The sequence below is a fragment of the Anser cygnoides genome, chromosome 1 (assembly GCF_040182565.1).
Source record: "Anser cygnoides isolate HZ-2024a breed goose chromosome 1, Taihu_goose_T2T_genome, whole genome shotgun sequence".
NCBI lineage: Eukaryota > Metazoa > Chordata > Aves > Anseriformes > Anatidae > Anser > Anser cygnoides.
This window is the reverse complement of record NC_089873.1, coordinates 19,044,686-19,182,209: the sequence shown is the minus strand read 5'-3', so window position 1 is coordinate 19,182,209 and position 137,524 is coordinate 19,044,686. Positions and strand designations below refer to the sequence as shown.

At 35.9% G+C, this 137,524-nt stretch overlaps 1 long non-coding RNA gene across 1 annotated transcript; it reads right to left on the bottom strand.

Annotated features, from left to right (window-relative positions):
- Window positions 1-59,700: 59,700 nt before the first annotated feature.
- Window positions 59,701-131,114, bottom strand: LOC106048028 (uncharacterized). The gene is made up of 7 exons (XR_010828489.1): window positions 130,915-131,114; window positions 102,761-102,918; window positions 102,271-102,331; window positions 96,455-96,549; window positions 91,627-91,783; window positions 70,181-70,236; window positions 59,701-59,837 (listed from the first exon to the last, which is right to left on the bottom strand). It is a non-coding gene; the product is annotated as an uncharacterized lncRNA (long non-coding RNA).
- Window positions 131,115-137,524: the final 6,410 nt, after the last annotated feature.

Here is a 137,524-nt window from a genome sequence, read left to right as displayed (position 1 = left end):
TTCATTAGGTACAATGCTTACTAAGACAGAGATCCTATGTACAGTTACATTCTTTCATACTTAAACATATATTAAATATCCAAAATAATTCCTTGGTTGTCACTTTTGCCTGAATGAATAAAATGAGAATGTTGCCTTTTAGCTCTATTCCAAGGACACTTCACACACTGTATATAAATTTACTTGCAGCTCTTAGTAACAATGATCTACATAGATTCAAGATCTGCTACACCCCTGTTGGAAAGCCTGCACTCAACCTAAATCAGAAATCATAATCATTTTTTTGGGTATTTTGATACCTAAAAAGTAAATGGTATTTCAGGAACAAACTGATTAAAAAATCTACAAAACAGTTAACAAAGCTGTAAATGAATCTCCCCTTTATTAAATTCTAGGGAGTTTTAAAGCAACATCCATAACATTATATAATGATTCCATCACATTTTGTCATCACATCTTCATTAAGCTCTGTTTGTGCAATAATAAAAATACACAAGTACCTGAAATTAACAGAATTATAGAATGGTTTGGGTTGGAAGAGACCTTTAAGGATCATCTAGTTCCAACTCCCTTGTCATGTGCAGGGATATCTTCCATTAGATCAGGTTGCTCAAAGCCCCATCCAACCTGGCCTTGAGCACTTCCAGAGATGGGACATCCACAACTTCTATGGGCAACCTACTCCAGTGCCTCACCACCCACATAGTAAAGAATCTCTTCTGAATAGCTGATCTAAATCTCCCCTCTTTTAGTTTAAAGTCATTACCCCTTGTCCTGTCACTATATGCCCTGATAAAGAGTCTCTCTCCAACTTTCCTGTAAGATCCCTTCAGGTACTGGAAGGCTGACATAAGGTATCTTCAGAGCCTTCTCTTCTCCAGGGTGAACAATCCCAGCTCTCTCAGCTATTCTTTATAGGAGAAGGCCTCCAGCCCTTTGATCATCCTTTTGGCCCTCCTCTGGACTCACTCCAAGAGGTCCATGTTCTTCTTACAATGGGATACCCAGAGCTGAATGCAGTACTGCAACTGGGTTGTCACGAGAGCAGAGTAGAGGTGAAGAATCATGTGCCTCGACCTGCTGGCCACGCTGCTTTTGATGCAGCCCAGTATACAGTTGGCTTTCTGGGCTGCAAGTGCACATTGCCTGTTCATGTTGAGCTTCTCATCAAACACCATCACCAGCTCCTTCTCCTCAGGGCTTCTCTAAGCCTTTCTACACCCAGCCCGTATTTGGGTTTAGTTTTGCAGGACCTTTCATTTGGACTTGTTAAACTTCATGGGGTTTGCACATGCCCACCTCTCAAAACTGTCAAGGTCCCACTGCATGACATACCTTCTCTCCAGCATGTTGACCATACCAGACAGCTTGGTGTCATCAGCAAACTTACTGAGTATGTACTCTATTTCACTGTCACTTTTGTCTTCAACAAAGATGCTAAATGGTGCTGGTCCCAGTACTGACTGCTGTGGAACAGCACTCATTACTGATTTCCACTTGGACACGGAGCCATTGACAAGTCTTTGAATGTGACCAGCCAGCCAATTCCTTACCCACCAAGTGGTCCATCCATCAAATACATGTCTCTCCAATTTAGAGACAAGGATATCATGGAGGACAGTGTCAAATGTTTTGCACAACTCCAGGTAGATGATGTCAGTTACTCTTCCTCTATCCACCAATGCCATAACCCTGTCATAGAAGGCCACCAGATTTCTCAGGCACGATCTACCCTGAGTGAAGCCATGTTGGCTGCCACCAATTACCTCCTTATATCAAGGTGATCTCTGATCACCCCTACAGGTACATAAAAAGGACTGAAATTATTTTTAAAAATAAACATATATGGCACAGATTTGATATATTGCACTGGTCTAGGAAACAGAACATCTGGCTTTATGTCTGTACATCTGAGTCTGTTTTAATAGCACCCAGATCCACACAGTTTTAAGCAGTGTATAACAGCTTTAGGCTGTAGTGTTTAAAAGGCAAAAGGAGCTTAGTTACACATTTTTCAGTTAGTTACAGTGGCAACTGTCAACGTCCATTAAAAATATTGCCTTCAAAGGTACTAATTCTGTGCTACACAGGCATTTGTTTTCATTTGAAGTTTGGGAGGGGGCTAGTTTGTAAAAGATAGTTTTCCTTTGTTCTTCAACTGATATTTTTTCTTAATTTCATTTCAAAACAAAAGCAAGTGAACAAACAGACCTGCATACTCTTTACAGACAAATGAAATAATTCATTTTGGTTTCAGAAGTTCTCTGAGCTGTTAAAAATAGAGGGTCTCTCATCAGGTGTTGGTATTCTGCAGGAACATAAGTCATGCTACCAAAACTGTACACTTGCGTGATTGGATGTGCGCCCATCCACTGGTCAAACACATTCCTTTTTATTTGACAGGCACATGCTCCTTCACCTGATGAAATATAAAAGTTGTCTCAATTCACCTAATCCAACAGTTAAACTTTTGTTACATGGGCAAGCGTGTATCCAGTGTACAATAGAAACCCCTAATACGGTGCTGGCATGGAAGATGTACACTTGGTAACATCTTTCACTAAAAATCTGTGTCCTCTTTCCTAAGAATGCAGTAAAGAATAACTTCTAGACAGGATTAATAGAAGTTTTGCAGAATAATCTGGTTGTGGATTAGTGGGGAAAATAAGGCAAAATTCTTTTTGTTAACTTCCCACAAGTAAGAGAGCATCATGAGTATACATTAGGATGAAACTTAGTTTCTGTTCAATTTCTGTAACAAATCCGTAACCACAAAGATGTTTATTTTAAAATATAATAAAGAAGTAAGCAAATAGCACATTTTAAAACTGTGACAGAAGCTATGCAATGCAGCCCTGAAGCCTTCTTAAAAAAAAAAAAAGAAAAAAAAAAAGAGAGAACTTTTAAACAAGTTTTACAATGTCCTGACAAAATGATAGCACACTACCAGTAGCACAGTACTGAAGAAGAAAACTTCTGGTCATTAGGGAATGCCAAAACCACCGTAATTCTGAGCTTTGTGTATTTATCTTGAAATGTATGTGATCAACATCTGTTCCACTACAATAAATAAACAAACAAAACAAACATAAAGAAGGAATGAGCTATTCCTTGCTTCCTATATAGTCCTGCTTTTGGTTATATAAATTGGTACAGAACTCTTTTATATCGATGTGGAAAGCATACAGAAATATGAAGATATTCATATGATACATGAATAGTGGTAAAATATGATTCGCAAATTGGAATGGTAAATTAGAAGTAGGTTTACATTTACTGAGAGAATTATATCTTTTGGGGATATTTCTTTATACAGAAGAATGACTTCATGGCTTTAGCCAGGACTGAAAATAGAAAAGAGCCTTTGATATTCTCTTCTGGGTCACCTTGTTTTCTTCTTCTTTTTTTTTTTTTTTTTTCATCTCCACTGGCTTTACTAACTAACATCTGAGTCTTGTTTTAAGCTTGCTGATTGCATTGAGTTTGTATTTGCTATGCAATAAGCTAGCACTAAGAAGGATTTTGATCTTTAATCTGGTTCAAGGGATTCTAAGCAGCTCTTACTACAGCCATAGGCAATACATGCTCTAAATGAGATTGAAGGACAAATTAAAATAAATAATGTTTGAGTAAATCACATTGTCCTGGTTAAATGCATTTAACAATTTCATTTTCCCTTGCAAAGCAGGTTTTTAAGAAATTAACAAGTGCTTTACTTTTTTGATGTAAGCACCATGAATCTTTTTTCCACCCTGAAAAACTAATGTCATTAAAGTTGTCTCTCCTCCATGTATTACAATAGCTTCAAAGCTTCTGGATAGAGAGCTAGAGAGAAGTCAGAGATCTGTAAAACATATTGCTATATTTATTGCCAAAGGCAAAACATGGTAAATTGGCCAAGACTTTCTTAACAATCATAGTTCACTTGAGTAATGATATTTTAGGCCTTTTGACTAACAGTAGGTCCTGCAGACAGACATTAGCGAATTTATATAGTTTGCATTTTTCTAAGAAATAAAGATGTTGTGGTTTAACCCGGCTGGCAGCTAAACACAGCCGTTCGCTCACCCTCCCCCCTCCCTCTCTGGGATGGGGGAGAGAAACGGGAAAGTGAAGCCTGTGAGTTGAGATAAAGACAGATTATTAAGACAGGAATATAATAATAACAATAATAATAATAGTGATAATGATAATAGTATTAATAATAATAATGTGTAAGAAACAAGTGATGCACAATGCAATTGCTCACCACCCGCTGACCGATGCCCAGCCTATCCCCGAGCAGCCGGCGCCCCACCCCGGCCAGCCACCCCTATATATTGTTTAGCATGACATCAGATGGTATGGAATACCCCTTTGGCCAGTTTGGGTCAGCTGTCCTGGGTCTGTCCCCTCCCAGCTCCTGCTGCACCCCTAGCCTGCTCGCTGGCAGGACAGAGCGAGAAGCTGAAAAGTCCTTGGCCTGGTGTAAACACTGCTCTGCAACAATTAAAACATCAGCATGTTATCAGCGCTCTTCTCATCCTAATCCAAAACATAGCACCCTACCAGCTACTATGAGGAAAATTAACTCTGTCCTAACTGGAACCAGGACAAAAGACTAGTAATGAACTAGCTAAAGAAAGAACACCAAAAACAGGTTAATTTGATCCAGTTATTTTAGTAATCTTCCACCTGCCAATATCTACGTTTCTTCAGTAACATTTTTATGATGTATTTTTATGCATATGTATATTTTATGTATATATACATAATATGTATATATACATAATACATATAAACAATATATATATTATATACATATACATATTTATACATATACATAATATGTATATTTTATGTATATGTATATTTTATGATGTATATTTGCGGAAAAATGAATAAGTTACTGAAAAGGTTGTCCAACATTATAATAAGAGGAAAAACTACAAAAGATAACACATATGATTTTGGAAATATTACTCTAAGAAGCAAATTAGTAGAATAACTAGGATTTGTCAGAAGGTTATCTAGGCTAGCCAGGTAAAGTGTCTTATCATTTATCTTGTGGCAATGTAGCCCTGTTAGACTGGATGTCCAGAGAGAGAAGAAAGAAACAAAAAACAAAAAAAAAATAAAAAACAACCCTCTGAAAAAGATATCACAGCACCTTGGAACGTACCCTATTAAGTTCATCATTTACTTCAGTTATACTTTAAAATAATACAAATCAAAATAACTTATTTCTGTATGTGTATATGAATGTATGTGGAAATCTCTTGCTTCTGTATGTGAATATGTTTATATACGAATATATATGAACATATGAATATGTTCAATGTCTGTAAATACAATATGTCAAAGCAGCATATGCACAGGTTTAGAAAGGAAGAATAATTTCAGAGTAATACCTAAATGATCTTTTCTGACTTCTACCTTTTTTACTGTTTAAATTCATAGTTCTGGGGAAAAATCCATACCATTTTTGAAACAACTTTTTGCCCTTACAGAATTCAGGATAAAGTCCTGAGGACTTTTGCATTATTCCTAAAACATGTGGTGATTCCAACAAGGTTAATATTCTATCCATTTTGGATTAGGAGTAATTCAATCCCTATTTATTTCATCCAGCATTATTTTTCCATGCTTCGGTATTTCCTTTCCACTATGAATCATTTTTCATGTAACCTCCTCACATTTAATATGGAAAGACCTTGACCTAATTTGACCCTATAGTACCAGTGCTCAGAGAAATCTAGTAGTTGGGATGTTCACTATCTGCTAATAGTCAAAGTCCTTGTTCAAATACAGGCTTACATTGCTGTTTATGTACCATTCCCCCTTGCTCCTCCCCATCCCTCAGCTCTCAAAGAGGAATGTAAAAAAACCACCACCAACAACAAAAAAACTTCTGGAGATCTTGTTGCAGGAATGATTGTGTCTTGTCACACAACTGCAAACCTATACATTTTTTTTACCTATAACTGAAAAGAAGTCTTTAGTCTTATTGAAGCTGTACTCTTCTTCAGTCGTGCCCCATGTGGGATGCAGTGTATTCTCACACTGCTGTTTTGAAAAGAAATAGGATTAAAATAGGATTAAAACTGTTTAAGTTCTTCCATTATGGAACCCAGTACTGATTTTTTTTTTCCACATTCTGTTACCATATATTCAGCTGATAACTATAATATTAATCATGAAGACACTGATTTTTTTTTTTTTGTCTCTTTTACAATACCAAAATCACAGAATTGTAGGGGTTGGGAGGGATCTCAAGAGATCATCAGGTCCAACCCCCCTGCCAAAGCAGGTTCCTTAGAGCAGGTTGCCCAGATAGGCATCCAAATGGGCCTTGAATATCTCCAGAGAAGGAGACTCCGCAACCTCCCTGGGCAGCCTGTACCAGTGCTCTGTCACCCTCACCATGAAGAAGTTCCTTCGCATGTTGGTGCGGAACTTCCTGTGCTTCATTTTTTTTGGCCATTTTCCCTTGTCCTGTCCCCACAAACCACTGGAAAGAGGTTGGCCAAATCCCTCTGTCTCCCACACTTAAGGTATTTGTAAATATTGGTAAGATCCCCTCTCAGTCTTCCCTTCTCAAGGCTGAACAGACCCAGGTCTCTCAGTCTTCCGTCATAGGGAAGATGTTCCAAGCCCCCTATAATATATGTGGCCCTCTGCCAGACTCTTTCCAGGAGATCCCTGTCTTTTATTTTATTTTTATTTTTTGTACCAGGGAGCCCAGAACTGGACATAGTACTCCAGGTGAGGCCTGACCAGGGCAAAAAAAATGAAGAATAAAATTCTAAAAATGGCCTTTCTTTAGCTGCTGTTGGGAGCTTTTCTGACCCTTCTCTACATTGTCATTTCACTCAATATTTTTGGTCTAGGTCATTTTATATTCTATTCTCTGGTAGTATGCCATGAATTTGAAAGACCACCATGCACTGGTTTCGAGAAAAAAAAGAAACTAGATCTAGCTTCAAAAATTATTTTTATTTTATTGAATATAAATCAAGTAAAAATGCTGTTTAATTCACATTGGAGACAAGTTCTGATGCTGTATTCAAAAATTGCTGGAGAAAGAGTTCATATCCCTGAAAGAGTTCCCAGTTGCATGAAAATAGACAATTTAAAACTATGATTCCCAGTAGAATATTTTAATCACCACACTGTAACGTACTCCAATGCAGAAGGTGTTAAAAAGGTATTTAGAGAGCTTTAAATCTGGAGTGCATCTACAGACAGAACAACAGATTTGGGGGATGGAGATGCCTGGAGGACATGGACTTTTAGTAAGGTTTTTTTTGATAAGAGAAAGAGATGTAAAACATTTCTATTTCCTCCGAGGAATCAGCAATGTTGGCAAAATGCCTCCAACTCACTTAAAGGAAAACAGTCATTCTTTTCCAAGATAAGGTTAAACGTTACAAAATATTTCAAGTGGATACAGAGGGGAAAAAAACAAAAACAAAAAAAACCGCATGACATTCGCTTTCCCACACTACAAAAAGCAAGCAAACAAACAAAAACACCATGGGAAAGAATGGGAGGTCAGTGCATCCCTTGCAGTATATCAACCAGATGAATAACACGGAGTTGGTCATCTATGTGACCAAACTAGCAGGGCATAACAAAATACAGACTCCTTGAAATAGCTGTTAAGAATGCAGATGGCTATAGATGATGGCCAGGGCTTGATATGACTTTGACATGCTAACAAAGATTATTGTAACTCTCAAGTAGTACAGGGATAATCCCTGATTAATATTAACAGTCCCATTCACATGATTTCAAGAAAGGCAATAAATGATCTTCTTTGGATTGTTATACAAAGCATAGAATATTGTAAAAAATAAATTATTGACGGATCAGAGTTGCAGTTCTGTGTGTTTTTAATCAAATACTGTGCCACCAACAGTATTTAATGACTATCTTTTGGAAATATTCAGTCAGAGTTAGCAATAAAGTGCAAGAGGTCCCCTGGAACCTCTTAAACCAGAAAATATTTAGTGTTCTATTCAGGATTTTGTTTGACATTTGGAGAGCATATTAGAAGATCACTTGCTCATAGATGCAACTAGTATTTCACCTCAGCAATGTGTATAAATACATGAGGGGAGGGTGTCAAGAGGATGGAGCCAGTCTCTTTTTCAGTTTGTTCCCAGCAAGAGGACAAGAGGCAATGGGTGCAAACTGAAGCACAGGAAGTTCTGGCTGAATATGAGAGGGCACTTCTTTACTGTGAGGGTGACAGAGCACTGGAACAGGTTGCCCAGAGAGGCTGTGGAGTCTCCTTCTCTGGAGATATTCAAAACCCACCTGGACGCCATCCTGCGCAACATGCTCTAGGTGATCCTGCTCATCAGGGGTTAAGACTAGATGATCTTCAGAGGTCCTTTCCAACCTTGGCCATTCTGTGATCTTGTTTAATAGTTTGTGTGTGCATTATTTGATAGCTTATGACATCTTTGCATTATGAAGCAGCATTATAAGACTCTGCATTTAATTAAAAACAATACAAAACAATAACAAAACCAATGAAACAAATAAATCAACAACAGTAACAACAAACAACACACAGATGTTTGTGACTGGCCTTTTCATACTGCACCAAAACTGCACAGCGCTCAAACCTATATAACACTATCAATTTACCTGTAACATACACAATGTTTCTCCTATGAAAGGTTAGACTCATTCCTTTCACCAAACATGAAGATTTTTTCAGCAATCTCTATCAGAAGTCAGGGAAAAGAACCAATCATCACAAGAGCTCCCTTTATACTAAAAGCTGTTTCCTCCTGTCAAAAAAGCATCACTGGTCCGAAAAGCTTCTTGTTGCCATTAAATACTAAATCATGTAATTTCTTCCTTTCTCTGTGATCTTCTCACTAGCTGGTTGATTTGCTTATTGATGTCTGAAACAGGGATCTGTTGATTATGTGCATCTACAACCACAGTTACAGAATCTTCTCTCCAGATAAATTAATTCCCTTCCTTCAGATTCATCTCTTGATAGATTTTGATCTTGACATTGACTTTTCTAAGAACGCTAAAGTGAAGAACAAAGTAAGAACGCCATTAAAAAATAATAAACTTTTAATATATATATGTAATCTCAAGAAGCAGTTTTTACTAAAAAAAAAAAAGCTGCATATGAATATTTGCTTGAAAACAGACAGTAATCTGTGCATGGAATAGCTGTTAACCTTTTAAACCCATGCAAGATTTTTCTAGAAGCTAAATTACAGAAGTCAGTGGGTTAAAACTGGTGTAAATGCCATGAGTGTAGAGACTCGAAACACTGTTCAATCAAAAAGATCATATTTGATAGCATAGGCTATTTATGCTTCTCAAGACTTTTCTGGCTTTTATGTATAAAATGTATCATTAGAGAAGGGCAGAGAAAACTAAAGGCCTAACATTAAGATAATCAGAGTATTTTCAATAATTTAAAAAAAATATATGACTGGTAACCTTTGAATTAGCAACTTCATAGTAAAATACAATCTTTATGTACTAATAACACAGTTAAAACACTTTCTTGGTCACATAAGGCAGCATGGATAGCATGAAGCATTTACATATAGAACACTATGCATAACTCCCGAGTGAAGTAAATTCTTTAGTAAGGTCTTTCTGCTATATCCTTTTTGGTTCATTTTATTGCCTTTCACAATAACCCATGCATACTGATAGTCCTAAAACACATTTAATTCAAACAGTACATCAAACTGCTTATTTTACATTATTATTTAACTTTGATTAGGTGAAATTTGCAAATTGTTAGAAGACAAAAATATTACAATGGGTACATTAGATTATGCAGTTATGACATGCTTAAAGCATTAAATATAGACAAGTTACAATGCTCAGTAGTCTAGGGACCCTAAAAATTTAATAAGCTTTAGCTGCAGGCAAGAACCTAGCAGCTGCAGGGAAAGAGGAGGAGGAAGGTCTAAACTATTTGTAGTTATGTATTTTGTTGGCAAAAGTAATGTACCATCATAACCATTCTTTCTGTTTTATCCCTGCAAGTTCTCACAAATTGTCATCTCATGCACATATCTATGCAATTACCTATTGGTGTTTTTTTTATAGATTTTTTCAAAATAATAGGTAAAAACTCATAATCTAAAGAATCTTATGTCAATGTTCTAGAAATATTAAGACTCTACATATTTATTATTTTATATTCTGAACATGCTCAGTTCCCAATAAACTGTCTATGACCACAAGATTAAACTTCATATATAGAATATCTTTTTGATAAATGCCCTTGAGTTTATCATTGATATATCACAATATATATATTGAAACAATATTCCATTAAAAGAAAAATAGTTCTCTCTTAATCATATTAAGAGTCAGCATAGGAGTTAAAGTCATAACAAAACATTGTTTTTCTGCTATTTACTCAGATCTATTCTCTAACATTATTTTCCAATTTTGATGTAGAAGGAATGACATTGCAGATGATGCATATATACAGAAGATTAATATACTTACAGAACATGAATTGTTGTTCCTACTACAACAGAGATTTCTGGAATTGCAGGCCGCAGAAATGGTGTTTGGTCATGGTTCCAACCAACCTTCTGCCTTGCAAGTTTCACAGATCTTGGCAAAACTCGAATAATCCCATCACCTAATTTACTTTAACTGAATCTGATAGAGTCTGCTTCTTTATTACTAAATAGTGTTCTGAAAAAGAACTGTTGCATATCTCACCATTATTAGATTATGATGTTAAAATGTCAGGATTTAGATCATGCACTATTGGTGAAACATTCAACTCCAAAAGATACTAGAAAAATCATTTTAAGTCATTTATTCCAGAGATACTTCACTCACTCTAGGCTAGTCTTTGTGAGGTTAACAGACTTTTTTGTTGTTGCTGTTGTTTTGCTCTAATTTAAATGCTATTAGATGAATAGACTTTTTTTAAAATTTACCTAAAACCCTATCTTGGCTAGAGAACACACAAGGCTAGAGTCAAAGAAACATTAAAAAATAATAATACTTGTTCTTGCTTGCTGGAAAGTAAGTCCTCAAACGTAATGGCTACTTGGAAAGTCAAACACCATAAGCAGGAACATCACACCTATCTCCTTCTTTCCCTGAGAATTTATTGATGAGCACAACATGCATATAATATGGAATATCCCTTTGGTCAATTTGGCTCAGCTGTCCAGGCTATGACCCTCCCAGCCTCTTGCCTGCCCCAGTCTAATTGCTGGGGATGTTAGGCAGGGCTAAGGGAGAAAAAGGGCTGGGGAGAAAAAGCCTTGACCCTGTGAAAGCACTATTCAGCAATAGCAAAAACATTGGTGTGTAATTAACAGTGTTTTAACCACAAATCCAAAGCACAGCACTACGTGTGCTTCAACGAAGAAAGTTAACTCTATTCCAGCCAGACTCAGTACAAAAATTTTATCTTCCTTAACTCATCAAGGCGGTTTGGCACTTAAAGATAAATTCTGCTTGGGAATTTCATTAGTTACAATTAGTGTTAGTACTACAATTTTAAGAACAAATTTATTTAGAATCATTTAAGAAGTATCTTAAGGGGAAAAGTCCTTCTTAAAATCAAACCTTTAAAAATGTTTCCAGTTAAACAAAGAAATATATAAATATATTTTAAAATGCTAGCATTGGTGAATATATTGTATCTAGGGGTTTATTCATAGCAAGCACAAAACTTTTCTCTTATTCAGTACTTTATGCAGTTAGGTTAGCGATCATTAGATAGCTCATAAATAGATCATAAAATAGCTTAATAATTGTATTTACAAACAGAGAATAGTCTTTTGATCTTCCAACCATTGCAAATATTATCTAAAAAAGAAGCTGAAACACCAGACCTACAACCAGGAAATTCAAAACATGCAAAGGGTTTATCAGAAAAAAAATAGACTGTATCTTTTCTGAAGCTGTCAAAGCAGTACGGTAAAATTACAGCAATTTTCAAAATAAATGAAGATTCTCATTCTCACTTTAAGCTGAGTCTTACGGTATGAGGTCAATAGAGAGGCAATAGGGTATAACAGCTTTAATACAGCTGGCATAAGGAAAAAACAGTCAGTGCAAGGCTCACCCAGTTGAAGTATAAACTGAAATACTACTTCTAAGTATCAGTCTAACTGATAATCCGTATAGAGAGAAATATCCTTCCAGACTACAAGTTTATAATGTTTATATTTTAATACATTTTTCATGAGAACCATCACCAACTATACAGCACTTTATGAGTACTGTAAATCTGTGAATAATTTCTGTTGGGAGACTTCACTTAAATGGAAGAAACACTTGTTAACTTATAGAAATCAGTCAAAAGACTAACCAGAGTTTAAATTGCACTGCCACAGGAGGTAAAGTTCTGAATCCTCCATAGAGGGGGAGTGCTATGTCACTCCTGCGGGACAGTGGAATTACCTCTTAGTCATCAGATGGAAAGATGTAAAACCACCAGAGACTGAGGGGTTTGCCCTTTTCCAATAGGGTTTCTTCCAAAACTTTCTTCTGCTTCACTAGTAGTGTTTAGAAAGTCACCAAGTATGGAGTAAGGTAGATTTCCAGTACAGAAGTCCTAGAGGCTTGATTCCCCTGCTGCATCTGCCTTTTTTGTTGATTTTGTATACTTTAGAACCCACAAAAAATAGATGTAAGGATCCATCAGATCCACGGTGCTACAAAAAAAAATTACAAAAAATGACATTTCTAAGAGCAGAATCCTAACTTTTTTTCATGCTTAATGTCTCATAACAAATGACAGAACACCAAAGGTAAATTATATTAAATATGAAAAATATAATAACATTACCTTTTTATATTAATATTTCAACAACAACAACAAAAAAAGCGCTAAATTTGAATACATCTAGGATAAACTAGTAAGTGTCTTGTAAGTTATTTCTAGATCAGTCAAAGAAATAATCCAGGAAAAATGTCAGGATAAGGAATACATCAGTACAGACTGTATACATAGAGGAACCTCAATGTAGCTTTTAATTTGTACATGGCATTAAAAATTAATTTAAGCTCAAACAATATAGTTACACCCATTTTATCACTGGGAAGAGAGAGCTCCAAAAATCAAGTAACGCACCAGCATAATAATATCTATTTTCTTTTTATTACAGTAGGTTTTGAACCGAGTAAATATTAAGGAGAAGACTAATGAAAAAAGTTTGCAACACCATCTAGTTTATCTGTGATCATAGAAGAAAGGCTGATTATCACGGTATGATTTAATAGAAGATGGTATTAATCAAATGCACTAATGACATCACTGAGTATGTTGAGCTGTAAATTATAAGTTTTTCCATACTCTTATCACCAGACAGTGAGTGAAGAGCTTCTCACAGTATTAAGGAAATTATATATTTACCAGTTTCCTATTGTCAAAAATATTTCTTAAGCCTTCTCTCTCCTGTTTTTATTTCATTATTTATTTATTTATTTATTTATTTATTTAATTTATTTTTTACAGCTTCCCTTTCTTATCATCAGAAAGAGGTGTTTTCAAGGAAGAATCATAGGACAGAGTGTAGAAATCATTTTGATCCAGCTTCTACCTAGGACTAGATTTGCTGTTTTGGAAGTAGTTTCAGCTTCATTCTCCTCACAACTTGTATGTTGCATTTTTGTGGCTGTCAGTGCTGCTCCATTTCACTCTTTGTTGTTCTGTACTGATCCTCTACTAGAAAATCAATATTGTAGGGAACATTCCTGCATTTTTTTCTTACAATGAGACAACAGCAAAACCTAAGAATGACACTGTTGAAGAGTTATGTAACTGTCTATCTGATAAATAGGAAGAATAATACACACTCCACTGACAGTGAATTTGTCATAGATGCAGACATGAATGAAGTATACCTTTCCAAAATGTGTAAGAAGTATTTTTCACACATGGCCTGTATTAAATTAATTATTTGTAACCATATAATGTCTGGAATAATAAACTTCTTTAAAAAGAAAAAAAAAACAACAAAGAAACAAAAAACAACACTTGTACTTCTGGATTTCTATTGAGATGCTAACATACTGAAATGTGGCTGAAAAATGTGGCATGTAATATTAAGATCAAGACAAATCCTTCATAAAGACAAGTCCATACAAAACAAAATATCCTCTGTTGGATATAACAAACATTCTTAAAATGAATAGGTGGAATTTATGTGCATGGCTAAGCTTCTAAAATAAACAAATGTTCATGGGGCAGTTGTCACAATAAAAATTACGCTGTCTGACTTTTGCTAGGAAGCATGTACACAAAGAAGTGGCAGGAAACATTGCTTTGTTTTGTGAGGATTCATAATGCTTCTAGTTTCTTTATTTCAAAATATTTCCATGCTCCAGTTATAATCTGTAATAAAGATTCTGGAAAATGGACTTTTATGAATATAAGCACAAGAAAGTATTTGAAGTGATTTTACAATGGAATTATTTTCATGGATGACTTGAAAAAAGATGATAATTTGGTTTTCTTTTTTCTTTTTTCTCTTGTGCAATATGGTGATATAACAAAGTACTTGTGAAGAGCATATTTTCAGATTTTAAGAGAATTAAATAAGCATCAAATGATCTAAGTAATGAATTGGGCAACAGCAGGAGTAGAAGATGAATAAAGAAAACTTTAGGCAGCCATTGAATTAATCCATGAATTAGTCATAACTCAAAATTAGTTTGCATGAGTATTTTTTTAAATGGTTATCTGTAAGTTATGTTTATTACATTAAAAAAAAAAAGAAAAAAGGCAGAGATACACATTTATTAAATAAGTTGTCAAAGTAACTTATCCTTAGCTCCCACACAAAATGTACAGACAAAATAATAGCATTCCTGAGAACAGTCCTCCAGCTAATCTTGATTCATAGTGCCACTTTATGTATGGGTAGTAGAACTGGGACCGTTTTATCTTTTCCTAAATGTCTTTTGAAGTTTATGGTCATTGAAAAATCCATGCAAATAAATTGGTGAAGTAAATGATATATGCAGGTCTCATACAGAGTACCAAAGCACTATGGTGGCTTAAATCCCTATAGAAGTGACAGGAGACAGGATGAAAGAGTTTGCTAACAAATGTCTGAGGTTTTTTTTTTTTTTTCCCATTCAGATGAATGAGTTCTTAAAAAAAGAAAAGAATATTAGAAGATCAATTTATAGTAGCTCTAATAGTTTATGTTAAAGAATGTTAGAAGCAAGACCACCTTCTCCCACTCCTCTGGCCCAGAACTGCTCCTGCTGGGCTGCTGGGGCCTAGACCAGTGCCTGGAGACCAAGGGTCTCTGCCCAGGCTGGAGGATAAGGCTGCTGCTTTTGTCTCTGCGGGTTCAGCCAGTAGCAAAGCTGAGCAAGTATCCCTGAGCCACAGACAGGACACTGATGGTGTGGGTCAGACAGACAGCCACAGGCAAGGTGCTGCCTTCAACAGCACAGGACTCACATAGAACACAACCACCCACAGCCACATCCCCTCCTTCGCTTGTGCTGGCAGAGACAGCAGGTCTCTGGCGCAGGGGCCACACAACATCTAGACCATCATCCCACGCACATTCACAGATGAACTGAGCACCATCACAGCTCCTCTGCCCCTTTGCGTGGTCCCTGGGCCACCTTAACTAAGACTCCACTGGCTCCAGAAGCTGGCACCACAGGCCAAGGGTGCCCACACCCTGGTCTGACTCCAGCAGCTGGAACTCACTCCGCTCATACCAACCCCCCAGTAACTGGCTTTTAGTTCTTGCAGCACTTGTGCCCAGTAACTGGCCCTTAGTTCTTGAGTCCTTGAAGCACTTGTGCACATGAGACTAAGCGTGAGATCACTCAGAGAGATAGCTAAGAAAGGATTGAATAGAAAGATAGGACAGACTGCACTGATTACGTGCATGGTTCAGCCAGACAAACTGTACTGGGTTTATATGGCAAAGTTGTGGTAGCGGGTAGCTGGCTGCAGGGATGGCCTTGGTGAGAAGAATTCAGAGGCTGTCCCATGTTAAATAAGAGCCATTTCCAGCTGGTTCCAAAGGGACCCACTGCTGCCCAGAGCCAAGCCAATAAGCAATGTTATTTGCACCTCCATGAGAGCAGATTTAGGAAAAATAAAAATGCTGCACAATAACAGGTGAGAGAGAGCAGTGAGAACCAGTCCTGCAGACACAAAGGTCAGTGCAGAAGGAGGGCAGGAGGTACTCCAGGCATGCAGAAATTCCCCTGCGGCCTGTGGAGAGGCCCCTGGTGGAACAGGCTGTTCCCCTGCAGCCCATGGGTCCCACATGGAGCAGATCTCCATGCAGCAGCCCGTGGAGGAGCCCCCGGTGGAGCAGGTGGATGTGGCCTGGAGGAGGATGTGGCCCATGGTAGCCCCCGCAGGAGCAGGCCCCAGGTCGGAGCTGCAGCCCGTGGAGAGGAGCCCACACAGGAGCAGGGAGAGCTGCTGCCTGTGGGGACCCATGTTGGAGCAGTTGGCTCCTGACGGATGAACCCTGTGGACCCAGACTGGCCTATTTTATACCCCTTTCTGTGTATTTTCCCCTTTGTTCCTCCCATGTCTCTTCCCTTGCATGTTCCTTCATCATACCCCCATGACCCCTTCCAATATCCTGGTCCCTCAGGTTTGCATCCTTGCTAATTTTAAAGACATGGTTTGTCAGCGGTTTGGTGACAGCCAATCAAGTAATGCCACTGATCAGGTTTTGCTTCTTGTCTTTGCCTCCATATTTTTTGTTTGTCAGGCTGGTGTCTCAGTATATGTTGCTGATAGTGCCCCTTCTTCCTTAGTCTGGCAAGGTCCTCAATCAGATAATCTTCCTGACATAAATATTTCTGTGTTCTACCTACTGTTATCAGTTCCCATTATTGCCTCCCTTACTATTTTGTTCAGGTTTATGTCTCTGTATGGCCTAATTTATGCCCCTCCCCCCCTTTTTTTTTTTTCATTATCTCCTTGGGCACAGAAAATTCCTTTAAGCAGATATCCTTAAAGGAGCAGATGATTTCACCTTTCATGTACCCTTACACTTTAATGAAGCTTCAGTACTTGACATATCTCCTCTTAGACAGCATATTTTGGCTTAATGCTCTTTCAGAATTTATATTTCAGATTTAACAAATTAATATATTTTTTACAATTTTTCCTTACCTTTGGGTAATTTTCTAAGTATTAATAATGGTACCATAACTAAAATTTGATTCCGTTTTGAAATAACTATTTCTTTCTTACTTTTTTTTTGTAAATGCATTCCTGCTGTCCCTCTTTCTGCATTTGGAGTTAAATTTTATTCATTAGAAATTTGGTCCAGTTTCAGACTTGAATAGAAATGAGACAAAAGCTCACCATGCCACTTAACCAAAAAATCCTCCAGTTTAGCTCTGCGCACTACAGCACTCAATTACATTTACTTCTCTCAGAGAAATGAATTTTAAAAATACTTCCATGCCAAGTTGATGATAGTTATCACAATTAGTGGCTACACTTTATATTCTTTGCTATCCTAAATTAGATCAAGTAGATAAAAATATTAACAATAAAGTTAAATACAAGATTCTTTCATCTAATTGCATTTCTAACTGAATATGAGTTGCCTTTGCTGGCTTGTCATTATATTTGGTGATAAGTTTGTTGCTTCACTGTCCAGCCACTTAATTTTATCTGTGAACATCTGAACAGGATGTGTCATTAGATTCCCAAGCTGAATAACTTCGAGCTTTAAGAAATGAAGAGAGTACTCTCATAAACTAAGCTGTCATATTTTTATTATGAGTTAAGTTACAGTGACATCGCATGTTTTCTGGAGGGGGAAAAAAAAAAAAAAACACAACAAACTAACATTTTCCTCTTGCTGTGTGATTAAACTTTCTGTGTGAATTTCATTTTATTATTTTCTCATGTTATAACTAAGGGAATGAACTGAAATGTTCTCAATTAAGTATTAAGAGTGTAAACAACTTACAATGACATTTGGGTGGGTGGGAAGAGGGAATCTTTGTCTCTTGCTGGAACTAGACAATTCTTGAAGTAATACAAATATTAGACCAAAACCTGGTTTTCCAGGTAAATAAAAATATGTCTAGTTTGAAGACTATTATTCTTAGGGTCTTGGGAGAGGTAAGTCAGAAAAACAAGCCTCTTTTCAACACTCTTAAATGCACAGGACAGGATTCCTTCTGCTACCGTAAAACCATATTAGTTCAAAACCTTGAAATGTTTAAAATGACCATACCATATTAAGTTCTGCTCCCCTTCCTATATGACCACAAAGGATATGTGTATATATCTACAGAAATAATTTACTGAGAACCCAAAAAGTATGTGTCCCAGTGGAAAACACTCTGCTTGCATCTCCTGACACAGACTGAGTTTCATTTGCATAAACTTTCTATTCATAATTCCTTCAGCGACACATGGGAGTGATCATCACTATACACAAACCCATAATTAGTTGAGAATTGGAATTGCATGGAGAGAGGTGACAAGGGATTTCTTTCATGTAGCTAAAAGAACATCTGTGAGGTAAGGACTCACAGATGTTCAAGCATCCTACAAGTTATTAGTTGTCAGACTATGTGCTGTTGAGAGGTGAAATAGAGGTGCCTCCTTAAATGAACCTACAGAGGGCAGAAGAAGAGCTAAGTGAAATCCTGTGATTTATTTATTTTTTTTCCCATCAGGAAAGCTGCACTTCAGTGCTTTGGTTCTTTCCTATCCATTAACCACAAAGGAGCATGGAGCATCGGCTTCTTTTCTTCCTTTCTCTTCCTTCCTTCCTTCCTTTCTTTCTTTCTTTCTTTCTTTCTTTCTTTCTTTCTTTCTTTCTTTCTTTCTTTCTTTCTTTCTTTCTTTCTTTCTTTCTTTCTTTCTTTCTTTCTTTCTTTCTTTCTTTCTTTCTTTCTTTCTCTTTCTCTTTCTTTTCTCTCTTTCTTCTTTCTCTCTCTCTTTTCTCTCTTTCCTTTCCTTTCCTTTCCTTGCCTTGCCTTGCCTTGCCTTGCCTTGCCTTGCCTTGCCTTGCCTTGCCTTGCCTTGCCTTGCCTTGCCTTGCCTTGCCTTGCCTTGCCTTGCCTTGCCTTGCCTTGCCTTGCCTTGCCTTGCCTTGCCTTGCCTTGCCTTGCCTTTGCCTTGCCTTTGCCTTCCCTTGCCTTCCCTTGCCTTCCCTTGCCTTTCCTTTTTCCCTTGCCTTTCCTTTTTCCCTTGCCTTTCCTTTTTCCCTTGCCTTTCCTTTTTCCCTTGCCTTTCCTTTCCTTGCCTTTCCTTTCCTTGCCTTCCCTTTCCTTCCCTTCCCTTCCCTTCCCTTCCCTTCCCTTGCCTTCCCTTCCCTTCCCTTCCCTTCCCTTCCCTTCCCTTCCCTTCCCTTCCCTTCCCTTCCCTTCCCTTCCCTTCCCTTCCCTTCCCTTCCCTTCCCTTCCCTTCCCTTCCCTTCCCTTCCCTTCCCTTCCCTTCCCTTCCCTTCCCTTCCCTTCCCTTCCCTTCCCTTCCCTTCCCTTCCCTTCCCTTCCCTTCCCTTCCCTTCCCTTCCCTTCCCTTCCCTTCCCTTCCCCCTTCCCTTCCCTTCCCTTCCCTTCCCTTCCCTTCCCTTCCCTTCCCTTCCCTTCCCTTCCCTTCCCTTCCCTTCCTTCCTTTGCTTTTGAAGGAGCTTAATAAAAATTCCATTCTGGATTAAAAAAAGAAAGAAAAAAAAAAAAGGAGAAAAAGATAAGAAGAGCCCTTGATTTCTTTAAATCAAGTCATTTGGATAAAAGCTCTTCTCACCATGTGATTTAGCATTAGATTGAACATGAGTAACAGACAGCATTTTATGCAATACTCCAGAATGTGCATCTGTAGTATGAATTTATTTCACCATTTTGTTTCAGTGCTCTATTCTTCTGGGCATACCTGCAAGGATGTGAATATGCTCCTGGGCTCTGTTCTCATAGAAATTAAGCTGTTCTCTTGGTAGGAAAGTAGACTGTATGTACATGCCGAGATCTACATCCAACAGGTCATATGGATAACTTTGTTTCTCCTGTTTGAAATACTTTTTTAATGACAAGCCCACATTTCCCCACTTACAGCAGTCCTTCATAACAGCAAATTGGATACTTTCATGCTATTTCCTATAATATACATTTCCTGATTTCAGCACAATGTTGTAAGAAATCTGGAAAGCTGCAAACACCATCTTGTTTTTCATTTTTCTGTCTCAGGTATCTTCCAGCACACAGAAGCTGCAAGAGATTAGGGCTCTGGCTTCCTCCTGTAGGGACCTTGAGCTGTCTCAAAGACAAGTTGTCAGGAGGATTGCCAGAGGTATTACAAGGAGGTCATTTGCCATATTTGCCATATGGTCAACATGCCACAGATGGTTGCTGTTACTCTCAAAAACTTGTTATGAGCAAAGGGGAACACACCTTGTATGTAAAGCCAAGAATTTATTAGTAGTATAATTAATATTTTAACAGTCTAATCAGAATACAGCAAACAGTTATCAGTTCAGTTACAATAATAGTAACATTCATAGACTAAATTATCTAATTAGTTCAGAAAATTCTCTTTCATAGTACAGTTAAAACTGTTATTGTCTAAAAATAATTAGCTATTGTCTACCATTTTCTAGAGTATTGTGCTCACCCTTCTAGTGGTCTTCTAGTCCTAGGTGCTAGCTAGTCTTCTTCAAAAAGTCTTCAAAAATCATGGAGAAAGTGTACAACAAATCATCCCTACTTCTTCGCCTAAGAAAGTGTAAGATGTGATGTTCATGATAGGGAGCTTATTTATTAAAATCATATTTACCTGGTGACATTATGAGTTGGTGACATATGAGCCTGGGTAACAATGAAAATATTAAAAGCACCAGATGCTGATGTCACACTTCTCAGCTGACAGGCTCAGCAAGGAGATCTGATATTCTGTAGGGAAAAAAAAAAAAAGATGACCATCTCTCTTTGGTTTAGACAACATGTTCCAGATGCAAGACTGACTGCAGACTAAAATGAGATATAGTCCCACAAGGGAGAGAAATGACAGTTAATTTTCCTAACTTCACGTTACTCATCATGGGTTTGTGTTATAAGGGTCCTGAGAACATCCTCCCACTGATATTGAGGGTTGGAAAGACCACCATGAGTGAACCTAAGGAGAGTTGTGAAAGAAAGCTAGAGGCCTCAGAGGAAACTAGTCCTGCATTTGCGAGCTGTATTTAACCTGTTGATATCCTGTTGCGCCTTGCCTGAACTATAGTTTCATGTGCATCACAGACATGTCCTTGCCTAGCCATGCATTCCTGTGATACAGAATATGGCTCTTATAGCTGGCAATTTCATACCTTTCCAGGCAATTAGAGTTCAGTTGAATTGTCACTGTGGGAGTCCACTGCCACCCTAGAGCTTTACCAATGAGCCTTAAAAGTTTGAATGTATCAAACAAAATGTGATATTTGTAGGAGACTTCTGTGGCAGCTGCCAGTGTGTATCATCGAAAGGAAACTATGAAAGAAACAATTTCTGTGTATGTTTCACAAAATTCTGAGAGCAAGATGGTAAAAAGGAGAAACACAATCTTTAAAAAGGTATATTGTGATATAGTATCTGTTTAGATTTTAATGATATTTTCTGTTAGACAGATCCCTACCAGGAATACAGCTCATAGAAATTGTGAAGATGCAGAGGACAGTCTAGAAGATGACATCACAGAATGTGACCATAACCCTTCCTCAAGCTGACTAGTACTCCCAGTACTAGGAATCAGGGGTTGCTAAACTCCACATGATGGCATAAAATCTCCTATCCATAAGACAGGAAACAATATATTATAGGAATCCTGTGTTTCCCTGTATACAACTATAATAACTAATGTAGCTAATACAACTTTTTCTATAAGACAGTTACCAAGAATGAAACATCTAATGTGTCCATCTATATCTTAAAATTCTGGATTCTCTTCCTGTTGTTCTAGTACCACAAAAGAGTGTAATTTCATAAGTCATCTCTTTATTGTAGAGGACCAAGGCTGACACACTTGCTAATGACTTACTTCATTTAGATGGCATGCAAATTTAACATCTCTGCATTCATAGATACTAAATAGCTATTGCTAGCAAAAATTAAGGGAAATATTACCTATTGAATTTGCCCATTTTTGTCATTAAGTTGTACAAGGAGCAAACATGGTGTAAACTAAATAAGAAAAATGCAAAAATATTTGAAAATAATTCTTATTCAAGAGCGTACTGATATGCAGTATTGATCTGATAATATGCAGAAGCTATACATCAGCCCTTATCTGTGGTATAGAAATCTGAGTTCAGTTCCTGGGACATATGACAACAGCAGTACAAGCATTGTCCATGAGCCAATACTCAAAACCAGAGCTGCACTGAACCTCATGAGTGCCTGGACAGCATGCCAGTTGGATATCCTTTCTCTAGTTATTCACTGAACCTGTAACATCATATAAGTTATTCTATAAGGCCTCAAAAACATCTAAGGTGAATCACAATGTTAAAATGACATAGCTATTAATCTAATATGACTCGACACTTCTAGGCAGAAGGGAAGATCTAAATTTGAAAGAGAATAGATTTAAGTTAATCTTCAAAATCTTCCCAGTCAACAGCAAAGTAAACTAATGACAAGAAAGAGGCATTCTACTTGCCAGTTCAGCATCAGGCTTTTCTTTGTACAATCACAGAATCATGTAGGTTGGAAAAGTCTGATATAGTTGAGAGGACAGATTGTCCCATTCTACTCTGCACAGGTGAGGCCTTAGCTCAAGCACAATGTGCAGTTTTGGGCACCACAGTGTAAGAATGACATAAAACTATTAGAGAGTGTCCAAAGGAGGGCTACAAACATGATGAAGGGTCTAGAGAGGAAGACATACGAGGAGTGGCTGAGGGTCCCTGGGTTTGTTCAGCCCAGAGCAGAGCAGGCTGAGGGGAGGCCTCATGGCGGCCTGCAGCTCCCTCACGAGGGGAGCGGAGGGGCAGGCGCTGAGCTCTGCTCTCTGGGAACAGCAACAGGACCTGACGGAAAGGCATGGAGCTGGGACAGGGGAGGGTCAGGCTGGGGGTTAGGGAAGGGTTTGGTACCCAGAGGGTGGTTGCGCACTGGGACAGGCTCCCCAGGGAAGAGGTCATGACACTGAGCCTGTCAAGAGTTCAAGAAGCATTTGGACAACGCTGTCATGCTTATGGTTTGATTTTTGGGAAGTCTTATGCAGATCCAGGAGCTGGACTCGATGAGCCTTGTGGCTATCTTTCAACTCAGAATATTCTATGATTCACTGAAAATTCAAGAAGGTATCAATGCAGTGCATGTAAGTGGTTGATGTTTCCAAGTCAATCTTCAGTTTTTAGGAAAGCAGGACATTTTAAAGCTTATGTATTAATTTTTATTTTTTTTCATTTTTATTTTATTTTTATTCATTTTTTTTATTTCATTTTTTTTTTGTAAAACAAAAAGAAAACTTGGATATCATTATGTTTATTCCATGAGTTACAGATAGAAAAGCTGTTCTTTAACATCCATTGTAAGTGAGCTATTTTAAATTGCAAAAGAGAGCTCAACCCTTTATGTTTTTTAGGAAAAAAGTCATTGATTCTTCTTAATCATATTTTCTTCAGATCTATTTGGATAATGATTGTATGACAATAAAAGACTAAAATATCATGCTTTAGTTCAGTCCCTTATTGTTTGTTTTAATACGCTTAAAGAAGGTTTAGAATATAGCCTGTAATGACAGCTAGCTATATAAAGATCTTCAGAAAAGGATAATACAGTATTTTCAATACACTTTACAAGTGCCCCCCACTCTGCACACCAGATTTAGCATTTAGTCTGTTACTCACAATAGGATTACAGTTATAATCACTGAAACATTTCATCCTTTCTTAATTTTCTGTTTACGTGCATTGTTAACCCAATTTTAAAACTCACAGCATGGATCTGCTTCATGTGAATGAAAAATATTAAAAAAAAAAAATTATTGCCTTCTCTCAATGGTTTCACTTGCTTTTGTTATCAAAAACTGTTTTTACAACAACTGTGTATTAAGCTACCATGACATAGGAATTAAAAATAAATCACTACAAAGTGTTGCAACAGTTCATTTTAAATAGAATTAAATGAACTTCTTTGATTAAGCCTTCCTTCTCTGCCATGGAATGTGAACTTAAAATAAGTATATAATAACCTATTATAGTTCTAAACTTTAAGGTTGTTCCAGAATAACTGATACAAAGCCAAAAATATATCAGTTGTTTCTGGTAATGTAAAATTAAATATATATATATACATATATATGTATATATGTATATATATATATGTAAAAATAGTACAACACTTCAAGCAAAAAGAGCTTGGTGTCACAATAAGATAGGCAGGAGGACTTCTCTCTGCAGATATTGGACCTGTCTTCCTCTACTGACTATATGAAACACTTAGTCACTTTAGGGGAATAAGCTTATACTTCAGGGACAGACACCTAACATTTACTGGAAAAAATTCAGAGATTTAAGTTTAATAGACTGGGTTCGTTCTATCCCTTGTTATCTTCCAGAATATTGTCAAACTCAACATTTTCCTATATGATATTTCAGTTTCTACAGATCAGCATTTTCTTACTGCAGCTTATTCTAGGGGAAAGTTGCTAGCCGTGTTTAAAACACAAAGTGTAAATTCATATTAATAAAATGATAATGATAATAATATAACTAAGCAAGAATGTACACTGAAAAAGCAAGTTCTGTATAAATAAAAGCAGAGATGAAATTCAGCTTACTTACTGGTGTATATATATATATAATATGTATATTATATATTATACATTAATATTGTTATATTAATATTAATATTATAAATATTATATTATATGATATACATACTATATATATAATATGTATATTATATGTATGTAAAACAGAAAAAAAATATATAAAAAAAGACAGTAGAGGAGCCAAAGAGCAAACATATCGTTAGTTGTATACATCTTATACAACACAAATGCAATTTTTTAAGGGTTCATTATGAGTCACCTGAGCAATTTTGTTTTAAAAACAACTACTTTTTCAACATACATGGATTAAGATTTACTTCTTTTTCACTTATTGTAACTCCTCTTGGAGCCTTGCCAATGTCAAAAGACCCTTGTGGATTAATCTGTGGATAAAACACATCATATTACAATGCTTAAAGTGTATTTTCATTCTGAGATGCAATTCACTGCAAATGATATTATGTTGATACCATGTTTATATTACCCTTGATGCCAGCCAAGACAACATTTGCTCAGTTTCAGTTAAAAGACAATTCTTCCAGTTAATAACCCTGGAAAGTCACCCTGGAACTCAGAAGTTAATGTATGTGTGCTCATGTCTACTAAATTGAAAATGAGGGCAGAATTTGTTGTTGCAATTAAAACTTAATGAACAGTTCCGTTGATGATGTTCAAGATACAATAGAATTTAACCTAGTCTTTCAGATTTTCATCATCTTGAAAGACAATAAGTTGCAGGGTTTTTTTTTATTATTATTTTTATTTTAAATGAGCAGACATGACTACAAAATGTATGTATGAAGTAGATCCATTCAGTGGGAAGCCAAACTGTACAAATAATTGCTCCCTTAAAAACACTCCGCATATATGCAGTGTCTGGCTTCCTCTGCCTAGAGGGATATTATAATATTCCCAAATAATATTATAATATTCCCAAATACTTCAGTTCCTAGATATTATAAAATGAAATACAGTCTTAAATTGCATTTCTGCATTAAAGAAGTACATTAAATAATGTGACTGGCTCCTAGAATAATAGAAACATTTAAGTCTAGTATTTGGACATGATTAATTGACATGATTTTGTTTTTTACCTTGCCATTTCAATTAGGTGGGTGACACTGTATCATAAGTTAATAAAAATTGTTCAAAAGCTAGGAAGGAAACAAATGTATCAATTTTATTTGCATAATGTTATCAGTGGGATAACTTAATGGATACTACAAAAATCTGACTCTGACAGAAGAAAATGGGTTCATCACAACTGTGTAAATTATTCCATCACACAAATGGCCTTTACTGGTGTGACAGTTTGGGAAAGGAAGTGAATAAATTAAAATGAAAATCAATTTCTAGCTCCTTGATCACAATTTGATGGTCATTTATACTTAAATGTGTTGTAAGCAATTTATTTTAAAGAGTACAAAGGACTTGAATCATTACCATTTTCTGGAAGTGAGGGTTTTACACTAATTTCATTTATTCCAATGACGTTATAATTATGTCTTGAAAGATAGATTTAAATTATAACAACTGCTTAAGAATCAGGGGTCTATAAACAATTCAATCTTTTGCATAACTTATGAGAACCAAACCTTATCTGTGACTGTTGAGTTTACTTTACAAATGAATTCATTACTGACCATAGGTACTTGAGAGGAAGAAATCTACTAGTCAGTGTTTAAAAAAGTGAAAAGCTAAAGCCTTCAAAGTCTACATTTTAGTTACCAGCTAAACATGCAAAATGCCAAATACCTTTTATTTCAATGGCAGCTGTTAGAAGCAATTCAGAAAGGTACATTCTCAGATCAACTCAGTGAACTGTGGAAAAGAAGTTACTCCTGTCTTTAGCTGGCACTGGGTTCAGGTTCTCAGAGAGCCAGAGATTCACAGATTTATTTTGAATGTGCATAATAAAATAAGGAGTAGAGCAGACAGTGCAGTAATTATCCTTTACTGATTTAGTTCACTTGCTTTTCATGATAGCATTCTCTTTTCTTTCCTTTTAAAACAGAATGTAAATTATTATTATGTTTTCTATCTAATTGTTAAAATGCTCGTAGTCATACATGTGCAAATATTTTTTTATCATGCCTGTCACCAATTCACTTAGAGTAATATCCATAATCATTTTGTGTCACAACTAATGGATTTTCCACTTGTTGTTAGGAGTATAAAACATCAAAATCCTTTTTAGTTCTGTTTTCCAAGGATGTGTCTAACATCTAGAAGTGAAATGCTTACCTTATTGTGAATTCAACTTACATGATGTCAGGTGGCTGCATTTGGCCTAAAGTTTCTCTGTTATTTCTGCCAGCATTGGGCAAACATAGTGATGTTGAAGTTGTGTAAACAGTGCCTATTTAGTGGTAATGTAGTATGGGGGAAAGCAGCTGGACTATTTCTCTGTTTTACTACTTTACAAACCCAGCAGTTTGTTATTGGTCCCCAATAATACAAGGGTCAATATCAATGCTACTATTATTAAAGAATTTCTTATATGTGGAAAACCATTAATCTGCAGTGATTTTCACTTTAAATACATCAAGGATGAGAGTAGAAGAGAAGCATGTACATGCTGCAGCTTTGGGAAGTACCAGTGTGTTTGAAGGAACACATCTGATACCTGTAGCCTATTTGCTTGTTTAAGATTTTGTCCTAGAACAGCAATCTATGGCTAAGGCATATGTCACTAAATCTGAAGTAGTTAATTAATTGTCTTAATATTATATCATCTAGTTATAATGGGATTGTATGATTCTTCAGAGACCCTAGGCAGGCCTGTGTATTGATAAGACTTTCATTTTCGTCTCATGTTTATAACACAGCAGAACCATTGCTGGGTAACATTAAGTATACAGCTTAAACTATCTTTACATTCACTATATATTAATTTTTGTGCCTCGTTGCTCACATGTTTTCTTCCTATTTCCAAAATGTATTTTTTAAGTTAACTAATTTTTAGATACAAGGTCAAATCCTCTAATTTCCTCACAAAGATTTTGTGAAAACGGTATCACGAAATAGTTATAGATAATTCATCCAACATGATTTTAAATCATAATTAAATTTCATATTTTTCCTACTACGTTTTCACATTTTGATATAGGCTTATAATAAATGTAACATTTAGCTGCAAGACTGTACAATATTTCTAAATGTTTACAAAAGTAAAACTTACGGTTATTAAAAATTTTAAAGTCTTCTTTGCCCATATGTTGAAATTTTGTAAAAACATCCCAAAATGGAGAGCAGAGTGTTACCAACATTAGGAACCACTAATTTTAGTAATAATTAGAATTGAAAGGAGAAATTGAAATGACTAGTGTAACAACTCTGTAAGAAGAAGATGAATGTTGTGTGTTTTTATATTTGGACTTGATGATCCTTGTGGGTTCCTTTCAAATCACAGTATTCTTTGACTCTGTGATTCTTGAAAACATTTGTAAGTTGTCATGATACAGCTGTTACTCAACATCTTGCAGTAATTGATCTATGCTTCTGATCAACTTCTGGACAAAGTAAAGTGGGCTAACATACATTTAGCAATAGAATTACAAAGTAATTTGAACATTTCAGTATACTTATTTGTGTTATAAAGCTTTGGAACTGTCTAGCACTTTTAAATAGGTCATTTTCTTTATTCCAGAAATGTAATGGAAGGCCAAGAGGCATGCTTATGAAAACATTGCTACACTCTTAATCTTACTTGTTAGAGCTGGATTGCCAGAGCATTTTTCTATTTCTTAATGAATGTCTCAAAATACACAAATAAATCTGATATCAGTACTTGACAACAGCAATTAAGATATGCCCATTATATTTGCATATTCTCTTCAGGAAAAAAAAAAAAAAAAAGATTCAAGTATTGCTCTAAGACACCAAATCTGATTGTGTACCATTCACACCAGCAGTAATTGGATATATTGCTATAAATAGTATGTTAAACCCCCTTGTACATTCCTTGTAAACTTGATTGATTATCTCTGTTTAACTCATGCCCTTGTGTATCTCTTTTGAGAATTATAGTAGACCTACATAGAATTAAATACTCTTGGCTCACAGTGGACTCCTAATATATTACAATATACTTAGAAGACAGACCTGATTTTTCATGAGTATGTATTATTCTTGAAGTATTACTTTTTTGAAATCAGAGCTTGGATGATTAGAAAATCTGATTAGCAATCAGAAAGGAATAGGTCACAATAGACAGTCTTAAAACTAAATTTTTCTTTCAGGTTTCTTAGTGTCTATATATTTATAAGAAATTCTCATACTAAAATAATTTAAAATGTTGTTATTCCAAAGGTACAGTTTTGATAACTGCAACATTTAAGAGATATTTTAAATACATTTTATATATAAATATGAATATAAAAATGTTATAAAAACATTTCTACTTGAATTTTCAACTTCAAAATTCGTATCTGTGCTTATATGTTAAAATACATGCAGAAAACACTGGTTTATATAGTTTTTTTTTTTGTTTTTTTTTTTTTTAAAAAAAACAACTATTTCTGAACTTGCATACAATTGGTCGTCTTGTGAGGGGGAGCCCTAGCATGCAGACCTGAACTTTTTCCTATATCATCCTTACAACCCGTATCATCTTCCTTCCAAGAAATGTTGCATATCTCTGGTATAAGTAGTTTTGTTCATTGGATTAGCATAAGTGAAAAAACACTGTCTACTATCTCCTGCTTACTTATTCCAGTTACTGATCCTCCTCCATTATAATAAACTGTCTCATCGGATTTCTGTGTATGAACTTCAAACCACAGGTTCTTTTGGGAGCCCAGCATGGGCCTTTATACTAGCAATAGTAGAAGACTTACTGCCAGCAAACCTCAGTTTTACTACATTCTTGAAAGCACAAGATACCTCTTAGTAACAAGAATGTCTCTGGATGTTATAGAAGTTTTGATTAAGGTGTATAAAATATATTTTGTGCTTGGAATTATCAAATGTTGTCATGATGCACTGAAAGACAATAGAAAGTAATCTACTGGCAAGTCAGGGGGTAGAAACTTTCACTGCAACTGTTGGAAGGTACTTCTATTTTATTGCCAGTTTCAAGGTTTCAAGTGAAACATTCATAATTACAGGGGTATTTCATTATCATTAGTCTCAGAGAAAATACACAGGACTTGATGGTATCATAAAATCCTATGTACTCACTGCATGTACACTATGTTCAATCATAATGAAATATTTTATGGTTGTATAGGATATGAAAAATTACTAGAAAACAAGACAGAAAATTTTACTTAATCTTATAGTCTTTGAAAAAAAAAAAAGAAAACTTCAATAAAATGAGACTTGTTCAACTTTCAGTCTGCAGAAAATATGGGAGAATAATCCTTAATCTGGAGGTTTGTCTCATATAGCAAGTGAGATCTGTCATAAAACTTTAATTTATGTATTCTGTCTGACAGCCCCTCTGAAAGAACCTTTCTTTCTCTCTTCATTTACCTTATAAGGAGCATGTGGTCATCACTCCTGTACTCTGAGATGTTTAATTTTAGGCATGGTAAATATGTCTTTAGATATGGATTGGCAAATGATAATGTTGCAGCTCCATTGAGAGCACAGGTGTAATGAACATGAGGAAGAACCTTTATACCTACTGGCACAAAAAATACAGAATCACAGAATCATCTAGGTTGGATAATTATACACCTGGGACCAAATTCAGTTGCCCATCCAACTACCATTTGAGATATCTTGTATATCCAAGGCATGCACACTGGGCTGCAGATAGAGCAAAGGAAATACACATGCTCTGGAATGGCAGCTAAAGGCCAAGTGGGATACACTATTCAAAATGATCTGTGACCTTTGGTCAAATAAATCAGACTTTGGTGTCTGTACAGATGGTCAACAGCAACCTGGTTCTGCAAGAAAATAAACAACGGGAAGATTTGGAAGAAGGAAGTATTAACAAAACAGGACCTTGCCCACTGTTTTTACACAATTATTAAGTAATATTCCTTTTGTTGAACTTTACTTTGCATCAATGTTCCAGCTTTCTGTGTCAGGTGTTATATATACACCCTATTAAGTAAATGGCACTTTAACCCTGAGAATAAAGATTGGATGTCTTTCAGGCAAGCACTTTAAACTTCTCTCGTTTATATATGTCAGACCTAAACAAAAGTGCCAGAACCTTTTATTGGTGAACAGTTCGTCATGATGATTGTATTTTTGCTTTTTCTAACTGTTAATGCACAAAGTATACTTTTCTTTGGTAATGAGATTTTGTGGGTTTTGTTAGGTAACCATTTCACCGAGATGTATCTGTCTACTTGTGGGAGGTAGAAAGTGATTGTCTTTATACATGTTGTTTTGTTTTTCTTTTCCTTCCTTCCTTCTTCCTTCCTTCCTTCCTTTTTCTTTCTTCCTTTCTTCTTCCTCTTTCTTTACCTTATTGAACTCTCTTTGTCTCACTTTTGCTCTTATTCTTCCCCCATTGCAGGTGTGGAAGCGAGTGAGCAGCTGTGTAGTGCTTAACTTCTGATTCGGCTCAACCCAACACAGGGTTTGAGTATTGCAAATTAAAATCACTGAAGAAATATGAACAAAATATATATCCTTCCCCAACTGCAAAAAAAAAAAAAAAAAAAAAAGTTATGTCTTTTGATAATGTAAACAATGGAGCAATATTTGAATATTTGAATCTTAGAAAAAGGTGATTATTTATTTATTGTCAACAGCACATGCAAAATGAAGAAAGTTAGGAAACTCTCAAAGAAGAATTCTGTTTTCAAATGGAAAGACACCCTCACTGATACACAGAGAAAGACAACGCCATTTATGTTGGAAACTATCATGTTTGAAAGTATAAAATATACTATAGTAGTAACAATATTAAAAACTTCATTTGAAACGAGTACATAAAACAAAATATCTTCCATATTCATGCATCACTCATCTCATGAGATGATTTTATAGCTTTTCGCTCTTCCAAAGTCATCAGGAAGTTAAGTCAAATCTCAAAAATTTTTATTGCAAGCTTCTTTGACTTTGTCCCAATAGCTAGATTAAAAAGAAAGAAAGAAAAAAAATGCATAAGGGATGTACTATCTACTTTGTATTTATGTCTATCTACTAGACTTATTAATCTTGACACAAAAGCCTTTGAACAAGAAATTTATTCTTTTCATTTAAGTAGTCCATCCTCGATATTTTTTAAAAGTCTAGCATTCCTGGGAATTATATTAATTATTAACCTATGATCAGGTTCATTTTTATTTTCTATCTGTCTGTGTAAGAGGAAATGTTAGCTGACTCCACTGTAGCTGAAACCACAATGACACTGTGTATTACAAATTAAAGCTTAATATTGGTGGCTGCTGAAAACTGATGAGGGAGGTGTGGGATGAACACTTTAAAATGTTCCTAGTTTCAGGGGAACCATAAAGGGATATGCTAGGAGGAGAGGTGACATACAATATCCTGTTCAAGCTTTCAGATAAAATTGGGCCGTTCAGATGAGAGTTCAATCTCTGGCAGAATTTGGAGCAACCTCTTGTTCATGCCTCAGGCTGCTTTCCATCTTCTTCATTTATCCTAGTCTGATCTTGTGACTTGTTTTCCATCCTACTTTATTTCTCTGATGGTTTCTACACTGTTATTTAGAAGCTCTCTTGGGGTGCTGTACAATTCATTACTTTCACATGTCCTTCTTTTCCTATTCTCCTTATTTTACTGATCATTCCCCTACTGATTCTTCAGAACATCCTGCTGTTAGCATATCCTTGTCAAATGGCCCAATTAAAGCCACCGCCCCCCCAGAAAAGCCCCAAATGATTGTATAGGGAAAAAGTAACTTTTTTTTTTTCCAGTAGGTTGAGTGCCTTAGGCCAAGTACCATTAAGTTAAATATACAGCTAGACGCTTTTTATGACCCCTGTGCAAATATGGGCCAATGCATGTTGATGTCTTCTGTTTTCCTGAGTGTATGTAAATCACTTGATATGGAAGGATTCTTCAGGGCTCACAATTGCACATAACACAGGTCTCTTGAAGACCTACACTGAGTTTCTATGAGTATGAAAAAAAAAATAAAAAAATAGCCTCAGGAATGTCTCAGTGGGTGATTGCTGAAGCTTCTCAGAGAACTGGGTTTGAGTAAGTGTTTGGGCTTTGAAGTCCTGATTGTCACATAAAGAACTTCAGTCCACAGTCACAATTTCAGATAAGTAATTTACCCATGAAATCTTAAGTCTTAATTTTCTTGTATTGGTCATCTATAAATGAGAAGAAATTTGTTAAAAAATAATGTTAATAAAAAGACTAAGTATGGGAAAGAATGGATACCTAAAAGATTTTGTCACCGAGCTGAGATGCAGGAAGCTCATATGTTGTAACATCTGGGAAACAATTCCACTGTCCATGTCTACTCTAAGCAGAATATTTTTCCATTGAAACTAAAATTATTAAACACTAAAATTATTAAAAACTAAAATTATTAAATACTTAAGTTGCCATCAACTAAAAGTGAGCATTCACACCTTCCTTCACAGTCATGTACTGGAAGTTCTTCTTTCTGTAATCACTGGTGCAAGTATTCCTGTAGATTCTCCTTTGTATTCACCTCTCTCCTCATATGAATAAAGTAATGTACTGTACATTCTTTGTTAATATTACTTATAAAATCAGTGTTGTGGCTGTACATAGTGGATTCTACTATTGGTTACTTATGTTTTATTTCAAAAAATTTTCAAAATTAATTTAAACGGAATTCTACAATTTATAAGTCATAACAAAGTAGGTCAAAAATCAATTCAAGCAAATGAAGAAATTATGCTTTTTTGGGGGGTGGGAGGCGGTATTATTGTTATTTTTTAGCATCTCTTTCAGGAAAAGGTTTCTTTAGCCTTCTTCATGCCTTCCCTCTTCTTCCTTTCCCTTCACATTGTGTTTCTTTCTGCTCCTTCCCTTTCTCTTTCTGCACTTTCCCCTTTCTCTTCACACTCCTTTTCCCATTCCCCCATTCTCCCATTCCCTTCCCCTTCTTCTTACTCTTTTTACTTTTTCTCATGAATCACGATAAACACAAATATTTAACTTAAAAAAACTTCCTGATATTTAGTCACAGATACACAGACTATATTAGATAGATAAATAGGTATGTAAATAGGTAGGTAGGTAGATAATAGATATAATAGAGTGCCATGGTAGATAGACTGCCATGGTCATAATTTAATGACCAGATTATCTTCCCATTTCTCATAACTTGCTTTGGATTCAGTTCTCTATCTGTATCAACAAAGCCCTTAATCATGTGACTATATTTAAATATATACTTAAGTCTAATTTATATCTGTAGGGTTTTAAAGCACATCCTATGTTTTTAAACATACAGTCTATATGTTAATTTTCTATATGTCTAATCTAATTCATATATAACATATGTATCAACAACAAATTTGATACCCACGAAATCATGCTTGATGAAACTGTACTTCTATGGTTGACAGTTATGTTTAGGAATTCTTGAGATCATCAGCAACAGTTACTGAAACATCTCACAGTTTCCAAACTGAGTTCATTTATTGGTCATTGACAAAATTGTGTGAGAAATGGGTGAGTGTTTCAGAGTGCAGCTAATACTGTTCTTTGTCAGGCTGTGGTAGTCTTCATCTTTTCTGTAGTTTTAGTTATAAACTCTATACGGTCTCTATAAACAACAGATTAAACAATTTGTTAAGTATATTTTTTATTATTTTATTTTAATTTATATATTTATGTATTTTTTTATTAATTGGTGGAAGAGTGTGACTCTATTAGAAGCGCTTTAAATTCTCTTTGGAATTTATCACAGAATCACAGAATCGCCTAGGTTGGAAGAGACCTCCAAGATCATCTAGTCCAACCTCTGTCCTAACACTAACAAGACCTCCACTAAACCATATCACTAACGGCTACATCTAAACGTCTTTTAAAGACCTCCAGGGATGGCGACTCAACCACCTCCCTGGGCAGTCCATTCCAATGCCTAACAACCCTTTCAGTAAAGAAGTTCTTCCTAACATCCAACCTAAACCTCCCCTGGCACAACTTTAGCCCATTCCCCCTCGTCCTGTCACCAGGCACGTGGGAGAATAGACCAACCCCCACCTCGCTACAGCCTCCTTTAAGGTACCTGTAGAGAGCGATGAGGTCTCCCCTGAGCCTCCTCTTCTCCAGGCTAAACAACCCCAGCTCCCTCAGCCGCTCCTCATAAGACTTGTTCTCCAGACTCCTCACCAGCCTCGTCGCCCTTCTCTGGAATCTCTCGAGCAGCTCCATGTCCTTCTTGTAGCAAGGGGCCCAAAACTGAACGCAATACTCGAGGTGCGGCCTCACCAGAGCCGAGTACAAGGGGACAATCACCTCCCTAGACCTGCTGGCCACGCTGCTTCTTATACAGGCCAGGATACTGTTGGCCTTCTTGGCCACCTGAGCACACTGCTGGCTCATATTCAGCTGCCTATCAACCAGTATTCCCAGGTCCTTCTCTGCCAGGCAGCTTTCCAACCACTCATCTCCCAGCCTGTAGCGCTGCTTGGGGTTGTTACGCCCCAGATGCAGGACCCGGCACTTGGCCTTGTTGAACTTCATACAGTTGACCTCAGCCCATCGGTCCAGCCTATCCAGATCCTCCTGCAGAGCCTTCCTTCCCTCGAGCAGATTGACACACGCACCTAACTTGGTGTCATCTGCAAACTTACTGAGGGTGCACTCGATCCCCTCATCCAGGTCATTGATAAAGATATTAAAGAGGACTCGCCCCAGTACTGAGCCCTGGGGGACTCCACTAGTAACCGGCCTCCAACTGGATTTGGCTCCATTCACCACAACTCTTTGGGCCCGGCCATCCAGCCAGTTTTTAACCCAACAAAGCGTACGCCAGTCCAAGCCATGAGCAGCCAGTTTCTTGAGGAGAATGTTGTGGGGAACGGTGTCAAAAGCCTTACTGAAGTCAAGGTAGACCACATCCACAACCTTCCCCTCATCCACCAAGCGCGTCACTTGGTCATAGAAGGAGATCAGGTTCGTCAAGCAGGACCTGCCTTTCATAAACCCATGCTGACTGGGCCTGATCGCCTGGTTGCCCTGCAAGTGCCGTGTGATGACATTCAAGATAATCTGCTCCATGAGCTTCCCTGGCACTGAGGTCAAACTAACAGGCCTATAGTTCCTCGGGTCTGCCCTCCGACCCTTCTTGTAGATGGGGGTCACATTTGCTAGCCGCCAGTCGACTGGGACCTCCCCTGATAGCCAGGACTGCCGATAAATGATGGAAAGCAGCTTGGTCAGCTCCTCCGCCAGTTTGCTCAGTACCCTCTGGTGGATCCCATCCGGCCCCATCGACTTGCGTACATCCAAGTGCTGTAGCAGGTCGCCAACCATTTCCTCATGGACAGTGAGGGCCACATCCTGTTCCCCATCCCCTTCCACCAGCTCAGGGTACCGGGTATCCAGAGAACAACTGGTCTTGCCCCTAAAGACTGAGACAAAGAAGGCACTGAGCACCTCAGCCTTTTCCTCATCTTTTGTAACTAAGTTTCCCCCCGCATCCAGTAAAGGATGGAGATTCTCCTTAGTCCTCATTTTTGTGTTGATGTATTTGTAAAAACATTTTCTGTTATCTTTAACGGCAGTAGCCAGATTGAGCTCCAGATGAGCTTTGGCCTTTCTAATTTTGTCCCTGCACAGCCTCGCAACATCCTTATAGTCCTCGTGAGTGGCCCGCCCTCTTTTCCAAAGATTATAAACCCTCCTTTTTCTCCTAAGCTTGAGCCACAACTCTCTGCTCAGCCAGGTCGGTCTTCTTCCATGCCGGCTCGTCTTTGCGCACGTGGGGACAGACCGCTCCTGAGCCATTAAGATTTCCTTCTTGAAGAGTGCCCAGCCTTCCTGGACTCCTTTGCCCTTCAGAACCTTTCAGAACCTTATCTTCAAAACCTAACAGGTTTGTTTCATGGTGGGAATAAAACTTCAAGAAAAATGGTTTGACCCAACATATCTGAAAATAAATCAGCTACAATTCTGTTCTTCCATGACCTTAGATGTGAACTGTTAAGGTAAACCTATCCTAACTTAACAGTGTCGGGGAATGGGCTGAAACAATGATAGGAAATTAATGAATAGTTATACCGTTAGCATGTTCCTTGGTATGAGTTTGGCTCACACCTACTGCTGCTATCGAAAGCAACCTTCATGGTTTAGTTGTTAGGAAACCCAAAACAAAACAAAACAAAAACACACCTGCACAGACACACACGTACACAAAACAAACAAACAAATAAACAAACAAACAAACAAAAGAGGCTTTTTCTTCCAGGCCACTTAAGTGAATCAACTATTCATCACAGAAACACAATTAAATCATAGGTGTATTTTTCTAATAAATGTGTTTGGTCTCACATGCTTGAATGCATAGACAGAAAGTAAATAACTGCTATTACTGCCTGCAATATACAAATATGTATGTCTTACATGATTTTCTAAGGCAAGTCTTTTTCTCCATATTACAAAGAATAAGCATAGAAAATCTTTTCCTCCTACCAAAACAAAACGCAGAATTTGAGATGTGTGTATAAGATATATTAGTTTTGTTTCACTACTTTTAATTTCCAGCAATTTTAATAAACTAACAGTTTATATCAGTACTGGGATCCACTAAATCAAGTTTCATCCATGGTAAACCAAAACTATAGCAATTGCCTTGGACACTGAATTGCATTGCTCTGAGTCATCCTGAAGCCAGAGACATTCATTAGTTTTTGTAATAAATCCTCGGGAAGGAAACTGTTTGGCTTCAGAGAAATCTTTCACCAACTCCTCTCATTTTTTGCTGACTTCACTTTCTCCTAGCCCAAAATGATTTTGTGAAAATGAATCTGACCTTGAACTATATTTTTCTGTGGGGTGCATTTTGCACATGATATCACTACTGAACATTTGCACAGCTTTTCTGAGGTGTTTATCCCCAGAAATAAAGTAAAACCCAAGTATGGCAATTCTTTGTTTAAAAAGAAACTTATCCATAATTCTTCTGTGTATTGTTTTTTGTTTCTTTGTTTTTTCTTCTCGGAAGCAACCAGAGGATTAATAGATGATTCATGGTGTATTCCACAGACTATTCATTTTCTGCTTTTCTGCTTTCAGGATATTACTAGATTTCTAAATAAAATAAGATCTTTTTATTTTCAGTCTACTAAAAATAATAAAATAACCAAAATTATGTCTGTGTAAGCAATTTAAGCAATGAATAGTTTTTTCTTTGGCAGCAAATAATAACTTGATCAGATTTTAAGACACAGAGGTGCCTTTTGTGTGTGTGTGTGTGGGTGTGTGTCTCCTTGTGGAAATTTAAAATAACTGAGCAGTTAAAATTCATGATCTACACTTTTGTGTCATTATTATTGCATTAGCATGAAATTATGGTTCTAGTTAGTCATAATTATACTCATAATTATTCAATTTATCACTATAGGTCCTCCTGGAAATTTTATTGGAGGAGTTATTAACATTAATAAATTGTTTTTCTTCATATCCACATTATTAATTCACCTCATGTGTGATACGAACTATCAGCCATAAAATGATTACAAACTCTGTTCCTTGTGTAGTTGACTTAACGATGGAGAATCTGATAACCTTTAGCTATTTTGCTGGTAGAGCTGTTTTTCTTCACCAAAAGTAAATAGAGGGAGACGGGTAAACAGTGAAATTTTCAGTCCCAAATGCATCCAAGGGACTTGACTGAATAGCATAGCATCCTTTCTGTTTGTCTAAACTTTGTGACAAAGCATTTTTAATAAGAAAATCTTGATTAGCATAGATGACTATTTCTGTTAAACCACCCATGCATTTTCCCTGACAGATATTTCTGGTCTAACCCACAGAAATGCTTGTCACAATCTAGAAAACCTCTACGATCCAGATACTTACTGCAGAATCAGACCTTGCAAATACATTTTCCTGTTGCTTTAAACTTGTAAACCTGCTTGGGTCTTTGTGGTGTCTCAGAGCTGTTCATAGCTGACCTGGATCCAGAACCAAAAACACTATAGGTGTATCAGTGTAAATATTAAGGAATCATAGAGTATTATCCTGCACACAGGTAATACTTAGCTGGCTCACAGTACCTAAATTTGCCCTCTACATAGACCTGCACTGTTGGATTTATCTCCACATTTTCTGAGTCACAGTCAATTATGTATTCTTATATAGATACCAGCATGCGTGTGTCTATAGATACTGACTTCCTTCTTTCCCACCTATTACCTCTCCAACAAGCCCACTAATAAGTGTGAAGTTCATCATTACCTATTAAAACCCCAAAATTTATATAAATGAATTAATGTCCTTAAATTTATTCTTTGAACCATGTCGATCCAAAATAAAACTGAATATGACTGAACAGAAATCTCAGGACAGAAAAAAAAATAGCTGAAGCAAAAACATTTATATATATATATATGTCAGAGAGCACAGCAATTTATTACTTAGTCCTGTGGTTCTTTTAGAACAAATATCAATACCTGCATTACTGTAAAAATTGATTTTCTAATTGTCAATTCCTAGTTCTTTCCAACTCAAGAGGTCAGAATATTGTAATTGACATTTAATCTTTCATTTAATAAAAATGCTGATTTACATTAGATCCTGACATTGAAACTGAGAATTTTGTTTTTGAAGTAGTTTTTATTGTTCCCAATTTCCACTTTCTTTCATTAAAAATCTTTATAATTTCTAGAGCTTTTGCACTTAAACAAGGAAGGTAAGTGATCTGAAATTTCACAGTGTAAAAGTAGATAGGAGAAAGAAATCAAAATCTACTCCCAAAGAATTTTAAATCCTTTGAAATGAGGTCTCAAAGATTATTGTGTCAAATACTTTTGATGGATTTTCCTGGGATCTGTAGAATTTATTCATAGATAAGTTACATTTCTATGTAAAAGGCTCATTGTAAAGACTGGCATGGGACCATAAAACAGACGTTTTCCCCAAGTAGTCCCATACCGCATGCTTTCTTTTTTCCTTGCCTTGCCTTGCCTTCCCTTTTTCTCTTCTCTTTCTGCTCTGCTCTGCTCTGCTCTGCACTCTTCTTTTTTCTCTTCTCTTCTTCTTGTTCTTGTTCTTTTTTACAAATACTTTCATGCTGTGTTTGCATTGCAAGATGAATTTTTTCAGATATGTTTGCTATTCGGACTTTTTTTTTTCCTGAAATGAGCCTAGTACTTTCCAAACAAAAATAATCATAGAAATCATAGCACTGAAGGAGTCAAGAATGTCAAGAACATTGCATATATGGGAGTAGGTGCTGGAGGATATTCTGCCAGGGAAACACTAGGTGTAGTATTTATTCACTTCAATTTATAATACCAAGCATTTTTAAGTCATTGTCTGAACTGGCTGAGCCCTGCAACTTTGGATCAGATAAAGAATAGCAAATTAAAGATGCTTCTGTAATTGATATTGCTGACAAGGAAGTGTCACTGGAGTTACAGATGGATTCAAAGCTGACACTGAGAAAAAGGTATTCAAATAGCTCATGACTAAGTGCTCATTGAGAAACAAAGTGCAGATCAGGGAATAGCAGAGGAAGCTGTTGGTGGTCAGTTTCAATCTAAGTGAGACAGGAAGAATGAGAAGAATTTGAATCTGAAAAAAAGGGTTTGCAGGAAGCAGGTCAATAGACAGACAGGTCAATAGACATCCAAGTACAACCAAGGAGAAAGCTGGTCTGTCTTCAAAAAGATATGTAGGACATGTAAAATAGAGATTAATTTAAATGAAGAGATTATTGATAGACGTAATTCACAGGACAGAGAACTGGAGAAGAATGATTTAGGAAAGGAATGCATAAAGAGAAGACACCTGATTTACAATTACAGGTGAAAATATAATTGGAAGGAAAGACTTTTAAGATAAATGCAAATGAAGTATCCACTTTAATATTATGGAAAAACAAACAGGCCTAGCATAATAGATAAACTTAATGCCAATAAATATACAAGATGATACACTCTGAGAGTAAATAATTAATAGAGGAGAGGAGAGGAGAGGAGAGGAGAGGAGAGGAGAGGAGAGGAGAGGAGAGGAGAGGAGAGGAGAGGAGAGGAGAGGAGAGGGGAGGGGAGGGGAGGGGAGGGGAGGGGAGGGGAGGGGAGGGGAGGGGAGGGGTAGCCCTAATTAATCTGGATTATCCATCTGATTATTATAGCTATAATCACACAAAATCAAACACCATTCAGGTACTTAAAAGACATTTTGTTCATGCAGTTGATAAGTATCTAAATATTTTCATGGTATTTTATTTTGTACAATGGAAACATAGGCAAAAGTATATATTAATTTGCAAAAAAAAAAAAAAAAAAACAGTCATGAAGAACCTCACACTGGTAGAGGAGTTGCTTTTGAGTCATGTGAACACAGGGACAGACGTATGGAAAATGTAAGCCATCTCTAGGTCAAATTTTGATCTTCTTTTTTGAAATAACAACTTACAGAAAATTGACAACTTCAAAAGCCAAATCTTAATAGTTATTAGTAAAAATATTCAAATCCTAAAGATGGGGATTCCCAAATTCCCATCCCAAATTTTTACAGCACACCATGAACAACAAGATATGTTATAAATACACGCTTATTATCAAATAGTATTGTATATTCCCCAAACCATTTCAGATAAGCTGGCAAATAAAAGACTGTCCTCACAACAAATGTTACATGCCTTGAAATTGGTATAGCAAAAAGAGGAGATTTTCTGAGGACCACAAGTAGCATGGAAGTGATGGTCTGCAGTAAACATGACACATTGCTCATGAGACAAAAAATAAAATAAAGTTGACTCTTTATAGCACCTAAAAAGCCTATAAAAGCTGGCTGTGAGAAATAGGACAGTGGAGAGAAGAAATCAACAGAAAAGAATCTCCTGACCTAATATCATCAATGAAGAGGACCAGCAGGTGTGGAGAAACAAAACGTGAAACTAGATTTCCCTGCAGCAATGCAAAGGGAAGACAAATAAACCTATCTTAATCATTGTTCTACTTGGCTGTGATTTCCTTGGCTAATTCTGCATTTAGCCAACAGTTAAGTGAGACAAAAGTAGTCTCTAAGTTTAGTCCAGATGGTGAGAGTTGCCCTCAGCTGGTGCACGATGTTGTACGCCTTCATTATTATTATTATTATTATTTTCAATATGTTACTGAAACAAAATACACTGAAAAAAAAGAATATCATTAGGGGAAGATCTCTCCTTAGGTTTATAGACCTACTCAGAAACAGAAATTTAGGAATTACTTCAGTGGTGTTTTTTGTTTGCTTGTTTATGAGTACTTAAAAATAATAATAAAAAAATAATGTTAGACTAGCCTTATAATAAAAACAGAACCCCCAAAAATTTAATTGGGAAAATAATCTATTGGCTAATAAAAACGATAAGGTAAAAAAAAAAAAAAAACGTAGTGTATTAATATAATTTAAATATTAAAGACCTCTCCTTTAGGGGATTAAAAACCAGTCAGTTATAAGGATGAGAAAGTGTGTGCTGTCCTCTGACTTTGATAAAGAATCTAAAGAGTCACTGGCACCAAAGAAGGAATATATTAGAATAAAGAAATAGACTTGTCCCTAAAGCAACTCTCTTTCTCTCAAAGAAAAGTTTCTGCCTAGAATGTTCCACTTGACTGGCTTTATTCCAAAGAAAGAACATTCACCTTCAAGGGATTCAAATGTTGCTATAAAAGGGATAGATGAAATTCCTGGCCCATGTCAGTGAGGTTTTTAATGACAAAATCCATACGAATAGAAGCTATTTACAATTTATGAGAGAAAGAGAACAGCAAGTAAAGAAATACCCTTCTTTTGTCTTCATTTGCAGTCATTATATTATATGTCTGGTATGTTAGACTGGGGCATCAAAACCTCTGGTGTAAAGCTCTCAGGAAGCTTCTGCAACAGAGAAGTTGCAATGTAAACTCTTACGGAAGGATTCCTTTTCTCCTGCCCTGCTCATTGGTGCAATGAAAGGCTTCCTGGCTTCCTTGAAGTGACTTTGCTGCTCTTAAAATGGCTAAGCACTGACTTTTTGCATTAATTCAGGCTTCCTTCCTTCTCCCTGATACAGCTGGTATCTAGGTGAAAGAAATATCCTGTGCCTCACAAGGAGTCTGCTGCACTTCAAATTTGCCTTCTTGAGCCTCAGGGTGTTGTCTCCACAGAGCAAGCAAAGTGCCTGAGGCTCTGCTGCTTTAGTTTTATAGCAGCATTTCTGCTTTCAGCTTCACAGACCATAGCTGGAAGCTATGGTATTTCCTTCTTGCGCACAGAGAGTTTTCTTTTAGTATTATTTTAATAGTATTATTTTAAATGATATTTACATGCACTTTATGAATGCTAGGATATTTCATTTAGGATTTCTTATCTATACAATTTTCTTTTGAATATACCTTATGCTACTTTTCTAATATGCTTTTTGAAGGCTCTTTGTCTCCTTGTTCCCAGTACAGCATCTCTTATGGGGTGTGTTGGGGGGTGAAGGGTGGGGTGCAGGGAGAAAAAAAGATGCTATGCTAAGCAGAAAAGTATTTATTCACTGAGACTGTTGGACACAAAGAGGTCTCTAGAGTCCTCTCTAGTTCTTTTAAATGGGTGAACACTCAGGTTTCTCAAAATGACTGCCTAAACAGTTTCCTGCTGAAATACATTATTATATACACCATTTTACAGGTCTGGGCACCTGTACTCTTGAAAGTATGTATGCTTGCTAAAAGAAAGCAAGGGGTTTGCTTGCTACACATTTGAAACGATATAAGAGGCACAGCAGTTGCAAATTCCAGCAGCAGCTTTTATATATGTGTAGGTTTCATAGGAAGGGGATGAGGGACATTGAGAGAAATCTCCCTTTTCTATACACAAATAATATTATCTGAAGTTACCAGCATTCCTCAGTAAATGTCTTTTTTTTTTTTTTCTTTGTTCTGATGTCCCAGTTATGAGATGGGAGGGGATAGAAGATAAAATTTCCCTTACTCTTCTTTTTCAAACAAATACAGGGCCCTGTGCCCCATATAGAATGATAGTGTTTCTGTGGATTAAATTTCAATTATTGTCTTATATTCTGGCCCTTACAAATTTTCACCCAGTCAGCTCTGCAGAATAGGTATTTGAAATACTAGTTTTGCTGTTAACTGTGTCTTAGGAAAGTGAAGTCTATTGGTTTTCAAATGGGTTGCTGTATTCAGTCTCATTCATGATAACTGTTCTTAAAATGAGGCTGTGGAAATGAGGTGTCCTATGAGATGGATGATCTCTTTTTCCTGCTTATACTAGCAGATGTTGCTTTGTAGTCTGCTTCTTTTTATATCTCATTGGGATAAATGGTCAACCCAGCTATAGGACACTGCAGCACAGACTGTCAATGTCCACCCTAGAGATTTTTGATTCTTTGTACTGGGTCAGGCTGGGATGTTAACTTTCCCTGCAGCAGCCCATACAGTGCTGTGCTTTGCACTTGTAGCTAAAACAGCAATGGTATCACACCAGTGTTGTGTCTGCTGCTGAGCAGTGCTGGCACAGCATCAGGACTCTCTCTAACCCCCCTAGGGGTGGGCAAAGATGTGAGAAAAGAAACATCACCAGGGCAGCTGACCTAAACCAACCAAAGGGATATTCCATACCATATGATGTCACACTCAGCAATAAAAGGTGGAAAAAGGAGGAAGAGGGGAGGGGTGGGCTCTCATTGTGAAAACGTCTGTCCTCCTCCCGAACACCGGCTACATGCATTGAGGCCCTGCTTCAAGGATGTGGTCAAGCATCGCTCATTTGTGGGAAGTAGAGAGTAATTTCTTTCCTCTGCACTTCCACATAGCCTTTACTTGTTTTGTTTAGTTTTCCCTTTCCCCCTCCCTTTTCCCCTTTCCTTTTTTTTTTCCCCTTTAGTTAAATTGTTAATTGTTTAGTTAAATTGTTTAGTTAAATTGTTTAATTAATAATAATCTTTCCTTAATAATTATTTCTTTTTTTCCTTTAATTAAATCATCCTTATCTCAACCCGTGAGTTGTTCTTTCCTTTACTTCTTCCCCTCCTTATCTAAGGAGAGGGAGTGAGAGAGTGGTTGTGGTGTTCAGCTGCCTAGTCCGGTAAAACCACCACATTCTTGTAAAGGAAGGTACAAATGTAAAAAGCATTTAGACACTGGCAGGACATATATATACATATATATGTATTTTATTTTTTTTTAAATGAACAAACAAGCAAAACAAACAAAAAATACAAAGTCGTTAAAATTGCAGCAAAAAAAATGTATTGTCAGAAAATATATATTAAACCATTTGTAACTATCAAAACCGTACTGCCTTTGCCTAAACATGTTAATATATTTTATATCCTCATTATATTTTATATTGATAGGACAGGAAGGAATGGCCTCAAGTTGTGTCAGGGGAGGTTCAGGTTGGAAATGATGAGAAATTTCTTCTCAGAAAGAGTGGTTAGGCATTGGAACAGATTGCACAGGAAGGTGGTGGAGTCAGCGTCCCCAGGGATGTTTAAGAAAAGGTTGGATGTGGTCTGTAGGGTCATGGTTTAGTGGGTGATATTGGTAGTAGGGGGATGGTTGGACTAGAGGATCTTAGAGGTCTTTTCCAACCTTAATGATTCTGTGATTCTACATTCATAATTTTTGTAGCTTGTTGTATATCAGGTTTATCTAACACACAGCAAGAAACATAATCCTGTAAGATTTCCTTTTAGTGTGAATTACAGAATTTCTTTGGACCAAAGGGTAAGGTCAGACTAGCTTACTATTTTTCTATTCTTAACTTTTCCGGTATTTTAATGTGGTTTGGAATGTTTGACTACTTAGAAGTGATATACACATGGTGACAACAAATATTAAGGCTATTCTATTAGATATTAGGAAAAGCAAATGAACATTGACTTATTTGGAAAGTTTTTTTCCTTTAAAGATTGAAAGGTTGTATTATTATTTTTTTTTCATTCTGTATCTAAAACATTTCTTTAATAACTGTAATATCTAACCATCATAAAAATCAGTGGTTTATCTATACTTTTGACAGATCTATGTTGTTCCCTCAAGCACAGATTTTCTGTCAATACCAAAAGCAAACACATTGTATAGGAACTGCTAGAGGCTGCCCTCTGGAGACAGATGCTGCCACTTGTAAATTACTATACTGCTAATATGGCATTAGTAAGACAGTAGTTGGCTTACCTCTGTATGAAAAGCAAGCATGTCACAAAATGTAATATACATACAGCTGACTAGTCCAGTGGCCAGTCAGTCTCACCTCTGTCCCTGGAAAGATGTTGGAACAGTTTGTTCCGGATGCCATCTCCAAGCAATTGGAAGAGAAGAAGGTTATGAGGAGTAGTCAGCATGGATTCACCAAGGGGAAATTGTGCTCGACCAACCTCGTTGCCTTCTGTGATGGCATCACCAGCTGGGTAGATGGGAGAAGAGCAGTGGATGTCATCTACCTTGACTTTAGCAAGGCTTTTGATACTGTCTCCCACAACAACCTGCTAGCAAACTGAGAAAGTGTGGGATAGAGGAGTGGACAGTAAGGTGGGTTGAGAACTGGCTGACTGACTGAGCTCAGAGGGTGGTGACTGGTGGCACAGAGTCCGGGTGGAGACTTGTGACTAGCGGTGTTCCCCAGGGGTCGGTGCTGGGTCCAGTCTTGTTCAACATCTTCATTGATGACCTTGATGAGAGAATAGTGTCCACCCTCAGCAAGTACGCCAATGATACAAAGCTGGGAGGAGTGGCCGACACTCCAGAAGGCTGTGCTGCCATTCATCGAGACCTAGACAGGCTGGAGAGCTGGGCAGGAAGAAACTAAATGAGGTTTAACAAGACCAAGTGTAGAGTCCTGCACCTGGAAAGGAACAACAGCATGTGTCAGTACAGTCTGGGGGATGACCTGCTGGAGAGGAGCTCTGCGGAGAAGGACCTGAGGGTTCTGGTGGACGACAGGTTGACCATGAGCCAGCAGTGTGCCCTGGTGGCCAAGAAGGCCAATGGGATCCTGGTGTGCATTGAAAGGAGTGTGGCCAGAAGGTCAAGGGAGGTGACCCTCCCCCTCTACTCTGCCCTGGTCAGGCCTCACCTGGAGTACTGTGTCCAGTTCTGGGCTTCCTGGTACAAAAAAGACAGGAATTTCCTGGAAAGAGTCCAGCGGAGGGCCACAAAGATGATACGGGGCCTGGAGCATCTTCCCTATGAGGAAAGGCTGTGAGACCTGGGTCTGTTCAGCCTGGAGAAAAGAAGACTGAGAGGGGATCTTATCAATGTTTACAAATACCTGAAGTGTGGGAGACAGAGGGATTTGGCCAACCTCTTTTCAGTGGTTTGTGGGGTCAGGACAAGGGGCAATGGCCACAAGATAGAGCACAGGAAGTTCCGCACCTATATGTGAAAGAACTTCTTCACTGTGAGGGTGACAGAGCACTGGAACAGGCTGCCCAGGGAGGTCGTGGAGTCTCCTTCTCTGGAGATATTCAAGGTCCATCTGGACGCCTACCTGGGCAACCTGCTCTAAGGAACCTGCTTTGGCAGGGGGGGTTGGACCCGATGATCTCTTGAGATCCCTTCCAACCCCTACAGTTCTGTGATTCTGTGATTCTGTGATTCTGTGATTCTGTGATTCTGTGATTCTGTGATTCTGTGATTCTGTGATTCTGTGATTCTGTGACTAGAGCTAGTCCATTAAACCTCAAGGTTTGAAGCCACTGGATTCTTGACAGCTACATGAAACAGATATATGAAGATAGAACTTTTATTAGAAAAGAATGCTGTGATTAGGTTATAGCTTGTATATAATCTTTGGTTTTCTTGTTTTCTGTTGTTATCCATCAGCACAGTTTTTAAGATTATTCACGTGAAAATAATAATAATAATAATAAAGTAATAGCACTTCTAGTGGGTTATATTGTTTTCTTCCTTCCTTCCTTCCTTCCTTCCTTCCTTCCTTCCTTCCTTCCTTCCTTCCTTCCTTCCTTCCTTCCTTCCTTCTTCCTTCCTTCCTTCCTTCCTTCCTTCCTTCCTTCCTTCTTTCCTTTAATTTATGAATTTCATAGAATCATAGAATGGTTTGGGTTGGAAGGGACCTTCAAGATTATCTAGTTCCAACCTTCCTGCTGTGTGAGGCTGAGCAAGTGCTACTAGACCAAGTTGTTCCATCCAATGATGACCAAAACTCCATCCAACCTGGCCTTGAACACTTCCAGGGCTGGGATATCCACATTTTCTCTGTCTTTTCAAATGTTGTTATGCCCTAAAAAAACATATTTTAAATATTTATATATATATATAATTTCTATTTCAAGTTTGTCTTGGAAATAACAAATAGTGATTTATCCTAGTATAATTTAAAAAGGCCTTTTAAAGTACAAAATGTTATAATTATAATATGAAAAGTGTTTCTAATTTTATGCAAATCTTATTCAGATGTATTTGTTTTTTATGATAAGCATTTCTAATTCCTGTAAAAAATGTAGACCTTAGTCAATCTTTAAAAAGTTATGTGTTATTTTTTATTTTCAGTGCAAATGTAGGTTTGATGCTTGATCTACTTTTGAAATTGTAGCAGTGAACTGATAATAATAATATCTTATTAAGCTTATTTGGGTCACAGATGCCTCAAAAGTATTTACAAAATGATATAGCTTGAAAAATAGTTTTTGTAGTATCCACTGGTTTCATACTTTTCCAGAAGAAGAGAGAATTGCATACAAATTCAGGGGAGAAAAAAGGCAAGCATTAAAACTGAAGCACACATCTATTTTAAGACTTCTAAGTAGAGAATTAAATACCAAACTATTCTATTCCACAGAGTTAATCTTTACTTCCATTATAATCTTTGTCACAAGATGAATTAATTTTATACAATTTTCTTTTCTCATTACACTCCTTGACATGAATATAGTCATATGTCCTTTTCTGATTGAGCAGACATTTTAGAATTCAGAATAATCCTGTCTACAATCCTCAGAGTAACTCCAGAACATGCTGAAAGAGTTACAGTTGTATCTGTATCATGATGCAACTGAACAGCTATTTTTATATGGCCACAGAACACATCAGAGGTTTCCTTTCTCTTTTGGTTTTTAGCACAGCTCCATTTCTGATGTTAAGACAGATGAATATTATCTTCTGATGACCACGTTCTTTCAGACATTTTCATTATGTTACAGTACTTGGTCATTGTCTGCTTCCAGAAACACATTTTTCCTCAAGAAGTGATTTTATGACTTGACAATCTCAAGTAAACAGAATGGATTTATACATTTTCAGAGTTCCAACAAAACAGTACTACATGCTCATTTTTTTATTGTTACTGCTTTGTTTCTATTTCATGTTTTCCAACATTGCAATGTTACATTATTGGTATTCTTATTTCTTTTGTTAATAAGGACAAAATTTAAGGTGTATAAATTAGATCCAGTTATGGAAAAGAACAGTGCTCAAGCCCACTGTTTTTTGTTTTGTTGTTACTATTGCAGTAATCCTATTTATTTAAAAGTATTCCACAAAGTCTTGCTACCAAGGACACAGCACAAATCAAAGAGAAGGCAACTGTTATTAACAAAGAAAGAGATATGCCATTTTCTCAGTAATATTTAGGAAAAAAAGAAAAAAAAGAAAAAACACTAAATTTCCAAAAAACTACATTTTCTGTCTAGGTGTTTTTCTGTATCTTCTGTTCCCCATTTTTTTTTTTTTTAATTTTTTTCAGCGTATGGCCAGTGAAATCACAGAAAAATATATATTAGAAACGAATTTAAGGCCATCTTGTCCAACCTCCTCTTCAAAAAGGATATCATTAAGGTTAGAGAAGGCTGCTCAGGGCCTTCTCCAGTGAAGCCCTGAAAATATCCAAAGCCAGTGATTCCCCACCCTCTCTAGGTGACCTTCTACAGGGCTTAACCCCTCTTCATGTTAAGCATCCTTCCCTATCTTGTAACTGGAGTTTCCATTGATGCAGCACTATGACTATTGATTCTTAGATCTTTTGCTCTGCATCCTTAGAGAGGGTCTGCCCCCATTTTCTCCATAACTCCCTTTTAGGCAGTAGATGAATACTGCCTCTTCAGGCTAAGCATAACCAGTTCCCTCAGTTTCTCCTTTTACATGAGGCACTCCATCTTCCTAACTGTTTGTTTTTTCCCCAGTTTGCAATATATTTCTTCTGTTGGGAGATTCTTGTGGTTTAACCCGTCCAGCAGCTAAACACCACACAGCCGTTCGCTCACCCTCCCCCCTCCCTCTCTGGGATGGGGAAGAGAAACGGGAAAGTGAAGCCTGTGAGTTGAGATAAAGACAGTTTATTAAGACAGGAAAATAAAATAATAATAATAATAATAATAATAATAATAATAATAATAATAATAATAGTATTACTAATAATAATGTGTATGAAACAAGTGATGCACAATGCAATTGCTCACCACCCATTGACCGATGCCCAGCCTATCCCCGAGCAGCCGGCCCCCCCACCCCGGCCAGCCACCCCTATATATTGTTTAGCATGACGTCAGATGGTATGGAATACCCCTTTGGCCAGTTTGGGTCAGCTGTCCTGGGTCTGTCCCCTCCCAGCTCCTGCTGCACCCCCAGCCTGCTCGCTGGCAGGACAGAGCGAGAAGCTGAAAAGTCCTTGGCTTGGTGTAAGCAGTGCTCTGCAACAATTAAAACATCAACATGTTATCAATGCTCTTCTCATCCTAATCCAAAACATGGCACCCTACCAGCTACCAGGAGGAAAATTAACTCTGTCCTAACTGAAACCAGGACAGAGACCTGAAACAGGACAACACATTCAAAAGATGGTAAAGTTGATGGAGATAATAACCTCTCTGGACCTGCTATGTTTTTGTTCATGCAGTTTTCTCAAGGGCATACTACTGACTCATTCTCAATTTGTGCCCAGCAGGATCCCCAGGCCCTGTCCTACAGAGGTGCTCTACAGCACGTCATTCCCATTCCTCTATCTTTTTGTGTCTCAGGTTAATCTTGAACAGATGTCTGCATTTTTGGAAGTAGCAACTAGAGCTTACAAACTCTAATTCTACGCACAAGTATAATTTTTGACTACTGGTTTTGTCCTAAAAACAGTTCACTTCAGGTTGATAAAATCCACTTTAAAATAATAAAAGTCTGTTCCCAAACCAGCTGTTAAAATCTGACTTAAATAATCTACATGCCTCAAGGTTATTGCCAGTACCTCAGGAAGTTTTACATTTTTTTCTCCCTATTTGCTCAGATTCAGTTGTGGAAATTCCCATTGTGCAAAATGCGTAGATCTGACTGGTTGCCACAAGCTTCCCTTATGACTCAAATTCCTTCTTCCTGAAACAACCCCCCAAAGTCAGGTATGTTTTCAACCCTTAAAAAAACATTGTTTTCTACACTTAAAAAGTGAAGAATGGATCTTCAGCCGTGTATTTCAATGTGTTCACTAAATTTCATTCTTTTCATAAAGGAATCTAAATTGTCAGCATGTGAACAATATCCAAAATACACTTTAATTATTCACCCAAGACAATAAGGAAATATGTAAGTAAAGAAATTGCAATTGACACAATCTTTACTGTTGACATATTTTCATGATATCAGACCAAAACAGGGTCTTTTTCAAAGTCTTCCTTGTCATACCTAGTATTGAAGGTGAGTTTTTCCCTCTCTAGTTTCTTTTCATCCATCAAGAAGAAAATTCCTTTAATGTGATCCTGAAAAATGTTTAGATTATTTCTGTGGAAAAAACTAAGAAAAATATTACCATGAAGAAAATATCAGTTCCTGTTACAACTTTTTATAAATCTAATTTTCAATACTTATATTCCATGGAGCATGGAGTGTTCAGGGACATGTCAGATTTTACAATAAAAAAAAAAAAAAAAAAAAAAGGAAAAGAGGGGAGAGAATAAGGGAGAGATGCTATTGGTATTTGAATGAGGTACTGAGGAGCCCTCACAGCATTTAAAGCAGAATATTTATTTATTTATTTATATATTCAGTGTGAGCATCACATTTCCTTAATCATATTTTCTTAATGAGAGACTTGCTGCTTCAGTTGGATGCATACAAGTCTATGGGACCCAATGGGATTCATCCCAGAGTACTCAGAGAGCTGGATGATGTCATCATGAGACCTCTCTCAATTACTTTTCAACAGTCTTGGGAATGTGAGGAGGTCCCAGTTGACTGGAAGCCGGTAAACATTGTTCCAATTTTCAAGAAGGGCAAGAAAGAAGACCCTGGTAATTACAGGCCTGTCAGTCTCTCTTCAGTGCCTGGTAAAATTATGGAGAAAATCATTCTGGAAGTTATTGAAAAACATCTGAAGGACAATGAGGTCATTTGTCACAGTCAACATGGGTTCACAAGGGGAAGGTCCTGCTTAACAAAATTAATTTCTTTTTAAGACAAGTTCACCTATCTAGTTGACCAAGGGAAGCCAGTAGATGTAATTTTTTGGATTTCAGTAAAGCTGTAGATATTGTTTTTCGCAGTATCCTTCTGGACAAAATGTCCAGCATACAGCTAGAAAAAATGCATAATATAATGGATGAACAATTGGATGACAGATAATGCTCAAAGGGTAATAGTAAATGGGCTAGCAGCTAGTCACTGGTGGAGATCCCCAGGGCTCAATTCTCTTTAAAGTTTTCATAAATTACTTGGATGTAGGACTTGAAAGTATACTGAGTAAATTTATGGATGACACTAAAATGGGAGTAGCTGTTGACTCCATTGAGGGTAGAGGAGCCTTCCTGAGAGATCTTGACAAATTAGAGAGGTGGGCAATCACCAGCAGTATGAAGTTTAACAAGAGCAAGAGCTGGATGCTACATCTGGGAAAGGGCAACCCTGGCTATACGTACAGACTGAGGGATGAGAGGCTGGAGAGCAGCCACATGGAAAGGGATCTGGGGGTTTTGCTCAATGGCAAGTTGGACATGAATCAGCAGTGTGCCCTGGAAGGGAAAAGGGTGAACCATATCCTGGGGTGTGTCAAGCACAGCATTTCTAGCCGGTCAGGGGAAGAAATTGTCCTGCTCCACTCTGTGCTGGTGTGGCCTCACCTCAAGTACAGTGTGCAGTATTGGGCACCAAAGCATAAGAAGGATTTAAAACTATTAGGTAGTGTCCATAGGAGGGCTACAAAATGGTAAAGGGTTAGAGGGCAAGATGTATGAGGAGCAGCTGAGGTCACTTGGATTTTTCAGCCTAGAGAAGAGGAGACTGAAAAGGAGACATCTTGGTGGCCTACATTTTCCTCACAAGGGGTAGTGGAGGTGCAAGCACTGATCTCTCCTCTCTGTTGACCAGTGACAGAACCCAAAGGAATGGCATGAAACTGTGACAGGGGAGGTTCAGGCTGGATGTTAGGAAAAGGTTCTTCACTGAGAGAGGGGATGGGCACTGAAACAGGTTCCCCAGGGAAGTGGTCATGGCAATGAGCCTGTCAAAATTCAAGAAGCGTTTGGACAACACTGTCAGACATATTATCTGATTTTTGGGAAGTCCTGTGTGGACCCAGGAATTGGACTCAATGATCCTAGTGGGCGCCTTCCAACTCAGGATATTCTATGATTTTATGATTCTTATCAGCCTTCTATGGCTTAGCTGCATTTTACTTCGGTAAAATAAAAAGATTCTAGCATTGTGTAAGTTTTTTTGCCAGGTTCAAATGAAGAATAGTTTACAAACACAAAAGTTCTGTAATCTTTTTCAATGTAGTTGGTTTATCACAGCGATTATTATACTTTGACTTAACCTATTACTTATACAGTATTTCCAATATTGACTCCAAGATTTACTACCGTGACTAAACGAGCATTTATGATAACCAAAGAAGGTTTCACAGTTTCACCAATGTATGCAAATTCAATCATATTTGAGAGAACTTTTCCTTGTGAAAATGTATGCATCTGTTAAGTTCATAATTGTTTGGAAGCTCAAAGCTGATAGATCCACAGGAGTGCAAACTAGGAACTATACCACATAGAAATGTGTTAAGACTAAAAAGTAATTTGAACCTGAAGTTGACAGTGCTCAGAATTTCTACACTACTTACTTCTGTTAGTGTTAAAAGTATAGAAGTCACATAGAAACTTTACACAGAAGGCCAAAAAGTAGTATTGTTTTTATATATCCTTTTGTCAGATTCCTCCTCTGTAATAAAGCCATAATAATTAAAAGAAATATTGTCTTAGAAGCAAATCATGTTTAATGATCCAGATGTGTGTTTCCAATCCTCAGTTCTGCTTTTACTTCCAAAATCTTGGCCTTACTTGTACTTTATTTTTCTACTGTCCATCTGTATGTTTTTTCAGTATCCTTTTATTCTAGTATATATATATGGCTAGATGAACACTGAGATAGTGGAATATGGAATATACTTCCTGGTGTGTTGCACTGTAATCAAAATTTCGAAAGTAAAACTGAACTCTATTACGTTGTTTAAAAATTTGGACTAACGAATGCCATAACCAATCTCTAGCAACCTGTGGGGCTTTTTACATCAGTGGACTATAATATAAGTTTTCAGCTATAAAAGTAGGAAACCCATCATAAGCCCTTAAACAAATTACTTTAATACTTTTGAAAGTATTGGCATGTAAAGTCGTTAAGGATTTGAGGAACGTTTCCTTAGGGGATAATTTTAATGAAAGACCAGAAGCATTTGAACATGGTTCAGAGACTAGTTCTTGCACACATTTAAATTCCTTCCCTCATTCTGATTATTTATGGAAGAAGTATTTGTTTTCTCAAAGTCTTCATGGCTAATAGAAATTAAACACAATTCCCAGTTCCTTGAATGGAAACAATACCTTTTGATCTTTCCCTCCTCGATACAGTCAATGCACAAAATTTAAAATAATAAATTGAGTAAGCATGTCTGTGAAATCACAAAAAATAACATCCATATGAATGCTATATTTTTACTGTATTTAATATTAGAAAGGATGCCAACTGGTATTAGTAGTAGAAACAATTAACAGAATTAAACATAATTTAAAATGAATTAACTGCAACAGAACAAAAATGTAATATGTGGAAGTGAAAATCATCATCAACAACAACAATAATAATAATAATAATAATGAAGGTTGTAGAAATGGGTCAAAAAAATCAAATCCTCCACCTTTTGTGTGTTTTTAAATGGAAGATTGCATACAAATATTATGGTTACGTATTTAAGCAAAAATGCATTAAATAAAATCAAATTTTGATTTGAGAACATAAAATCTGTTGAATCATGAGTAATCTATTGTTTTAAATCAATATTATCATGCAAAAGATAAAAGAAGTATTTAACAGAACACACAATGAAATCCACAAATAAATTAACACCTAAAACATATTATTCTTAGACTGTGCTATTTGCATTGTATTTCTGCTTACAAATGAGGTTTGTAATAATAATGTACTAATACAAGTGTTGTCTCAAAAATAAAGTGTTCTCAAAATATTTTTTTTCTCAATTATCATAATTGATAAAATAATTAATTACTTGGAAGTGACTTTGAAGAAAAGAAAATAAAATCTTTTTGAGAGTGTTTAGTTCTTAGGTAGATGTGGAATTTCATACCACGAAACTTGTGACATTCTTTTAACTAATACTGTTCCGCTTTTCCCTACCTAACATTTTTAATACCAAGAGACATTTTGAGAAAGGACTAAAATCAAAGCCACGGTGATTGAGGGAAAAAAAGCATCAAATCTCATACTCATTTTCACTGATATGACTATATATTTTCTCTGTTTTGTGCAGGAACATTTCTAAGAATGCTCCCAGCTTGTAGCCTACTGCTTTTTCTGAGCAAGCATGTATCGGAGAGTGACAGCAAGATTCCTGTTATTTTAGCACTTTCTGTGATGCAGCAAGAAGACAAGACAGTAATTTGCTGCAACATGATGCAACTCACTGCATCAGCAGGGAACATCCCCGTGGTCTGCAAAGCACATGCAAAGCTCAGTTGATATGTGTCACATACATCTATTACATTACAGCTTTGCTGAGACATGCATAATTGTTTGTAGTTAAATTATCTTTGTTCAGTAATGCATGCCTGTTGCCATATTCGCAATGCTAATAAATAAAGGATGATGAAGTGGAATCCAGGACTGCTGCTGCTTCTGCAAATTTAATTTGGTTCCTTTAGAATCATTGAATGCAAACTAAGCCACTGAGAGAATCAGTTCTGTCCAATGCTTCTGCTAGCATTACCATTTACATTTTCAAAATTTAAACAGTAACTGGAAGAGGTTACCCATGAAACAAAATTTAAACAATTGTTTTAGCGGAAGTCATACATCAACATAACAAAATATGGTTCTTTTATATGGTTCTTTACTTGGTTGGAAATAAGAGGTCAGTCTCTGAAGAGGTGTAAATAAATTAATCTGTATGATGGACTTCAGTGTTGCTCTGCTAATAGAACTAAGTATGGATCTAATTTAGTCAGATGTGAGAAAGGTGTTACCCAACGTTCACCAACAAACAAAGCATGTCCTACACAATTCAAACCAGATAATCACCTCTGCCATCACAACATGATACATGTATCATGGTAGCCATCCTAACAAACAACAACTCTGCATGAGCATAACCATGAATATTTACAGCTGGGTTATTTTCTTAATCTGTGTAACCAACCTAAAATATAGAGTGATTCTTCTATTTATTTGAACATTTAGAGAGATTAATAATTACTGTACTATTAGCTTCAGGCTCATCTATTTTGACCCCCTTCTACCGCTCAGTTATAAATGTTTCAATTTTGTTAATAATATTATGTACAATTATAGTTCTCTCATTGTGACATTCAGTTTAGCTACAAATTAGTGGCTGATTCTTTAAAAACACCCCTGCGTCAGTCTCAAAAGCATGTTTCCTAGTGTTGTTAAAAAGCTACAGCCATACTTCTGTAAGTCTGCCCCAAAGAAGCTGAAGCAATTACAGAATTTTAGTCTGCAAGACTTTTGCAGAATTTTACAAAACTTAGAATAACTAGCACTGGAAAATAAAGTTACTGCTGTCTGTTACAGAAGGACACTTGACAGAACGGAAGGTTTACTCACTGTACCATACCAAGCTTAGGTCTTCAAAGTGAATAATTTTAATGGAACAACACATGGCTCATTCTTCATATACATCCTGTTCATGACTTTCATGCAGAGACCAGCAACAAAAGTGCTAACTAATGTCAAATGCAGTTGGTATTTAACATCTTGAAAACCTGTTTTGCAGCAGTCACCAAACACACAACAATGGTAATAGCTTTTAAACACTAGTTAAGAGAACAATGAAAGTAGGGTGATAAATGTCTAGATAGGACTTTAAATCCATTTAAATGAAACCATAAATTTTAAACATTTGCACCTTAATATATAAATTTATAATCATCTAAATGTCAGTATAATATAAACAAAGAGACAAAGTAGTAAATATATGATCAATTTTAAATGTGAGTAGAATTCTGTATCAATGAAAATTTAAATAGTTTGTTCTAGAAAACAAACAAACAAAGAAACAAACAAACCAGATATTATAGTAAAGGGGTTTATTTGAACCAATGTGTGTAAATCTACTCTATTTCACTGTGTAGGAATATTTATTGATTACATTGAAAATATTACAAATAAAGCATCCACCTTTTTTAAGAGATTCAAAATTCAATAGCCCTGTGTTTATTCCTTCATAAATATTACCAGTTTACTGACATCTTGATTTCACATGTTCTTAATAACTTAGTGGAATAAATTCAGTAAAGAATTTAACTTAATGAAATATATATTTTTTTTCTTTTCATGTTTATTTCTAAAGTTAACACATAAGTCATTGCTACTCATAATGAGGTTTCAAGACACCCCCAAATACAGATGAGAACTGCTAACATGCTATGGCTCCTTTTAAGCAAAATAATTTAACTTATCCTGATGAATTCTCATAAATTCATTCTCCTCCAAATATTTGTCTGGAATCTAGTGAGTACAAGTCATTCACAGCCAGTTACAGATCTTGTACTGTTCACTGTAACTGTTCAAGTTAACAAGCCTCTGTCTTTTCTCTTTGAAAGGAAGATCATAGCACTTTTATCTCTCACAGACATACTGTGAAAATAAAAATATATAGAAAACTCACATGTGTTGCTGTTGAGGACAAGAAAAGTACTCACAGAAAAACATAATTAATAAGAAGATAGCATTAGGACAAAACCACTATTATTTAATAATTTTTATTCTTTGATGCTAACTAAAAAAAAAAGGCATATACAATGCTTTGTCATTGTCAATAAAGTCAATGAAATGCTGTACATGGTTCGTCACATTTTAATATCTTTATGAGAAATAATCATGCGTCTAATGTTAACAATGCACAAAGCATCTGTTTGTCCTTTAATGACAATGAAATTCATTCAGCAGCTATGAGCTTCTTTAAATATGTTAGAGGTTTGAAGTAGCATAGCTAAATTCACATAATCATATATTGATTGATCAAAAGCAAGTTCCTCAAACTTTAGAGAGACCTTAATAAGGAGGGAATTTCCATTGTTCTCTCTCAGAAGAATGCTGTGAGATCACAAACAGTGGATACTTACAGTAATTTTGTTGAACTGATGAAGTTCCTTCTGATGAAGAATAAGGCTGCCCAGCATTGGTAATTTCAAGCAGCATATGCACATTATAGTCCATTAGAATACCTAGAATAAAATAGAATAACCTAGAATACTATATCATAGAATCATAGAATCATTAAGGTTGGAAAAGACCTCCAAGATCATCTGGTCCAACCATCCCCCTATCACCAATATCACCCACTAAACTATGTCCCTAAACACCATGTCCAACCCTTCCTTAAACACCCCAATATTAATAAGTAGATGTGAAAATAAATCTAGAAAATCACCAAAGAATGTGCAGGAATGAAGGAAATTCAAGTCTTGACTTAGAATTTTAACTGAGACCTAGCCCTCAACTAGCATTTAAAAAAAAAAAACAAACAAAAAAAAACCAAACAAACAAAAAACAAACAAACAAAAAAACGAACAATGACAACAACAAAAAACATTAATCTGACATCACTGGAATCACTGGATAACTACTACCTAGAAATACACTGCACATACTCCAAAGTCCAAACATCAGTATTCCAAATGATACACATTCCCCTTCCCCTTCCAAGTGTCACACAAGCAGAATATCACTGTTCCATCTGACTAATCTGCCAAGAGAAGGAACTTAGATGATTCAGTTAAGCTGATTGCCTGATATATACGTTTTATCAGTGCTAGCCTGGCCATTTTTATTTTATTTATTTATTTATTTTTAAGATAGCCATGGTAGACCACAGCAAAAAAGAGGTTTCAGATGCCTTTCAATTTCTTCTTGAGGCAAACATGCCATTTGTTGTATTCAGTGAGGAGTCTGGCTGCTTGTCACGTTCCAATTAATAAAGCAGATGTGAAAGGTTTACAATCATCACCTTAGTCCTCATTTTCTCTTGAAATGAAACACTCTTAACTATGCAGGAATTTAATAATTCTGTACTTTTTCCCCAAATTAATATTAATTTCCATTACAAAGTATGTCATAATTTTAAAAATATTCTTCAATACTATACCTACTTTTACTGTTTCTTGGACACTTTTGTGGTTTTGGCAAGTTTGGTAAGTTTTGTCATAATCATCAGTGGGAACAGAAGTAGTTCCTATAATATGATAAGTATTTTAAGCCCAATCATAATATGTAACAGTCAGTAGTACTCCATTGCTATACTACCACCTTGTTGATAAGATACACTAGTAAAGATGTATTCAAGATTTGACTTTGTTATATGTCAGTTTCAAATCATTTTCTATCGCATTATCAGAGTTTCTACACATAACAAATATAAAGCCTTATGCATACCTACATGATTTTTAACATAATGTAGTTAGGCAGGGGGGTTGGACTAGATGATCTGAAGAGGTCCTTTCCAATATCAACCATTCTGTGATTCTACGATTCTGTGATTCTGTGATTTATACACCTCACTTGGAATAAATCTTATTAAACTAAAAACAAAGAAACAAAAAATCATTTACAGTGAATTCCCAGTTTATTAAAACAAAATTGTTTTACTCAGCACATAGTTACTTCATAGCTACAAACATGGTGGATATTCTCAAAGGTCAAAAAGGAGAAATTACATAAGAGTTAACGAACAATATTTTACATGGAGAATGACTGTGAGATTTTCAGGTGTTTTTATGGCCTCAAATATTTCTATTAAAGTAATGGCAAAGAAAAAAAAAAAAGAATTAGAAGGAAGAAGGAAAAATAAAGGATGATGCTGTCGAGAAATGAGAGTTGTAAAGAGTAGATGCTCAACATCTAGACATTCTTGCAAATGTATTATCTTTAATAAAACTTGTTGATGTAATAATAGTTACAAATAAGATAACGTGAAATAACAATGTGGTTGTGAATGCAGTTTTCATTTCAGATTTACTTTCCCATGTACTCCTTCAAAGGTGTTTTATACTATTTTCATCACTAGACAGTATGTGAGCAGTGTTAGGAGTGATTTAGAAATCATTGTGGCTGTTTTGTTAGTTTGTATGGCATGGTTTTGTGACTCTACTGCTCTGGTCTTATGCTCTGCTTGTGTTTTAGTACTATGGTACATAAATGAATATAATAGTATAAAGATATAAATGACATGAAGTCATAAACACAGGTGTCCTCAATATTCTTCTTCCCAGTAAAAATTTTAATACTACACTGTGCTGTTATTTTCACAAAAACATTGTTTTTCATTAGTTGACCAATCTGAAAGTAATGTATCATTTTTAAGCCAGTATTTAGGAAACTGAGATATAAAGTTGCCAGGTTACACTTAAGATATGTATTGTTGTCACTGAATGCAATAGAAACAATTCTTTGCATTAATTTTCAATTTATCGCATTTCCAAATCAAAACATGAAGTTAACAAATTGTGTTCCTTTTCTCTGGAAAAAATAAATAAATTGCTAAATCATATTATTCCAGTTAAGTACAGTGTCATCAATTTATTAAGTTACCATTGCATATGTCACTAGGGCCTCTACCGAATGTGACAGTTACATTTTGCTTTTCTAGTTGACTGTTTTTTCCACAGCCCATGAAACAGCTATAGCATTTGCTGATTAGCAAGCAAATATTAAATAAATGCTCTAAGATAGTGCCTAATTGGGAATGAGTGAACAAAGTCAGCTGAAACTGAATCTAAGAAAAGCATGTTCATAGTGGCTTGATCAGCCGTGCTTGTTAATTCTAATCCTGACTAGATCATTTATTTCTGGAAGTTTTAGTAATAGCCGATAGTAATTATTCCACAGTGAAGGAGAGTGCAAGGGGTCAGTTTCTCATTAAAAAAGGGAAAATTAAACATATCAGATTTAAAACAGTTTTTCACCTTTTATTTAGCATTATTTTGGAGAATCCACTTCCACTAATCACAAGTAATTTATGTAGAAAAAAAAGATGATTTTTATCCTTTTTAGACAAAGAATGCTTTCATCAGGTTTTCATGCAATGTCTTCATGAAATAATGCATTCTCAATACCTGATGAAATACCATATGAAAATCTCTTTTAGGATACACCATGATCAAAAATACTTTAACGTTAGCACTATTTAGGAAAAAATAGTTCCTTTCACCATAGCTGCTTCTAGACCAGAGAGCAGGTTCCATATCACAAAAATATTATTATTATTATTATTTCTATCGAGGTGAAGTTATGCAATAAAAGTATTGATCATCTTGTCTATTATGGGTCAATAGAGTGAAATATTAACCAGAAAGCTACTTTAATACAGTTTCAGTTTATTTATTAGAATTCAATGAATTAATTTAGTCACAATTCATAACTCTTAAGTAAATTTACTAAGGATTAAACCAAATGATTCATATATACATCACTGAATATTTAATATCTAGTTCCATGTAATTGTATAGTTATGACTTCATTAAGAGACAGACAGTAGATGCAGAGTGGAACGGTTCTTATATATTTTTAGAGATGAGTACCATAGTCCTTTTCCTTTTGTGAACTAAGGTAGGATCTAAGGATTTTCCCTATCATAGGTATAGTTTGATGTGTAAATACACAGCAAATACCTTTAAAATTCATTCTTTTTCATGTAGAAAAACATAAATATTCAGAGATTTGGTTTTAATTTAATATCAGGATTGCCATATTCCTTTCCATAAGATTAAAAGAAATTTTGGGGTGATTATGTCCAGACATAAGACAAATTAAAGCAGATAATATCCAGTGCAATTACTCGATGAAAAACAGACAAAGAAAAAAAAAAAAAAGAGCTAAGCCCACATAGGGTCCAGTTCTGTGTAATGACAGACATATATGCATTCAGAGCAATTTGTTCACATAAAAGCAATCACCAGCTGTCAATTCTGACTAAAATTTGACATTTATAAAAAACTTACAGTGGGAATAACTTTGAATCTGTAAAAATGAAAGTGAATATTATTGTTGTTGTTGTTACAGTTTTTAGAATTATTTGGATAGGAAATAAACAATTCCTATTTAATCAACTTGTAAAAATACAACAAAAACAATTAAATTAAAATTAGCTTAAAATTTTCGATGGGTAGGATTTCATGAAAAGTTGTATTGACAAAGTAAATCAAAATTGCAAAATTTAAGCTCTCAGTGATGTCCACTCACTGAGAGTGATACTCAGTAATATTGTAATTGAAAACTTGCATCTGGAAGGAAAGTAAATACTTGGTTTGTCTTTTTGAAATACAGAAATAGTAATTCCCCCTTCTGGTACTCATAAAAGCATAATAATGCATGTCCAGAAGTCCTCTATATTTTGTATGACTTAGATGTTAAGAGCTCTCTACTAATTAAAATGCTGAAAAACTCTGACTTAGATATAAGACCATGAATAACTGTGGCAGTTACCCAATTGCACCTTGCCAGTTCACCATTTAATTTCAGCTGTGAATACCATTTTATAAATTGATAGTTTTTCTTCTAGCTGAAAATAAATGCATAATGAGTATTTTTATAGCTATTTACTACTTTAATTTTCAGTATTCAGTGTTTTTTCATCTGAAGTTCAGTGACATGTGACCTAACGTATTAAACAAATCACCTATAATATATGGTGAAATATTTATCCTAAGTTTCTTTCTACAATGATGTATAGGTATATTAATTTATGGAAACATTAATGGTGAGTCAGATCTTTGAGCTTATATCCTGATATTGTGTCAATTGTTTTGACTTCACTGAATCTTTTTATTTTTGTTATTATTTTATTATTATTATTTGACCTGAGTAAAGGTTTTGCAGATAAATTGGAAAAAAAATAAATAAAATAAAATAAAAATAAAAAAAGAACAAAATCATGGTTGCTCTACAATTCCAAAATCAAATAGTTGAATATGAGAATGAAATAAATTGCACTCCTATGCAGTGCCAAGTGCAACACATATTTTTATATATTTCCAGCCTTACATTCCTGTCTCATTTCAGTCAAATATTCCAGATCCTTTTCAGTAAAGAATTCTGAGAATGCTTTCACATCACCATAAATTATTTCTAAATTGTACTTCAGTGAAAGTAGAAAGAGGTCCAGCTCACTTATAATTCATATCTTAAAACACTGCTTTTGCTCTTTGCCAACACAGGTTGAATATGGTTAAACACTTAAAACACAAATAGATTATCAAGAAGTGCGCATATGTCCAGGACTTTGAGAAACAACTGAAAGGTTATTGTTAGTTTATATTGACTGCAGTATATCTCATAGCTTAATCTTTCTTTAGCTATCACCTTTCTACAACATTTTGTAGTGCTTCCACAGAGAATGATGCAGTACTGAACGGAGCAATGTAATTTGACCAACAAAACACAATTCTGCAGCACATACTCAGACATTTAGTGCTATTCAAAAACTCACTGTTATTTAAAAATTTACAGGGAACTAGCAGTTATGAATTTACAGCAAAAAAAAAAAAATATTGGAGATCCATGCTCTGCTAAACAACGTCAAGTGTGTAAAATCATGTCCAAGGAGTCACCCTCTTTAGAGATCCTCAAAAGCCATCTGGATGTGATTCTGTGCAATCTGCTCTAGGTGTTCCTGCTTGAGCATTGGGGTTGGACCACATGACCTCCAAAGATCCCTTCCAAACTCAACCATTCTGTGATGATGTAACTACAACTATGATCAGGCAAATGAAACTATAGATGGCTACTTTAAGATGAGCTAAATATCTCACAAAGATTCATCGACTATATTAATGCCCATGTTTTTAACATCTCCATGGCAAGAACGAAGACACTTTGTGCTAAGGCATCTCATGCACACACAGATGCCTTCATGCAGGCCTATATGTACATGCATTTGAAGGTAGTTTAACTTCCAAGTACAATAACTTCAGGTATTTTTGTCCCTTACACAAAAATTATTGGTGGAGGTTTACTCATTTCATCTTTCATTTTTGTCTTTTTTTTTTTTTATTGGATAATTACTGCCCCTAAGGCAGGATTATACAATAGAAAGTAACATTTGAATTAATCTAATGTTTACTGGTTCCAAGTCTGCTTTAAGATTTTTCATATTTTTTTCCTCTTATGGGAGAGAGCTACAGTTTATATGGCATGTACAACTGAAAAAGATCCAGAATGTGGAGAGACAGTGAGTTTCAGAACTACAAGTCCTTCTTAGGATTTGTTCAGTACAGAGAAACAATGGAAAAAGTTATCACAAAATTTGTAGTCAATTGAAGGTACTGTAATAGATTTTTGTTAATTCAAAACAAAACAAAACTAACCAACAAAAGTCTCCCTTTATTCACGCTGCTTGGGTTGACTTTCCCATTAGAAGAAGAATGACAAATAAATGAGTTGTTGAGGTTTCCTCATACTAAACAATGAATTCCAAAAGGGGATATAGTTGGAGGTATTTGAAGGTTATCAGGCCACTATAGATATTATGATGGATTTTTATAGATATTATGATGGATTTTATAATCAGAGTCCTAGAAAAGAATTGCATCTAAACAAAGTGACTAACAAAAATAAAATAATATAAAATGTTCAAAGGCTGATTTAAAATGGGTAATCATGATTGCCCCTAATTTCCACTGGAGTCAGTGGAACCCACCATTCAGATCATATCGATAGAATTTCCATTGTAATGCAAGAGTTAAAGATAAACAGATGAAAAATAATAATAATAATAAATAAATCTGTTCACAACAATGATCCTGTGTACTAAAAATAAATGAATTCAAAGCAATACTCAGGAGACATGCATATTACCATAGCTAACACACCATCTCATTTTCCTCTTCCCTAGTTTTCCAGAAAAAAAATGCATATTAATAAGGAGATTTTTTGCAAGGGGACACACATTTTTTGCTAATGAAGCAAGTCAGCAGAGTAACAGAGATGGAAAAAGGGTAATTGGATCTTACTTGAAAACCTTCAGCTTGAGTTGTGGTCTAGAACGGACAGAATAGAATCTGTCAATATTTACACATATTTATTGTTATGCTATGTATGTTCAGAATGACACACATTTTTCTACCATAATAAAACAAAATGTCCAGTGTTATTACCCTATTTTGAACTTTTTGTGTGTTTAAAATACAAGAAGATTTTTTTTAAAAACAGCATAAAATTTACAATTAACTGCAAATTCTTGCCTGTTTTTGTTAAAAACAAACAGATAATTAAAAAAAAAAAAAGCTCATTATCCTTTACATAAGTAAAACAACATCTAGTAAAGCTAGGAAAGACATGTTCTGCATGCTTAGAGAATGCATTTTGCTTATTTTTCTAGTGTGAAAAACAATCTGCAGCCAATAACACAGGCTCAGGCAAATATCTCAGTGAAGTAGCATTTTTATTTGTGATTGCGATGGTGGGTGTCCTGCAAGCAGAAGTGCACAGCAGAATTGTATCATAGCCCTATATCCCCTATTACCTGATGAGTACTACAGGTTCACAACCTACCCGATGCTTGTTACAATGCTCTGTATGTACAACATTATTTGACCAAACTTGAATTTCTCTCTCTTTTTTTTTTTTTTTTTTTTTTTTCAGGGCGGGGTGGAAGGGTGTGGGGACAGGATCGACGGGGACTGGAGGATCATTTCGTAGCTGGATCATTTCATAGGGACTTGACTCATCATTTCATAGCTTCCTGTTCTTGCTGATTCCACAACTGCTTGTCTTATTTTTCTCAGCCATCTTCCTTATTTTGGGACAGTGGGACTTTCCACTGACCCCTTATCTGCTTAACATATCCCACACTGTTATGCCTGTGCAATCACTTTTGAATATGCAAGGTTAGTGGAATTTTCCTCTGCAAAAAAACAACTTTAATTCTTACACTAGTACCCAGATGTGGTTTAACACTGGTAGGTAGCGTCAGACAGCCACTCTGTCATTCTCTTCCCCTGCTCCAGTGTAGGGTCCTTCCCACAGGATGCAGTCCTTCATGGACTAATCCAGTGTGGGTTCTTCCCATGGGCTGCAGTTCTTCAATAATTGTTCCAATATGGGTCTGTACCAGGCACTTCAGGCACTAAATTCTCAAAAGTACCTACTCGGAGTCGTGGAGATATATCCAGGAGAGAAACTGAGACCTTATCTTTGCTAGATCTTCCTGACTGGCCTGTTTTGCATATGTCAAGATTAAAAAAAAAAAAAAGCAGAAAAAAGAACCTCATCAGAAAGTAGCTAACGTGTTTTTTTATAGTAAATTTTGTTAACAGCACTGTAATTTCATTTTTATTTCTCCCTAGATCTGCTCCAGAAAGAAAGAAAAAACTTTTAAATATTTTTATTTTTGATTTTCAGCTGTTAAAATATTTTATACTATTGCTTTCAAGTCATTAAGAGATATATTACATAGTATGTAAATATAACTAGATTCTGATCTCTGTTACATCTGTAAAATAAATAATATAAGATTGCCTTACAAAACAAGCAAGAGTACAAGCACAAGCACACTTGGCCTGTTCAGCCTGGAAAAGAGGAGGCTGATGGGGGGACCTCATCGCAGTCTACAACTTCCTTGCGAGGGGGAGTGGAGAGGCAGGTGACCTATTCTCTGTTATCACCAGTGACAGGACCCGTGGGAACGGTGTGAAGCTGAGGCAGGGGAAGTTTAGGCTGGACATCAGGAAGAGGTTCTTCACCGAGAGGGTGGTCACACACTGGAACAGGCTCCCCAGTGAAGTAGTCACTGCACCAAACCTGTCTGAATTTAAGAAGAGATTGGACTGTGCACTTAGTCATGTGGTCTAAACTTTTGGGCAGACCTGTGCGGTGCCAGGAGTTGGACTTGATGATCCTTATGGGTCCCTTCCAACTCGGGATATTCTATGATTCTATGATTCTATAAGATGTAAAAATGATTGATAATTGGAGCTTATGAGAACATACAACTAAGGGGAATAGAGATAAACAAAAATTAATCAGATGTTTGTGAGGAAGAGCAAAATAAATCTTTATAGATTATTCTTCTCCATCAGACAGGTATAATTGTATTGTTTCAAAACTTGCTTATCAATTCAGTTCACAAATTTGTTAAGGTCTTTGGAAGCACGTGCTTTGCAGTTATGAGCCATCTCCATGAGCCTATGCAATGCAGTCATTTGAGAATATCACTTAAAAATAATCTCTAATTCCAGCTCTGTGTATGGGGTATTTACTGCTTGTAATACAGAATGTAAGGAGGAATCTAAAGGTCATTTCATTATATTTTCCTCCAAACTTTCCAGAAGAAAATAAAAAAAAATACATCTTTCAAGACTTTTGACTATTAAACTTAAAATGTTGCAATCCTAAGGGTCCTTCTTCTTTCAATATATCTATTAAAAAGGCTAACACCATTTCTCCCTCCTTACAGAGGAGCAAAACTGTTCTTTATTTCCAAAGCATTTTGCAACCTTTCTATAAAATAAGTCAAGAGAGCAGGTTGCCCCATAGGAAGGCATAACAGTTGTCTTGACAGGGTTATTCACTGTAAAACACTTGCTGCCTAATTTACTACTGGCTACAGTTTTGAAGGGAAAATGCTGAGTATGCTAAGGGAGAACACGTTGTAAATTCATATCTTATCTCTATCAGCTGTTTTTGCTGATCATGGCCAGCTGGCTAAACACCTATAAACCCTGTTCAGTAAAAGTGCTTGAAAGAGTGGATCTGAAGGATGAAAAATATGTTTATGATATCTTTCTGCTGTCAAAAATGGTGCTGAGTGTATCTGAAGAAGGCAGATGATGAATCAGTGACTCAGGCTAAGAGAAGGACATGAAGAAGCTTGACAATTCTGTCAACTGGCTCTTGGTGGAAAGCAATTAGGTTATGATGAATAAGAGGAATAAATCATGCAGAAACTGTGGACATTTAATTACAGGAAATAATACAAAGTTGGGACAAACTTTCAAAGGAGAAACACAGATTGTAAAAGAAAAATGAGATGGCAGAGGGGAAGAACACGACTATTCACTGAAAATACTCCGAATTAATTTAATTCCTTCTTCCCTTCTTCCTCCTTCCTCTCTCCCTTCTCTCTTTTCCCTTTCCTCCATCCCCAACTTAATTTAAATTTTATTATAGAGTAGCTATCATGTCCTCCATCTCAGAAAGGAAGTACTGAGAAATACTCCTCTAACGACAGGAGTTCAGGAAGATCAAGGCCTCTGTAGCTTGGGAGACAAGAGAAACAAGAATAATGAAAATGTGGTGGGAGATAAGTATAGGCTCAAATAGACAAGGTAGCACTCAGGAGAGCAGGACATGTCACTTCATCTACCTCTGAGAGGGTATGAAGAAAGTGTAGGACATAGAAATTTCAGCATCAGGCAGCTGTCCTCTTTCCCTAGTTTGTCCTCAAATGCAGCAGGAATAGGCATAGTGTTTAAGGGTCAGAGCTAAAGACAGGCTGATTTTAGTTGTTTGTGTGTGTGCATGTGTTTTCAATAGAAGGGAACCAGGAGCAAGACTGTCATTCTCAATCATATCTAAAGCCTGATTTGCTACTTATGCTTCAAGTAAATTTTGCAGAAATTACTCAATCAAATACATAATGCTTTAGACGTTTGATTTAAGTATTTTGAATAATTTCTCTGGAGTTTCCACATTCTCTTTTTTGTTTGTTTGTTTTCCATTGACTAAACAGAAATATGTTCTTCTACTTAACCTCTGAATTACAGTTACCCTGGTTAGCTGAATTAGCCTAAAAATAAAGCTGTGTGTAGCATTGTATTTTCAGTATTAAAAGGAGAATGTGACAAAACTGAACTCAACACTACTCATATTCTACTGTTGTGGAAAAAGGTGTGGTTTTGGTTTTGTTTGTTTCTTTGATTTTTTTTTTCACTTTCACTTTATTTATTTAACAGAGACAAGTTTTACTTGTCAACTCAATAGTAAAACATAAGGAAACCGTCTTTCTGACTGTCAAGAAAGAAGTGTCACATTAGGGAATTTCCAGTGTATTAGTGGTTTTTCTCTCTTAAATAAGATCTTTCCCCATTAAAAGTTTCAGTTCTCATTATTTTCTTGGAGTATTAACAAGCTACTAAAAAGCTGCTTTATAAGTAGGATTCCTATCCTGTAAAACAAGTATTCCACCTGTAAAACAAGTATTCCCTGTCTTGTGGCAAGGACAAGAACTGGTATTGAGATTTTGTTTGACTCTAAGTTTCTCTTTTACCTTTCTGTTAAACCTTCTTGAAGAAATTCTAGAAAAGATGTTATCTAGAGTACCATCAGAGAAGAGATGACACAAAGCAGCAAGGAATAAATAGATGCTTAGTATACAGATATATAAAATGGAATATAAGATATATATTAATTCATTGAAGATAGAAAAAGTGTTACAAGGATCTCCTTTGAGTTTACATACAGTTGTTTACCTATAAGCATAAAGTCTATACAGTGTAGATTCAGACTGTACATAAAGAAGGGAAAATGGACCCTGTAAATAATGGAAGTGATTGCAAAAAAAGAAACATAAAATATTTAAATAAAATACTTTAGGTTTGAGTGCAGGTTAAGTATTCCTGGAATAATTGCATACTTACCTAAAGCAACTGCCTGTTGCTTTACAGAGGAAGAGACTCCAAAACATTGAATTAACTGATTTTCTCCATTTAAAACTAATTTTTCATATGACTTTCCACTTGGTGACTTTTGTGCATGTGAATTCATATTACTGATTGGATCTTCTACTTATCTCCAGCAAAATCTCTAGAAAAAAGCAATCCATTCTGCCACTTTCCCAAGAGAAATTGTGTTGGGTAATAAGGATTAGGTACCACTAACATCTGTACTAACTGATAAAGACTGAAATAAGGCATGGATATTTACTTACCTGTTCACATCTGTGTTTGGTGCCTGTCTCCTTTTGGAATAAAATTAATCTCCTCTCTAGTAAAAAAAAAAAAAAAAAAAAAATAATAATAATAATAATAAAGGGTTTACCAACCAAAATCATAGTGGCAATGGTTTCTCTTCTCTTACTGTAATCTGCTATGCTAATCTTCCTCTATGGAAACAAAGAGACAGTGTACTATACTAAAAAATATGTTTCACAACTTTACTTCAGAAAAGCTGTAGTGACTAGAAGTAATCCAAGACTAAGAAATTTATTTACCTTATTCAAATCCATTAACCATTATACCATAAGCAACTTGCATAGGACACTGGTGCTAGTCCAGTTTCAAATGTAAATAGGTAAAACTCTTGGAGGGATGGGGGGAGGTGGGAAGGTATGCATATATATGTAGTTATACAGTTAGTTTGAAGGACCTGAGCCTGAGCTTAGAGAGATTAATTCTTAACAGATATTTTTGGCAGGTTTTATTTTTATTTTTAAGTGTTAATTCATTAATTTCTGCACAGATAACTGGTTTTGAATATAACCTGTGAAGCATAATGTATGCGTGTACATTCAATACACAATAAATTAGGTTTCAAGGGCATTAATCACCTGTATTTCTCATCAACACATAAGTAGGTTGTATTCAGTACAGTACCTTTTGTTCAGGGAAGATAGCAGTAACAGAAGCAACTGTCAGAAACTGATAATGATTCAAACTGTGCTATCATGAAATGGAAACAGTCCAGCAAAAACTAACAGAATCAGAGACTGACTGAAGTGATGTTGCAATTCAAGCTGAAAAGATTGAAGAAGATTAATAAATCTATCATATTGATATTTACTGTAAATTAAAGAAATAGTTTGAATTTCTTGTAGGGTATTAGCATTTTTCTGTTGATAAAATGAGCACAGCCAATACATATATCAATGGCTACATCTCTTGGGAATACACATCTGCATTTCCCACTGGATGCCACTGTTTGATAAAATTTAGCAAAATAAAAACATGGAAAAATCTGAAATAAGACATTAATTTATGTTAAAACCTGGATTGCAGAAAACATATGAAGCATATTTTATTAAAATGACTGCAGCACAATTGTTATGGTTTCAGTATGGATTACATAAAATAAAAGATTGTCTGAAGAAATTAAAAAAAAAGAAAACTTTATGAGGTGGATTTACAAAAACAAAGGCAGGATAGGAGAATAAAACAAGTTACTGATGTATATAAACAGAACATACTTGTTGAATACCACAGATAAATATTTCAAGACCATTTTGTGTGTAAGTCTGTAATTTGAAATTTGCTAATGAAGATTTGCCACTAAAATTAGAATATTTCACAGCTGGAACATTAAGTACTTTTTCTTCTTCTTCTTTTTAATAAAACTACCTTAGCTTGAAGAGTTTCATTTACTTCTACAGACTTATAGTCTAGTTTTATTTTCACTGGAATCAATGGTTTTTTCACCACTCACTTTCAGGGAAGGTGCTCAGATCAACATGAGTATTTTTGAACGTCTGACTCCGTGAAGCAGCATGGTTCAAATGACAGCAGTAATTTTTGAACAATGACAGATGTTTTAGTACAAAATAAGAAATGGTCTCTAAAATCTGGGTTCTCAAAATGCAAGACAAGATTATATGATAAGAATAAGAACATACCAAATAAGAACTAGAGATATGAGGGGCAGTGAAAAAGCAAACAGTGCAAGTAAAATGAACTCGGTTTTAAGAGATTATGTCAAAATACCAGGTTTTATAAGAAATTTTAAAAGAAACATAGGAAGAAAGAATGGTGACAATATTGTAAATCTACTGTTTTGTCTAGATTCCCATACACTCATCATTTGTATGGCATTTGAAACTCTGCTCTTTTTCTTTTTTTTTTTTTTTTTCTATAACATGAAGTTTCACATGAATTCTGACAACACAACATTGGTTAATGTAAATGTTTCATATGAATTTTTGAAATCTCTAAGTACATTCCAAAAAAATGTACCACAGCTAAGTATTCAGTTATCTTACAAGGATAGAATATGATATACATATATGAACATATATGTTTATTTTTGTGATCGCATTAAAAAATCTTTCCCATTACTCATCAGCATCCTATAAATTGCATACCATTTTCTGATCTGTTTGTATTATTATATTACTAAAACTCTGAAAATGCATCATAAATAACCCTAAAATACATTCCTAAAGTTGACTCTCCTATGCTTGGTAAATGGTCTGAAGTCAAGAATAACAAATTCTACCTGTGCTAAAGAAGTCTGTATACCATGTATGAGTTTTATGCAACACTGCAATTCACTATTTCAAGACTGAGTTTTCTAGATTGTTTTAAAACTCAGATTGTACACTAAACTTTGAAATGTTTGTAAAAGTTGGCTAGAACAGTGTCATATACTTTTCATGGTTCTTTCTGTCAATATTTTCTAATATTCTAGAACAGAAAATATTTAGTGTATTGCTAGGAGACAGACAAAATGCTGTTTTGAGCTTTTGTTCAGCAGACACAGTGCTGGCATGGGACAGTCCGGGTTTGGCAGAGAGACGGGATCGCAGAAGTCAAAACATGGAAACTTGAAAAAGGAAACTGACAGTGGAGTCAAAAATGTGGAAGACAGACTCAGAAACAAGTAAAAGGGAAAGGCTTGGTAGTAAGTGAAAAATAAAGGATCAGGGAAAAGAAAAGGGAGAAGTAAGATTACAAGTGTTTTATAAAACTTGTTTTTAATGTTTTAATGTTTTTTATGATTTTTAATAATTAATAATAATGTAGTTTTTAATGATAATGTACAATTTTAATGATTGTAATAATGATTCTTACTTGCATTTATTCTGTGGTTTTTTTAACATGATACACAATCTCAGGCAGAATCAATGTGTATGCTTATATTTTTATCCACATATACATATATATATAATTGTCTCTGTGTACATATGAGTTTATGTATGTGTATTTAACTATACCAATCAACATATGAAACACAGTCCCACTTTCTCTATCAAGCTGTCTGCAGCTGCAATTTTGTTTCTTTAATGAAAACAGTGTAACCAAATAAAAAAGACACACACACACACACACAAAAGGAGATTTTGGATGTCTCATCCAAAAGAGAAAAGAGAATAAAGAAAAAGAAAAAAGAGAGACAGTCACACATACACAAATATCTCATATATGTGATTGCAATGTTAAAAGTATTCCAGACACTGATCCAAAGTACAAGTAAGTGAGCAGGAATTCTTCACTGAAATTCAAGGAGTTTGTGAGATAAACACAGAAATTAAGTTTTCTGTAGTTTTAATGACAACTTTTCATCAGTCTAAATTAAAGTATAATCCACTGGATCACAAACACTAAGGAGAAAAAAGTATAACAGTCCTATTTTATAATTTGTAACTACTTTGAATACACTTGTCAACATATATCCCCTATTTCATTTCCATTTAATGAAGTAGACTTTTTCAGAGAAGAAAGCTATTTTTGACTGCATTTCATGATAGCATCAGAGCTAACATGACCTGGTTTTATGTGGATAGAGAAAAAAAAAGAAACTTGACAAAGTCACAGGGTTTGGTACTTGGTAACTTTGGATCATGTTGCTTTAAAGACAAAATTATATAGAAACTGTCAAAAGGGGTTCAGAAAGTATACCATCTTTTTGTCTCCGCTGTTGACTATTGTTCTAACCTCAGTGCTAGAAATATTAGGGCTTATTAGTCCAGTAATTTATTTGACAGTTTTATTTATTTATTTATTTCATAGTGTTCACAATGAGTGATAGTGAATACACATACAGAATGAGCACATTAAAATAATGAAAACTCTCTCTTTTTTAATTTCAGGTACTAGAAGTAGAAACAGAACTGTAGGATATTAAAAATGAAATTATTTGGTATGTTTTTTTGTACTATATTTTGCATTTCTGTTTATCTCTGTAAAACATTGGTTCTCTTATACAAGATGTTATTTAGATATACCCATCCAGACATATGGGTAAACTTTTGGATGAGAGACGGTTCATGTCAGAGGAGCTTGAAACAGGCAGAGAAAGCTCCTCTATTACAGGAACTGAAGTTGAAGACCTTTATACCCTGTGCCACTGTTTTCCAGCCAAAGTACTTGAGCAGTGAGCTGCAGGAGGCATGTATGGAAGAGGACAGTCCAGGTGAATAAGCCATAGCAGGTCTTTACATTCAGGGCATTGCAAGAATCCACAAGCAATGAAAAGGCATTAGTAAGGGTACAGAAAAAGGAAGACAAACAAGGTAAGCCAGAAAATAGTACTGTAGACTAAATACAATGACTGGATAGAATGGAACTCAGTTTTCTGTTGAAGATGATTTCAGATGAATTTTCCTTTTGGTCTTATAATATCAATTAAATTACAAAAAATTACAAAAAGTTAGTGTGCTGATCATCCATGCAATGGCTGAAAAGCACTTCTACATGCCTGAAATGATTAAAAAAATCCTTTTCATATTACTGAATTTTAATAGTTCCTAAAATTACTTACCTAAATTCAAGCCAGTTGTGAAGTAGAGCTATGAGATCAGATTTTGTTCATTCTGTTTATGCACAAATAATAATAAATTCTGTGCTGTCTTAATTGATGTTATTTTTTTCTTATTTTTTTCCTTTTTTTTTTCCCCTGCTACATAAATACTTAATTCCTCCCCACAGACCTATCTTGTCATTTAAACACACTGTAGACCTGCAGTTTCTTATTATATACTATAGTGGTTTTTTTCCTTTTTTTTTTTTCTCTCTTCAGAGATTTACTAAGAAACTTCACCTGTAAGAAGCAAGAAAATAAAAGTTTTTTTTTCTATAGGATAAATGAAGTATAGTCTTTCAGATTTGTCTGCTCTTTAATATTTAAAGTAATTCTTAGAGGCAGCATGGTTACCATGTAGTATATGAGGTCAACGCAAGACCATCTTCAGCAAAGCTATCCTTCTGTGGCTTTTATGACCCAGCTAGAAAAAAATATTTTTATGACATTTCCATATGTTTTTATTGACAAATTTTGATTTGTAATTTGTTATGATGCAAAATATAAAGATATATCATTCTTTTTCTTGGCAACCATATATTCTTTGAAAAGTCTTCCCATTGACTTAAATACTATTAAAATAAAAATATTAAAATTGATTTGTGACCTTACTGCTGTCATATTTATATCTGAGCCATGGTAGTTTAAGGATTTTCAGATAATAAAATTCGTCATAAACACATTGATGTCAATGGAGTTGCTTTGATTTTTGGAAGAAAAGAAAATTATCCACCCCATTTTTTTTTTCTGAGTTCATAGTATTTTTTGGAAAATTTAAACTATTTTTTTTAAGGAAAAATATTATTTTATATATATATATATATACCATATAATCTGTACATAAATTATGTGATTTATATAATTAAAAATTAAGTTATTAAAAACATTTTTTTTTCTGCTATTTTCTTAAGACATAAAAACAAAGTTTTGGTCTATGAAGTTCAGGTTACTATATTAAGGTATTAAAAAGCCATCCTTATTTAAAGTCTCTGGAAAAAAAATAAAGAAAAAGAAATAAAAAATCCATATATTGATTCAATTCATTGTTAAAATTAATATCAAATCCACTGCAGGTCTTCAGTATGGAGAAGGGAATTTTTATAGAAGGGGTTAGGGAAAATATATCTCAAGAACGTTAAACTCTAAAATAAATTCTACTCTGTGACCTTCATATATTAAGGTTAGTAGGAGATCTGTCACTACAGTTTGGTGATAAAACAACTGCAGTTCTTTTTCTGAGCAAATGCTCTACAAATGCAGCTACTTTTTTCCAGAATTTCTTTTCCTATATTAAGCTACCTTGTGTACCTTAGATATTGTTGTTTAATCTATCAGTACTCAAAGATATTATACAAGTAGATAAAATTAGCCATAATCCCTGCCTCCAAAGAGTTTCATTACACATTACTATAATGATATGAGAGAAAGCAAAACAAAAGAAAGGATACAGGGAGATAAGGAAGGAAATCAACTATTAAATCCTCAGTTTTACTGGTGCTTCACATAGCTTTCTATTTAGATAGATTTTTATCTTTCACAGAGGAATAATACAATAAAAAACTGATGGGAGCTGTGGAACGTATGAGAAAGCCATGAATATTAGGAGGAATAAAAGAGTCTGTAGCCAACAAGTACGGACAACTGAGGGAAGGACATGTGAAATGAAATGTGTGCCTTTACAAGGTTTGGAAGAAAACCAGTTGTAGTCAGTGGTTTGGGAAAGGTACATTATATAAAAAGCTGATATGTAAGAATTTGGTTATATGACAAAGCAAGCAGCTACCAGATTCTACAACTTTGAGGATTTCTGATCACTTTTCTGATCACTGGAAAAGGTGAAAAAGTCTGAGGAGAATCATCACATCTTTGAAGATGTAGACACAAAACTGATGTACATATATATAAATATAAGATTATTTGGGGGTTTGGGGGACATTTGTTGCAAGAAAGAGAATATCACTGTCAGAAGGGCTAACTGCTATGAACATGAAGAGATTCAGAAAAACAGGCAGTGGTGGTTAATCTGTTTTCTTCCTATTGCTGTTCTGCTGCCTCTGCTCTATTTTTTCAAACTGGGTTTCTCAATAGAATTGAAGGTCTCCTGCTCTGAAGGACGGATGCTTCAATATTTTGTGGAAGCATCTGTGGAACAAGCTGAGGTGGAGTATTTCAAAATGTATTTACAACACCACAGAATTAGTCAGTAAAGCATCAATGTATTAATATATCTTCTGTTCAGAAGCTTTCTTTGTATTATTTCTGCTACCCCGTTTTTTTTGTTTGTTTGTTTGTTTGTTTTTGCGATTGCCCATAAAGGAAAGCAGTGGAAAAATGTAATGTCTACTTTGCCTTTGTCTTCTCTAAAATCGCCCAGGTTTGTTGAACTGCTTTTTGTCTCATATATATACATATATAAATGTATATATATATACGTATATACTATATACAGTACAAACATACTAGATGTCCCAAGGTATTATACAAATTCCAGTCATGGAAAAGAGCTAACAGTTTCTATCTCATAGAATCACAGAATCACTGAGCTTGGAAGGAACTTCTGGAAATCGTCCTGTCCAACCCCCTACTCAAAGCAGGACCAGTAAAAGCAGGTTGCTTAGGACAGTATCTAGCTAGGTTTTAAACACACCCAAGTACAGAGACACCACAACCCCTCTTGAGAACCTGTTCTGGTGTTCACTCACCTTTAGAGTAAAAATGTTTTCCTCTGTTTCAATGTCTGCCTATTGGTTCTTCTCTTATCACTGAGTAACCCCTGAAAAGAGCCTGGCTCCTTTTTTTTTCCCCTCCCCCATCCATATTAAATATATGTAAGATCCCTCCTAATTCTCATTTGCAGGCTAAACAGTTCCATATCCCTTGGCCTTTCCTCATGTTACAGTCTCAAAGGTAATTATCTTTGAGGCCCTTTGTTGGACTCTCTCCACTATGTCCGTGTTTGTCTTGTACTGAGGAGCCCAGGACTGGGCATACTACTCCAGATGTATTTTACCAGCCCTAAACACAGAGGGAAAATCACCTCCCTCAGCATGCAGGCAACACTCTGCTTCGTGCAGCTCTGGAGGCTGTTGGACTGCTTTGCCACAAAACTGGACAGTCAACTTGGTGTCCAACCGGATCCCCAGGTCATTTTTTGGAAAGCTGTTTTGACTGCCTCCTCCCAGCATGGCTCCAAATATGCCTAGAGTTGCTCCTCCCCAGGTGCAAGAACTGACACTTACTCTTTTCTTCATGAGGTTCCTCTCTTCCTGTTGAGGTCCCTCTGAATGGCAGTAAAGCTATCTGATCTAACATACAAGAAAAAAAATTCAACTAAATCTCCAGTACAGTTAGAGCATCAACTGTCTAAAACACAGTTATCAAGGGAACTGCAAGCATGCTACCAGTTAGACATAATTGTTATAATTAAAAATTATTTATAAGTACATTTTTAAATATATAAATATTTATATATAGATATATAGATATAGATAGATAGATAGATATACACACACACATATATGTATTTAAATACAACAGTATTTATGTCTCCCTAAGGATTTCTTCACTGTTTTTCAATGAAGGCTGACATTTAGAAAGTTCCTTTTGATAAAGTTTATTCTATAACAAACCATATACTGCGATATCAAAAGTTTTTGCATTTGATAAATTTATCATCATGGATATTTATTTTTCTGTAAATCAGACCCATGAAATATAACAAGATCTAAAATGTACATCTTTCTCTTTACATTGATAAATTAGCAATAGTGTGTAAGAAACCCATGCTGTGTCAATGAGAGATAATACTCTTTCAAACTGTGCAGAAAGATGAATCCCCTGAAGTTTGAGCTATTAGGTTTATGTGGGACAGAAAATATGCTCTTGTGGAATATTAACAAGACAAAATGACAGCAGGACATATGATTCCCTGAAACTGGAGCACTAAAACAGTAGCAACAGGGAATGAGCTATGAGAGAAGCAGGGGACATGCCCTTTGCTTCCCATATGGCAAACTGATCTCACACCTGAGTAATACGTGAGATGCAAATTACTCAGTCTTGTTTTTTTCTTTCATTTTGTTGTTGCTAGAACCTGTAGCTATTTGTTGAGGTAAAATCACTGATGATTGAAAAAATATGAAAATGTTGTCAAGAAGTTGGTGAACTGACAAAAACATACTTCAAACGTGTCTTTGATTAATTCATTTTCTGTATTTATCTGAATTATATCATCTAACCATAGTGGAATAAAGAAAATTACACAAATATGAAAAGCTGTGATTATTCTGTTAGTCCACACTGGAAGAAAACAGGAATGGGCTGAAGAAAAAATATTATTTTTTTATTCAAAGTTCAAAATGTTATGGTGGTCATATCTTATACTAGTGACTAGTGGAAAATCAGGAACGTGTAATGTATATTTTAGGTGTATTTTTGTTTTAAAATTATTCTTCAAGTTATGAATGTAATTATTTTAAAAATGCATGTATTTCCAGCATGATAAACAACTATAAAACAAGAAAAAATAAATCTGTTGTCTTATGTCCTTATGTCCTCCATGCTCTCTTCTCCAAATCTCTTTTTAGTTACTTCTGCCTAAAAATAAAAACCTGTGGCATCAGTGAATCCTCATTTCCTGACATCAGGGAAAAAAAGAAATACAATTATCAGGTAGAGCAGACCAGTTTAAAAAGAAGAAAGCCATCATAAAAGTGATAGACATGTTAACATAATAATTGAATAAATAATCTGTAGCCCATAATCTGAGCATTGGTTTCAGTATATTTAGAAACAACTTCTCATAAAAATACACTGCTGGGAAAATCAAAGTACATTAAAGAAAATATGTTTCCAGATATGCTTTTCTTGCCCAGTAGGTAGTGAGATACAGACAAAAATTGATGTGTAGAATATAATTGAATATTTTTCACTTTTCTTGACTTTGCATGCCATACTATTAATGCTGCAATTGTATGTGGGATGAGATAGAGTCACCAAGACAATACTAACAATAGTCACCAAGACTATTGATTCTGTTTGGTTTTGTGGATACACTGGGCACGGGCCTGGAGTAGTGTAGAAGTAGAATGAATGGCTAATAGTCTTCACTCCAGAAAATGAATGAAACTGTTAATTCTATTACTATTGTAGGTCTACTCTCTGAAAGACACATCTGAAAGAGAAGCTATAGAGCTGTGTGGTCACAAATATGTGTCAAGACAATGTCCATATCATGCAAGTTAATGAAAGGGATAAAGTGTCCTTCATCAATCTATGCATCTGTAATGTGACAGGAGTATGTCCATGTTCATTAGCAAATTGTTTCTTTTTGTTCTTCTCTTTTTCTGGTAATTCAAGCACAATCAAGCAAGCCAAATCACAGGAGTGTCTAGAAATATATGACATAGAGACTCTCCCAAAAAACTATCAAATAATTTGAATAACATCAGGTGAAGTCACTTTATTTTTGGGGGTAGGCTAGCTTTATCATTTGATCTTATTTAAACTGTAAATCTACAAACAGTTTAAAGGAAAAATAATAATAAAAAATGTTAAATAAACTTCATGATCTTGGAAAAGTTGCAGTCATGCATTTCATCCACTTATTTAAAACACAGTACTTTACAGGAATGTATCACTTGTTTATTCCCAGAATAATTTACAAACATTTATAACAGAAGAAAATAAATTCTTAACTCAATACTTTTTTTTATATTTTATTACTAGTGGTTCCTTTTCTTCCCTTCTCAAATTCTAAAATTGCACCTCCTCTGCTTTATTAGTGCAAATTTATTATTAGTCCAAATTTCTCTGACAACTCTTGTGAACAGGGATGGATTATTAATCATTGTCTCTCTGACTAATTACTGTTGGGCTGTTTCTCAGATAATTAAATAGTATATGGATAATGGAAAGGTTACTGCCGTGGATCAAACCCATAAAAAACAGGAAAATTTTGGAAAGATAGGGTCTGAAGGGTCTACATAAGGTCTACATTTAAACCTATCACCTTAAGCTCTCTTCTAACACTCTGTAACTTAAAACAAAACTTCATGTCTTCTCAAGACTTGTGTAAAATATTACAAGAGAATCACCCCCAGGAGGTGCTTATTTCTTTGACTGTAAAAGAAGTCACAATCACTTGTATGATTGATACTCAGGCATCTAAAGCATGATCAGTTGAATTCCATGCATGAGAAACTCTTCTGCACTACTTCTGACACCTAAAGACTCCTTAGCAGGTCCTTGCACAACAGGAACAGATAAAATGAGAAAAAGCTTCTGTTTTAAGTCAAATATACACTATTCTTTAGCTTAAATAGAATATGATGATGTGCCTAGATGTAAATGGAAATGAAATTTTATCATAGGCTATGATCTGAAGATTTGAATGAAGGCATCATGGTTGCTTATAGTCACAAGCCAACTATGGTATGGTAAAAAATTATCTACATGAATCTTTCATATTCATATGGAGGATTCATATGTAGATATTAAAAACAAACAAACAAACAAAAAACACCAAACAAAACTGGGATTTAAATCACAGTTTTTTTTCCAAAATTAATGCAAAAGTCTCGTTGTTTAAAAAAAAAAAAAAGGTAATTCAAAGAGTAATAAGATAAAATATAATTTCCAATTTTAGTAATAAATGACTGGTGGTGGCTAACACTTTTGGATAAAATGCATTACAGCGTCACCAAGTTCTGACAAGATTTTGATTATAAAAAATTCTTAAGATTACTGACTAATCACTGCTGAGATTAAATTTGTCTTTATTCTAGATTCTCGGGGTATGTTTGTTGACTTCTGAATAGTTTAGTCTTTTACTGAATAGTTCCTATGTTTTAATCATGCCAGTCACACTGAGACACTCACCTGTGCTGGACACTGACTGCATGTTGAGATAGGATTTTGTTGTACATTCCGCTCTGAAAAGTATGGCCTCAAAAATCCTTTCTTTATCCATTAACTGAAAACTGGGCTTCTGGGTTGCTGCTGCAGTGCAGTTTTGAGAACAAGAAAGGACAAAGAATGTCATAATTGTCTGCTAGCAGCCTAGAATGAGGATATCACTCTGAAAAAAAAATAAATCTCTACTGCCTTTCTTTCTGCTCTATAATCAACACCCTAGCAATTAGTCAGATGCATAGCAACTCAGAAATACAATTCAAATGATACATTTGTGTAGGCCGTGAAAGCTCATTACTTGTTGTAAGAGCTTTATGTACAGAAAGGGAGAGAATATGTTGTTAATTTTTTTTTATTTTTATTTTTTGACAAATCATTCTCAAATGTTTTGCCGCAAGTCGACAGAGAAATTTCTACTCATCCTATGCCTTCTATCCTACAGACCTCACTGTAATAATCATTTACATTTTGGCTGGAGGAGAAATAATATCAAAATATTCATCTATTTTTCTGTCATGAAGATAGAAGGACTACTCTCCTTACCTGCCTATACATACTCCCATTACTGATGTGCTTGATATCCATACACTTGGTAAACTGTATTTCTAAACAGCTACAGGATGTCTTCTACAGCTCTAACCCAATGGGGGAAAATTGCCTTTAAACTGCTGTAGTGAACAATAACTATCAAATTAATCAAAAATCCAAAACAGGAAAACAATTGAAGGAATATAATTTATAAGTATTTGCTATAAAAAATTATTATGGTTCCCAAGATACTTTGCAATAAGAAGATGGTGTCTTTTTTTCAGGTTGATGAAAAAACAACTAAAAATCCCACAAAACCTTAAGCTGATGAGTGATGAGCTTTTATTTTCGTTCTGGTACATGGATGTTACACTAACATGGTTTCTCTCTTGGTAGCAATGTTTTAATGAAAATACCAACAGAATTGTGATTAGGATCACATTATTCTCAAGCCTTATTTTTTAATGTTGTGTAGTGAATTCTCCATTCATGTGGTTGCTGTATGCAAAAGTATGTGGTTGCATAGTAGCCTGAATTTAATAGCTAGTTATAAATCTGGAGCAACTTCATTGACTTTGATGACCACAAGGGACCACAAAGATGATACGAGGCCTGGAGCTTTTCCCTGTGAGAAAAAGCTGAGAGACCTGGTTCTGTTCAGCCTTGAGAAGAGAAGACTGAGAGGGGATCTTATCAAAGTTTATAAATGCCTGAAGTGTAGGAGACAGAGGGATATGGCCAACCTCTTTTCAGTGGTTCATGGGGACAGGACAAGGGACAATGGTCACAAAATGGAGCACAGGAAGTTCCGCACCAATATGTGAAAGAACTTCACAGTGAGGGTGACAGAGCACTGGAACAGGCTGCCCAGGGAGGTTGTGGAGTCTTCTCTAGAGATATTCAAGGTCCGTCTGGACGCCTACCTGGGCAACCTGCTCTAGGGAACCTGCTTTGGCAGGGGGGTTGGACCCGATGATCTCTTGTGACCCGAACAGTTCTGTGATTCTGTGATTCTGTGGTGACCTTATTGAGAAGAAGTGATTAACTGTGGATTTATGAATAAGTAATTTATATTTCCATCTAACCTACAAAATGAATTCTAAAAGGTTTATTTACACACCCAGGAAAGGAAGGGTGAGACAAGGGAATTAACCTCACCTAACTATAAGCATGTAACAGAAGCATATAAACGATAAGCCTAATCTTTCCACAGATACTCTAGAATGGCAGGAGCAGAGAAGAGTATCTTCCTTAAGAAGATATATCTGCCCTAGGAAGCATCCATTTTTCTTCACAGGTTATACACGAAGTCTAGAATGAAAAGTGTCATAATGTAAGTATCTTGTTTGGATGTTAAATTTAGCTGATACAATTTATTCACATCATAGAATCTATGGTATAAAAGAATACATGTTAAACTGATGCTGTCTCTCAGTCTTACATCTGGAGGTTTATTGGATGCTTATGAGCACAGGTACACATTTTCTCTGGGCTTGTCACTTCATTCCTTGTATGTACTAACACCTTAGTTCAGACTCTCAGATGAAACCTGTTCATGCTGTTCATGTTGATCATAGAATTCATTTCCTCAAAGTAATCTCAATTGAGTATTAAGTTGCTCAAATTATTATTTTTTTGATAAAGAGTTCTAACAATGGGAAGAAACACTATAGAAAATGTTTTTAAAAAATACCAAACAAACAACCAAAAAAAAAATACCAAACTGTCCTGGTTCCAGTTAGGACAGAGTTAATGTTCCCTCATAGTAGCTGGTAGGGTGCTATGTTTTGGATTAGGATGAGAAGAGCGCTGATAACATGCTGATGTTTTAATTGTTGCAGAGCAGTGTTTACACCAGGCCAAGGACTTTTCGGCTTCTCGCTCTGTCCTGCCAGCGAGCAGGCTGGGGGTGCAGCAGGAGCTGGGAGGGGACAGACCCAGGACAGCTGACCCAAACTGGCCAAAGGGGTATTCCATACCATCTGACGTCATGCTAAACAATATATAGGGGTGGCTGGCCGGGGTGGGGGGGCCGGCTGCTCGGGAATAGGCTGGGCATCGGTCAGCGGGTGGTGAGCAATTGCATTGTGCATCACTTGTTTTCTTACACATTATTATTGTTAATACTATTACCATTATCACTATTATTATTATTATTGTTATTATTATTTTCCTGTCTTAATAAACTGTCTTTATCTCAACTCACAGGCTTCACTTTCCCGTTTCTCTCCCCCCATCCCAGAGAGGGAAGGGGGAGGGTGAGCGAACGGCTGTGTGGTGTTTAGCTGCCAGCCGGGTTAAACCACAACACAAACAAAAACAACTACAGTATTATAAATGCAAAATACTTGTTATGTCATCACTTTTTCGACTTAAAGAATGGTCTTAGTGGTAGGAACTGTATTTACTTTAAAATATCTTGTGTATATGTTGCAGCAATTAATATTCCAAATACAGGAATGATATTAGTATTTTGGGAAGATTTCTGCTAACGTCATGTACCAGAAACCATTATCTTAAACAGAATTTAAAGAGCTGAGGCCAGAAAATACAAGTCTTCTTTCTTTCCAGGTGTCTTTGTCACAGAGGGCCAGACATATGCTGTATTTCCTCTGAATGTCATTAAATTGCATACACACAGTCCTTGGAATGACCTAGGGAATGCATTTTGTCTACATTCCGTAGTCATGTAAAATTTTAATTATTTTGCTCCTCTTAATATATTTTTATTACATTCATAGGGATCAAAGAGCATCCTCTGTTGCCTAATACAACACCTGATTCTGTTGTGCTACTAGCTTAATGTAGCTTTGTGAATAAAGTAACTGTTGATGTTATGAAAGGATATGGGTTCAATTCCTGTAGAGGATTTTCTTTCATTAAAATTTCTTTTATTAACATCTACCTTCTTCTTACTGGGATATGACTAAATTAATTCTTAGTTTAAAATTATTTTTCTCATTTTTCTAATTGGTGTATCCAGAAGCCTGGGAGTATGAAAACAACAGGGAAGACATTAGAATTACAAAAGAGATCTGTAGACCAATTTTCCATTCTAATAAAAAAAAAAAAAGTTATTGTTTTTTTGAAGAGAGACCTCTAAGTCATGACCTAAACTGCTAACATAAGTTTATAATACGATTTACAGTTTGAACTGAACAAGATTTGGGTCCTATCGTATGATTAAGAATAGCAAATACAGTAGATGTATAGGAATAAGTTTCTTGTTAAAGACAGAGCATCCCATGTACTGGACAAAAGATCAGGACTTTTCCATGAGTTCAAGATGAAATGTAGCAAAAGATTAATTAAAGTCATTGTGAATTTGTTCTGGGTCATCAATGCCACGAATATCTGTTGGGTTTGATTATGATCATTCTTTTCTATATAGGCCGAGCTATTAACTTTTGCTGTCACGCTTATTTCAATACTCTTTCTTCCAGGCCAAGAGTTAAAGACTCATTAGTTGAAAGGCCTCTCAAGTGGGTAAGCAAGAGCATTTACCTACAATCATAAATTTAAATCACCATTATCTCACACACAGTATGTTGTTCAAATAACATCACGTCAGAAAAGATATTGCAGAATCAGAAATATTCGGGGGGGGGGGGGGGGAGGGGGGAAGTAACATCACTTGATGGAATGACTTTAGTTTGTTTACTTTTCATATATATGGTCAAATTCTAGAACCCCTTGCCTTAGATGCCTATAAATGCTTTAAGAGCTAAAAAGCTTATAAATTTAAAGAGAAATTGAATACATTAATAAAAGAAAAAGCCACAGATACATATAGGGACTTTACTGGCTCAAATAATCCCAGACCTGAAACATATCTGAAAGTATTAATGCAAATTATCATTACATATTTTGCAGTTATATCTGTTCCTAGGCAGCTACATCTAATGTTGTTGCAGACAAGTGTTCTATACCAGTACAGCTGTTCTATGTAACTTACACAGGCCTTAGATTCACTGTTTTTCACAGGCAGGAATTCTGGCTCATATTCTGGTAGAAGATAGCCAACTGTCTACTGAACATGAAGCAAACTAGACTTACTGTACGTGAAACATACAGCTTGCCCTATATTTGGCCACACTGCTCTTGCACAAGCATGTCCATGACAACACTGTAGTCAGGGCCTTAAGAACCTTGAAGACTATTTCACTTAAAACTGATTTTGGTTCAGCAAAAAACACTTTTTTTTTTTTCTTCCTTCTTTAGGCTTCTGCCTATACCTGTACCAGCTAAATATACCTGTATCCCTTCTTCAAGGGATTTAGCTATATATATATTCAAGGCCTACTTTTGTAGAATCATAGAACTGTTTGGGTTGGAAGGGACCTTAAAGATCACCTAGTTCCAACCCCCCTGCCATGGGCAGGGACACTTCCCACCAGACCAGGTTGCTCAAAGCCCCATCCAACCTGGCCTTGAACACTTACAGGGATGGGGCATCCACTGCTTCTCTGGGCAACCTCATAGGAAAGAATTTCTACTGACTATCTAATCTAAACCTACCTTATTTCAGTTTAAAAACTTTGATGTGGTCCAGCTGCATAACTTTGACTCAAACTTCTGTGAAAATTGCCAAGTTGTGAAAAAGGGTTGTGAGAAAGTACATAGAATGGAGCTGTACGACAGAAGTAAAAATACAGAAAGAGGTAAGATTGCTGATACAGGCATAGTTAGCAGTTCAAGGATAGAGGAGGAAAAACACTGACATGAAACTATATAAAATCCTAACGGAAAAAAAAATGTAGTGAGTCAGAAGAGGCAGCTCAGCAGCATTGAATATCAGCCCATTGAAAGCAGCAGTGGAGGACAACCTGTTTAACCTGATTGATAACTGACAAGTATACAAAGTCCCTTCAACTACTTTGTTGGAAGTCGTGAACATATTGATGGCTAGCTGAGTAACTCCTTTGTCCTAAGTATATATCGTGTGTATTAGACATAGATATCTATCCTATGCTTTCAAATTATGTTGAAAGAAACACTGTGGAATTTCTTTGCACAAAGTAAATTTTAAATTTCACTATCTATACTTGTTTCTTGGCCATTCTCAGATGTAACAGCAATTTTTGCATGATTTGCAATTCAAATAATTGGACTTATTTCAATTATGATAATGCTATGCGTTTAAAATTTGACTTGTTCCAATGAATATAAATGTTAATTTTTACCCCATTGCCTACAATAGGGTGCAATTATTTTGCAATTGCAGATACAGTTTGGAAAAGCAGTGACTGTTCAATTTAATAACAATATGGACCTTGTCTGTGGTGAGTTTACAAGTTTACAGGCTGTCTTTTTTTTTTTTTTTTTTTGATAACAGAAACTGCTCTTAAAAATAAAATAGTGATCTTTATGTCTTTCTTAATTTAAAGGCACTCACTTTTTGTTTTCAATCTAGAGACTACTTTTGATACATGAAGTATTACAGAATAATTCCAGAATTATATAAATGGCTTATTTCAGAGAAGTCTAATTTCATGTTTTGATGAATATTCATAAGATTAGGTGTTTTTTTTTCTTTTGTTATTGTTGTTGTTTGTTTGTTTTTAATTTAGGCATTGCAACTGGGAGATATTTAAAAAGCAGCTTGTCCTGTTATATGCCAGCAGCAGATGGCAGTTTTAAGTGTCACAGAGTTTTAAGTTTATCAGAATTTTAAGATCCCAGGATTCCCTAGTGATCACAAGAACACTTGAGACTCCCTAGTCAGTTTGGTATGAAGACTCTCAAACATTGTTTTGATTCCCAGGTTCAGATGCACAAGGAAAATTCTGCTTTTCTCAGCTTAATTTTTTCTCTACGGGCAGCATTTCGTTTTCTGTATGTATATGTAGAGTTTCAATTAACTACAGCTGTAGCTTTAGGTTTTATCTCTCCAACAGTCTAAATGATTAAAGATTTAGCAACTCTCCTTGGAGAGTTCAAAAGTGTAATTGCATATTTGACTGTCTTCTGCAAACTGTATCAGCTAAAGAGGAAGCATTTTTCCTTTTGCTGCTGAGAAAAGAAAACCAATGGATTTGAAGCCAGTAGATCACAGCTGGGATTTAGTAAACTCCATCCACAACACACATCTAGACTGCAAGATAACTGCTGTTAGCTAGTAAGTCCACTGTAGAAATGAACTGGTTTAAGAGTGGAAAACTAAGCTACATGTAGAATTTTAATTAGTCACTTCTGTTGATTATAATTGAATATTTTCCCCAGAACTTTTCATATGATCCTCTAACTTAGAGTCATTATGAAAGTACATGCCTCACATTTAAAATTTTCTGAAGTTTGATTTTCTTATCTCATTTTTGATTTCCCATCCTTTCTTTTCCTTTTATTTAATTTTAATATTTTCAACACTTGGGCCCTCAACCATGTTATATGTTGACTAAATGTCTGAAACTTTTTCAGCACAAGATACTTAAATATTTGAGTTTAGTTACAAGATTCATTAAAGTTTCCTTTTTCAGTAGTTCCATGTTCTTACAGTGACACTTTATCATTCATTCATTTATTCACTCACATTTGGCTGCATCAATGTTTTGTGCTTTTTTTTTTCTTTTTTTTTTTTTACTTTAACAATTTATTTACAGTTTATCTGCAAGTATCACTACAATAATTACTCTCTGTGTGTTTAGCTATTGCAATCTTGTAATAGATTCTGAGACTGTAATTCATTCCTTATGATTGTATTTGCATAGTTTCAGATTTCCTTGGTGTTTTCAAAAAAGAAAAAGAAAGTCAAACAAATAAACCAAAGAAAAACAAAACAAGGAAAAAAAAAAAAAAACAACTGATGAGCTATTTTTGAGATACTTCATCTCTTGCCTTATGCCCTGTGCAGAGCTGTAGACCTTGATATGTGTTCTACACTAAACAGAATAATATAGGTTTCTTAGGTTGAAATGTTTTCTTAATTCTCTTTTAGTTAAAAGATTGGTTTTGAAGCATTTCCTCCTCACCTGCTCACTATTTCTAAACACTTCCAAATTATATTATGCTGTGACTGTTAATAGTGTCAAATCTCTATCATCAGTAACAGAAAACTGCACATTTTCACTAATTCACTTCTATGGTTTACTCATTCATTCATAGTTATGCAGCTGGAACAGCAAATGGAAGGCCAACTGTAATCAGAGGGTTCTACTAACACAGGGGCTTCTAGGTTGGTGTTCATAAGGTCCATCAGAGGGCTATTTGATTCCTCAGGGGCTTATATCAACTTCCCATCTTTATGCATCTATCAGCCATCTCTGGAAGTTATCAGAGTTACACAGTCACACAATTGACACAATTGGCGTGCATTTGTGCTAGTGGCCTTGTGCAGATATGGCAGACTCTGGCTGTCCTGAGTTTATCAGTTCTTGGAGAGACGACATGTCTATTTATCACCAGAGCTCATCAGTCCTTAAAAAACTGTCACGTACTAGCTTCTGAGCAGGTGCATTTCCTCTTTTGTCCTGTTGCTTTCTGGTATTTATCTATCCACACCCATAGAATCGCACAAAATTACACAGGAGCCTTTATAACACTTGCAGAGTATATTTCTGAGAAAAAATAATAATAATAATAATAATAATAATAATAATAATAATAATAAAAAGGAGAGCTGAGCTCTTTTCTTCCTACTCCCTCATTTTAAAATTTTACGTACCCTGTAATGAAGCTCCCATCCAATAAGAACCAATATTTTTGCAGTTATATCTCAATGGGAATGGGCTAAAGTTGCGCAAGGGGAGGTTTAGGTTGGATGTTAGGAAGAACTTCTTTACTGAAAGGGTTGTTAGGCATTGGAATGGGCTGCCCAGGGAGGTGGTTGAGTCACCATCCCTGGAGGTCTTTAAAAGACGTTTAGATGTAGCCCTTAGTGATATGGTTTAGTGTAGGACTTGTTAGTGTTAGGGCAGAGGTTGGACTAGATGATCTTGGAGGTCTCTTCCAACCTAGACGATTCTGTGATTCTGTGACTCTGTGAGAAACAGTTTATCAATTGATGCACTCAAGACTGAAGAAAGTATCTTAGTCTTCTTTGTGAGAAAACAGAAACTTTTCAAGGTGCTATTCATTTTTCCTTTCTAATATCACCGAGATCTTGAATAATTCTGTAGCCAGGGCTTTCATGAGAGATATAGGTGATTCAGCTAGGAGTCTGTTCTGCTGTGGTGGTTTTACCCATCTGGGCAGCTGTCCTCCACCGTTCTTCACTGCCCCTCCACAAAGGGAAAGGGGGAAAAAATACGATAAAAAGGGCTCAAGGACTGAGATAAGGACAAGGAGATCACTTCCCAGTTACCATCATGGGCAAAACAGACTCAGCATTGGGAGATTAATATAATTTAATACCTATTACTGACAAGCTAGAGCAGTGAGAAACTAAAAGCAAACTAAAACCACCCACCCCATACACCCATTAACCCTCTACATCCTCCCAAAGAGTGGTGCAGGGGAATGGGGAATGGGGGTTATGGTCAGTCCTTAACACTTCGTCTCCGCCACGGTCACTCTCTTCTCCTGCTCCAGCATGGGGTCCCTCCCACAGAATGTCATCTTTCCCAAACTGATCCTGTGTGGGCTTCCCACAGGCAGCAGCTCTTCAAGGACTGCTCCAACATGGGTCCATACCACAGGGTCCATCCATCAGGAGCAAACTGCTCCAGCACGGGTCCCCCACTGGTGGCAGCTCCCCCCAGACCCCCTGCTCCTGCGTGGGCTCCTCTCCACGGGCTGCAGCTCTGGCCTGGGGCCTGCTCCTGCAGGGGCTCTCCATGGGCCGCAGCCTCCTCCAGGCCACATCCACCTGCTCCAACAGGGGCTCCTCCACAGACTGCAGCGTGGAGATCTGCTCCATGTGGGACCCATGGGCTGCAGGGGAACAGCCTGTTCCACCAGGGGCCTCTCCACAGGCTGCAGGGGGACTTCTGCTCTAGTGCCTGGAGCACCTCCTACCTTCCTTCTGCACTGACCTCAGTGTCTGCAGGGCTGGTTCTCACTCCTCGCTCTCCCAGCTGCTGTTGTGCAGCAGGGTATTATTATTATTATTATTATTTTATTTTTCTTAAATGTGCTCTCACAGAGGCCCAATCAATGTTGCTCACGGGCTCAGCTCTGGCCAGTGGCGGTATTCCTTTTGGAGCCGGCTGGAACTGGCTCTTATCTTACATGGGACAGTTTCTGGATTCTTTTCACAGAGGCCACCCCTGCAACCCCTGCTACCAATGTGCCTTCTACATATGTATCATCTGACAGATCATTAATTAATGTATATAAATGCATTTACCTCGTTAATAAATATAAATATCTGAGGGGAGGGTGTTGGGAGGATGGAGCCGATCTCTTTTCTGTTGTGCACAGTAACAGGACAAGAGGCAATGGGCACAAACTTAAGTACAGGAAGTTCCAGCTGAATATGAGGGCACTTACTTCTTTACTGTGAGTCTCCTTCTCTGGAGATATTCAAAACCCACACGAATGCCATCCTACGCAGTGTGCTCTAGGTGATCCTGCTCAGCAGAAGTTTGGACTAGATCTTCAGAGGTCCCTTCCAACCTCAGCCATTCTGTGATTCTGTGATTTTGTCCTGTTGAAACAGTTTATTCTTCTCTAAATAAATACTTGATGAATTAGAGCAGGCAATCAAATAATTCAAACAACAACCTTAGATACGAGGAGCATGTTAAAATCCTCACCAATGTGAAAATCAGTGGAAAACCATCCTTCTGTCATGGTATGTGTCATACGTTGTATGTTTTCATATTGTGCCCAGTTTATGAGTAATGGGAACATCATTAACATCCCTAACATTGCTATAATTAATAACATCAACATTACTATCAATAGTATTGACATTATTCACAATATTCTGAATACCCTGAAAGAATCCTGAGATGAATTAACTGCAAAACTAGTTGTGCCTATTTTGTAGCTATAGAAATAGAAGTAATAATAAAATAATAATAATAAAAAAGTTCAAGAAGGCCTAGCAGCAAGAAAAGAAGGTTGCAGAGTTGCCGATAATGGACTTTTGATCAAGGCCTGAGTTTCATACATGCATTACAACTCAAAGTTAAAAGACAGTGATCAGAGAAATGAAGAGATATGGGTGTGGTGAGATGGTACTCTGACCTACGTTGGCAATAGTAAGTGACTTACACAGTCCAGAACAAAAGCAGTTAATATAAGTTACCAGGTGCTCCCACTCAAGGCATAATCTACATAATCTGTGGCATAACCTGTGTCATCTAGTCCCTCCTTATGGAACAGGTTTGCATTGCTCCATTCAAATTGGGTGCAACAACCTGAAACAATACATGTTTGAAAAGGCAGCATGTCTAGCTTTATTGGTCAAACTTTGTCTACTGGTCAAATTAGGCTACAAAATTCACAGCCAAGGTATGCAATAAGTATAAAGTTTGAGAGACCACTAATTGTAGACCTTTAGTGGCTGGACTGGAAGGGCTGCCCGTCAAAGAAGATATCTTGATGGAGAAATATGAGACCAGTGTGCAGTAAGGATTTGGCTTTTAGTATCTTTGGGGTAAGAGGTCTAATCAACTTGAGCTTTAGCCATTACTTAATGCTTTATTTATCCTGTTTGTTATTTGTTTAAGCCTTTTGCTTATCACTGGCAAAACTAGTCTTTGATTTCTACAATAAATATGTAAGAAATTTCTACAATAAATCTGTAATAAAGCCTACCATACCTGAAAAGGCAATAAAAGTTGAGATTCTTTTTCTTTACTAGCATATAATTATTTCCACAATGTTATATGTGGCCATAGTGCTGATGGACTTTCCACAGAAAGAATGCTCAATGATAAATTTGTAAGCTGAAAGAAATGAAACCATTACTCAGAATAGAAACAGTAGCTCCAACAGCTGATGGGTCAGTAGCTGCTTGCAAAGCTTCTGCTAAACAAGCAGCTACAGTCACCATTTATTTATTTATTTATTTATTTTAATTTATTTTTGACTTAGATGTTTTCAAGAGGTAGAAAAACACCATACAGTTATACTATGGACCTTCTTACACAAAGAGTTAGTGCAGAGTTACCCAAGATGTGTATTTGCAGTTCACTAAACATATCTCACAGTCACTGGCTGCTACTTACACCATGCAGAAGCATTCTAAACGTCGTAGACAGATATTTACTATTGGGGCACTGCACAGTACCTACTGTGTTATGCATTATCTTACACTACAGTTGTTTACTTTATAGTAACCCCCCAATACTGATAGATTATCTTTACAGATCGACAGAAGATTAAAGATTTTTTTTTTCCTTATCATAAAGCAAGTGTGAATATTAATAGACATAAAATTTTGACATCAATGAACACAACTGTGAGCACAGCATGGTCCTGGTCTTGGGCACTCTTGTGCACAGCCATGTCCATTGATTTTATCAGAAAATGTGATTCCTATGTGAATAAATTTTAGGATTCTTTTAAATAAATGAATAAATAAATAAATAAATTTTAAGATTCTTTTGTAAAATAAGAATTTAAAAATTCCATTAACTCAATGTTGTGAAATGTCATATATTCTTCATTTATGTCAATTTCAATATGGATTGAAATTTCTTAGAATTTTCATTTTCATTATTAGAATTACAATCAGCTGTTAAATCCAGCTATGAAATGCTATACAGATCCTGAGTGTTTAGGAATTGCTGGTAAGTCAGCTCAGTTATATCATGGGAAGAGTAACCTAATAAAAGGAAAAGATGAAAATTAGCACTCAAAATGTCATGCTTCTAAATAGCAAACCCCTTCTTGTTGCAGCTGCAGAATAGTATTTTGGATCCAGTCCACTCATCTCCCCTTTAAAATGACTGAGAGAATGCAGCTGCTGTCCAGTATGCTTTCTACTGGGACCATTTGTATATTAGTCAAGGCAGTATAAAATTGAGCACATAACTGTTAAAGGCATTAAGCCAGGTTTACCTCTGATGTAACACTACAGATTTCAATTTATCTATAGTAAGTTTGAGGTTTTTTTATTTGTTTGCTTGTTTGTTTATTTTAGTGCTTTCTTAAACATATTTTTGGCTTATATTGTTTTCTCTATTGTTCATACTGTTCAATATAGTAAAAAGAAGCTACAGAATAATTCTAGAAAGACATTCAGCTGATGATCAGCCACAGAAAAGTTTTTTAGCCATATTATAAGAAACGTTTGATCTGAAACTTTTCAGTTACTTTTTGCTTCACAGAAAAAGAAAGAATGAACTTGTTCTTTTTCATAGATTCCTTATCTGACAACTATGAAGTAAAAATGGACAAAACATTTTCTTGTGTTGTCCCAGTCAGGAGAAATAGACTAATGTAATAGAAAGCATAGTCTTTCAGCCTGTATGTATGAGAGCTCTTACATTTTAAGAGAGCAGTTATTGCCATGTATTCCTGCTGAATAAGCTCAGTGTTTCTAGAATACCTAAAGTGTTTCTAAAACCTGAAGTTAAACACATATTTAGGGATTTTGCTGTAGAGCACTGACTATGCTACTCATCAGATTAAAGGAAACCGTTCTTTCCAAATGTTCCATATGAGATGGGGTGGTTGATAAATCACTGAGATATGTAGCAAAGTGGTTGATAAAGCACTGAAACAAACAAACAAACAAGCAAACATTTCAGTTTGTTGGTAACTTGCAAGATGAAAATGAAGACTTCAAAATAAATTTTGTGAATATTATTTTTAAACAAAGTGCTCGTTTTTGAATTTTAAAAGATGTATAAATAAATCTCCTTATGAATGTAACATCTAAATATGATTTAGATGTTTCCCAGATTTTGCCCCATCCATAAACTGAAAATTCTCAGTAAAGATTTATTTAGTATGAACATTCTTATCTCTGATATTAAGTTTTACCCATTATATAGATATAACAGACCAATTCTGTTTTACATCTTTAACAGAAGAAATAGTGTAATACAGTGAGCACTGAATATTTTAGGCAAGGAAATAATAAAATTATTGTATCCAGTACTTCAGTGCTACCAACACACTTTTAAAATCTCTCCATATATTGTGGAGCACTGTTCTGTTCATTCAGAAAAAAGTGTTTTGCATTCTTCTCAAAGATGGACTTGTTTATGTACAAACCCACTTTAACCATTGAAACTGACTGTAATAAGTATTTTTTTTTTCTGATAGTAGAGATACAATAACTAGTGCTAAGTAGATTTGATCATTTACTGACACCCTTTATAATCTTCTACTCATGAAACTAAGCAGATGTCTCTGCTGTGTAATCCAAAGGCAACCTTAAATATATTTTTTCTCTGAACCAGGAGAAAATTCTACTTGTGTTCAGATCAACACTGGTGCATTCCAGGAACAAACAGCAAACATACCAGTTTAGCTTTGAAATACCATCCCAAGTGGTAGTAGTTCCAATAAGATTGTTTTTTTTTTTTTTGCCCCAATTTGTTTCACAGTATTTCACTTTTTCAGTCCTGTCACATAAAAGAGTGAACAAGCAGTGGGGATACTGTATTTACATGACAACTCACTTCAATGAGAGTGGTGAATTTTTATCTGAATAGGCAAATAAAAATTGAAACAGCCCTTAGGTATAAAACCTGTCTTCTACTGTGCTTTAATAATAATAATAATAAATATAATGTGGTAAAAAGAAAAAGAAGAAACAAAAAGACTGATAGTAGCAATGAAAATATTATACAAATATAAAATAATAGATTGAAGATGAAATAAAGTATAAGTAGGAAAGCAGACGTTTGTTAGAAAAAGTGAGGAAGGGTGTAAAGGGACACGTTATAAAACAGCTATGGAAGACAGCCCCATATTGTCTCATCCCATATCAAATATTTTGAAAGGTAAGAGGCATTTCTCAAACTGAAAGAATTCAATAAATACAACAAAATAAAATCCATAAAGTCTTGAATTAATAATAAAGGTTTCCCTGCAGCATCTGTAAAACTGCTTTGTATACCATTTTTACGTATATGCTTTGTGTACTTATTTTTCTATCTTAATCACTTTTATGAAAAATCCAGATTTCAAAACAGAGCACTTCTGAACTATTTTTATATCAAGTCTGTGTTCTTCAAGGATGTTTAATGTGCTTATAGAATATTTTACTTACCTTAGAGATCTGAAAATGGTTTATTTATCTTACATGAAAGACTAGAAAAGAAGTAAAAACAAGACCTCCCTTCCCCTTCCTGTACAACCCTTTTTCCACACTGGAAAGAACGCAGCTGGCTGCTGAGGCTGGCAGTCTTACCAGTATACAGACGCAGTTTTGGAAGAAAAGATGGAGTTTCCCATTTCCCTCCTACAGCCTTTTTACTCCAGCCTTTGGGAAGAAGGTCCTAGATTCTTAAAAAAAAAAAAAAAAAAAAAAATCAGTTAAGACCTCAAAACAACTAATCACTTTTTCTTGCAGTTAAGTATTTTTTATGAATAAAATCAATTAGGTAGTTCTGCTGCATTATTACTTAATTATATATACTCAGGTATCCTTTTTTTTTTTTTTCATGGAGGTATGATACTATAATAAGGGTGAATAAAGAAATAAATATAACTTGTATCTAAAAATGTACATGCCAAATAAAATTGTTAAAAAGTTAAAACTATCCTGTATAAAAACTTATCATTCAAATTGCTATGAAACTGCAATATAAGGCAAGGAGCAGGCCACACAGTATTCAAAAACAAACAAACAAAAAAAATGAAATAGCAAGAACTCAGTTTTGAAGACTGTTTTCATGTCACAGTTAATAAGAAAACCTGCAGCAACTCAATATTATGTTAAGAAAAACAAAATAATGTAGACAAATATATGAAATATACATTGCTAAAATCATCAGGAAGAGTATCTTCATTCTTGGTTCCAATGGCAAATAAAATCATCCAGATTAAAAAAAAAAATATATATAAAAAAATAAAAAATCCCAGCTGAAGTGCATTTGCCAAACAAACAACAAAAACAAAAACACTTTTTTTTTAGGAAGGTGACAAATTCTTTCTTTCTATTAAATCTCACTGGAAAAGATACACCTACAAAGTGAAGAAACTGCATACAAAATAACCTCACGTCAAGTCACTCAACAAAGACATCTGTCAGTCTGCTACCACTTGTTGTAACATTAAGTTCAGACTATTAAACACATTCCAGGACGTTAAGACTCTTGAGTCAAGTGATCTACAAAGTGGCTGAACTCTCACAAGGTAATTGTAGAATTTACTGAAATTCTCTTATCTAAAATAAAAGAAGTGCTTTTTATTCCACTCTTATTGATATCACCCATCTTTCCTTTCCTAAGCACAACCTGTTTTCATGATACAGTTCTCCACCTTCATATTTTCTCCTCCTAGCAACAATCCATTACTTTTGCAGTCTTCACTTCCTGTATCAAAAAGTTAATCAGAAACACACTGCATAAACTTGTTGGACTGTTACTTGATCTAGACTTTTCCCAAGGGATATTCAACTAGATGAAATCTGATATTATCAGCATGTCAGAATTCTTCTACTTCATTAAATGAGTAGGAAAAAGGAAAAGGAAAGAGGAAAGGGGAAAAGTAGGAACAAGGAAATTCTTTTTCTGCTGTCCCAGATGAAAACTATTTAGCTCACACAGTTTACACATACACAGGATCTAAGCACTACAGGTGAACTACAGATTCAGGATCAAGATTGCCAAAATTACAGTTGAACAGTGTTTACTAAAGTATTTATTTATTTATTTATTTATTTATTTATTTATTAGTATTTTTAAATATCCTTCTGTAACTAGTCTCTCCCCTCCGTAGGGTCTATCTCCCATAGAAATCTTCATGATTTCTTCATACTGCTTTTCAAGCTGATCCCTTTTTTTGTTGTTGTTGTTTTTCAAAATTCTCTTTGTAATTCCCTGGGAACAGTTTAATCTGATTGGTGGTTGCCTTCATCTTTAATGTGATCCATCTGGGGAATATCTAGACTGTTTTGGGTGTCACACACACTGTTTATGCCCACAATGCTACAAGAGGTACTAGCTATGACTATATTCCTTTTTTACTGCACAGATATTGACAGGCCTACCTCACAGGAACATTAGGCCTTTGATTTGTAGGTACTCCTTTCCTTTCCCCCATGCCTAGGCTTTTTGAATAGCTGTACATTTCGACAGGAATATACCAGTTATATTCCCTAACCTAAGGGAACATAACTCCTAAAATTCTCTGTTATGCCAATTAACTTATAAATTTGTTTATATGCTAAGACTTCTAGTCTATCCTGCTTATTTTAATATTATTTCTTAAACTGGCATGCATAATATAAAACTTTTCAGGAGACTGACTCACTTTTTTTTTCCTGTCTGTCATAAGACTCTTCCATGAAGAGCAAGAGAATGCCTTTTAACATTTGCTTTTCCCCAGACTTTTAGAGTTTACACTTAGTTAAGGCCTTATGTTTCCATCCACCATTGTTTACAGTTTACAGGCTTTTCCAATGAGAGTACTAAGCCTCTATGTTTGTGACATTTAATCATTTCTGCTCAGCTGCCCTTGTTCTTTCCCAGTGACATCAGCCAGCCAGTGCTGTCTTTCCCTACATGGCTCCCTTGTGTGGTGAAAAAAAATACAGGTGAAGAATACCATAAAGTACCCAGTTTTTTAATAACTCATCCACTTACAGTTACTCCCAAAAGCATTCAGATGAGTGACTGGCACAGGGTCATTGTCAGTGGGTGGAGCTGGAGCATGATCTACTATCTCAGCAGCTGTCTCAGCACAACATCCCAGGACAATTAGACAAGTCTGTAAAAAGGTTCATTCCTATCAGTCACTAGTGAGCAGTCCCTAGGCAGCTAGTCTTCATGTCCTCTTGAGGGACAATGAGTTTGGCAGGCTTTGGAGTTCTCTTCTTCTGCTCTGACATCAAGGTGGGATTATGCCACCAGAACCTTATGATGTGTTGATTTCAGCAGTGGCAATGTGGAAAAACCCTATCTCTAATGACACTTTACACTATCTTTTTCCTGTGTTGCAATATGTTTTTCTCTGCTGCTTCTTCTACACAGTGAACTGCAGAATCTGGACACTTTTCTAGAAGAAGCTTTTGCACGTACAAGAGGAGACAGAGTTACAACAAGCCAAGGTGATCAGCTCCAGTGCAGGTGCATTCTGCAGCAGATCAGGAGATCACTGTACAGGGGAATTCCTGAGATGGATCTCCAGCTACTTGAGCAAGAAGCTTGAGAGAGAGCAGCTGACCAGCCATGGGCAGGGCCAGCAGTAGCAGCAGGCACTCCCTATACGTACAAAAGTCTGCCTTATGTAGCCATGGCATGGCAGCATGGCATGGTAGCATGGCACTGAGGGACTGGCACAGCAGCTTGCACAAGAGGGTGCCTCTTTGAAGGAAGGCCATTCCATTGGCTCTATGGGAGACTCACAGTACACAAAACCAAGTAACTGGGAACTATTTCGTAACTATCTGCATTGGTTGGCGGCACTCATCCTATTGGTCTCTCAAGACAGAATAGTGTGCACTTGTCTTAGACAAAGAGCGAAGGGGAGGGGAGGGATTGGGAGGAGTGTGAGTTGACCTCTATATCAATGACCAGCTGGAGAGCATGGAGCTCTGCCTTGGAATGTATGAGGAGATGACTGAAAGCTTAGGGGGTTAGGATTAAAGGGAGGGCACAGACGGTTCAGATTAACCTCATGAAGTTGAACGAGGCCAAGTGCAAGTTCCTCAACCTGGGTCAGAGCAGTCCCGAGCACAAATACAGGCTGGGTAGAGGAATGTTTGGAGCAGCCGTGATGAAAAGGACCTGGGGGTGTTGGTTGATGAGAAATTAAATATGAGCCAGCAATGTACAGTTCTGGCTCAGAAAGCCAGTTCTATCCTGTGCTGCATTAAAAGAAGCATGGCCAGCAGGTCGAGGGAGGTGATTCTCCCCCTTGACTCTGCTCTCATGAGACCCCATTTAGAGTACTGCCTTAACCTCTGGTGCCCCCAGCATAAGAAAGACATGGACCTGTTGGATTTAGTCCACAGGAGGGCCATGAAGATGATCAGAGGGCTGGAGCACCTCTCTGATAAAAACAGGCTGAGATCTGGAGTTGTTCAGCCTGGAGAAAAGGTGGTGACAGGGAGACCTGAGAGCAACCTAAAGGGAGCCCACAAGAAGGCTGGAGAGGGACTCTTTGTCAGGGAGTGTAGTAAGTGTAGTAATAGGACAAGGAGTAGTTTGTTTGTTTGATTGTTGTTTGTTTTTAATTATTTAATTAATTAAATAGTAAATTTAGATCAGATATTTGGAGGAAATTATTTACTCAGAGGGCGGTGAGGCACTGAAACAGGTTGCCCAGAGAAGTTATGGATGCTCCATCTCTAGAGGTGTTCAAGGCCAGGTTGGACACCTGGTCTAGTGGGAGGTGTCCCTGCCCATGGAAGGGGGTTGGAACTAGGTTATCTTTGAGGTCTCTTCCACCCAAAACCATTCTGTTGATCAGACTTATATGTGAAGAAGAAATATTATCAGTAAATGGAAATCTTTTTGGTTTTGTTACACATGCTTTCTTCCCTCAGATTCCCTCTCAGAATTTACCTGTCTGCTGTTTCTGTTAGCTAACCTCGTGATTTACTATTATGTAATGTTAAAAAATATTTAAAGATGTGATCAGAACTATTTCTAATTATAACCAGTGTAGAGATGAAATACTTAGCTTACTGTCACCAATATTTTATCACTCTGATGAAAGTAACATGGTTTTATTGCTTACAAAACTTGGTCTTGCATTTTTTTCTTTGATTTTAATATTTTGGGTATTCATTCTGGGTTGGCTTTCTTGGATAAAGAAGTTTTACTAGATAAATAGTGGTCTTATAGACCACTAGGTCATAGACTTTCCGTGAAAATTTTGTTTTGTGTAGCTATGAACTTTAAATTCACATCCCAGGTAACTATTCAGTAATTTCTACAGAAATATGTGAGCTAAAAGTATTATAAAGTTAAACCATATTAGTATGGGTAGCTGTGTCAAAACTGAAATTAAAAACCACAGTTTCAGTATCTCATGTAAGATCTGTCATTAACTTTCTTGTGCTTACAGTATAGAATAATACTAATATGACAAAAAAAAAAAAAGCTTAATTTACTAAAGCAGTTTCATTTTGCTGTTAGATTATGCTGTTATACCTCAACAGCTAAAAGAATAATTATAAGAAAAAAAGAAATCATTGAAAATACTGTAATTTGTCAAGTTAAAAGCGTGTTTTGTTATTTTAAACACTGAATATAAAATGAAAGCCATTTGTCTTTTTAACTATATGCTATGCTTATACTGAAGTAAGCAACCCACAGGAAGCCTCATGGGCAGAGAGAGAATTTCTACAGTTAAAATGTGTCCTTAGTCTATTAATCTGGAAATACCGAAGGTTCTTTGAAGACTTTGAATTATACATGTGAAATTATATGTAAATTACTTCACATATTTTTAATTCACAATGTACCTATTTTTAATGCACATATGATTTTATTGTATTCCTGTGACAGATTTTTATTATTAACCTCCATTTTTAGTCATGCCTAACTTAGCCACAGAAGTGCCATGTGATAGGACTAGCTATACACTGAAATCCTTTTCTCATTCATTTATTTCTGTTATGTGAATAAAAACATAAAGTGATTAAAATGTTATGTGAAAAAAAAAAAAAAGCATTTGGGTTATGGTACTTTTTCAAGCAAAACACCAAATTTTCCAAAGTGCATCTGTTATATACATGACAAACACTTTATTTTACAACCATCTTTTAGTCTAATCCTTTTCTTATGCCACAGGAGTAATTCTATATAAGTCATGTTCCTGTAAAATGGGATTTGGTTTTTCATGAAGCTTTTACTGGCAGAAGTGACAGGTATTTAGAACCTTCAGAACTGACTGTAAAGGCTCTTGTTCCATGTTGTGTGATTTCCCCCTGCATCATTGTTGGGATGTACTGCTGTCAGAGTTGTCTTCCAATATCACTAATTTTACTCAGATAACACATTCATATTTTCACACAAGAACATGAAGAACACAGTGGACAGCACAGCTGCTCACCTTCTGTGGTTTCCTTCATTCCTTAGTTCCCATTGACTAAGGGCAATGGCATCATGTTTCACTGTCAGAAATAAAAACACAGTAGTTAATTTGTGATGGAGCAAAGTGAAGCCCACACTTAACTTAAAAGAGTATCTAGAAAATACTCTGAGCATTTTTTACTTTGAGCTTTTTGCTCACCCTGCTCTCGTATATCTGTGTTTTAAGGGACATATACTCTCACACACTAAAAGCATGGGAGACCCCAGACATGAATATGGTTCAGAGGCAGCATGGAGCTCCTTTACATAGAGCAGAAAGCCCTGTATATCACAGTATAACAAATTCAGACATGTAACTTCATCCACTTTTCCTCAGCATGTCAAGCACCACTTACATTCAGTGTTTCTGTTGGGGTTAAAAATGGTAAGATACACCGGGTAGAAAGGGGAGGTTGATCCAGAACCCCAGGAAAAACTAAGCACTAATTAATCATTACAGAGCAGCTTACTGTTAAAAAGACTGAAGAGTTGATGGTGGAAGGTCCATGGCCTGTGACAAAATGGTGTTCCTTCAGTGGGATTCACCACATAGGAGACTTGTTATTGTAGCAAAGGGTGAGCCCAGGTAAATGAAAGAGGTACTAGATACTGAGCTGTACGAAGTTTTCTACAGGGGAAAAAAAAAAAAAAAAAAAAAAGCTAGTTGGGATTTACAAAAATGACTGAAGGGATACAGAGTGTTACATAGAATTTCTTTACATGTCAAGGTTAAAAAACTTTATTCAGTATTGTATCAATTCAAATGGCATCACAACCACCAAGGACCTTATTTATTTCCTTTTCATCTTTAAGTATAGATTCTAGCAGAATATTTTAAATGATATTAATAAATTGTTTCAAAATTAGCATCCATGTACAGATAGCATTAGACTTTCCTATGTTGCATCTAATGCCCAAACTAAAACAGCAGCAGTGTCATTGATCTAGACTTTAAATGTGCCATTGCTGCAGATCCATTCACCATTCATGGCTTAGACTTCAATTTTATTTATTGTCAACAAAATACATTTTGTCTATAAAAAGAAACAAGTATCAATAAAATGCTAAAGTTTAATTATTATAACCCACAATATAACATCCTTTTAATACACTTTCAAAGCAATTTTCCCAGTTGAATTAGCAAGAGATAGATTGTTGGTAGCATGGTTTTTGTTTTTTTTTTTTGCTTTTTTTTTCCCTCCTTTTCTGATTTCTGTGTACTTTATCCTCAAGAACAAAAATTAAACAACCTTCTCTTACCCAGATAAATTCCAACTAGTCCCCAAAGACAATCCAAGTAAATTTTATCAGGAATATTTTTATGATCCAAGTGATCTTTCAGCCATTTGGAACAGCAAGTTAATGCAAACAATAATTTATCAGAACAAAATGTAAATAAACCCATGAATAAAAAGCTTCAATAAATATTTTACAGAAAGAAGAAACACAGATCTGGCTGGAAGTGAGAAAGAAACATCAGGGTAAACCTAACCTAAAGCAGTCTTGTACAAAAGGAAAGATAAACTGGAGGAATAGGAATAATATGCTTTACAGAGGTAAAGTTAACAAAGGTAGGACAATGAAAGAAGTTGACAGCTAGGGAAGAAATTTGCAATTTAAGGTCTGAAGACACTTGCCAATGAAGGCAAATGAAGTATGGGAAAGCTTTGCCAAGGGAATAAATGCAGGTGATAAGCAATAAGGCTAAAAGTGAACAGGAGGTTGAGTTGAAGGGGGCATATGACCTGTGGCATGAATGCAGAAGCATGCATTAGACTGTGCAGATTAACAATGCTCAGGAAAAATGGAAGTTAAAATCAATGTAATTTGAGGTGGTCATTAGCATCATCCAAGATGTTCGCAGTGGTGCAACCAGAAAGGAAAAGGCCAAAGCTGAAGATTATATCTGAGGTAGCCTGCAGGTGGGAGTTAATCAACCAAGGTGGATTTCAGATTAAAGCTATTTAATGGGTTGAAACAAGAAGACTGGGCATTAAACGCACTCAGAAACTCACAAACTGGAAATCATTCTGAGTTTTCAGATAAACAGCAAATAAACTTGCAAATACTAATGCAAATTTTAAGTAATTTACTTTGGAGAACCTATTTGAGACTTTTAAAGGAGTTTAAGGTTATTGATGTTGTAATTTTAGGGAAAAGGTGGAAGAAATATCTAATTTGTGTGTCACATGCAATTCTAATGCATTTGTTGAACTGTGGAATTTGTGAGATATAATAATGAAATTTCAGCTTGTCATGTTGTTAAACTGGTGTAGCCGGATATCAGTGCTGTGAATATGTGTGCATGTTCTGCACTTAGGACATTAATTTCCCATGTGGTCCAGGAATTCACTAGCTAGTCATATATATCAATGAGGTAGTTGACTGCTGTGAGACATCTTGGTGATTGGCTGAAGTGCTATCTGCCTTCACAATAAGGAATTGAATTAATTGTTGCAGGGTCTCTCCAGGTTGGGAATTTTGTACTGTTCTGAAGATTCCCTCAGTGCCTGGAGTTAACTGTACATTGCAATGTGCAATTGATTAAGATTCTGGGAGAAAAGCTGGACCTTCTGGAGACTCCCAAAGAGTCTGCAATTACTGCAGTATTGACCAAGTTATACATCAATAAGACACATTTGTACATGGTTTACAATAATAGCAATGGGGCAGATCATTCCCGTGCTGGAGTGGTCATGTAGGAGCATGAACCAGCTGGTTATGAGTACTCAGGTTGAGAACTGAGCATAGCAGCATGGGGGATCTTGTCCAGTCCAGACACTGTTGCAAGGACCTTTGTAACAGAGACTCCTCTCACCTTCTGGATAGTGAACTCTACCAGTCAGAAGTACCAGAATGTGAGCAGAACAATCCATTTGGTTCGGCTGAGGTTCTACTAAGGAAAAAGATGGCAGTTGAAAATGCTAATAAGACCTGATTTGTCATCTTCTATTGGTTGAGCTGAAGCATAAAGCAGTGAGTCAGTAAAGCTAACTCCTTCAGTGACATAGCAGCATTATTAAATGGGAGTTATAATAGAAGTACAGGATGTATCTCAGATTCAAGACCACTAAACCCTCCCTCACTCTCTGAGTAGAAAGCAACACAGAGTTATGCCATTTCCTCCACCTGATGGTTGTTGCAAAAGGGACAAGGTCTGAGGAAAGGTGGATCAATTGGATGATGTTCTACTATAAAGAGGAAGGAGAAACAGGACCCAAACTCAAAACAGTTTAAATGAGTATTAGGATATAATTACAGATATTTTATCCAATGTGATTCAAGAAAATTCTATGTACACGTAGTTACATAGAAATGACTGAATGATTTAGCTCAAGTAACTGAACTAGCTTAAATGACACTAGAAGCATATATTGGTAAAGGATGTCAACTCACCCATTACCATTTTACAGAGATACATAAAAGAAATCAGATGGAATTAAATAAATAACTCCATTGTTTTTGTTAATGTGAAAAGAAATAGACAGATTTTTTTGTCCGAAATGACAGGTTTTGTAACCACAATTTTGCTCTTTCTCATAAATGTGTCTAAAAGTCTTATTATAAATGGAGTCATACAACTTACCCTAAGTCCCTCTGGAATTCAGAAAGATATCCTCTTCTTTAATATCTTCAACATAAATCTTTTAACTTTTTGATATTGTTTACATTCACAATAACTGAAAGGCACAACTATTTGGAGGTGCAGAATTATTTACAAGATAGAAGATTAAACTGAAGCTCTTTTAAGAACAGAGTTGAATTGTATGGGTCTGTTATATATGGGGGCTACCTGAAGTGGAAAAAGCAGAAGGTGTGCGTAGTTAGATCTCCTGAAGACCAAATGTTTCATCAAACATTTTTTTGTGTCACACAGCACATTCAAAGTCTGATTTCTTCAGTTCTTTCAAGATCACACTGAATTGTTTACAGTAACTTCTAATGGCAAAGGCCAGTACCAACTATATATTTTGTTTAGGGCAAATGGATCTAGAGATACATGAACTTGGTTTTAAATCTGAGGTGGCAAATGTAAATAGAAAAGTGTACAACAATGAGCTCTTCATTTTCTTGTTCAATTAAAAAGTAATTTAGGACTTTTCTTGCTGTGAACAAAGGAAAAGAAATTTAATATAAATACTGCACCTTCATATTTAGATATTTTTTGTGTGTGTGTGTGTGATAAATTGTGGAAAACTTTTTTAGATTCTTCTGGTTTATGAATAACAATCTCCAAGCATTCTACCTACAACAGAAAAAACAGCCAAACAACAGTAATACAGTGACCCCTTGAAAAAAACCTTTTTTTTCTTTTTTTTTTTTTACACATTAGCATAAATAGTTAAGGATAAAACAGAAAGGTTTGGTGAATGAAAGATGCATATTACAGGTTCAGAAGCAGATTTGCATTTAAATGAGTAATACTGCCATCACAAGAATGAAGTAGGAGAGTTATTTGCCACAGATTATTTTTTTTTTTTGATGATCAGCAAATTAAAGTTAATAGGCCCAAATTATGGTGATTGCTTGAGCTGTAGACTAGAGTAGCTAGAAGACACGGTGATCATGTTAGGGGTGGTATTAATGTGACTGCTCCTTAGCTAATGGACTAGATTGCCTCTAGTCAACAGACAGATACATTTTACATTGTTCATACCTGAAGTGAGATGAGCTTTTGCAAACAATGCATGCTGCTATTTCGAGGGCTGCATCCACCCTTTGTAAGTATCAAACTGAATCCATATGGATCAGAATACGCCTATACAGAGTCTTCATGACTTCATGATCTGTTTCAGTTGGTAGTACTTTGTAAGTAGTTGGTAGTTGGTAGTAATTATGTTACTTGATGATCCTTGTGGGTCTCTTCCAATGCAGGATATTGTGTGATTTTATGTTTCATGCGCTTAGCTCTGGGTATGTGAGACTCAAAATATTTGGATACCTTGACTGTTAGAAGAACTTTAACATAGCTTCTGCCTTCTTTTGTCTGTGGGAACCAAACCATACTGTAAGTATTCCCTCAGTAGTTTACAGTAAAATTCATAAAAGAAACCCTGCCTGGCATAATTTTAAAAGTTAGTTTGGAAACCTGCTGTTAGAAGGCCCTAAGCAAGCCAAAGCACTGATGGGGACCTGCCTATGACCTTCTTTAGAGCAAGCTCTGTCTAAAGGACAAAATAGAAAAGACAGCAATTGTAAGATCATAGTCTTTTTTTTCCTTTTCTACTAATATATTTTGTTTAAAACATATATTCTGCTCTACATTTAAAAGCCTGGATATTCTTTAAGAATGTGAAGAAAGGCAGTTATACCCACATATAAGCCTTCCCTTTGGCACCAGGCAGTGTTTAGACAAAATAGGAACAAGAAACATACCTTTATCTTAATTAAATAACAATTAAGAGGCTTCCTCCAGATACCCAGGCAATGTTCTGCAAAACTGTGACTCAATGGTATGTTGACAGTCATTGCAGTGGCTGTTAGTCCTCTTTACTAAAATTCCCAGCTGCAAATGTGCTGAAGAAATGTTTGACTAAGACAGGGTCTGATTATAAAAATGTACCTTTCCTTTGGTAGGCCTAGGATTATTAGTGCAAAGACACAGTTAAATGGACTTGACAGTATATTTAGGAATGATGCTGGCAATGTTACAATTTTGAAAGTATTTGGAGCCAAAGGTAAATTCTTGAATACTGTTGCTGATTACATAAAAAAAAAAAAAAAAAAAAAAAAAAAAATTTGGTGAAAACAAAACACATTTATGACTAGAGACTGCTTTTGCATAGACTGTTAGCTTTTAGCATACTTACAGTAGGTCAGAATCTGTCTGACCATCTTCTGGATGCAGAGATTATGTGGTGAAAAAGAACAGAAAAGCAAACATTTCTCTGTATGAAATCCAGACAGAGCTGAAGTGTAGGCAAAGCAATGACTAGAACCTTCCCTCCTTGCTGTGCTACATTTACCTTTATAGACGTTAAAGTGCTTAGTGTTTTCTGTATGTAAGAATTAAACTAAGTTTGTTGCTTCATGAGTCACACCACTTTTGATTTATTACAAGGACACACATTTTTGTAAATGTTATATAGGCACTTACAGACCACTCCATCATATTCTGCCATAGTAGACTTCAAATACGTACAAAACTTGTTATATCTCAGCCTCTTTTTGTATAAACCTGATCTGTGCAGACATTAACAATGTCTGTAGAATTCCTAAGTATGATGAGATTTTTTTGCACTTTTTACGACAGGAATATGAAATGTGAACATTTTACATTATTCTCAGGGCAACAGTCCTGGCAGTGCTGATGAAGCAAGTGGAAAAAAGAAAACAAAACAGATTTGGTCCTTTCAGTCTACAATAGCAAGCAAGGGTGCTCATTCTATTTCATCTCTACTATTAGGTTATATCGTAAGGCAAAAGGAGTATAGCAATTGTGAAATGGATTTTTCAGTTTTGTTCTGTTTAAAGGCTTCCATATCCTTGAGGACAAAGATACCCTCTTTGTTTGGTTGGCTTTTTTTTTTTTTTGTCTTTTCCCTTGTCATTCTAGTTATACTACTACTTTCTGAGACCAAACATTAATTGCACCATTTTTCTTTTCCCAATTATTTACCTGTATATTTAATTTTCTCTTTACTTCTTGTTCATCATCACAGACCAAAGTTTCATTCATTTACTGACTATTATCTCTGGCTACTCTTTCAGTGACACTGTTCTTTGGTTTTGCTCAAGTTTGTGCTGTATACAAATGTCAAATTGAAAAGCTCAATTTCTTGGAGGCAAATAGTCTACACACCAAAGACATCAAGGCCCTGGAGTGTGTCCAAAGGAGGGCTACAAAGTTGGTGAAGGGCCTGGAACACAAGTCTTATGAGGAGCGGCTGAGGGAACTGGGCTTGTTTGATCTGGAGAAGAGAAGGCTCAGGGGAGACCTTATTGCTCTCTACAACTACCTGAAAGGAAGTTGTGAGGAGCTGGGGTTGGCCTCTTCTTGCAGGTAACTAGCGATAGGATTAGAGGGAATGGCCTCAAGTTGCTCCAGGGGAGGTTTAGGTTGGAAATTAGGAGACATTTCTTCTCAGAAACAGTAGCTAGACACTGGAACAGCTTGCCCAGGGAGGTCATGGTGTCACCATTACTGGGGGTGTTTAAGGAAAGGTTGGATGTGGTGCTTATGGACATGGTTTAGTGGGTGATGTTGGTAGTAGGGGGACGGTCGGACCAGATGACCTTGGAGGTCTTTTCCAACCTTAATGATTCTATGATTCTATGATTCATCTTCTGCCAAAAACATTACCATTATTCTCATGAAGAATTCTATTGACCCAGTGACATTAATGTCATCCTCTCCCTTTACAAAGTATGTAACTCCTGCTGCTTCCATCCATTGGAAGACCTTCCCTTCCCTTCCCTTCCCTTCCCTTCCCTTCCCTTCCCTTCCCTTCCCTTCCCTTCCCTTCCCTTCCCTTCCCTTCCCTTCCCTTCCCTTCCCTTCCCTTCCCTTCCCTTCCCTTCCCTTCCCTTCCCTTCCCTTCCCTTCCCTTCCCTTCCCTTCCCTCTTCCCTTCCCTTCCCTTCCCTTCCCTTCCCTTCCCTTCCCTTCCCTTCCCTTCCCTTCCCTTCCCTTCCCTTCCCTTCCCTTCCCTTCCCTTCCCTTCCCTTCCCTTCCCTTCCCTTCCCTTCCCTTCCCTTCCCTTCCCTTCCCTTCCCTTCCCTTCCCTTCCCTTCCCTTCCCTTCCCTTCCCTTCCCTTCCCTTCCCTTCCCTTCCCCCTTCCCTTCCCTTCCCTTCCCTTCCCTTCCCTTCCCTTCCCCCTTCCCTTCCCTTCCCTTCCCTTCCCTTCCCTTCCCTTCCCTTCCCTTCCCCCTTCCCTTCCCTTCCCTTCCCTTCCCTTCCCTTCCCTTCCCTTCCCTTCCCTTCCCTTCCCTTCCCTTCCCTTCCCTTCCCTTCCCTTCCCTTCCCTTCCCTTCCCTTCCCTTCCCTTCCCTTCCCTTCCCTTCCCTTCCCTTCCCTTCCCCTTTTCCAAATCGTTGTAATTCATTACATATATTTATTATGCTTTCTTAACCATTGCATCAAACTCATTGTGTCCTTCTCTCTCAGGTAAAATTTCTTATTTCAGACTGTTAGTCTACTGTATGAAAAAGACGTGCAGACTTATTATATTTCAAATTAAAAACTAACAACAACAACAACAACAACAACAAAACAGTAATACATCAAAAGCCTGTTACAGTGAACTAACAAAGAAACAGATGGGGGGGGTGGGGGGGGGGAGGGGGAAGAGTATTTTCATTTCCTCAAATCTTCAGTAGATATCCAGAACTAGTAATTTTGAGAATGACCATGATCCACACACATGATAATTACGGAAAAAGACCTTTACAGTAAGTACAAATTTGTAAGTCAATCAAGACGTAACGCTTTCATTGCATCTTAGGTCCAATAATAAGCATATTTTTGTTGTACTCAAAGGGGTGTATTGTCATTTATGCAAATCATTGTGTCCTCTATTGCTCACATCACAGAAAAGGGTGGGGGAATCCATTTTTGTTGTTTCTTTAGTTTTGTTATCCCTGAAATATGCAACACTTTTGCAAATATTTTTCCTTGTGGGAGAAAGAGAGAATAGAAGATTAAAAAAAAAAAAAAAAAGGCAGCCAAGCAATAGAAGAGTTGGGCAATTACTGTAACTACTGTAGCATGTTATCCTATTACTACTAAGTACAAAAGTTTCTGAGCTTTCGCTTCCAAAATGTCATGTCAGACAAGACTTGGATTACAGATAGAATTTTTTAATCTTCAGAGTAGAGAAGTCCAACATTTTTATAATAGGATGTGAGCAGTGATACTCTATTGTCAATGACAATGCTACAACTTTTCAGTTAACTTTGGTGCTAGCTGCATTTTGTATCTGGCATTTGGAGTAGTAGTCATTTAAACTTCAACTTCAGGAAATATTTATTAACAATGTGCTTCTATAAAATCATATAAGCAGTGTTTATATTCCATTTATATATAAAGCAAACTGTAACCTATATTCCTTCCATATTCACTGTTTTGCAAGAACTACACTAAACAATGCCAAATATGACCAGAACTAGAGATAAAAACCCTCAAGGGCATCCCCAGCACTGCAGGGTGTAAGAGTGGTTCTTTATTTCCTCTGAATCAGTCACAGTGTGAGCCAGAGAGTTTCATCACTAGAAAGCAAGCATTTCACAGACTGTTGAAGATAACACAAGTCCAAGATGTTGACAACCAGATATCAGCACATCAATGTAAAAAATAAAACAAAAACAAGCAAACAAACAAAAAACACATTAGCCCTAACATATTGGCTAAATTTGAAATTACATGTTTACATTCCCTGTACTTACATGTCCTGCTCTGTAAAAATTAAACACTGTGGGGCAAATTTTGTCATCAGTTATTGAAGAATAAGCAGGAATAAAAATGTATTTTGGCAACTAGAACCATCAAACAACTTGAGGAGAATAAAGCTTATTTCTTCCTCCTCCTTTTTAGTGTTTTCCAAGATGAGAAACATGGTAGCTTACAGATATATCTTCTGACCGACCAAATTAGTTATAGAGGGAAAAAAAAAAGAAAAAAAAAGAAAAAAAAAAAAGGTAACACAGAGATTGTGAGGTTTATTGCTGACTTGAAAGTTTAAATTTTATTAGGACCAATTATTACCTATTTGAGTTTGATAATATTTTTTTAGATTGAAGTGGCTCATGTATAAAAAATATATATATATTTAAAAATAAAAAGTCACATAATAAAAGAGACACCGTCAGTTTCCTCCCTCCTGTTTTCTCTTTATTCTCTTTACCTCCTCTTTCCTTTCTTAAAATTTCTTCTAATTCTTAAAAAAAAAAAAAAAAAAAAAAAAAGGTAAAAGAGATATATTTAAGTACGGTTTAAAATCTTCATCATTTGATCATGTTATTTAGGAAAGAGAGCATTTCAAATCAAATGGATCACTGCAAAGAATGAAGACACCACAAAGCAAGAACATGAGTAGGAATCACTGTAATATGGTACCCAATGGCCACCCAAAGTTTCTGTTGAACAAATTGGCTGCTTTTATAATACGCCAATTTAACTTTCCAGGTGTAATAAAGATTTAGTTTGTTATTCTTTGCATTCTAGTCATCCAGGCTGATGTGCCAGCATCATTAATTTTATTAAAGATTTTTTGTGCTTTATGTTGAAGTATCTTGTGGGTCTTTTGAAAGAATTGTTTTTTAATGACTAAAAACCACTTTAATATTTCTCTTTGACTTTTCTTGGCTAATGTTTTTATTAAGATGCACCTCAGATTCAATATAAGGTTTTCACAATAAATAACTTTCTCTTTTCACCAGGTGAATTGTATAAAAAGGTAGCAAACTGATAGGAACTAGCTGTATCCTTTTGGAAATAGTTAGGGATATATATCTTCTTAGTACCCTGTGATTTGTACAGAATGATTGATCTGGATTCCACTTGATAACTTGTTTGATAAGCAAACAGTTCATCTCCTTATTTTTATGGGTGTTTTCTTGTACACAACATATGCATGTCTAATTTGCCTGAGTGTGACATATGGCTTTACAGAATGCTCATTTTGTCAGGAAGCTTATGTGGTGTAGGAAGATTTGGAAATTTTGCTCTACTCTTTCTTCTACTGTGTCATTGAGTGATTGTGTGTTGTATAATTTGACAACCTCCTCTATCAGCTCATCAGCATACCCTGCAACATGCATAATAATTACAGCTTCATTTCAGGAAATACATGAGAAAGGGTCAGAAATGTGTCAATCTGTCTAACTTCTTCTTCCATCACATCTGTTTTACTTAGTAGTTGGACATAGTGGGACTGCCTTATAAAATAATAATGCATTTTTAAAACCAGGGTAATCATTTATGCTGTCACACTTCTCATTCAATGTTTTTTAATAAATTGTCTTTTTGAGGTTTTCCTTATAGAATATGATGTTTTAATAATATTATATGAAAATCAATATGACCAGATTACCATATACAGCTAATGTTCTTCCACCAGGATTTGAACTATTTCAAAAATACAGAATGAAAAAATGAAATTTCTGTGTAAAGTTTAGCATCATGTAATGGGCCACAGTTAATAAACATTATTTTCATAAACAATTTGAAGGCTTTTCAAGTTTTCTATAGACACTGGCTATAGACACCACACAACTGAATCTAAGTGAATACAAACCACGTTGAGTTTATTTGTCTGCTGGAGTATATAACAATTGAGTTCATATAATGTACCTAATAAGTTTATCAACTTATTTATAAATATGAATTTGACATAAGCTATCCCTGATAAGGGTTTTGTGCATACATAAATTGAATTACTGTTATTTGATAAGTGGTCATTAAATTTACATATTTTTTTTTTCATAAGATTTTTTGACATTATACTACATTCATCTCTTTAAATATACAATAACTAGACATGTAGGTACATCACATGCACATATGTATATGTATAATTTATATTAGAATTTTCACGTTATCTTCACCATTGGTGCAAAACTTACTTGTGACTCAGTTGCCCAATAAACATTAAGAACTGCTGAAGAATATATGCATGTGCTGGTTTTCTGTATTTCTCCTGAAAGTTTTAAATTAAATTACAATTTCTTTTAAGCATAAGAGTAAAGATTTGCAGAAGCAGGAACGGCAAGTTGTAATTCATTGTCTGTAACTCATCAGAGTCATAGTATGGTTTGGATTCCTTCCTTTCAGTGTGTTGACCACACCACACAGAGACAAATTTGATGAGGGTGCAACTCAGTCCCAGTGTCCATGTCACTAACGAAGATGTTAAATGGCACTGGTCCTGTGGGGGCCTAGAGAGAGCTGTCCTTGATGACCTACTTGGAAGCTGCCAGTGTTCAAAGTACCCTTAGGCTAAATTAAGGTGACATAACAACAAATGATTGATTTAAAAGTTTTATTGACGGCAGAAGATATTCTGGAAGAAAATGATCAAACCTTATTGTTTATAACAGGAGTTTTTTAAACCTTGTTATTTTACCAAGGGCTGAATGGCCCAAAACATATGATGAAGAAAGAGAGAGAGGGAGTAAATTAGAAATGTAAAAGTAGAGGAAAGGTCTGGATCACCACCCTGCATTCAAGCAATGTTTCTTGTCCAGTTCCTGTTGCATTTGCAATGGTAGTGGGTGGCCCCTCTGAGTTGTGCTATTTATGAGTCAGCCCCTACATCCAGCTCTTACTTTGTATGCTAACTATTCCAAGCGTGTGTCCCAAGACCTTCTTGAGAGATGGTTAGCAGGGGGGTTGTTGATGCCTTTCCTCCCTCAACTACCAGAACCATTGGAGCCAAGAAATCTCAGATGGTTACCCAAGATAAGGAAATAGGCCCCAGAAAAGCAATATCCCATCTCTGCAGGATCTTCTTTTGTGACCATATCTTATCTCATTAGTGTGATAACAACTTTTCTCTGCAGAGTGTTTGAGACATTCTTCTTTTCTGGCTCTGCAGTTTCTTACAGGTCCCAATACCAACCCCTGATGAACACTAGTTGTCACTGACCTCGACATGGAGCTGTTGTTTGCAGCTCTTTGACCATGAACATCCAGCCAGTTTCTTACCCAGTGAGTGGTCCATCCATCAAATCCATGTCTCTCCAATTTAAAGACAAGGATGTCATGTGGGACAGTAGCAAATACTTTGCACAAGTTCAGGTAGATGATGTCAGTTGCTCTTCCCATATTCAGCAGTGCTGCAACCCCATGGTAGAAGGCCACCAAATTTGTCAGGAACAATCTGCCCTTAGTGAAGCCATTTTGGCTATCACCAATCACATCCTTATTTTCCACGTGCCTTAGTTTCCAGGAGGATCTGCTCCGTGATCTTGACAGGCACAGAGGTGAGACTGACTGTCCTGTAGTTCTCCAGGTCTTCCTTTTTTCCCTTTTTAAAAATGACAACTTCACTGAACTGCCACAACTTCTCAAATATGTTGGACAGTGGCTTAACAACTACATCCACCAATTCACCTCTGTAAACTAGTACCCGCAAATATTCCTCAAAATTTTTAGAACCCATAGACTGTAGAGAGAGGAACTTCTAAGCATATTTTAAATTAGCACCCGTTAAAACAAAAGTGCATTAAGGAGAAATCATCCTTCTCACAGTAAAGCTGCAGAAAGAAAAGCTGACTTTGCAATAGACCTGTCACAACTAAGAGATGATCTGCTTTCCATCCGATAAGAAAGCTTACATCAAAGACACGGTCTAACTTGGCATTTTTGTCAAAGGTTCCAGAGAAAAAATGACTTTTAAAGAAAAGCGAGCTTCTTTTTCAGATTTTGACTTACACTGAACAACAAAAATATTAAATATTACACTGAGAAAGGTGATAAAAAACTGTCCTCAGTAGGTTTGGTTTTGTATGAGTTATATAGAAAAACAACCATTGATGTATTTTTCTTTTTCACAGAAATAAAAAATGAAATCAAACACAAATGATGTAACAAACTATACAGTAAGGTTTGAATTTGTATTATTTCTACAGTTATTGAAATGTGGTGATATGCTATGTCACAGAAGTGTTAAATGCCGATGAGAGTGAACTTTGTATATAAATATATATGTACATATAGATAAACAGTCTGAATTTTCAAATCTAAATCATACTGGTGACCAAATTCTGATTTGCTTAGAATCATAGAATCATAAATGTTGGAAAAGACTTCCAAGATTATCTGGTCTAACCATCCCCCTACCACCAGTATCACTCCCTAAACCATGTCCCTAAACACCATGCCCAACCTTTTCCTTAAGCACCCCCAGGGACTGTGACTCCACCACCAATTTTGTTCATATAAGCAAGCATGTTAGAATCAAATCCTGGATGTAATTATTCTCTTTTTCATTTTCAGGAAAATATTTCAGATCAGGAACATGGACCGGGACATTGTATCATATTTTGTTATTCAAAAGTTACTGAGTAGAAAACAAACAGGTAAGATCTCTGAGTTTTTTACATTGGCAATGGGGTATCTGAAAAATTGATTGTATCAGTTCAAAACTAAAAAATAAATAAAGATAAAAAGCGGTAATCATTGACTGAAATAAGAAAAACAGCTTCCTTCTGTGTGGATATATATTGTAGTTTTTCTGATTCTAGTGTCTGAAAAACTCAAAAATTTTCTATGAACATGTGTGTATACATGTGAATATACATCCATGTTTATGTATAGTCACACTTTAAAGGAGAAGAGTTTTTGTTTGTTTGTTTATTTTTAATTTCCAGCAAAGTTTTCTTGAAATCATTTTTCTTGGCTGCCTTTTTTTCATCATCTGAGTTGTAGAGAATACTAAGATTCTTAGTCAAAAGTGATCTAAGTCAAAAATCCATTATGCCCAGAAAATCAGACTGCTTTGTTTCTTTCCATTACGATTTGTGTCATTTGACCAATCCTACAATGAACACTGATCTCCTTATAGAACAGATGGTTGTTATAACAATTGGAAAAAAAGTATTTAACAGTATTTTATTTTTACTTGAAATCAGTAAAGTATGTTAATTTTGTCTCATCAGATCTGATGTTTCATTATAGTTAAACCTTACTGAATTCCTTCTTGAATTATAGGATGAGAGCATATGAAATTTTTGTTCTCTTAAGAGAACAAGGGTTTTTGGAATCAGTAATAGTAATACTGCAGATTGGGTTAACGACAGTAATCGTACTGTATTTTGATTCATTGATAAGATTTTAATAAGCCTAACAATAAATTCTTAGCTCATTTACATGGTGTGTTTTCTATGTCCTGTAAAAGGATTTTTGGTGTAATAAATGAAACTGTCATCTTTCCTAGGTATATAAAGTCTGCAGATTGGGAATGTCATTCATAAACAAACTTTAAAGTCAAGGGTAATATATATGAACAACTGTCTCTATGTTCTCCATTTTTATTTAATGTTCCATAGCACAAAAAAATTGAGTAGTTAATTTGCAACTTTATAGTCTTTAAAGCATATTTGTGCTGATCCAACCTAACTTAAACCATCCACAATTATCTGTAAGACCTCATTATCATGGTCACGGGGGCTATGGATCAAATCCTTCTTACATCTCTGCAAACTTGCATTAATTTTGAGATTAACTGTGGAAATGGATACTAATATATTCATCTTTATGTTAAAAATGTAAAAAATGCTTAAGGGCAAGAATTAAGGGAAAACTGGTAGTCAGGAATTAGTCAGCTTTGTTCAAGCTTTGATGTATAGCTCAAAAGATTCTGTCTTACTGTATATTAGAGTTAATCAGAAAATTAATATGCTGGTTAGTCCTCAGGCTCCAGAACAGGAATAACTAAGCATGTCTTGCTTTCTCTAGGCACTGTTTTTTCAGGGGCTTTCATAGCACTTTCCTGTTCTGCTCTTGAGTGAGATCAGTATTCTTAAAACTTTGCTTCTGCAAAGCGTTAAATACTATTGCCAACTTGGTCAATGTTGAAATCATAAAGAAATCAGGACTTACACTCTCACAGCTCCCTCAGATTAAAAGTAATCTTCTCGATTTAAACCAGTTTGCAACTTTCTTCCTACTTCATCAGAAAGGATTTTGAGAAAGCCCCCACAAAATTCAGCAAGGACTCACTCAATCCAACTGTAGCTGAAAGGGGAAATTCATTCTGGCTGGACTGTCAGAACTTTATGGACTACAAGACATACTCTTTTGTTGTTTGCACACAACTGCTCATCAAATATTTGAAAGCACGTACAGACTCCATGACATTCTTTCTTTGTGATGAAGTTAAAACCAAACATCGATCTTCTAATTTGATAAAGAAATCTGAGTGATTTTTTTTTTCACTATACATTTAATGGGTTAGTACCTGATAAGTATGTCAGATATATGATAACGCTCTCTTTCCTTGTATAGTGCTATGATTAAGTAGTGTTATTATGAAGTGATATACTTTCAGCGCTTTTATTAAGCTTTTCAAAAACAGTCCTTGAATACATAAAGTGATTTTGCAAGAATGAAATCCTGTCTTGTTCAAGAGTCTGCATCTCCCAAAGCTTTTTTTTTTTTCCCTCATACCATACACATTAAAACAGACATGAATATCCATCTTTTGTGCTCACTATTTTACATGATTTTACATGAGTCTGCACATCAAGAAATTACAGTATAAGACAAGACTACAAAAAATCAGGTATATTTTACAGAAGAACCTGAATATGTCAATAGGCATGTAAGAGGTTTTCAAAAGCACCTAAGCAGATAGGATGCATAACTCCCATTGACTTTAGGATAGTCATGTGTCTTTGGGAGCTGTGAAATTGAAAATATGACAAGACAGAAAATACGACTCCACCACAAGTGGAGTGACATCTCTAATATAATATCAGAAAGCAGATTTGTTTTCCTGGTGTGGAGTAAAAGTTGGCTGGGAAGAAGTGAAAGAGCTGTAGAAAGACAGAAAATTGTGGAAAAATAATTAATGAAATCTGCGGAGTGTAAGGGGCTAATCAAACTTCTTAATATTTGAAATATACTATGAGGAATATCATGGCCGCTGCATAAAGCCAGGATACAGCTCCCCGATAATCTCTTTCATCCATTATGATTTACTTCATAAAAGTGTATAAACAATGCTAATAGAGAAAATTAAACAAGCAGGAAGAAAAGCTTATGACAGGTAACACAAGATGAAAATTTAATTTCACTGTTAAGGAGCCAGCTCAAAACTACAGATAAAATTATGCCACAAAAGAGAGGGCTTGGTAGAGGTCTGCATGTGCTATTTTGTGGTCTATCAATTCTACATGCTGTAGAAATACAAGAGTAATATCTGAACAAAACAAGTCTATTGATTTTTTGATGTTATTTTCAGTGAAATTCACAAATGTATGCTCTAAGATCCTAAAAAGTGTACTGACGATCAAAGATTTTTCTTTTGCTTAACGATTTCTTCAATGCTTTGAAACAAAAAGGATTTCTCACCTTCAGCATCTGACTTCCACCAATTTCAGTGAGCAAAAAGTCAGATAACATTTTTCTCACTGTGGATTTTTTTGTCTGTAAAACCACCCACTACATTTGATATGGACAGCAGGATCTTGACATTGCAACATCATTTTTAAAAACAAATTAAAATGCAACCCAAATATTCAATGTTTAAAGGTTTAAAATAAGAGATCCCTAAGATGGCTACCTAACATCCCCCAGAGACTACCAGCTCCGAATCTTTACCAGTGGTAGCAATTTCTTATGCCTCCTCTGAGTATGGAGGTCCTTTCTAATATGAGGTTCGTACTAATAATAGGTTTCTTTGTGTCTTCTAACTGAAGAAAATTGTATATATATATTTAAATCTGTTTGAATGTTATTCAAAATCTTTCCCTATTACAACAGAATAGTTTTATTTATTTATTTATTCATAAATAAGCAAACAAAACCTATATGAAGAGAGCAAATCATACATGGTAGAACACTCAATCCAGGAGAGACATGAAATAAGACCTGTTTGCTAGCTCCACAGTCAACAAATTATATCTTCATTTTGACAAAGAAATCTGTTATTCTTGCAAAATAAAATAAACAAAAGCCTAGGACAGAAACAAACTAGGAACAGGATAAATGCAAGGTGTTGTCTGATAAAGAAAGTGTTCCACCTGGCTTTGAAAGGACAGCCTCTTTTCACTACAGTAGGTCTCATTTGTAAGAAAGCTTCAAAGGTATAGCTTTTAAATAACATGAGGAAAACAGAGGTTCATTCCCACTCCCCCTTCTCCTGTAAATATGTTCACATCTGCATCACTGAAGGACCTCATCATGACCAAGCTTTCCCTAACCCCATAGCTACTGATATTCTGTGAGTATCTAGGGATATCTGGGAGGATGGAGGTACTCATGATCCTCTTACTTAAAGCTCTTTCATGGCATAGTGTTTCCTGGAACACAAGCACAACCCAGATGTGCTGTATTTTAGGAAAATATCCTACCTTTAGAGTGAAGAATCATTTCACTTTCACCTCCCCCTTGATTTTTTTTTTTAAATAACACAATATGTTTGTGAATTTTGTAAGTAAATCCATAGGATTTTGGTTACAGTCTCTCATTTAGAAAACAGGATCCTTGATTTATGCTGTCACTATTTCCATTAAATAATATCTGACTGTGGTGTTTCTATACTGTGTCAAGGTTTGGATACAGATCCCTAAAGAGAAGGAAAGACTCACAAAACTATCTTGGAAATGTTGCCATAGCTCCAGCTTTTCTTTGACATACTTTTTTATTTTATTTTATTTATTTATTTATTTATTTTCACCACCTAGAAACAGTCCAGAGAGAAACAGGAATTTTGTCATTCATTTGGATTTCATTAGATGTTATTGAGCTACCAAAGTCTGTAAATTATATACAAATGGCCATGACACCCACACAGGTCATCTGAACAGCTCAAGTGCAATAATAGTGATGATGTATCATGTGCTGTGGACTTTTTGAAGCTGCAGCTCTGAATTTAGTGTATATGAGCAAAATAACGAAAATACAGTTACTGCAACACTTTGCAATGATGAAGATAATTTCTTTCATGGAAAAAAGCCAAAGGGGCCAGCGTGTATTAAGAGGAAGCAGGACATTGTGCTGTGGATTTCATCTTGTCAAGTCTAAGGATATCCTTCCTATGATTTATATAATTCCTCGTTTTTTTTTTTTGTTTTTTTTTTTTTTTTCTGTACTGAGCATGCCCCTGCATATTTTCAGTAGTGAGAGAATTCATTTGATGGAAAGGGATTCCTCAAATTTTCTTATCCTGTCACTTTCTCAACCAATAAAACATGTTAACAAATTCTTAAATACCAGGATATCTGCAATCTGAGACATATTATAGATTTCTTGTCTCTCCTCTTTCCTCTATCTCACACCACAGCCAGGCAGGGCCTCAGGATTTTTTAATTGTTGCTTTGTTTACTTTATTTGTTATGTGTTTTTTTTTTGTTTGTTTGTTTGTTTTATGGTCCTGATGTAGCTATAAAATTATGCTTTTCTTTGTATTTTTTTTTTCTTCTGGCTAATTACCTATCCTTAGCAGGCAATTAGGTGACCAAACAAATGTGCTTTTATACTTAATGGTACCCCAGCTGAGAGAAATACAGATAATAGCTGTTTAACAGTTTAGAGATCAGATGCTATTTTCCAAATAGAGATTCTGCTAGCAAAGGTAGGAATAAGAAAAAATCTATAGGTTTTTCTTTACAGTTAATTGAGAATCTTCAAGATTTTGTTTTATTTTGTTTTGTTTTCTTGTTTTTGTCTCAGAAAAATCAATATAGCTGTGCAATGAAAAGTTGCTCACTGGTATATTTTTTATTTGTGCTCCCTTCCACTCATCTGTATGAAATAGGGCTACATTTTTTGTTATCCATTTCAGATCCTTCAGACTTCAGAATAGCTCTCTGATGAAATAATTAATAGTCAATTTAAATATAAATATCAGGCTATCTCCAGTTCTGGCTAGAATCATTGATTTAATTTCCTAATGACAGAAGAGTTAAGTAATAGGCCCTAAGTAGAAATGCAGGCAACCATGTGAAACCATGTGCCAAATTGATATTTCAGCAACTGTGATAACTTATTAGGATGACAGCCATGGAATGTCACAGAGCTAAATGATAAATCTTCAGTCTGTTTTTTTCATACTTTAAAATTACTTTTCTATTGCAGAATTAATTGGCATTTGTGTTGGCAGTCAGTGCTGTCTTTAGTAACACTTAAACTAAAAAAGCTCACAATGTTACTAAATTCTGTTCAAAAATTAAAACAAATAATCTTGAACAATAAGCAGGCAGATAAAGAGGCTCGGAATCCATTTAATATAGGGCTAATCCAACTCTGACACATCATTTAATCTCATTCATGCCAGGATGCAATACTTGACTAGCACATGGACCTATAGACAGGGAGAATTTCACAAAAGAGGAGTAAATTGGAAAAGTGGTTTTGGAATTGCAGGCCTAAAAGCACTAAATGCCAATAGGAGCAGAATAAATATATCTGAAGGCTGAAATAATCTTCTGGCTGCCATGAGGATTTGGGTGAGGAGAGGTGGAAATGTAAAGTAGTGAATCTCCTGTGAAATACTCACAGTCATACGTGTTTTCAAATGATTTAAAAGGATCAGTGAGATTTTAATAATAAAAAGGTCAGTTATGCATATAGGTTAGGTTTTATGTTTTAAATGAAAGAGAAAGTCTTGAAATAAAATATATGCAGTTAATAACTGTGCAGTTAAATTATCTCCTGTTATACACAGTGGCAGTTTTACACCTGATTTCAGAAGGACCAAAAAATCCTACCTCAGCTTCTTCCAAAAAATATCACTGATCCCATGCAGCCTTAACAGAAGTTAGCACTCTTCTCCCATTCTTTCACTGTCCTAAATACACAAAGAACTGTAGAAATTTCAGTCAGTAACATCCAATTCACGTATACTTCACCATCCTTCCTTACTCTAGATTTTGTTCTGGAAAACTACTATGGATATTTTTCCATTCCTTAAGCTTAACCAAAAGATGCAGACTACAAATTATCCTGAGTAGCAAACAAGCTGGGAATCTTCCATGGTGTCAAAGCTCTATTCTGGCCCTGGGTTCTTAAAACAGATTATGCATTAGTTGTTTGTAATACTTATAACAAAGAAGAAAAAAAAAATACCTGAAATATAGATTGTACTCCTGAACAAAACTAAGAATCAGGATCACCACTCTGAAAAGCATTTGCTAAGCAGTGTATGAAGGCAATATACTTTGCAGAACTTCGCTGCTGTTGTTTTTCTTTTCTATACTAATATTACTAGTGATTTACCACTGTGCCTAAGGAATCTGTTTGTGGAAAAACAGATGTCTTTGAAAGTTAACACAAGGTAGGTGTTTTAAAAATTACACTCTCAGGTACAAAAATAGGGTGGATAGACCATAAATGAGATGTGAACTTTGCCTGAAGCATTTCTGTCTCAGAGCTCATTTGCAGGTTTACAACAAGCTTTGTGTAAGGGGAGCACATATTTGTACTGCTTCGGGAAGAAACCAGGAACTTGGATTGTGAGGATGTACATCTCACTAAGTTATAATCGCTAGATGTGTATTGAGGCCAAAAAAGGAGACACACACACACACACACACACACACACACACACACAAAGAAAGATCACAAACAAGCAAAAAACATCACACAAACAAACAAATTGACTCAAGAAATATGAGTTTCTCTAATGCTGAATTTCCAAGAGGTCATGACATTTCAATAGGTTTTGGAAAAGTTAGCATTGTAATAAAGTAATCGGGTATTTTTAATAATAGAAGTAAAGTAATATACCAATTATGAAGCTTAAGCTTTCTCGCACTTTTAAAAAGAGAAAATAATACAATTCAAGATGGTGATCCCCCTATGAGCTAAAAAAGACATCTCTAGAAATAATAATAATAATAATAAAAAGATGCTTAATGCATCCAAAATAGCTGAAACCATTTGCTACCTTAATTCTCTCCTCAAATTATGAAATGGCTGTATAAGATTTTTCTCTGAATATTAGAAAAGTTTAAGATTTTCAAAGAAAAAAGGATTCATTCATTCATTATGAGTGAGGTAATTCTAAATAAGCATAGAATTATTCAAAGTGTAATCAAAAGAACTGGAGACTTAACCTTACTAAAAGTTCAAACTTTGCCTTCAGATACATGAACTTTGAACAAATGCTCATGGGCAGATTTTAGGCCCTGATGTACATAGTACACATTTAGCAAATATATTATTGAATCTACGATTCTTTAAAGAGATTTCAAAGTCATGTGTGTTAACAGTACTGCACAGGGAACAGGCCTTTGTGAAAGAACTCAAGAGGACTGAAAATAATTTGCTGTTGGAGGTAATGATAGTCCTGAGGATTTGTGACAGTTTAAGGCTACATGACTGAAATAATTTATTAATATATAACTCACAGTTACATTGATGAAAATATTTTTAGTGAGGAATTATATGGACAGTTGCTGGTGCTCTGATATTAAAGTTCTTCAATTTTCCATTACAGCCTACCATTTTCAATTGCATATAACATTGTCAGACTTCAAAAAAAGTGGATTTAATTGTTTGATACTTTCTTTAAAATCAATTTTTTATTTTTAGAGTTCAGCAAAACTGTAATTTATTTTATTTTATTTTTTTTGAATTTTGGGAAGCAAGATTAGCAACAGATGCTGTAGGTACCTTTACCTGTGGTTTTTTTTTTAGTTATTGTTATTATGATTATTTTTTTTTTTTTTTCCCCACTACTGTGTAGAAAAAGTCTCCTGTAGGAAGGTGAGAAGAATATCAGATTTAGCAAGAAAGGTTCTGGGGTCTAAACAGTGCCATTCTAGAAATGCTTCCCTATTCAGCTTTACCTGAACAACTGTAAACTGCTATTTGAAAATAAAGAGAGAGAGAGAGAGAGAGAGAGAAAGAGGACAATTCCTCTTACTTTTTGAGTGACCGTTTGAAAGTGTTTGAAATGCTCCAGCATTGATTTCTGATATGAGTGTTCAGTTTCCTCTTCAGCCTGGGAGGATGCACATCCTGAGCTCTTTACCCAAAGAGCTGCAGTATTGTGTGCAAGGAACTAGGGAGGAAGAAGAAATTAATATCTCCGTTTGAAACTCTTCCATTGTGCAGCAAAAACAATTTGGTTGACCCTCAGTTTCTGGTTTCTCTTGTGAAGAAGCCCTGTTTTTTCTCCTCTCTGACACACACACTGAAAACTTTAATGAAGCTATTAAATCATTTGTCTCTGAAATGAAAATTAAAATGGAAGTGTAATTGTAATATCATTATATTCTTTTTCTCAAAATCATCTCTCATCTGAAATTGTGTATGCACTTGTTCATCATTATCCATTCACAGCAGCTAAAGTTAGGTGAGTTAAATACTGTGCTTATGTATCTTGGATGTCACTCACTATATTGGTGATACTCAAAGGAACTCGGTATACTTTAAGATGCTTATTACCTCAAAATGCTTAGCATTAGGAGAGATTCACCTGTCTGCAGAGCTGAAAACCTTTATTCACACATAGCAATGGCATTATGACCTTTTTTTCTTTAAAAAAAAAAAAAAAAGTATGCCATCAATATGTTTTAGCAATGCAGCAATGTATTCAAAGCAATGAACAATTCAGGTTCAAATAAAATAACACAGTTCTTTGGAGCACAATTTCTTCTTTAAAGTATGAAGAAACCAAATAAAGTTCTCTGTAGAGATCTATGCATTGATTTAATGAGAGCTTTTAAGTTGTGATGGTGTTTTACCTGCTATGTGATCTTATCAAAATGAAGAAATATTCTTTTTTTTTTCTTGAATTGCCTTTTTTTTTTTCTTTTTAAATCCTCATCAGTGACCAATGGGGCCATAACTAGGTATTAGAGAAGATCTTATGCTATTAGCAGATTCCTACTACCTTACTTTACTATTATCTTATATCTTGGTATTGATATATTATTTCTTTCCATAGATTCTTTATGTGACAGAATTATTACAGCCTGCTATCATAAGTGTTTATTGATCACACAGCAAATTAAGAAGAAAAACATTCATTCTAAAATTTTGTTCTGAGAATTAATCTATTGAGACTTTTACTGATTTTATTTTAACTTGACTCTGTCAACAATTTGGTTTATCATGCAGCAACATGAAACACCGTCTTTTAGTTGGTAGTGTTAGAGGCCTCTGGTAGGTATATCTGGCTTCATTCATCCTGTTGGAAATTATGTATTACGTCTCCTGGCATAATCTTTTCTCATGAATAATGAAAAGATTAAAAGAACCCTAACACACCAACTATTGTGACAGTTGTCGAAAAAAATGTGTATTGGTGTATATGTATGTACTCATCTTCAGTCATTAATAATAATGATTTCACTTTATTTTTTATTTTATTTTTTCCATCACATCCTTTCATATCTAAGATTTCAAGGCCCTGGATAAACTCTAGGAATAACTAGTTAAACTTTTTTTTTTTTTTCTATCTTTTATGGTTTATGTACAGAAAACAGCTGTAAATATTACTGGAAAGTCTTTTATTTATTTGTGCTACAATTGTTAAGAGGCTTAAATAATCTCTGCCTGCTCTACAATACAACAATTTTTCAATATTTTTTATTCTGTTTGAAGATCTGAAACAAGTGGATTAACTATAACTGAACCACTCAGTTTCTCTTTCACAATCCTTGTAACATCATCTAACATACTGCATTCATTCTAACTACTAGATGCAAGTCAGAACCTATGTTTATATTTGCTATTGCATATTATTTTGCCTGAAACATGTTGCCACATTTTAAAAGTATCAGGTAGCATGTTGCCTGTCACTCCACTGACTTGCATGCTGAAGGGACATCTCCCCCTTCTTATGTCATTACATTACTGAGAGTAGTGGTTTAGGAGAAAAACATACATTGTGCTTACGCCATAAGCCTGATTTATTATTTTTTTTAATATTGTATGAAAAAATATTTTAAAATATACTTTTATATGTTTATTCTGAAAATATTTCATTTTTGAAACTTTTGAAAGGTGTTGTGACAGAAAAATGGTGCTATTACTTTAAAATAGCTCAGTCGTTTCACAAGAAAAATAAAATGTCATGAACTGCTAGTCATTTTAGTTTACAGAATCAATATTTTTCAAGTATCTTCCCAGTTCCATGTAATGATAATGCATTTTGTTGTATTCTAGCACCTGAAAGTTCCATCCCTATATCATCTGTGAAAAGATGGAAACTCCTCCAGATAAAACTGCAGTCAGTGCTGTTGAATTATGAATTTTGCTTTCAAACACACAAGCTACTAACTTTTCCTATGTGAGTAATATTAACCAAAAATTACATAAGGATTCAAGTTTCACCCAGATTCACTAATAAAAGAAAATCAATAGGAAGGAACAAAGGAGGAAGACTAATGGATAAACCCTAGTCTGGGAATGTGCATTGCTGTGATTTCAAATCACTTAATGGAAACTTATAAAGTAGCACATCTGAGAATATATGGAAAGTCATTGTCAGTTTTTCCATTTGTCAGTGTAATTGGGGAGCAAATCTGTAGAATACCATTATTCATATAGACTTCTAAATCAGCAATGCAGACTATAGAGAAAACAATTAAAGCTTCAAATTTTAGTTCAAAAATGTGGCTTCCATTGCTTAGTCATATAGAATCATAGAATCATTAGGGTTGGAAAAGACCTCTAAGATCATCTGGTCCAACCATTACCCTACTACCAATGTCACCTGCTAAACCGTGTCCCTAAGCACCACGTCCAACCTTTCCTTGAACACCTCCAGGGACAGTGACTCCACCACCTCCTTAGGCAACACGTCCCAACGCCTGACTGCTCTTTCTGAGAAGAAACGTCTCCTAATTTCCAACCTAAACCTCCCCTGGCACAACTTGAGGCCATTCCCTCTAGTCCTATCATTAGTTATCTGTGAGAAGAGGCCAACCCTCAGCTCTCCACACCTTCCTTTCAGGTAGTTGAATTCAAAAGCTTCTGTGGAGGGCTGACTCAATAGATTGCAGCGAGGGAACTGCTCTACTACATACAAAACCCTGACCCAGAATCAGGTCTTCAATGAATGATTTAGCACTGGGTTCCCCACGAACATGTGCTATGTGACGGAGGAAAGGTGGCACCACATTCATCTGCGCTCCGGTCCCAACCACGAGCGGCACTCCACACTGGCCGCCAGAGCGGCCGGCTATCGCGAGCCCACTGAGTCACCCCGAGACTGCGGTATAGCTATGTTTAGGGGGGATTCTGACTTAGAGGCCTTCAGTCATAATCCTACAGATGGTAGCCTCACTCCAGTGGCACCTCAGCCATGCACATATACCAAGTGTCTGACCATGAGGTTCCTCTTGTACTGACTAGGGTTACTAGTGCAACAACATATCAGTGGGGTAAAACTAACCTGTCTCACAATGTTTATGAGAAAAATAAATCCCACAAAATAATAATAATAATAATAATAATAACAACAATAATAATAAAAATAAACTTTCTTTTTAAATTATTATTATTTAAGATACAAATAAGCAATAAAAAACAAGTGATTCCTTGGTTATAGTGTATCTTGTAGGTCATTGTGCTGGATTTCTACTAAAATACATTGTTTCTTACTTTGATGGGGATATTTAGATCATTAAAACCAAAATATAAAACTGGGGTTATGGAATATGGACATTTCTTTTGTGCCACTTCAAGATTTTGTGCAATGCCTATCTATCTAAAGTAAAATATATAGATAAGGGATTGAATTCTGACTCTTCTTCCTCCCATGAATGTTTCCTCCCTTTTGGCCAAAGAAAATGCTGATACTTTTTCTCAGTTTTGGTTCAAGGAACTTGCCTTCTTCCAGCAGAGTGGCACACATTTTAAAAAGGGTGCCTTTTAATCCCTTCCTGTTCTCCTAATTTCCATCCTCGTTTACACCTTGATGAGTCTACCACACTTTTGGGAAGCAGCAGACTTGGGTTCAAGTCCTGGCAGACTGAAGTGAGAACAAAATCAAGTCTTCCACTTCCTGCAAAAGTGCTTTAACTACTATAATATTATGAAAATAAGTTGATGACAGTAGTGGTATTTGAAAAGAAAGCAACAGCTACTGTAGTATTGTGTGAAATGTCTGACCTTGATACCATGTGTTAAGGATTCTCTGAAAAATAAAATGAGGTCAAAACCTTGAACAGAAAAGTGCTAGTTTCTCAAATCATCAGGCACAGATGTGTATGACAACACATATCTCAGCAGTCTCAAGTCTGAAGGTCCTATGGCCATATTCTGAATGCAAAGTTTCAGATGCTTAACGACTGCATAAAATTAAAATTATAAAATTGCATTAAAATGGGCTGTTGTGAAATTTAGATGTCACTAGCGTTAGGTAGACATTTTAATTTTCAAGATCACAGCTTTTGACATAGACCACTGTATTGTATTTTTCTAATTTAGGGCTCTCTCTCTCTCTATATATATATATATTTTTTTTTTTTTTTTTGTGGGAGCATGTGGAGAAAGGGGACAGGTGGAGTTATATCCGTTGCATTATTTTAGTCTGGAAACAGATTCAAATTGCTTGCAGAAGTATTTCCTGAAGTTAACTAAACTCTCAGATTTCACGACACAGCTTGCAATTTGATGGGATAAACCATTTCTTTGTATTTTATTAATTCAATTAAAGTGACTAATCAAGCAGATATTCACCTAAATAAGCATATTAGTACAATTAATTAAAGTAATTATAGACAGAACAATCTTAATTGAGGTCACAGGAAAGAGTGAGATAATGAATGACTATTTTCAAACATCAAAATCTTCAAATAGAACAAGTAATTGTTGAATTATGGGTTTGACATGAGATGAAGATTTTATACTAAGATCACTTTAGGAAATAGAATTCAAAGTCTTTAAAACTGGAGAAAAAGCTATTCCAGTCACTGCAGTTACAATTTTCTACTGGAGAAAAGGCAAAGGCATATATGTAAGATGTATGTGTTCTTAATTAAAGTGTCTGCTCTGAGCTAAGCTACTTGACAAAAATTTGATTCTTAATCAAAAGAATTGTCTACTCTTTCCAGCTGTGCTAGTCACCAAAAGATATTTCCTTCTAAAAAACTTAAATAATATCATTTTTCAACTCATGTGTCTACTGGTTTATTTATCAACAGATATATTTATTTTTAGAACACTATGGGTGGTGTTTTTCTCCTACATACCTGCATTTGAGCATAGCTATGAAAAAAATAAAACCTGTTAAGTACAGAGTTTAAAAGTTCCTTCTGCTTTGTTTCCATAAAGAACTTTAACTCAGTTTGTGGATGTTGAAAATTAGTGGACATAGTTGTGATTGGAACTCAAGGAAGGATTGCTATATCAGTCAGATTACTGATACCAGAAAAACAGAACAAAACAAAACAAAACAAAACAAAAAAAAAAACACATCTCATATTTATTGACTAGGCAGGATGAGGAATAGCAGTAGCAGGAGAATTGCAATTCTTGGTCCTTAATGCACAAACACACTGGCAAATCTGAACCTCAGCCACTCCAGGACAGTTTAGCCCAGCACAACTTAGCTCAGGGGAGCAGGATACTGCTCTTTCAAGGTGTCAAGTCTGCCTCTATACATTCTCAGGCTCTAGCTCCCACAGACATTCCTGAATGTTGTCCCCCTCCTCTTAAGTATTTATTAGCTCTTTTTAACTATCTACTCTATTCTGTGTCAGTTGGTCAGCACAAGCCACCAATAGCCTTGTAGTTCATAGAATCATTAAGGCTGGAAAAGACCTCTAAGATCATCTGGTCCAACTACCTATATTATCCCATAAGCCATGTCCCTGAGTACTATATCTAACCTTTCCTTAAACATGCCAAGGGAATGTGACTCCACCATCCCCCTGCATAACCCATTCAAATGACAAGCCAAAAGCTAGTTGAGAAGCCCCAGGCCAATCTGCAGTTATCACAGTGGTTTCCATCACCCTTTTGGGGTTTCACCAAAAATGTCCTCCAAAAATAAAATGTTACCTTTGTTATTCAGCTCCTATGAAATTAATCTGGTCAGTTTGCGCAGAGGCTTCAGTCCTTCATCTGGGTAGTGCCCGCCAGTTAGCCACACCTGGGGGCACTGCTGTCCTGAGAGATCCATTCTGTTATTAAAATGACAAAACCAGATTTCACCTTTCCAGGTTTAGAGACCAGGCTACAGGCTGTCTGTCCAAAGACAGGCTTTTTTAACAGAATGTACATGTGCTCTGGGCAAACAGTATCATAAATAGCAAAATGATGGCTCCTTTTACCAGCAGTCCCCTGAGCCAGATGGCCAGACAATTCCTGAATGAATAGGAATGGCACAAATCTTTTCATGCAGGCTACTTGTTATGTGACAGAACAATCAAAAATCATAGCTTATCCTCTCTGCTTCACAGAAAAACTAATTATTCAACACTTGACAGGACCCTTCCTGACAGAAAAAAAAAAATTAAAAAAAAATCCGTTTCTCCATTTTAAATATGTATTATTTTTTTCTGGAATCATTTTCAAATTCAGATTCAGTAAACACGAAAGACATTTATGCCAACGAAGTCAAGGTTTGGACTTAGATTTTTTGACACCTGTACAGGGTTGGAAATCTATTTCAAAAAAAAAAAACTGTTAAAAATGTTGAAATATTCATTTTGAAGTATTCAAATTTAGATGTTGCAAAAAAAGTCTCTATTTATTGCCATTGTATTTGAAATTCACTTTAATCATCTTCTGTTTATTAAGAAGTTATTAAATTTTTGCCAAATCAATTAATTTAAATATTTATATTATTTTAAATTATTTTCTATTAATATTTTAATATTCTGTTGGTATCTTACATAAGAACTGATTGAACCATCAAAGGACTCTGGTATGCTAAGTATTTTGCTAGTCAAATATCAATGAATTAAAACCTGCAATTACATTTACTATTTCTCTACTAAAGTATAAGCGATTTTAACCATTTAAAAAAACAAGTAGATTTTCTTAGGGAAATAGAAGCATTGAATTTTCATAAAAAATACCTCCTGGAAATTAATTAACAAAATAGAGGTTTTTGACATTGAAGAAAGAACAATTTCAAGTGTTTATGAAAGAAATCAGTTCTAGACTCCTAGTCTAGAGACTTCTGCCTCTCAGATGGTATTTATTTGTAGCTTACATCTAAAAACTCTCAGCAAATACCTAAGTAACATGAAAAGTCAGCATAAATGATGCAAATGTATGTGCATGAAATCACAGAATCACAGAATCATGGAATTGTAGGGGTTGGAAGGGACCTCAAGAGATCATCGGGTCCAACTCCCCTGCCAAAGCAGGTAGCCTAGAGCAGGTTGCCCAGGTAGGCATCCAGACGGGCCTTGAATATCTCCAGAGAAGGAGACTCCATGACCTCCCTGGGCAGCCTGTTCCAGTGCTCTGTCACCCTCACCATGAAGAAGTTCTTTCGCATGTACTACATTACAGAAATTATCTGATAACTTGGTGAATCTGTAAAAATAAATTATTTGATTTTTGAGTCTCTCAGTGTGTCTCAAAATCATACCCAAACTCTGTATAGATAATGGAGTTGGTATGGATTTTCTACTGGATTTTTATTTTTATTATTATTACTTTTATTCCTATTTTTATTATATTCAATCTCCACATGGCACATTGGAGAGTTGTTGAATCTAATAAGACAAACTGTAATAAAAAGAAACTTAGTATTTTTATCCAAAAAGTCATGTTAATGTAGTTTATCCCTAAGAAGTTTATTAAAAGACTGTCAGCTAAAGGCTCTGCAGGCTTTTTAGCAGTAGAAGTAGTAGCAGTAATAGTAATTCGTATGTATTTAGACCTGTGTCTGTTCAGCCTTGAGAAGAGAAGACTGAGAGGGGATCTTATTAATGTTTACATATATCTAAAGTGTGGGAGACAGAGGGATTTGGCCAACCTGTTTTCAGTGGTTTGTGGGGACAGAACAAGCGGCAATGGCCAAAAAATGGATCACAAGAAGTTCCGCACCAGCATACAAAAGAATTTCTTCACAGTAAGGGTGACGGAGCACTGGAAGAGGCTGCCCAGGGAGGTCGTGGAGTCTCCTCTGGAGATACTCAAGGTCTGTCTGGATGCCTACTTGTGCAACCTGCTCTAGAGAACCTGCTTTTGCAAGGGGGTTGGACCCGATGATCTCTTGAGGTCCCTTCCAACTCCTACAGTTCTGTGAATCTGTGACTGTTCTCACCATTCATTTGAATATGAGAAGGGAAGAAAGTTCTTTAGATATCTTTGAGAAGTAAAATGTGCAATTAAGAATGCATGCAAACATATGACAAGGAAGTACAAATAGGATTGTGTTCTGAGAAATGAAAAGGAGTATTTTATTTCAAAACTCTTAAAAAATGTCTTTTTCCAATATTTTTAAGACATGGTTTCAGAGGTCTGGGAAGGGTGAACATTAATTACTAGTAAGAATAGGGGGTATTCAGTGATTCTGATCATCCACGTCTCCTGGAATATTTATTTTTCATGAACGAGGAACAGACAAAGAATCTGAAGGTGCCCAGAAAAATTTTCAGATGTCAGGAAATACATTGTTGTGATTTATTCAAGACACTGAAAGCTGTTACAAGGAGAAAAATAGGACCAACCAAAAAAAGGGTGAGTATGTCTGCAAAACAACTCTTTTAGGAAGGGAGAAGCTGACAAACACGAATGTACCTTATGCATTATGCTTCCCTGTCTAAACCATTTGGAGGATTATGTATCTGCTCCACCGAATAAGTATTAATCATCAGTTAGTTTTATTTTGGAAAGGTAATGATATTGTGGGAAACAAAGTTGTGTTTTTGCAGTAGAGAATTACTTTTCTGTATTCCAAGGTAGTTGTGTAGTCATAATAAGGAGAAACGCTAAGTAGATAAGTGGACAGTAGAAGGCATCACTTTTCCAAAATAAGGTAGAAGCTTGAGAAAAACAGGATGAGCGGTGTGAGAACAGTAAAACAAAGGTCACAAGTTCTCAAAACATAAGAAAGGAGAAATTAAAGGGTTGAAAAAAAAGAGAAATTGTACATATATGGTATAGAGGAGCGTCGAGTAGCTTGTGAACCTGTAGTACTCAGCCAATGAGGAAACAGGGGAGGTGATCAGGCGTCGGGTAATAGGGCATAAAAGGTTATGATTTGTTTACTAAAATGTGCTCCTGATTGACAGGATGCCCGCCATTGCAATCGTGAATAAAATAGCTTCACAGAAGATCCTGTCTGAAGAAAATTATTTGAGATTTTTTTCACAATATTATTTATATTGAAAAATTTCCACTTACATAAACACTTAATAAATTCTTATGTAATTCTGTAACAAATAATATAATGGATGCCACCAGCCATTGCCATTTACAATAAATATCTGTGGTGGTTTTACTTTGGTGGGCAGCCGAACTCCACTACAGCTGCTCTCTCACTCCCCCTCCTCAAAGGGAAAGAGGGAGAAAATATGATGAAGAGGGCTCAAGGGTTGAGATAAGGACAGGGAGATCAAGCAACAATTATCGTGACAGGCAAAACAGACTCAGCATAGGGAGATTAATAAAATTTATTGCCAATTACTAACAAGCTAAAGAAGTGAGAAACAAAGGAAAGAAACTAAAAACACCTTCCCCCCATCCACCCTCTTTCACCTTCTCCCCCCTTGAGTGGCCCAGGAGAATGAGGAATGGGAGCTGTGGTCAGTTCCTGACGCTTTGTCTCTGCCACTCCTTCATGGTCACTCTCTGCCTCTGCTCCAGTGTGGGGTCCCTCCCACAGAATGTCATCCTTCCCAAACTGATACTGTGGGGGTGCCCACAGGCAGCAGCTCTTCAAGAACTGCTCCAACATGGATGCGTACCATGGGGGTCCATCCATCAGGAGCAAACTGCTCCAACGTGGGTCCCCAAGGGCGGCAGCTCCCCTCAGGCCCCCTGCTCCTGTGTGGGCTCCTCTCCACGGGCTGCAGCTCCGGCCCAGGCCTGCTCCTGCAGGGGTTCTCCATGGACTGCAGCCTCCTCCAGGCCACATCCACCTGCTCACCGGGGGGCTCCTCCAAGGGCTGCTGTGTGGAGATCTGCTCCGTGTGGGACCCATAAGCTGCAGGGGGACAGCCTGCTCCATCAGGGGCCTCTCCACAGGCCACAGGGGAACTTGTGCTGCGTGCCTGGAGCACCTTCTGCCCTCCTTCTGCACTGACCTTGGCATCTGCAGGGCTGTTGCTCACTTCTCTCTCCCAGATGTTGTTGTTCAGCAGGTTTTTTGCCTTTCTTAAATCTGCTCTCACAGAGGCACAAACAACATCACTTATTGGCCTGGCTCTGAGCAGTGGCAGGTCCCCAGCTGAAACTGGCCCTTATCTGACATGGGTCAGCTTCTGGATTCTTCTTACTGAAACCAGCCCTGCAGGCCACACCACCAAAACCATGCAATGTAAACCCACTACAATATCAAGAACAGAACCTGCTTCTGCCCAACCTATGATTCAATTCTAGCCTCAGCCTGAAGTATAATGGCCTGTATGTTTGTGTCCCAAATGAATTCAGACTTCAGTGGCATATTCTTATTTTCATGTAAACATGCAGTGTTTTTTTATTATTATTATTTGTTTGGTTTTTTGTTTGTTTCTATTTTCACTTGCTTTCACATACACACACACTGGTACAATTACTGTTCCTTATACTCTGGTTTTCACTTCTGAATAAGAAACATGAAATATAAGCAATTTGCTCATCTACCTACCTGAAAAATGCTCACTGAGCTTTAATTTTGTTGTCAATGTCCTTCCCCTGAAACATATGTAAACTATCTTAAGCCTGATTCCCACCATGAATTAAAATTGACATTTCAACTTTCTACCCAGTAATAGAAGAGAGGAGCGGTCTTTTAAGTACAACTATTTTTGTGATTTAAGTAATGAGAAAGCTGGATTGCAAAGTTTGTTTTTATTGAGGTATGTTCAAACCCAGAGCACTAAGTTCTTGGAATGTGCCTTAACCAGCAAATCCCTGATGAAGATAGCGTGACATTTGTTTTCCTACCTCTAAATTAAAATGCATCATCGTGAAAGGAGTACAAGAACTAAAAGAATAGAGAGTGAAAAAGCTATTTAGTAATCTTGTAAGGCTGCTGAGGGCACTGCTCACTCCCTCCTTTTTCCGTCATCCTAACTTGCATTTAAATATTCCCCATACTCTCCTCTACCTGCTCTCAATTAAAAGAAAATGATGACTCTGATACAATGACCTCATTGTAAATGTCACAGTACTGTAGGATTTTTTCTTTTAGCAGCTTAGAAACTCTGCACAACAATTTCCTTTTTTTTTTTTTTCTTTTTTTTTTTCATTTTATCACTATCTTAATGGAGGAACAGTAGTAAGCTTGTGAATTAAAGCTTGCTAGATTAGGGAGTATGTGCACAAGATCTCAAATCTCTGGTGAATGGTTTGCTGCAGCTCTACAAATCATTCTGTCAACGCAAATTGTGCTGTTAAAATACACATTTAAAACAATGCTACCCAAAAAGGTAATATGGAGGTAATTGAAAAATCCATGGTGCTTACAAATAACTGGAAAAAGTGTGCAGTAAGGGAATAAGAAACTAAATGAAAATATAAGTGAAATGTAAATAAACCTTACTGTAAAAAGAATAAATATCATTTACTTTATAACCAGTTGCATATAACCCCCATACTTTGGAGCATAACTTCTCACCTATTCTGCACACAGTGCTACTGAGATATGGTGGGGAATCATGGGGAAAAAAATAAAAAAATTATGCCTCATAGGCATTCTACTGAAATGCAATAACAAATGTGTAATCTTCTGCAAATGTCCAGAAAACATCCAGCTAGGAGCTCTTTATCTCATTAAATGGTATCATTGATTTCCATGGGAAGTTACAGTTAAAAGAGAAAATAGAAGTCCATGAAAAATCCTAATCTTACAACATTTTTTGAAACCAGGGAGTTAAGAAAATAATAATACTTCAACAGTGTACAGACTTAAACCAAATAGGTTTGTAACTTTTATAAACACTGATATAGGTTGTCGTATCAATTTATTAAAAAAGATTTATCTGTTCAAGTATTTATCAAACTATGATGCATAAATTGATACATGCACATACCTCTGTCACTCATCATAAATGTTAAATAAGAATAAACATGAATTAATTATCTTTTCCCCCTAATTTTAAATCTATGCATTAATAAGGAGAATAGTAAATACTAAAATCAACTTAAGAGATTTACGGATTCATATTTTTAAGGGTGCAAAAGGTATCCTGTTCAACGCTTTATATAATTAAGTGCACAAACTTTTATGTGAGATACAGATGCTAATTAAGGGTTCTATTGAATAGACCTGTTTCCATTAAACATCATGGAACCCTTCTTCATATGCACAAAGGAAAATAGAAAACCTTACCCAGAATGAGCAGTGTTTTTTTATGGATTCAATTGAAATTAATAATAATAACTATAAATTTTTTCTTCATTGAAAGGAATATCACAGTTATCCACAGGTACCAATAAATCTATACTGAATTCCTTTCTGGCCCACAGAAATTGGTATAATACCTCGCTTAAAGGAATAAATACA